The 141,605-nt window shown below is 49.3% G+C and overlaps 3 protein-coding genes and 1 long non-coding RNA gene across 13 annotated transcripts in view; 2 read left to right on the forward strand and 2 right to left on the reverse strand.

Annotated features, from left to right (window-relative positions):
• Nucleotides 1–35,126: 35,126 nt before the first annotated feature.
• On the reverse strand, nt 35,127–93,491 carry LOC134522280 (uncharacterized). Of its 6 annotated transcripts, XR_010073019.1 has the most exons (14): nt 93,221–93,491; nt 91,323–91,417; nt 59,079–59,216; nt 57,061–57,136; nt 53,238–56,780; nt 48,633–48,813; nt 46,651–46,838; nt 46,491–46,550; nt 45,958–46,302; nt 45,148–45,223; nt 44,579–44,665; nt 43,023–43,818; nt 39,393–42,019; nt 35,127–35,661 (listed from the first exon to the last, which is right to left on the reverse strand). XR_010073019.1 is itself a non-coding variant. In XM_063349787.1 (12 exons), the coding sequence occupies exons 7-12, from the start codon at nt 46,823–46,825 to the stop codon at nt 43,371–43,373; spliced, it is 1,191 nt and encodes a 396-aa protein (XP_063205857.1). In that variant the 5' UTR covers nt 46,826–46,838; nt 48,633–48,813; nt 52,805–56,780; nt 57,061–57,136; nt 59,079–59,216; nt 91,323–91,417; nt 93,221–93,491; the 3' UTR covers nt 42,029–43,370. The 6 variants fall into 6 exon arrangements, 1 of the variants encoding a protein (XP_063205857.1); XM_063349787.1 differs by lacking the exons at nt 35,127–35,661; nt 39,393–42,019 and having other exon boundaries at nt 42,029–43,818; nt 52,805–56,780; XR_010073022.1 differs by lacking the exons at nt 53,238–56,780; nt 57,061–57,136; nt 59,079–59,216; nt 91,323–91,417; nt 93,221–93,491 and adding an exon at nt 50,351–52,769.
• Nucleotides 84,399–87,510, forward strand: NPBWR2 (neuropeptides B and W receptor 2). Of its 2 annotated transcripts, none has more exons than XM_063349789.1 (2): nt 84,399–84,576; nt 85,115–87,510. In XM_063349789.1, the coding sequence occupies exon 2, from the start codon at nt 85,750–85,752 to the stop codon at nt 86,746–86,748; it is 999 nt and encodes a 332-aa protein (XP_063205859.1). In that variant the 5' UTR covers nt 84,399–84,576; nt 85,115–85,749; the 3' UTR covers nt 86,749–87,510. The 2 variants fall into 2 exon arrangements, with proteins under 2 accessions (XP_063205859.1, XP_063205860.1); XM_063349790.1 differs by having other exon boundaries at nt 85,249–87,510.
• Nucleotides 93,492–97,488: 3,997 nt separating the features above from the next.
• On the reverse strand, nt 97,489–113,679 carry OPRL1 (opioid related nociceptin receptor 1). 4 transcript variants are annotated; one of them, XM_063350523.1, is made up of 5 exons: nt 113,297–113,679; nt 112,691–113,029; nt 111,949–112,202; nt 100,957–101,312; nt 97,489–100,693 (listed from the first exon to the last, which is right to left on the reverse strand). In XM_063350523.1, the coding sequence occupies exons 3-5, from the start codon at nt 112,173–112,175 to the stop codon at nt 100,170–100,172; spliced, it is 1,107 nt and encodes a 368-aa protein (XP_063206593.1). In that variant the 5' UTR covers nt 112,176–112,202; nt 112,691–113,029; nt 113,297–113,679; the 3' UTR covers nt 97,489–100,169. The 4 variants fall into 4 exon arrangements, with proteins under 4 accessions (XP_063206593.1, XP_063206595.1, XP_063206597.1 ...); XM_063350525.1 differs by lacking the exons at nt 112,691–113,029; nt 113,297–113,679 and adding an exon at nt 103,332–103,493 and having other exon boundaries at nt 111,949–112,077; XM_063350527.1 differs by lacking the exons at nt 111,949–112,202; nt 112,691–113,029; nt 113,297–113,679 and adding exons at nt 103,374–103,493; nt 104,150–105,790.
• Nucleotides 113,680–131,300: 17,621 nt separating this feature from the next.
• The window catches only part of LOC134522661 (uncharacterized), a 12,364-nt gene continuing 2,059 nt past the window's right edge, over nt 131,301–141,605 (forward strand). Inside the window, exons 1-2 of the long non-coding RNA XR_010073091.1 lie at nt 131,301–137,008; nt 138,897–138,995. This is a non-coding gene — a long non-coding RNA (uncharacterized LOC134522661). The remainder of the gene's footprint in view (nt 137,009–138,896; nt 138,996–141,605) is intronic.

Consider the following 141,605-nt stretch of genomic DNA (forward strand, 5'->3'; position numbering starts at 1 on the left):
CGTGCACGCGTATTACAAAGCTTTAAAACAGAGAGGGTACTTTTGCCCCAGCGAGAGTAAACATAAAGCAGTTGTTTTGACTGCTTAGTCCCCTCCCAAGTGATCCCAACTCTTAGAGGATGAGGACAGTGAAGGGGAGAGGAGGAGCAAGTTCATCTCCATCACCAAAACCTCCTGTTCCAAGAGGAGCTTTCCTCCTCTGCTCACAGCTGCTGATCAGGACCGAGTTCGGTACATCCGCAGCCCAACCACCTGCTGGCTTTTCCCCAAAAAGACCTCTTATTTCTTGCTCACCGATGCCAACCCTCAGCACAGCACCCGCTGAGCCGGGTCTGACAGCCCTTCTCAAAGCCTCTTCCCAGCCTGTGCCATCTTCTTACCCGGGAACTCCTGGTTTGAGGAATCCCCTGGCCTTTCCTCTTTCTGCAGGAAGGGCAGAAAAGTACTTTTCAGCCCGGGGAAAAGTTTCCCTGTGAAAGGTTTTATCGCTCACATACGAGACAGTCACTAATTGATCTTTCAAGTGGCCAAGCGGTAAAATGGGAATGGCAAATAGAGCTGTGACTTTAAGGAAGATAAACAATATTGGGTTCCCCCCACCACCTCCTTCCTTTTCCAAATGACCATTTTCTCCTTAGCCTGAAACCACGGGATGAAGGGCAAACTCAAATTGAGGAAGGAAGCCTGATGATTTCTGATGCTTCCATTACTGCATAATCAGAGACTGAAACTGCAATCAACAGAACCGCCTTTGCAACCCAGCAGCTTTCAAAAAAACTCAAGTGAAAGGAAGATAATTTTCGTTGTGGGACTTTATGTTCCTGAACCACCACCTCCCTTCCGCCCTTTTCTCTTAATGTTTGTTTAGAAAAAGAGGAGAAGTGGAGGGCCCCGAGGAGACGTGCGGGTTCGGACGAGCACGGCCAAAGAATGGCTTGGGTTGGAAGGGACCTTTAAAGGTGTTTTGTCCAGAGGTCCGGGGCGGAGTGACGCAGGACAAAGGTGCTGCAGCCCTGAGAAGGCAATTAGTCACCGAAGAGGCTGGAAGAGTGACTGTATTTGTCCAAAAAAATTGCAGTCACCCAAAGGATGAGGAGACCAGAGGGAGTTTTTCCCCCTGAATGAACCCATCTTTTGGGTTGTCCCAGCCAGGATCTATCCCAACGCCTGCGCTTGCCCCTGTAAAAACCACCAGTGTCTCATCTCCGCGAGGTTTCCAGCTGGACACCACTACTGCCAGCCGGTCATCTCCATGCAAATATAAGTTTGTGCGTGCTGGAAAAACTCAGCCTTGAATGTGACTGTGTTCCCTGAAGCAGCGATGCCGGGTGTTTTCAGGGAGCTCTCTGGTGTTGAGATCCCGATCTCCCACCACCTGGGAGTTAAACGTTCAGCTATAGAAGAAGAAAAAAAAGTGTGTTTTGGTTTGTTTTTTTTTTCTTTTACAAACCAAGAAGGGTTTTGCCCCTCTGCCTGTATCTAGTTGCCAGCATTGACAGGACATATGTGAATGTCTCCTGGCTTGCCCAGCCAGCCTAGCGGATGCTGAAATGGGAGCTGAGAGCTGGGACCACAGTCCCCAAGCCAAGCCAGGCCACTCATCATTTTCCCAGCGAGAGCAAGCACCGGGTTTTTTGCACGAAGATAACTGGCTGATCTGGATCTAAAAAATAAATAAATAAAATTGATCTTTCTTCAGCAGATTAGGATTATTGTCAATATTTCATACTGCTGAGGCAGCTTCTGGGTTTTTCTGAAGTCCTGATGGACATTTGTAAGGCTACAGGGTATTCTTCCCGGGAAAGCAGCGCTCGCAAATTGAACCTGCTCAGCCTCGCCTGGTTCATCCAAATCCTTGAAACGGCACCAAACTAAGCGGGGACTGGCAAAGACAGAGCTCACGACCCGGCCAGCCCCCCCCGCACTCCTGCCTGCTGCAGCGGGCAGAGACAGGCAGGATCCCACCTGCCTTTGTGTTTCGGCAGCAAAACTGCCTTTTTTTCCACCATCTCCAGCTAGAATTGGTGTTGCTTGGCTTAAGCCTCTCCTCTGGTCAGACCCCTTGGTGGGAGTACTGGTTTGGCTGCCAGCAGGTAACCGGGAGGTGCTGTGACAAGTGGGTAAATGATGTGTAAACTCAATTTCTCTCTCATCCAGCAATAGCAGCCAAGCAAGCACTGCTATTTATTTCCAGCCTGTATTGGCCATGCTCATCGGGACCTGAACTCCTGGAGTCAGGTGATTTGAAAGCAAATATAAAGACTCCTTCTTTTCTTACATTTTTCATTTTAATTTAGCCCGTGTTAAGGCTTTGGCAGGGGAAGGGCACGCAATTACTGTGCGCTGGGGCTGCGGCGGCACCAATACAGCAGCGTCTCGCATCCTTTCATCTCCGAGTGACGGGGCACAGACCGGAGCACGCACTCACTCGCTCGCTCCCTCTCCTCTTGAAAGCATCTCTTGGCTTCAGAGCCTTCCCCGTCCCCTTTGACAAACACCTCCAGCCTTTGTAGGCAACTATCGCGCTCTGCCACAAGCGACGTGCCCCGCCGGCTCTTCCCTCCCCTGCACAAAAAGCGTCACTTTAAAGGCAGGTTTTGATTGCATTCGAGTCGGCGGAGATTTGAGTAGCCTCCGAGCATCGGCAGTTTGCTCTGGCTGGAGGGGGGGCTGCTGCTGGCAGGTGAGAAACACCCAGCACCGCGCAAGCGGCCCACCCCGATGTATCGCAGGGCTGCCCGTCCCCTTTGAACACCCCCGTGCTTTCCTGGCCAAAGCACCAAGACAATTCCTGCGGCCGTTTGGGTGGGTGCTCCAACGCAGCCGGCGTTTGAAGCAGGGGTGCAGCAAGGGGGTAGGAGGAAAGCAAGGGGACATCATCATCATCATCACCACCACCCAGGTCCCAACCTGCTCCGGCTCTGCTCCCCGCCACCGGGTCGATTTTTGCATCTGGGGCATTCTTACCACTATGATTCTAAGCGAATAAAAAAAGTGAATAAAGCTCTTCCTACAAAATTACATGATTACGCGTTCCTTTTGCGCCATGGAAATGACAACTGAGGTTGTAAGACAGCGGCGACCTCAGCTGCTCAGGTTTCCCATTGCTCATAGCTTTCAAAATACACAAGGCAGCAATTTTATATTGTTGTGGGTGGGGGTTTTTTTTTGTGGTTTTTTTTTTTTTTTTCTACTACTATGTTTGATGGAAAATTAAGTTTTACAAGGACTAAAAATATTAACAAATTTAGGTTGAGAAAATGGGAGGAGGAGAGCAGAGTTAAAAAAAAAAAAATGTCAAAACACTCAGATGCAGCATTTTTAATGAAATGTTTCGCTTCAGAAATGCCAAAACATTTTGTTTTGACATTTCAAAATGGAACTTAATGATATTTTTCTTAGAAACAGCATGGATTGCTTTGTAATAACCTGAGTTAAAGAAAAGGGAAAGAGAAGAAAAATGCAAAGGCTTGACGGCCACCAAAACAAAACAAACTTTTCACCATCCTTCCAACAACGTGTTGACGTGGAAAGAGCATTTCCTTGCCTCCTCCTGCCATTTTGCCAACAAATTTAAGCATTTTCTGTTTCCCTTCACATTGCACTAATGAGTTCCCCTGCTTTTCTGCACTGAAAACAGACTCTCGCCTTCTCCTGGCTTCCAAGATCCTCCCTTCTGGAGAGACTCTTCCCAAGCTTGGCCTTGTTGCAAGAGCAAGGAGTGCTATGAAGCTGGGGAGAATCCCCGTGGGTGTGCTCAGCCCACTGCTGCTCTCCTACCCCAGAGAGCTTTTAATACAAGCAGCGATTGCTTTCTGTTCCTTGGGAGAGGAGCTGCCTCCTCTATTGCTTGTGCGCTGAGCATCCTGCAGAATGAAACCTCTTTCTGTAGGATCACAGAATGGCAGGGGTTGGCAGGGACCTCTGGAGATCACCCGGTCCAACCCCCGGCCAGAGCAGGGTCACCCAGAGCAGGTGGCACAGGAACGCGTCCAGGCGGGGTTGGGATGTCTCCAGAGACGGAGACTCCACCACCTCTCGGGGCAGCCTGTGCCAGGGCTCTGCCACCCTCACAGCAAAGAAGTTCCTCCTCATGTTTAGGTGGAACTTCCCATGGTCAAGTTTGTGCCCATTACCTCTTATCCTGCCACTGGGCACCACTGAAAAGAGCCTGGCCCCATCCTCCTGACACCCACCCTTCAAGTATTTATAAGTGTTGATAAGATCCCCGCTCAGTCGTCTTTTTTCCAGACTAAAAAGATCCAAATCCCTCAGCCTTTCCTCATAAGAGAGGTGTTCCAGTCCCCTCAGCACCTCGGTAGCCCTTTGCTGTCCCCTCTCCAGCAGTTCCCTGTCCTTCTGGAACCGGGAAACACAGAACTGGGTCACCCATGTTAGAAATCGCTCTTTTCCTTGGTCTCGTGCCACACTTTGGAGGCAGAGCTCTCCTCCCAGCCTGGAGGAACTGGAGCACGGACGGAATGAGCGCGCGGTTCAGCATGGCACCCAAACCTCTGGCTGGGCAGAGGGGCGAGCGCTGGTCCATGGCCGACCAGCAGCGTCCTGAGCCCTCCTCCTCTGCACGCACAGTGACAAAATGGACCATGAAAGTTTATCAGCCATGAACCAAATGGCTGTTTACATGTGTTTATTATGCGGTTATTTGTGATCTGCAAACCCTTCTTGTAATGCCTCGTTCATAACAGTTACCATCCTGTGCCGAGCCCCTGTAGCCTAACATGGAGCGGTGCGGGTCCAGGGAGACGGGGATGTGCTTCTGGAAGCAGCCCTCATGAAAAGGAAAGAAAGAAGCAGCTGAATAACCCTCACCCCCAGGTCAGGACCACAGGGCACCCTCAACACATTTTTGGATGTGGGGTGGGACTCCTCAGCCTGCCATGGGGCAAGGGGAGCCCATCGCATGGCATAAATCCAGGCTGAAGCACAGGTGCCAAGGGCCTTTCTGGGTTAAAAAAAAAAACAACCCTCGCAAAGGGAGAAACACAAACAAAAGGACTTGCAAGCTGTGAAAAGAGCAACTGAAAGTTCAAATCCCCAAAACAGAGCAAATTGGGTACCTTTTGCAGCCTCCTCTCATCAGCTCCCAGCCCAGGGATGAGCGGCTGCAGCTGGGAGGGTCCTTTTGGCTCCCGGGAAAGGGGGATGGATGGTTTCCTTCTCCCAGGTAAAGAGCTGACTCCTCGCAGGGGACGGCAAGAGTTGCTGCAGTTGTGAGCAAATGTGTAAAACCAAATTATGCCAAACCTGCGCAAGGGAACAAATGCAGACTTTGTCACTTCTTGTTGCAAAACACACACCCAGAGACAGTGGGGACAGCTGGTGGCATCGCCCCATGGGAAGCCGAACCCAGCAAATCCTGGCAAATTTTCCTTGGTGGAAGAAGGTATCAGAGACCCACGTGACCCTGGCCCATCCCTGAACCGCGCTGTGATAAGCTGGTGTGGGGTCCAAGCTTAGGAGAAGGCAATCAAAGCCCTGGGCAGCCTTTTATTTTTGAGGCTCAGATGCACATGTTTCACCATGGGATATTTCACTTTGCTCAGTGCGGAAAAAGATCAAAAATAATTAATTGCTTGCACACCCCCTGCACATGCAGACCTGTATTTACATATGGAAATTAAATCCTTGGGTATGCAAAGCCAAGCACATCCAATGGATTTACATCAGGCTCCTTACCGAAGCTCGCTTGGAAGTGTCTCCGTAGCACCAAGACCCAGAGGCCGAGCCATAGCGTGTCCCTGAGTGACTGATGGCAGAGGGACAGGAAAAGGTTTGAGGATGCCGTTAACCATGGACAAGGGTGGTCACCCCTGCAGCAAGGGCACGTCCGTGCCTGGCCAGCTCTGTGCACCTCAAAGAGGGAGATTAGACCCAACACCCCTCCATTTGCTAACGAGAGTTCTGCATCCTATTTAAAGGACAGTGCTGCCTATTAACCAATTTACTCTTTTCTAATTGAAATTATCCAGTGTACCAGGTTTTGTGCTTGCAGCTGGGTGCTCCCAACCAGCCACAGTCTCCGTGAGAGGAAAAGAGATTCAAATGCCCATCCTCCATGAAGAGAGGCATTTTGTGGTGGTACAAAACTAAAGGGAGAGAGCAACATACCCCAGAATGTGAACTGTCCCTTTAATTTCTGTCAAGGCTAAAGCCCACAGACTACAAAAACAACATTTTAATTTAAATTCCGATTCCACATTCATTCATGGGAGCTGGCTCTGAGCGGGGATTTCATTAAAGGCTTTAATAGATTTTATAGGACTTGTCAGATCCGGAAAGGTTATGGAGCAAATGCATTTTCTCTGCTTCCAGAATTTCAACAACGGCTCGGTAAACAAATTTACCATGAAAATGCAAAGAGTCCAGCCTTGTACAGACAAGGAGAAATGAACTTCATCTGAGTGACTTAAAGGCATCAAGATGCGCTGCCTGTCCCCTTCCCAACTCGCTTCTCTCCGCTCCTTTCCCTTAGCGTGCTGTGCAGCTTAGAGGATGTTTCTTTTTTTTTTTGGTGGAAAACCAGAAAAGGAGAAACATCTTTTTCCATCGATCAGACTTGGATTTGGAGATGTTAATAAACGTCAGCGGCTTTAGCAGTTAACACGTAGATGGGGTCTTAGGAGGGGCTGCTAACAGACCTCTCGTCCGAGAACAGCTCAGCCCTCCCGTGGGTGATTGACTCGGGGTGGTGGGGTTTGCAGCTAGAAATTATCTTGTTAGAAAACCCCCGGGTATTTGAGGACAGATGTGCATCAGCTGGTGAAGGTGGCGAGGGTGTGGGAGAGAACGGGGAACAGACAGGAGAGCTAGAAACAACCTCAGCTTTGCTCCCAACACAGCGAAACTACATCACCCCCCGTTTCAAGGCCTTATTGACCAGTCCTTTCAACTCAGCCAGGAGAACGATGGTGATTGTGGTTGACCAGCCACATACGCACAAGCTCCGACAAAATATCGTTTTGCCAGAGCCTTTTCCACCTGCTTTTTTGCCCTTGACAAATCAAGCTTGAAGGCGGGTCCTTATGTGAGGCTCGGGAAGGAGCCCACCAAGGCCGCGTGGCAGAGGTGGCTGTCCCACCATGGGGACACGGAGCTGCTTGGCTGCGGGGTTGGTGCTGGGATGGCCAAGCTCGCACCTCGCGGTGATCAGGAGGTGTCGGGCATCACTGGTTAGAGCCAAACTGCAGGAATCAAAGGCTGATGCCTTGGCAACCGAGTCGTGGTGATGCTGAATAAAGTGAAGAAAAGGCCTCTTGTTTTTGGATGAGCTCTGTAAACAGAGATGAATGTCAGAGGAGATTTTGCCTGAGTATCGTTTATAGTCTGTATAGTGGCATCACAGGGAGAAATCAGCTTGGAGAAAATTATAACTAATGCAAACCTCCAACCAAAGCCTTTTTTTCCGTTGGAGGGTGAGACAAGCTGATGACTTTATTATTATTATTACGATGATTATTTTCCCTCCTTATGACTTTGCAATTTGAGATTGACAGGTCCTAACACAGCTGCTCTGGATCCTTTCCCAGCTCCACAAAGAGAGAGAGAGACGGAGTGTGAAAAGCAGCCGGGCGGTTCAAGAGCCGCTGGCGGGGTGGGAGCGGGGACGGGCGGCTCGGCGACAGGGACCCCATAGACGCGGGACCCAGCGCCGAGAGGTGTCGAACATCTGGGAGTCGCTTTCACCGGGAACAGGCGCTGCAGGTGGCTGGGGATGTGGCTGATAGCTACGCTGTAATTATAGGAAGCCGAGGAGGGAAGCAGATTTAAATCGAGTGACTACTGAGTTAAAGCATGAGAATTCCCCATGTAATTTATGGCGCATTAAATAGCCTAAATATTCGGTCCCCATGAGTTACTCTAGGAGCTAATAGCTCTCATTTTGAAGCAGCTTTTTCTATGATTCACCTTAATCTTGATTTTTTTCATATCCGGCATGTACTGTGTTAAAATTTCGTCCTCCACTGAGCAGTATATGCTTCAAATGACCCATGTTCCTTAGGACACCAGCTTGCTAAACTGCCGTTACATCAACCAAGAGTGAAGCTTTAAACTAATTCACTAAATAGAGCCTCAAAAAGCACTTTAGGAAGCCTCGGCGTGGCCGTACCTGGGAGACACTTGTGGATGTGACCTCAGGGTCCTGCTGACACATCTAGGACACACTGACAGTGATTTGCAAGGTGTCGAACAGCCCGGATGGTGCTTCTGAAGACTCATCTATCCCAGCTGAAGAAGGGGTAACAGACTCCATGCGTTCGGTTACAACGCAGAGAAAAACACTTTACATTAACCCAGATGAGTACGATTAGCACACGCAGACCAGAGAGCTGGAGATCAGGCTGACAAGCACAGAAAACCTCTGGATATCCCTGATCCATCCTCCTGCTCCGACCAGGGCTAAGTTCAAAGTTAACTCAGGATGTTTGCAAGGGCATGTACCGATAGGACGAGGGGCAATGGTTCTAAACTAGAGCAGGGCAGGTTTAGGTTAGACATTAGGAAGAAGTTCTTTACAATGAGGGTGGTGAGACACTGGAACCGGTTGCCCAGAGAGGTGGGGGAGGCCCCATCCCTGGAGACACTCAAGGCCAGGCTTGATGAGGCTCTGAGCAGCCTGATCTAGTGAAAGATGTCCCTGCTCACTGCAGGGGGGGTGGACTAGATGGCCTTTAGAGGTCCCTTCCAACCCAACACATTCTATGATTCTGTGATGCCTGAGCCTTGGCCAGTCGAGTTTTGAAAATCTCCAAGGATGGGGATGCCACAACTTCTCCGTCAGCACAACTATTGCTTGAACCGTCTCCTGCAGCCACATCTCTTGACTGTGATGCACCAGTTTGGACCAAAAACGTTTGGACTGCTCTGATGTGAAGTTTGGTGGGAGCATCCCCCTGTGCTCCCCCGCAGGCACTTACAGGTGTCTCCCATGGACACACCACCCAGATCACACAGCGCTGGAGGACACACAGAAAACTCCCTCCACGCCGTTCAGCAAAGCCTGCAAACTGGCCTAAAGTCAAGGCAGGGCTGTGAGCCGGCCAGAAACCCCAGAGCCAACGGGCTCCTTCAGCCAGCAGCCATTAGCAGGAAAATGCTACGCAGAGCAGAAGTCGCAAAGAAATAGGAAAATCTTTTTCCTGCTGCCATCTACAGTTTGGGTTGTGGCAGGAGGCTGGGCTGAGAAACAGGGAGAAAGGCAGGCAAGAGGAAAGCTGAACTCCAGATAACTATTGCAGCTCTTCTGAGCAAAGGCTCCTCCACCAGCACCCGGGAAGTTGCTGCCACCTATTGATGTAAGGGACACGGTGTCCGGCACGGGGATGCTCCCAGCAGCAGCCCAACAGAAAGGACGGAAATAACTTCATTGCATGTGAGGGCCGATGAGGTGCGCAGACCCGAGAGCCTGGGACGTGCGCTTTCGTCCCCGCTCTGAAAAGCTTGGCTCTTAAAAGAGGCCCAAAGCCGGCCTCAAGCTTGACGTGCTGCAAAGTACGTCCTGCCCGGTGGTTTCTCCTCTGGCTGAAGTTACAGGACAGTGGCTGAAACACTTCCCGGCAGCCTCCTCTGTCCTTCTCTGAGCTGGATTTTCCAGCGTTAACTTGTCACTGCAGAAATTCCTTCCTCTCTCTGATGAAGACCACGAACCCCAGTGACTGTGGTCCCCATCACCGCCCTGTACCACTCCAACGTGCTCTTCCGCGTCCCCAGCAGAAGTAAGAGAGCTCTGCCATGCCAACACACCAGAGACAAGCGCCACACGCAGATCCAGAGCTAGGTGGCCAGGAAGATGCCTGCCTTTCCCTTTTCCTGCCTAAAACTCCCCCAGAGCTGCAAGATGGTTCTCACACAGCGTTTTTGAGCCAGGTTGGTCTCCAGGTCCCCTGCCCTGCTCTCCTGGTCACATGTGATGACATGAGGGGACACTGTTCTCTCAGTGCCACCGCTTGAATTCTGAACACCGCTCTACAAACTCCAGATGGGATTTTAACCCCGTTCCTCCTCCAGGAACGCTGACATTTTTAGTCTCATACAAATCCTCTTCCAGGACTAGCTGATGGCAAACGGATGAATCCCTACATCTGCGTCTCCTCGGGCACCACGCAGAGCTTTCGCAGCAGGAGAGGAGAGAGGAGGAGGAGGATGGCTGAGTAACTTCATGGCTTAGAGTCAAAAAATTCTGTTCTGTTCATCTCTGGCTCCCTCTGCACCGTTAAGTCGCACGTTCACCCTCCCTAGATGGCTTTTCGATTTGCATCTGCTGTTCCTCCTTCCTTGTGCCCCTCGGGTGGTGGGGTGGATGGAGAGGGTCCCCCGTCCGGACCCATTTCAGGAGAGGGGGAGAAGAATCCAAACCCCACTGAAAGGCCAGGGCAGAATTTTTCCAGCCAAGCAGCCACAACAAGGGTCACACAGACCTCAGGTGACCAGGGATGCAGCAGGAGCTGGAGCAAGCAGTGGGTTGGCAGGGTCTCCATGGCCCCGGGGAAGCTGCCACCCAGGTAAGGACTGCAACAAAACCAGCCGCAGACAACAGGATTAGTGCTGAGGGGGTCCGACCTGGGCTTCTGTTCCAAGGGGGGTTTGAAAAGAGCAGTAACAAATGACTCCGAAGTCAATTTTGAGCTGGTTTATTTTTGGGACACGTGAGGAAAGAGAGCGGTGCAGCCCCCGCCTGGGAAAGATCCGCGGGGAACTTGTTCAAACAAATGGGAGAGCGAGAGCGCTTTCAGATTAATAAAGCGGAGAGGATACACACCGGTGTGTGCTACGGGGGAAATGAGGTCAGGCTCCGTGAATGCATCCCTTAGCAAGCAAAGACGACTCCAAAGCACCTCGGACTTGCTCGGGAAGTTTTCCAAGGACAAAAAGGACCCTCTCAGCTTAGCCCCCCTCCCTCAATGCAGGCTTTGTGGCGCTCCCACTTCCAGGACAGGCAATATTCCTTCCTGCTCTGTCTTCCTACAGCCCCGGAGCCGCAACAGAGCCAGGTTTGTTGGATGGCACAAAGAGACCACACAGCATCTCCCCCAGATGCACGCCCGAGCGCAGCCCTCCTCCAGCTGCCCCCGCTCGCAGCCCTGTTCCGCTCCTCCTCCCTTCGCTTACACACAGCATAAAATACCAATTTCCCAGTTCCAGCCCAAATCTCGGCTCAGTTTAGCCCAACAGCCAGCATCACCCACGTCTATGCTCTGCCCTGACTCCTCTGAGCCCAACCCCGGAGCATCCTCCACGCTTCCCCACAGACTGTCTGTCACCCCAGTGTCACACTGCTGTCCCCACCGTGGGGACGGGACGCCTTCCCCCCCCCGCCACAGCTGAATGCGGGAGCAGAGGGGTGCGAGCACCGTCATTTCCAGCAGCGCCAGGAGGATTTTGCAGAGTGAAATCAGTTGTCTCCAAGAAACACCTAAGAAGGGAACAGGACAGTATGGCTTTTCCAAGGGCTTAAAAAATTTTTATTTTTTTTTTTTTTTGCAGGGAAATCAGCTGGTTTTCAGCGATGCGCAGGTAGGCAGAGCTCAGCCCGCGGCCAGGCTCTCCCAGCATCATCCCAGCAGCAAACTAACTTATCATGTCTGACATTTCCCCCCACCACCGCAGGCCAAAATAATTCCTTTGCTCTGGATACAGATCAGTTGGCAAACAGGCTTTCAGACACAATTATTTTGCCCTGAGAGGATTCTGCAGCTGCTCCTCTTTTTCTTGAGATCAATACCTAAAGGATAATCCTGCAGATTAGCCTACAGTTTGGTGGTGTTAGCTCCAGCTCTCTTGTTTGCTTTACTTCCTTTATGAATTACAACTCCTTCTGGTTCCGGGGGGGCGAGCATTTTTATATTCCGTATTGTCACAAATGAGACTTGATATCACAAATTATCTAGAGTTGGCTGGAAACTAATTTTGTTGACTTTTTAGACAAATTGGAACATTTTCTGAGAACATACCGATTGCGGGGGGTGACTCATCCTGTTCCAAAAGAGCAGAGCAAACAATAGCAACCACCTAAACAAAATCAGAGCAGATTTCTTTCTTCCAAATCTAGCAACTATATTCTTTTAAAGCAAATCAAGTCCGTAGGAGTTTATTCTCCTGCAAGTCCCGTAGGCGGAAGGCAGCAGAGATCAGAAACAGGTTCTTTGACATGAAGAGCTGTTTTTATTTATTTTTAACCTGTCACACGGTTCTGAAACCAACCATACGCATCCAGAATAGCAGCTCATGGCTATTTATTGCTGAAAAGTTTCCCAGGTGGTAAACCTGAAGAAATAGGAGACTATCTCTGTCACGCCCAGGGCACATAAGCTGCTGCTAAAATAAAGTTTTATTTCAGAATAATCACCAGAGTATTTGTTTGCTGCCCAATAGATCAGATTCATAAAACTCCCTGAGAGATCCTCAAAAGCATCCTACATGCGGGATGAAGGAATCTTCGAGGCCTGAGGGACTTCTGAGGGATTGCTGGAATTTGAGGACTTCTAAAGGTCCACCGGTGACTGAGGTGGACGCAGGCAGCTCCAGCTCGCCCCTCTCGATCGGCCTGCGAAGGCAGAGGGTGGCATGTTCTGCACTCACTGAAAACATCAGCCTCTCTGGCCCTGATTTGGGAAGGGCGCGTGTCATTTTAAGCACTTGCCTAAACTCTGCTGGAGAAGGCCAGAGGTGGCTCCAAGGAATGAGGTTCAGTAGCCTTTGTCAGGCAAAACTGTCTTTGGTGCTCTCTTAGAGAGACTTTAGCAGATGTCGAGTGCAAAACAGCCTTGTCAAAAAGAATCAGTACCTAAAGTCATAAGACAAACCAAACTGGAGCTACCAGCAAGCCTGATGTCCTGCTTCTGCACCTCCATCTCCTGCCCAGGGCCCTCCCATCTTCCATCAGCAAGAGATTTCAGACTTTGAAGCGGGAGCTCGGACCCACTGATTAAACATCAGATCAAAACACACGATAGTGACTTTGAACCTCGAAATTAAACTCCATTGCACCGACATCGCTTGCCGCGCGTGGTCAGCACAGCCCTGACAAATTCACTCCTGGGGGATGCGGGCGAGTGGCAGCCTGTCCCTTGCAGGACTGTGACAGTCACGCTTGGTGCTAGCGGTGACCAGCAAGCTGCCACCTCTGCGGAGCGTAGAGCCAGCAGCACACTCCTGTAGCTGAACACCGCAAATCAGCGACCAACGGCAGAGCCGGGCACGGCCACCTACGTCTCTCCTGCCACTTGACAATTCAATTATATCGGTATTCAAAGCACCGTCGGGCCGGAGGTGAGCAGGCAGGCAAGGGAAGGAAGTGCCCGTTAGTGAATCTCAGCAGCCCTGCTAGTTCTTTCCCTTTTATTTGCCTTTTCAAGGCTCAAAAAGACAATTTGAATATTAATGTTAATTGTTGCTTGCAGGGGGGTGCTGCGGGCCGGGAAGGAGGATGAGGCTGGGGGCCGCATGGCCCGTCAAAACCTCGCCAGGCAACACCATCCCTTGTAGTGCTGCAGGATGGGGGCTAAACCCAGCTTCCAGCCCCCTCCAGCAGCCAGAGCCACCACAGCTGCCTGCCTGCGGAGCCCACAGCTCACACCAGGGTCCTTCCCGGCTGCTCCATTCCCCACGATGTAAGCCCCAAGGACAGGACTCCCTGTCTCCTTTCTCTTTCAATCCTCACATGCAGTGCAGGACCCTGTCCTTCTCCTTCATCTTCACCCTACACTCATTTCAGCATCTCCAGGGCAGGATCACATTGGGCAGCACTTGTTGCTGGCTACATCCCTGAGAAGGGCATCGTTTTGCAGCAGGAAATAACTCCAGTTTTGCATCTGCCATTGGAGCAGAAGCTGAGGGAGATACAGGGAGGCAACTGCCAGACCTTCCCATGGGTCAGAGCTCCAGGTCAGCGCACAGGAACCCCCACGATGCCCTGGCACCGCAGCATTGTGGGATTCTACCTCCCCAAGTCAGCAAGAGCACCAAGACACCAAGTACCCTCCAGTCCTGATCTGTAGACCTTGCCTTGTCCCTCACATCCCCCGTGAGCCTGCACGGGAGCACAGAGAGTCCTAAAAAGCCATCAGGGAAGAGCACAAGAGTCAATACAAACATCACGTTTCTTCCAAGGGGTTGCACTGAAATTGTACCTTTTCAGCACCAAAGCATATTCCCCGTGATCGTTGAACTACAATCAAAGGATTTCTAGTGATGTTTTCCAATGCGTCACAGTTTGGGTTTTTTTGGAACTTTCTATAAGGTATCAGGTAAGGAAAGGGACCCTTTGGGTACGTCGACCGGCGGGTGCCAAGCGGGCGAAGCGACAGGGTTACAGTCCCACAAGGTGGCAGAGCTCCATCGCTCATCGGCGGCCGCGAAACGCCGTGCGAGAGGATGCACCGAGCTGGGAAACGCTGCTGGTGGCAAGGGGCTCCTCGCTTTGCCTCTTCAGCTTTTCCCAGTTGGAAACTGGGTGTAAATTAGGCGTTGAAGGTGCTCGGAAAGCAGGAGAAACCGTTCTTGAGGCTTTTGGCACAGGTGGGGGGAAAAGAAAAGACAAAAACTCCACATTTTTTGTCTGCACTGACATTGCAAAAGAAGTTTTGTTGGGGAAGAATTAGCATGCTCTTACCCACTCAAGGGAAATGTAAACTGGGAAGGAAAATGCAAATTCTCAAGCAGACAAGAGCCGCTGTAATAGACTGCAATAGTGCTCCAGAGCTTGCTGGGGGGTGGATTTTAGCCTCAAGACTGAGCACGCAATGGCCTGTTAAAACAGAATTCCTGACTTTCAGCTTTGCTGCCGGCATATAAAAATGCCCTTCTCCTCCTAATGGGCTCGTACCTTCACCACTTGTTCCTCTGAACTTGGAATAAGTTCTTCTTCTCTTGGATAAAGTTGCAGAACTGGGCGGGTGGCTGGGAAGTACCGTGGCTGCCAGGGATTGCAGTGAAGAAGGCTCCTTATGGGGTATGTGTGTACAGGAGAGACCAAGGAGCGTAATCCTGTATTTTCAGCATCTAATATTAGCTTTTCAGATTCCTTCCCAAGCTGTTCATAAACTTTCTGGCCTCTCCGGGTCTGCCCCACTACAGTTCAGTTAAACAAATGGCAATAAACCGGCCATCAAGGCATTTCAGCAGGAGACTAGCACTACCTTTCTAAGCTTCAGAGCAATTAAACTCCAAAAAAGTCTGTAAGGCCTCCTTCCAGGAGAAAAAAAAAAAAAAAAGAAGGCTTAGTTTGATGTAGTTCTTGATAAGTTTAGGAAGAACTGCAAAGTAATTGAAGCTACAAGTCCTTTGCAGTCCTGTGCTGCCAGCGTTGGGCAGAGACAAGTTCGGTTTAGTTTGGGTAAAGCAACACGTCCCTGCAGACGTGGTTTTTCACCCTTGGAATTCAGAGCAGACTCGTGATTTTCTCCCATGCAATCCACTTACTTTCGGCACATCTTAAGTCTTTTTTATCACTAAAGCCTCATTTCAGAGCTGGCTGCGGTTTTAAACAACCATCAGGGCACAAGCTTGGAGAGAGAGAGAGAGAGATTTCTCTTCAAAAGAGAGAAATGAATCGCAGTCAGTCCAGTAAATGGACAAATGAAAGGTTTCACGCTCCGAGGTGAAATCAGAGAGATGCGATCTTTACCAAGGATGTTCTCTGAAGCAGTAGGAAGCTACAGCAGGAATTTTCCACCAGAGGAAATCGCACTCAGAGGAACGGGCTAATTTGCTGAAGCAAAATTAAACCTTCACTCACTCAAACATCCAAACTGACGGCCTGACAAAACAGTTACCGTAGCAACCAGAGGGAAAAAAGTCACAGAAAACTCAGATTTATTTTTTTTTTTTTATTATTCCCCCCCCCCCCAGTGAATTGAGAAAAATCAACTCCTAATTGCCGTGACCATCACCACGGGTGGCGGTGGCGAGGCAGCCGCAGCAGCTCAGCCAACGCGGGTTGTGGCCGGGGTTTACACCCCGTGATGCTGCGGAGCCAGAACAAAAGTCGTGATTTGTTATTGCAAACCCTTCTTTTCATCACTCTGAGAAATGCTCCGAAACCCTGACTGGTTTGTGAAGAGCTTTTCTTGCCTGCTTTCTAGGAGAAGGAGAAAGCTCTCGAGGAAGCCGCAGTGCGAGTGCCCCAGGAAAGGAAGGGAAAACAGGTTCAAAAAAAAATCAAATTGTGATTTATAATAGACGGATTTAGCCCGTGAGGCCAAAGAGGTCCAAGTGCGTTTGCCTCCAGCACTTCCCCCAAACCCTGGGCAGCGTATTTCCAAAGAGTTTCCCGAAAAATGATATTTAACAACTGTATCGATCAGTTCTTGAGCAGCATGGTACCTTGCAGTCAGGAATACGGTAGTCAAAGCAGATGTACCCCAAAAGCCATGAACCTCAGCTTCCTTGGGCTACCACCGCCACGTGGCTCCTCGGGAGCCCTCAGCCCTGTCCACCAGTTACACGGGAGAGCAAGGACAAGAAAAATCCCACTTTCACAGCTGTGTCACATGCTGGCTTCTGCTGTTTAATCAACTCCTGCCTCTTTTCTAATTACTTCTTCAACTCTTTCAAATAACTGTGTTTATGCTGGAGAAGTACCATCAGTCTGGGAGGTGTTTCGTGGTGGAGAATGCTGTTGCTACATGAGGACAAGCGTGAAGGTCTTCATGGACCACGAGCCCTGCAGGACCCACCATCACCTCAAGGGCTTTGCTCTGTGTAACTTGTGCATCCTCTGCCCTGAGCATCATCCCCGGCCTCGGGGCTCCAAACCCCAACACAATGGGCTGCAATAAAGGCATGTTTGCTGCTGGTCAGTAAAAACCTCTTGAAAAAACATGCAAGAACAACCTCTGCAAACATCCCCTCCCTCCAAAGAGGCCTCAAACAAACCCGACAGCGCCTTGCCTTTTAATAAAAGCAGCCTTCGCCCAGTCCAAGAGGTAAGCGCTAGCACCACAGATGCCTCTGATGTACCATTTGTGGATATTTTTATCTTGCCAATAGAAAACGCAGCTTGCTCCAAGGAGCCAGACCATGCCTGTGAGCCCTTTTCCACGCTGGTTGCTCTGCAGGGCTCATCCCCGCGGCGCCTCACCACCCCACCATCGGCCTCGCTCCACACTCCTTTTCCGCCCTTTCCTTAACAAAGTGGCTTTTATTTCTGATGCGGTGCTTCCAGTTCCCAGAAACGGCATGGAAAGGACATTACGGTCCTCTCAGGTTTATATAAACACGTCCTGTTTATTACCCTTCGCCGTGAATGTCTGAGCTGAAACGCTAGCATTTGGTAAAAACCTGCAGAAACCGGATCTTTCTTTTACCCTGCTCGCACGGGGCTGGGATCGTGGCTTGGGTAGCTGTTTTAAGAAGGTCAATAAGGCCCTTATTAAGGGAAGAATTTTTTGATGGCTGAAAATACAGTCTTTGGTGACTTGTTTTCTTCTTCCCACTCTCTCCGCTCGTTCTCGCAGTCCCCCTGGCAGGGCTGAGCGTGCAGAAGGGCAAAGCCCTGTCAGCACCCAAACCGTAGATGCTCAGCTCCAGCCCGCACCCATCCGTGGGGTGCAGGTCCCAGCACCCTCCCAGAGGGCAGAGATTCCCAAACCAGCCAAAACAGAAAATGGTGCTTCGCTTCTCCCTTGTTTACACCCCTTCACTGAGTCACCAAGTAAGCATTAGTATTTTTTTATTCTTTTTTTTTTTGCAAAACTATCATTTCCAGCCTATGATTCCAGCTAATTTATAACACGGCACTGCCAAGCAACAATGAATTATGGAAAGGTTTGGCACCATTAATGTTTAGGGGGATAAATGGGAGTGGACTGTTAAATATGATTATTCTCATTCGTGTCTGTCTTTCCTTGGGGTGCCTATCGCTAGAGAACAAGTGCCACGTGCATTAGTTAATTTAAACAACACATTTACATGATTAGGGATTAACTCCTGTGCTTCTCCTTTGGCTAATTAGTGTATCTATAGATCTATTTAGTAAGAAAATACCTTGGGGAAGGCAGGAGCCTTCAGAGCTTATTTCATATAAGCTGGCTGTCAAATTCAGGGATTAGAAAAATGCTCACTTCTCCCTCCCCTCCCATGGCACCTTATATTTGCTTGTTTTATTTCTCTTGACTCCCATGCAGCATCTGCACTAAGTTTTATCAAGCAAACACTACTGGGTTTTTCTTCCCTCGTTTTGCTCCCCAGTTTCTTGTCGGCTGTCATCCCCAGGCTGCTCGCGGACCCTGCAGGCTCCAACTGTCAATAGGCCCAGGCGGAAAAGAATATTTTGCAATGAGGATTTCACTCTGGTGGATTAATTAATTTTCCCTGCACAGGATGCTCCTTCAGGTCTCCGTGCTTGGCTCACAAAAAGCCAGGATCTGCAATCTCAACACGGCGCTGGATTCAGATACAGCCGCCCCGCGCATCCTCCGAATCCAGCTGCTGGTTTCCATAGCGAATAGGTGGGATCACTGGATTCCTTACAGGCTCCATGGAAACATTTGTACTCAGGCTCCTGCCAACTTCCAGTCCGCTCATTAGCCACCCACCTTGCTCACATCTCCCCTCACCCCAAAAACTCTCTTTGCATCGATGTTTTCCAGTTTGCGGTCCCACGCAGCCGGAGGGATCCTGGTGGTGGAGCACGGCCCAAGGGATGCTGCATCCCTTCTCTGAGTAACTGTGCTTCAGTGACGGGTGAAACTGTCCTTGTAATCTCCATCGCCGGCTTTTCAACTTGTGAGAGGCTCTGACCTATTCACTGAGCTGTTTGGAAAGGCTGCTAAAGTAGGGGCTGTTAGAAAACACCCAAAGCGCAGAAGAATTGTTTAGAAAAATGAAGGAATTTGAGAGAATTCAACTTTTTCACTGCTGGAACAATGCATGCAACCATCAAGTTAAATTTCAAGAAGGAAAAACTTTAGCACTGAAGAAAATAGCTAATACTTTTCTATGGACTTCTATTTCCAGGGGAATGACACACACGTAGCAAGGATTGTACCTCAGCACACAATTCAAGGAGGCAGGACAGCATTTTGCTAGGAGCAGGAACACTCACCTCAAGGCCATTTTTTGTTTGATGAGAAATCAAGTTCCTCTCAGATGAAGACCTATTTTTTTCCAGGGATCTCCACCTCTGGACAGTCCCCTGGGAAGAAAACAAACGCATCAGCCAGCATCAACAGAACCAAGGCCAAGACAATCTTTTTAAAAGCACTGCCCTCTAACAATGTTAGTAACAGGTGTTGCACAAATGGGCTGCATAGACCCAAATTACTGCTCCTTCCAAGAGCACTTGGATTAGCCGATCACACAATTAACTCCAGAGAAACCCTAAGGAAAAACAGGGACTCTTTCACTTATCACTACCAGGATGAATAGTCCCTATTTAATTTCCTTTTTCCTTTTGCAGGAGACAGGACGAGAGGGGAAGAGGTAAACCTTTCCAACTCCAGATGCAAATAGAGGGCTTTGTCTGTAGTGACAGGCCATAAAATGCTTGTTCCCCAGCAGAAAATTGCACAGAATATTGACTTTTAACACCAAGTAACCCTTTAAAGCATTACCTGATTGCACAATAAGTTCATGCTGCTGCTCAGGGGAGAAGAGGCTTTGCTTTCCCTATTCTCCCACAGAGGCTTTTAGACACCTTCCTGGTGGCTTAAAGGCGACACTTCAAGGTAGAAAAAGCAATAATAAAAACCTTCTGTCCCTTCAGAGCCTGGCCTGTATTCGCTCAAGCGAGCCCTGCCCAAAATCTCTACAAAACAGCCAGCTTCCCCCCCACCTCAACCCAGGAGCAGCTCTGCTCCCTCCCGGGCTGCTGCCACTTATAGGCTGGGGAGGAGGAGGAGGAGGGAGGGGAGAGTTAATTCATTAACTAACTATACCTGACCCAGCCTTATTTCTTTCCCCAGCTCCCATCTCACGGGTTTCTGTGCTCAGGGCGGGCTGAGTCCCATCCTCCTGCTGAGTTTCTTGTGGCAGAACGCGGCGAACTTGGGCAATGAATCTCCTTTACGCCTTTATAAGTCTTTCATCTTACAGTGGAAAGAAATACTTGCTGGGGTTTCTCTGCAGCATAAAGACATGCTATGTTAATCTTACCCCCCGCAGATTTGCATTCTGCACATCCTTGTTAGCATCCTTGCATAAATACCAGCGTATTTACATGCTTCCCTTAGGCTGCGGATGTTGCCATAACTCCTGCGCACCGTTGCGTCTGAATGCACGCAGACGTGCTTGTCTTAGCCCTGAGCTCTTTCGCCGCTCGGATGCAGGGAGGACCACGGCTGGTTTCCTGTATCTGCTCCCAGGATCCCACCCAGGGGTGTTCGAGGAGCAGAGCCGCGGTGCACGGCTGAAGCGTGTCCTTGGTGGCACCAACAGTAGGAAATTTAAACAAAAATATGAGCATTAGTGTTGCTGGCTTTTGGCTGAGACAGGAACAGCTCTTGTTATTGGAAATCCCTAGGGAAGAGCTGTAAAACCTCCTCGAGGGACTTTGAGGCCAATTCCCCCTCCGGGACCAAGGAAATGTCATTTCATGCATCAGCATCAACCATCCTGCTGCGGATCTCCTCAACCTGTTGGTTGGGAATCAGATTTAAGAGGCTCTTTCCGAGGACCTTGTTCCCACCTCTCCAAGGAGCAGGCAGGGAAAGCAATAAGGCTGAGCCTTATTATCCCTCTGTTTGCAACCAGTCATCAGGAGAAAACGTTATTTTGGAGTTTCTGTGCATCTCGCAGCCTGCGAGCGAGCTTCACAACGGAGACTCATCAGCAAATATTATATTTTAGTGATTCATGCAGTTTCCCTTATTGAAGGCTCATGAGCTCATTTTGGAAACCCAGGAAAAGTGCAAGACTCACCGCTGTGAGAAATGCTTTTTTTTCTAACTGAAAAGGAATCCAGCAAGTCTTGCAAAATGAACTCCCGGATGAGCTTTCTCTGCACTCCTGCACAACAACCCTCGCTTGTGACCTTTAAATGCCTAAATATAGGGAAGGTGCCTACGAGGTCGGGGTTGCAAGCTGACGCAGAGACCAAACCAAAGTTCCCATGCTGCAAACTGCCTTCAAAAGAAGCCGTATCTGCTTCCATAGGTCTAGACCTACTATAAAGCAGAATATTGCACTTTTTTCATCATCTCTGTGATGTCTCAGGCTCCTTAAGTATCTTAAATAAAGGATTCCTGGGGAGAAAAAATAAATAAATAAATCAGAGCTATGCGTATGTGTTGATTTTTAGGCTCAAATTCCAGTTTTCTGCTCTCTACCACCACTCGTACCCAAATGTATTTTTCTATTTCATTTGCACTAACTCCCACAAAGACAACTGAAATTACAAAAAAAAAAAAAAAAAAAGCTAAACGGTTCTTTATTTTTTCTTAAACTCGTTTTGAATTTTAATCTCTGCTAAGTAAGCTTTGATGGTTGAAATCATTTAAAACAATGCTTTGGTTTAAAGGAAAAAAAAAATCACGTAGTTGAACATCAAAATTATTATTCTTTCCTCTTGATTTTGACAGGTTTTTAAGCAAGAAACACATTAGCTTACAATGAGGAGGTTCAAGAAGCCCACTCATTTTTTTCTGTATACAGAAAGGAAAAGGAGAAGAAAAAAAACCGCTAGAGACGTGTTTCACTTGGCACTCCGTTAACAGTCGGTCCTTCACTATGCTTTAATTAGTGGAGCTGTTGGCTGTGGTCACGCACGCTGCTAAAAATCTTTCCCTGCAAGTCCAAAGCCGTTGGTATATTTACACTGACGCCACTAATGAAGCTGGAGCAGAAGCAGCCCTGTCGGGCCTTGGGATGTGGGGAGTGGGCTTCTACACCGGATCATAGGCAATAAATCCTTCCCAGCCAAAAATCTGCGGTGTGACTCACAGGAGTAAAGTTAGCCGGGTGCTGCACCCGGCTGGAGGGCAGAGGCAGTTTAAAAAAGCAATATTTACGGGTGTCACTCACGGCGGGAAGCAGGGCAGTTGGAATCTGTTGTGGTGAAGGTGGGTATGGTTGGAAGGTGGGCGAGTCACAGCCGAAGTTAGAACTAGATGATCTTTGAAGTCCATTCCAATCCTTAAGCATTCTGTAATTCTATGATAATTAAGGGAGAAGCTCTGCTGAAGACAAAGAAGGTCCAGGCTCCTCTCTAAGGTCTACGCTGCTCCTGCGAGGCTGATGAGTGAGAGGATGATCTTCAGCAAACACAGGGAAGAGGAAGGAATTTGGCATCATGGGTGAACACCAGAGCCTATTTCCCTCCATGTGATAACCTGCTAGGATTTTTTTTAATTTAGCAGAGAAAGGTATTAAAAATGAAAAAAAATAATCAGTAGATGGAACCCGCCGCCAGAAAATTCACATCGTAAATTCAACGCCCAATCCTAGCAGGGAGGGAGACAAACCAGCCCAGCAAACTGGCAGCGAAAGGAGAAATCCTCCCTCGGCTGTTTGCCAAGGCTGGGGGTCTCCCAGGAGACCAGCTGAAAGGCTGCACGAAAAATAGACCTCGGTCACAGCGACCCCAAAATGTCCAGTAATTCATCCAAAGCCACACAGGACCACAGGCAGCATCCCCTCCTCTTCCTCCTTCCCAGGGACATGCCTCGTCCGTCAGAGTCCCAATTAGTCTCAGCTGATCTCAGGTGTTATTTGCCTGGTGGACATCTGGGATTTTATATTCTTCCAACAGGCTGGTGGGGCGTGGAAGGAATCAAAAGTTTAAGACTCCTTTTTTTGTTTTCCCTTTACACGAAGGATTTAGCAGCAGTAGGTACAGACCAGCAGTTTGGGGTTGGTAAAGAGACACCCGAGGATCGTTCAAGTCTGCCAGTCCATTATCAATAATAAAGCGCTGCGCTTGTTAAATTGCGTCTGGATGCCCAAGCGATGTTAACATATCCCTGACGTCTTCTGAACAAGGGAAGAATTGAACTGGAAAACTCAAGCCCATTTTTCTTGCTTCTGAAAACTGGCAGCAAGCGTGCTGCCCTTCCCGCGGCAGGCAGGGCTCACCCCCCCGGCCTGACCCAATTCCTGGCTCTTCAGCATCACCCGGGGCCCAACTCGCTGTGGAAATGTCCGGTTTTACGCTGGAGAAATTAAAAAAAAAAACCCCAACTCTAAATATTCATATGGTACCCCAGCTTGGCTACGCGACCATAGCTGATGGTGAGACACTGGGGAGGAACGGGTATCAGCCTAAGCAAAATAAGCTTGACATTTATAATAAAGCCCCAAATTCTCCAAAGGAAGCTGTCTGGACAAGATTTTGTAAAACAAAAAAAAATTAGTTTCCTTAACAAACAAACAAAAAAAAAAAAAGAGTACAGGTGGAAAACGTTGATCCTGTGTGTAACTGTGTGTACTACCGTAAGAGTTATTGCACGCTGCTGTCCCAACCAGCTGCAGAGCTGGCTCCCTGCCTTCCCTCTTTGCAAGGCCGCGCGTGCCGTGCCATGTCGGACAAAATCCAATTTTCCAAGTAGCAAGAAGAAAGGTGTTACTAGAGTGCCATCGCTTCCCTTCTTTCCGGAGGCGGTATAGGAAGCAGGGACTCTGCGGGCTGTCAGTTCCCCTATCCAAAGTTGTTGGTGCTTTCAAAGGAATTTTTCTTGAAGGAGGGGGAAGTGTTTGGGGTTTCTCTTCTTTTTTTCCCCTCTTTTTTTTTTTTCTTCACAACATGGAGAAAATTCTGCTCAAAAATTAGATTATAACTAAAGTGACATTTTTCCAAAAGAACAAAGATTTGAAGATGGGTTGTAACTAAGCAGCGAGTTCTGAGATTTTCCTTTTCACTCTCTCTGGAGTGTGAATAGGCATTTTTTGGGAAGTCACAAAGGTCTTTGTGTGCAAAGACCATTATTTTCTGCCCAACTTCTTTGTACGCATCAATTTAAAAACCTCCATCTTTTGAAGGTACGTTTTATTTCCACCAGGAGAGATGAGTTAGTGCAGCCGGAACACAGGACAGTCACTCACCCACTGGCTAAATTACAGATTTAAAAAGAAATCGTAAGAGTTGAGATTGAAAAAAAAAAAAACCCAACAGTTTGGCATGAGCTGTTGTTGCATTACCTTTAACGAATGCTTTCAAGTACTTAAAACAAATTGCAAAATGAACTTAGACAAACTCGTTTCTCTTTTTGGCACATAAGTATCTCAGGAGATGATCCTGAAAGCAACAGTAGGTCAAAAGTATCTTCTTGAGGTTTTTTCCTCTACTTCAGAACCAGGAATATTTTGCACCTCAGGGATATACAAACCACTTGTCTCACCCCATTAAGGATTTATCCTGATTCAACAACCAAAACTATCCTAGGACTGAGAGTGTGCAACCAGGGGTTTGATTGCTTTGGAAGAATCAATATCTCCTGTTCAAATTTAATTTTTAAGAATAATTGATTCTCCCAAGCTGCCGAATTTGCCAAAAACCCTCCGCTCCTTTCTACCCGCAACTGGCTCCATCTCCTGCAATCCCACAGGAGCACGGCATTCCTGCAGGACCATCCCTCTCCTGCCTGGGAAAACATGGAGCTGAGCAGATGAAGGTGAGTAAGCAAGAGGAGCGAAACGGGAGCCGTCCCCTGGCACTGGTTCCTTCCCTCCGCAAGGACTGGTGCGGGATCCCCCCGTTAGACCTGTTTGCCCGTTTTTCTTAGTAAAAGGCTCTGTGTAATTCCCTGGCTGCAGCCATTTGGGTTGCAGTCAAACCCAAATGGGTTGCCCTTAGTTGCCTTCAAACCAAGCGTATGGAGAAACACTTGCTTTTGTCAGGTTTCTTAGAGGTGGGTTGGTTTTTTGGTGTTTTTTTTTTTTGTTGTTGTTGAAAACGAAAAGTGCAGCTATTTAAAGATTAAAAGAGAATCCATAATCCACAAGAAGTGCTGGAGAGTCTTACAAAATTAGCCCACGCGTTCCGTAACCTAATCTAAAAGCGTAGCTCCCGTTTGACAGACTTTGAAATATTTCATAACATTTGCAATATTCTCAGCTTCAGCTTTGAAGCTCTCCCCAAAGACTGGTTTTTCCCCGTCTCTGTATGGATTTATAATCACCTGCCAACATCTGCGCGGAGCCTGAACTATTCGGGGAGTTTCGTGCTTTGAAGTGACAATGCATCAAAGCCGAAGCGCAATCGATGCCGCCCCCACGTCACCTCCAGTCAAATATTGACATGCGAGGAGGTACCGTTTCCAGCTTGCTCTAATAACGTCTATTCACGGCACGCAGAGGAAGTTTTATCTGCTTCTATCCCTTCCTAGGACTTGGCGGGATTGAGAATAACACAAGAGGGGGGGGAAAATGACATCTGCCTTACTTGCTGGGTGAGATGCTACCAAGGACTCTCCTGCTTGAATTTATCTGACACGCTCAATAAATGCTCCCTCGTGTAAAACAATGCTGATATCGCCGACAAATAAAGTTTCCTGAACCAGGATGGTGAGACTGACATATCTCACCCCCTACTTCACCTGAACTAGCTTTTTAGTGGCAGTTCTTCTCCCAAAGGGGAAACTGAGGCAGGCAGCCATCACACAACCCACCCAAAAGTGCCTTGAAAAGAGCCCCTGTCTCCTGAACTCCACTTCAGCCACCTCCCATCTCGAAGTCTCATTAAAAAAAGTACCAAACGGTGGGTTTGGTACCTCCTATGCAAGCCCTGAGTATTTATGTCCCTTTCAGGCCCCACCACCACCCAGACAGATCTTGGGACGCACTTGTCCCCATTGGCTTAGGCTTTGGAGGAGAAGAGGGGAAATAGTCTGACTTTTAGCACCAGGTTTTTTAGTTTTCCATCTAAATAGAAGTAATAGATGCTGTGATAATTGCTAGTGATGCCTGAATGCAGCTACAAAACCCTCCAGCAGAAGCTGTTCATATGTTGTCATTACCAGGTACTTATGCCAGGGGAGAGAAACACCGAGATCCAGATAAGCTTCTCTGGCCCCTGCTCAGAGAGATGAGGTCTTAAAAAAAACCAACCAAACAAAAAAGACCAAAACCAAACAAACAAGTAAAAAACAGAAAACAAACCACAAACCAAGACCTCCCCCGAAAAACCCCACCAACACAAACCTCTTTGCTCTCCTTTAGCTGAACAAAACCTCAGTGTGTCAGAGGATTATAACTGCTTTCGCTTCTTGGTGATTATTGATCCTGCGTCAGCATGACTTTAAATGGTGAAAATTACACCTGTAAAATATTATTCTGCTCTTGGAGAAATCTATAACTCTAATGTTCTGCCCCAGCCTTTGGGGAATAAGTGGTGGTCAGAGGAGAGGAGAAGGGAGAGACTGAAATGGTGACACCCCCCCCGCCTTGGGGTCAGTATTGGGAGGATGGAGAACCATCCAGACCTTCAGAGAAAAAGGTGATGGAGGCAGGAGCCCAGGGACCAGCCCTGCTTTGGGAAGAGCCCAGGTGGCCGTGCCCGGACAGGAGGAGGGCAGGATCCAAGGCTCGGTTTCTCCTCACCGCTGCTAGCACAGATGCCCTGAGGACTTTGGGCCATTCCTCTTTGGTCGGTGAAGATGGGATGAGGAGACACCAGTCTTGTCTGCACTGAAGTCGTGTTGCCTGGCGGCAACCAGGCAGGGCCCCGGCTCTGACCTGGATTTGCAACTGTGGTTAAAGCAAAGCCCATCACCTCCCTGCAAGACTGAGGAAGCTACTTACATTTTTGAGCACAGGCAAGTTCTTCCCGAGATACCCCTCCCTTGGGAACCTCCATCTCCTGTTCTCCATCTGCCTCATCTACTCACCAGAGCCCAGCCAGCTTTCGGATGGGGCTGCGCTGACAGATCCTGGAAGATAAAGCCCGATGTGTGGGTCGCTCACACTTTTCTCCCCACAGGAAACCCCCAGCCTGGGCTTTGCCTGTCTCACCCCGAGCAACTCCAGCTCTCACCTCAGGAGCGGCTCCCCTCAACCCGCTGCTTCCACAGGCTTGTTCAACCCAGCTGCCTCGGCACGGCCCCAGCGACCATCTCACGTAGCGCGTGACCAAACACCCAAACCGTCAGGATTAAGGAAGGGATAACCAAAAAGGAAACCACTTGCATTTGTGCAGCGCGGGTTTCACAGCTGTTTGCATCTGGCACACGGATGCGGTCGTGCACGTACAGCAGTCAAGCAGCTGGAGCAAAGCACGTTGGGGCCAGGCTTGCACGTGGAAACAGTTATTTTCCCAAATGAAGCAGCCCTGATCAGCCAGCAAATAATGAACAGTAAAATTGGAGGCTGGAGCTAAAAAGCCTGGCCTTCGTTACCGGCAATAGGAAGCAGATGGCTCTGAGGAGGGAGGGACAGGGCTTCCATTTGGTGGATATCAAACAAAAAAAAAAAAAGATTATTTTTTAAAAATGTAAAGTCCTTCACTTCTTTGGTCAATCCATGGTATCCTTGGGCTTCTCAACAAGAACTTTGTGTCCGTGGGAAGAGCACTGTATTTTATGGGAGCTTAATATGATTTAGTGGGCGCACAGGTGGACTAGCGTTTGCTTTTGCAGCCGTAATATATGACGACTTACAAAGAAGCCTGAGAGAAGAATTATGTTTCTGCACTTCGTGATGAAGGACTTACTGTTGTTTTCCCTCTTATTTGTACAAAAACCAGTTCAAAGTGGTGCTGGGTTTGAACAGTCAAAAATGAAAGGCAGTGTGAAGATCTAAGCACACAGTCCCACGCTCACCCTTAGCTCTCCCTGGGCAATTAAACGGGCTCAAATTAATTCTCAAAGAAAGTGCCGTCATTACACTGTTTTTCTACCTAGTAAGTACCGCCGGTATAACATTTTCTGCAGGATTTTTGTCTCCCGGTCCTGGCATTAAGCGAATCGTCAGGACCATTCCCCTCCATTATGTTTTAAGTCGACTTTTTGGCTTCACTCGTGCTGCAAGATGAGTTGTGGGGATGACGCCAAATGCTCCCCAGCCGAGCTGCGGGCACAAATCTGTTTGGGTGAGGTGGGAGCAATCAGGACTCTGGGGTGGTTTTGGGGACAGCTGGGGAGAAAAACAAGCCGAGTCCACACCACAGCCTGAAAATGTCTGCTGCTGCTGCGCGTGTCCACGGTAAACATATCCTGCAGCTCCTTGGCCTGGGAATGAGGTTGGGGTGCACTACTGGGAAGTGAAGGTGAGGTGGTGATGTCCCACTTCATCACCGTGCCCCCTCCACGCCAGATAGGTTTTACGCAGGCGAGATGTTCAATAATATTGATCCCAGTTATCACCAGGCAAAACCAGCCAGCGTTGTTAGCACATCACCAGTGCCTGTCGCACGGGATACCAGCTCGTTTGCTGTGTGCTAATTAGCAACGCAAAGCCTGTGCCAGCGTTTATCTCGTTTCCCAGAATGTGGAAGGCTCAGTCAAGCGGAGCTCAGCCTCTCAGTAGCTCAGCCCGTGACTGGAGCGAAGTTCACTAAAGCGCTTCGACAAACAGCCACCTGCTTTGAGCCCGGCAGCTGGAGCAGGGCAGGATGCCCGGGGAGGAGGATGTGCTCCTTCGGCACCGGGCTCAGCCCGCGTCCGGGGCAACACAGCCCACCCTTGCACCGGGAGTGATGGAGCATGGCAGGGTTTGCTGGTGGCACCACTCGGAGATGAATGGGGGGGGAAAATCTCCTGTGTTGGACCCCCTGGACGGTAACCCCAGCCCCTCAGCTCGAGCGCAGCAACCCAGGGAAGTCACCAGCATTGGAGACTCTCAGATGTTCTTAATTCACTGCCACCTCAAGAGCTTCCTCCTCTAACCAAATAAGTTTGAAATGAAATAAGGGCCTCATCCAGCTGATGGTTTTGCCACCTACTGGGAAAGTCCCATCCTTGCCTTGAGGACTCATTCTCCCCTGGGCACCATCCTTAATGAAGGGAGCGATGGCAGCTTTCACCTGTGTAGCCTGCCACCGGCACGGTGGCACTGCTGGTCTGCAGAGAAGTCCACGCTGAGCACAGCCCGAGAGCAGCTGTTTGCCCCGGGAGAAGGAAGGGAGAGAAAAAATGAGTGAGCTTCTCTTCAATTCAGACAATTGTTCTGATCCCTTCTTATGAAGTATGCCTATAAATAACCACTTTCCTTCCGAAAAGTCCTTTCGAAATGACATTTCGCTCCCTAATATCACAATCAGATGTTGTGATATTAGAGAAATCTTTTCTTTTCTTCACAGATAACTATTTTGTTTAAAATAATCCCGCCTTGCAAAATAGTTGCATGTTGATAGAAAAGGCATTTTCGTTAACAAGCCCAGCTGTTCCACCCCACAATGCTGATGAGCCCTAATCAAATGGCATTCACAAGCATCCCCTGGTAGGAATTATTTGTAGCATCGTTTTCTGGTGAATCCCCCCCCTGCACTTTCAAAATCTTTGCAACTGGATTTTTATCCTGGTTTCCAAAGGCGATGAGGTTTCTGCAGCTGTGCTGGTTGATCCAGCTACTTCCTCTGTTCAGTTCACTAATAACTTTTAAAAATTATTCCGTTTTGGGCGGAAGGATGGCTAGAAGAAAGGAAGGAAGGGTCTCAAATATAAGTTTTGTGAAAGGCACGGCCCGAGTAAAGCAAATTAAACAAACCAGAAAATTTCATCCCTTGCATGTTCTCTTGGCAACGTGCTGCTGGCCAGTCAGCGTATGCTGGTGGACCAGTCTGCATCCCTGTGGCCGGAGAGCAGCCCTCCCACTGCCCTGTCTCATCCAGACGGGATGGCCGCCGAGGGCAGGATACAGGATCCAGGTTACTGAAATAAAAGGGGACAACTATGGGATACAGGATACAAACCCGCGGGACATCAAAACTCATTAGTCCTCCCGCTGTATGAGATGCTGCAGAAGGAACGCCAGGAAAGCCGAGCTGGCGGTAATGGGAGTGGGATGCTGTAAAACATGATTCGCAGAGTCCAAATGAGAGAGTGGAAGTCAGGACCACACTCTTCTAATATTCTTTTCCGACAGCAATAGGAACACTTAGGGGAAAGATTCAAGGAGCTCTTGTACTTGGAGCTCTGAAAAACACTACAGAGCTCTTCAGGGGCAACGTTAAACAAAATTGCAGTCATAAAAAACCCACAATATGAGTACAGCAGTCCCCATTGGAAGCAGGTCTGAATGCAGATGCATATGTGTTTGGGGACAAGGAGGAGGGGAGAGGAGGTCCAGAGGTGCATTTTACAAGGGGGGTTCACCTGACAGGAACTTGTCTCCTCCATGTGCGTCTCTGGTTAAGCAACACTGTGTCACAGGGGAAAACAGGTGTATTTAAAAATTTGGGGCTGATGCATAGAAAGCCATCAGGTAGCCCAAAGGTATGCCTTATAAAACATAAATTATTCCACTCGACCACTTCTGAAGTGACAGGCAAGGTTGTCTGTATCCTGAACTCACCTTTGGAGCTCCCCTAACCCACGCCAGGTAGGAGTTCGGTATTGAAGGAACCTCCCTAGCAGTAAGGACGCTGAAGCAATGGAGCCAATTGCATGGGGACCAGTGAAGTCTCCGAGTTTATGAGATTTATGAAAACAGGATAGGAAATGATAGATCAGATACAGGTAGGTGGAGGGGCAGATTTCTGTGGTAGCCTGATGTCCTCTACCAGCCCCGTTTTCTGTAACTCTGTGACTGTATTAATGTATCTCTAAGAGCAACAGGGGAATTTCAGGCTGAAATCCTAGCTCTGTTGAGTTCAGGGAGTTTTGCAATTAATCCAAATGGCTTCATTTAATGAAGCTCTACATTTTTATTAGCTCTACTCAGATTTGTCAAGTAGAGCTTCCACTTGCAGGAGACCCTCTGTTATCCAATGGTCTCCCTGAGGAGCACTGGGCTATGCTTGATAGCAAAGGCTATCTGATCCCGTGTATTGATGTCTTTACCCAGGTAGTGTTCGGAGAGCCTGGAAACTGGGTTGTTTTTTTTTTTTGTTGGCTGCTTAGGTCAGATATTGTAGTCCTGCACAGTCCTGTTTGTCTCAAATTACCTGCACTGCATTAAATGAAGGGTAGAGTTGCTGCCGTTGCTGTTTGGGGTCTTTCCTCCACTATAGTCACAGTGTTAGGAACAGATAAAAGACAAAGGCAGAAGAGATTAAGGGAGCATTATCAGCTAGCTTTGAAAATAAATCAAAGGAGAGGACTGTGGAAATGACGTTTGATGACATGGAATTTTGGGAAGAGAATTTTTTCAAGATTAGTTGTTTGAATCCTCCATGAAATCCACTAATGCATTGTCGTGCCTCAGAAATTGGTGGTAATTTAATTCCACTTACTCTTTTCCTCTCCTGAACTGCTGTATCCTCATGTCCTATTCTTCCTTTTCAGTCCACTGGTCTGTTTTCGTAGTTCATTAAGACACAACTAAGGCTCTAAGGATGAACAAACAAAGCCAGAAATAGGACAGCAGTGATTTAAAAAAACCCACAGCAACAACCTCCAAAGGCTACATCAAGGCCCTGCTGGCTTCCACCCATTGCAAACAGTTAGTTAATGACAGCAACGAGACCAGAGAGCTAACATTTTAGGTAAAAAGGCCCTGGTTTCGTTAAGATCTTGCTCAGCTCTAGGTCTTGCCGAGATCTTGTGGCAGAAATTTCCCCAAGTCATCCATGTCCAAGAACAGTGTCTAGAGCTTCACCTTCAATAACCTGTTCTTACCAAAGACAAAAGAGAGCAAGTGGGATTCAAACAGAGAATTAACAGCTGAAGCTGGCAGATCTGTTTATGTGGAGACATGGACGACTCATTGATGTCCATGACACAGGCTCCCTTGACTGCTAAATGAAAGGCATTTACCTTAACTGAGAATTACCGTCTTCACCAAGCCAGGACTGAGAATCAAGGTGAATTTTCCCATCTTCAGCTCTGAAGAGTCCTTTTAGGCTCATACTCAAGCTGCCAGCCAGCTGGAGTCCATCGGCTTTGAGGGATGTAAAGTGTTGCTCAATCTGAGACATCGGCTTCTGGACCTGTCTCTTCAAATACACCCTCGTTATTTGGCGAGAGCAGATCTCTAAGCCATGTTGTCGATCGTATTATGAAAGGAACCTCTGCAAGAAGCTGGGAGGCCCAGTTGCACATCAGCTGTTTTCAGTAGCGTTTCTGCAGGGATGCTTTTGAGTGATGATGCTCTGGAGATGCTCCCCCAAGGAGCACAGCACCCGCTCCCCTTCTGTAGTTTCTTCAGCAGGCATGCACAACAACGATGTTTATCCTTTGCCTGCTTACCCACTACAGAAAATTTAATTTCCTGAATTCACCCTCCCCATTTTGTTCATTAAATTGTCTTTTCTTATTTACAGCGATGAGGCTGTTAGGATGACACTCATGGATGTGTGCAGATATTTGAAATGTACCCACTTCAAACACTGTTCATGCGAAGAGTGGGTAGTTGCATTCAGACACGGTATGAAAAATAATATGCCAGGCCCAAATGTCAAATATAATCATGGGTGATATTAACCTCCCCAGTGAAAGGAATACATCCCTTGGTGAAATAACCTGGCTTTAATGTTCAAGATTGCTACAACAGATTAAACGGCAGCCCCTGATAAGTTGCCTACACTAAAAGCATCATGGAAATTGAAAACATAATGTACCTCACTTAAGTGATTCACACTATTAATATGTAGAGTTTTCTAAGCTATAGTTTTATCAAAGTTGAACAGTGGGAATAAGTGAGGGTTTGTTTCCTCATTTTTTTCTGAATAACAAAAGAAAACAGATGCATTTATGTCCAGGGAAGAAAGAAGTAAAATTGTTTCTGAGAAATAAAGGTTGGCACCTTGAGCAAAATCTATTCTATTCCGGGTAGATGAAAAGGGAGAGCGCTCGCTGTTGCCCTGCCCTTTTCCTGAAGAATGAGTTCGCGGTGGCGTTTCCAATCATATTTGCACGTGCAACACGTGTCTCCATTCTTCATAGAGTTATTGTGGTGTATCTCGCCATTGATCTCCCGTCCAGCTGGCAGCCAGCAGCTCAATTAGCCACCGGGGTCTGGTTCCAGCTCTGTCTTTTTGGTTCCTAGCTGTGCTTTCTCACCTAGAAATCCATCCCCCTGGACACACGCTACGGCAGTGTGCAGGGCTATGTGCCGCCCAAAACCACCACGGGCAGGAAGCGCTGGAATCCACTTCGTTAAACACAGACCGCACAGCAGGGCTGGGGCGTTCCACAGAAACCCCCAAACCCTGGGGAGAGTATTTCAACATTCAGAGGCTGAACTGAACCTTAGATGGTTCTGACCAAGGCCAGACTCCAAATCCAGTAGAAGATGGTGGAGGACAGATACTTCAGATCACCGTTTTTCCAAGTACGGGATGTAAATGCTGGTCACCTGCAGGATGTTGCATGAGATAATAAAAAAATAGTAACTAAAACCCCAAACCAGACACATACTCAACCTTCTCCACACAGACAAGGGGGCAAAGTAAAAGGCTGTCAATGTAATAAATAATTAATAAGCTCGTTGTACATTTTGATGCAAGCAAGTGCTAATCGCTTGCATAAAATGATCCGTGGATGCTTACAAGAAAGGTCAAGTGGTTCATCGCAGGACAGACACGCACACACCAAGGTATGCACACCATCACCAGTCTGCGTTCGTACACAGCCTCCAAACCTTGTGAGATTTAGAAATATCGTCTTTCCTTTCAATTATGGTCTCTCGTAGCCAATTTCAGTGGCAGCTCTAAGAGCTAAACCATACTGTTTAATCTGCTTGTTGACTTTTTAGATTTAGTGCTGCCAGAACTGCACCTTTGGTCTACAAAAACATCTTGCAGCTGCTCCTGTTCCCTTGAAGGCAGTTTAACATCCAGAGATGCCGTCTCTTCCGAGATGGTACCCTGTGGAGCTAGAAATCCCTTGGCAGTGCCTCTGCAAGCTTGGGATAAAGCTGCTTTAAAGTGTCCTTCCAAATGGACATGGACAGTGAAGGTATTACACCTCACCCACGTATTAGATAGCTCTTGTTTTGTGTGCTGTGACACACCTGCGTCCAGTCCCCTCGGGAAACACAGAGGGACAGAAGAGGCCAAAAGCGTTTTCTCAGTACCAAAATGGGAAGCCAAAAAAAAGTCAGTGCTCAGCGACGCCGTCTCCGTTTCTCACTGCTTCCATAGCGCTTACGGGACACCGGTTGCCCCGATGGGTTTGAATCTGGCCATAGAGTGTCACTTGCGGAGCCACTCCTATCTCAGGTCCCCCATGGGACTACAAAAGCTGGGGACTTGAAGTCAGTGAAAGAAGCCAAAGGTTCTGGGAAGGAAATCCCGGTGTCCGCGTGTATATACGCACGTGCTGATGCTGTGGGGGCGAGGAGGGGTGTGTGAAGGACTTGATGGTTCTGTATTGAGGGCAAGAGGATTGCAGAAAGCATCTTCCCTCATCTCCCTGCACGGGCTCCGGCCGTTGGCTCCCTGCCACGGTGATGCACGTGCTGGGGATAACGCCGCCGCGTACAAACCATCTTCTTTCCTGGAGCCCGGAGGAGAGGCTGGGGTTTGCTCTGTCGCAGACTCATCCCAGACAAACGATTTGGTACCTCAGAGAGTCCTTCCCGTTTCTCCTGGCTGCACTAATGCCTCAGACTAGCACCATTTCAAAAGAAATATCGGTTACCCGAGTCCCAGAGATCCCTGCCCAGAGCCCGACACGCTCGCAGCGGCTGCGAGGAGGTTGCAGGGATGGAGCCGCGGAGCTGCCCCAGCCTCTTTGCACAACTAATTGCACCCCGGGTAATACAGTCACCAGCCTTTTATTTTATAGACCTAAGCTTTGTTAATCACCACAAGCAAAAGCTGCCAGTTCCCAACGACTCCTCAATTTGGGTGGAAAGTGTTGCCTTTTGGAGGCGTGAGTTACGGTGCTCTGGGGAAGGGAGGGAGCTGTGCAGCTCATCCCTCGCGTGCCTGGCGAGGGGCGATGGGACCCACTCTTTAAAAGCTGATTCTGAGACAAGATAAAGGTCAGACCATTATAGGATTTCTAGCCACAACACTTCCTTGGTCTTTATTCCTCTGCTTTGCGGAAAGCTCTTGATATACCCAGTTAATAAGAGTCCCAATGCACCAAAGCAATTTTCAGCAGCAATAGCCTGTGAAAAAAATCATGAAGCATTATCACTCATTAACATTACAAGACAGAAAAGGCTGGGGTGGGGGAAAGAGCTGAAACCTCTTTGATTCTTTTTTCCGCGGTGAAGTGGATCGCTAAACAAGTACACAGGGTGAATTCACAGACGAGCCAGAAAAAAAACCATCTCGCCCTTGCGTTTAAATGGATAACCATGAAGGTCTGGGGGAGGCTATTCCAAGCTGAGGAACGTTTACTCATCTCATCTCCTTGCCTGTAAACGCAGCCAGCACATTTCAAGCAGAATTTCACCAACTCGCTTTCTGCAGGCAAGGCTTTAAAGCGATCAAATAACACGAGAGCTCTCAGCACCCTCTCTCATTTCTGTCTGCGGGAAAAATCATATTTGCATTTTTCCTATGGATTGTTGTTGGCAAATTGAAATCCGGGGACTGAAAATTGAATCCTGCTGAGTTCTGATAACTATTTTTTTCCTTCGATCTGGACTTCCGATGGTTGGAGGTAGTGAGCAAAACTCACACTGACTTCAGCAATGAAAATCAGACCTTGCATTGGCATCCTGTGAAATAGATGGGAAGAGCCGACAGTTCAGTGGCTTACCAAAAAACATCATCCCAGTTTTCAGCCTATAAATGAAAAAACAATTCCTGCGCTCAGGTATGTTTCTATCTGTCATCTGGGGACCCATCCACTTCTCCATGCAGTTATTCATTAAGACAGAGCATGCTGAAGATGAATTTGAACCATATGGGTATCATGTGTGATTTTTTTTGTCTGTGTGATGCTCTTAATAACCCATTACAAACTAGAAATGAGCCTGTGTGGAGGCCTCCTGTTCTACGGTTTTTTATTCTCTTTAAAAATTTCTGGCATGTCGGCCCTAGGGACTATGAAACACAATAAAACAGATTCTGTAGCTAATTCACGGTAACTGTCATTATTAGGCATTTAACTTTAACAGGCAATGTCAGGATAATGTCCGTGCAGCTGGAAGCGCCTCCATTTGCTGTCTTTCCTAATCGAGAATTAACTTATCTTTCTTCTCACAAGAGAACATGAGCTTCCTCCTTTCCCACTTTCCAGGCCATTTGTCATCAAAGATTACTCCAGATTTATGACTCGGTTTTGCAGGGGCAGGCAGGGTTAGTGGGTTATTTTTCCGAGAGAACAGCGTGTAGATATGACTTTGAATTGCTCTTTTGGTCCAGGGATGACACCCAGTTAAACTCTACCAGCAGAAGGTATTTAACGTTGCTGCCATTGACTTTGCCCAACTTTGCCTCAGACCCCAGGGGAGCTGGAGCACCCAGAAGCTGCAAAATACAGTTCACCGGTAGGTGCTGAGGTCAGAGGCATCTCCGCGTTACTCCTGAGCACTTCTGAACATCAGGCTTCGTCTGCAAAGAGTGTGGAAATAAACCTTCACCCCCGGAGCTGTCTGCAAACAAGGTTTTCCACTATTGATCGTTTCTTCTCCATTCCTCCTTACTCTCTACATTCACTTAATGAACATGGGGCCAGATCTGAGCCCGCTGCAAGTTCCTGGTAAAAGCGGGTGAATCTCAACATCAGAATCTGCAAATGATCGTTTTCTTGTATTAGCAGCAAGGACTTGGCTCTCCAAACCATAGGGTTTCCAAAAGTATTTGAAAACATATGAAACGATACAGACAAGGTAAGCGAGCTTTGCAGGTGACCCTGTTTCAGTGCTTTGGAAATGCCCACCTGAGCCCGCTTTGACTTGCTGCCTCTCGAGTGACCTGGTAAATGCCGCCCTCGAGGCCGTGCAAGCACAAGAGAGGGAGTCCTGGCCTGCAGAAAATTGCAGAAAAAACACAGGACAGACAGTCTCAGCTCTCAAATCATTCACCAGAAAGCAGGTCTGCCCCCATTCTCTCAGAAATGGCTTTCCCTCCTGAAAATACCTGTTCCCAGCCCACTCTTCAGAGTATACGCTAAACCAGCGGCGTGTATTATATAAATAGGAGCTAGCTGAATTAACAGCAAGACTACAATAAGCTGTAAAATTCCTCTGCCAAAACAACCCATTCAGCTGGCTGATTTCACTTTTCGCTCTAACGGTCTCATTGGAAGGGTCACGAGTACATTGATATTCATTTCTTCCACACTAAGCCAAGAAATACAGAAACATCTCCAAACGGAAAGGCAGTACTTCTGTAGAAAGCAAACCCAACTTCTTCATGATTCAGCTCAAGAGAGAATTAAGAAATACACTACACAAAGACTCCCCAAAAAAGAGACATTTGCACACCTCCCTTTTGCGCTGGGCAAATTACTGCAGATGTTTTTTGTGGGTGTTTTATAGCTAGTTTTGCTTTTTATCTTCCGGGACAGGAACGAGCCCTCTTGCTCGGGGCATTCCCGTAACAAGGTGAGTTACAAAGGAACACGTTCGACTGATTTTGGGAGTGTGAAGAAGTGTGTGGTTCCCACATCACGGCAGTATTTTACTCTTGGTCCAAACCACTTTAAAGGAATGACATTAAACCTCTGACTGTTGGCCCAGCTGTGGGGTGGAGGAGTCTTTCTATGGCTCTCCTTCACTTTTGGCAATTTCTTCTGACTTCAAAGGATGAAAAACCACAGGGGAACAACAAATGGGACGGGGAGATGTCCAACCCGGGCAGGAGCCGGTTAGGGGGGAATCCTGCCTGTGTTAACTCCTTCCCTCCTTCCTCCTGGAAAGCGAGGGCAAATTGAATTTAAGATACACAGCAGAGGGATCCGACCCTTCTCCAGCACCATTCCTCTGAGCTTGTTGAACATGTAACAGCAATGATGTTGCTCCTCGGAAGTCAGTGATTTTATCAGTCTTCTCACTTAGGAAATGATCGATTTTCTCATATTACCAGGATAAAATCTAGCCTGTAATATATAGGTCACGAACTCATCTATCTCCACCTTCCATGTCTCTGGGCACGGTGCAACTAGAATTAATGGTAATAATAATAAACTGCTTTGGAGTTTAACGATTATTCATTACCAGGAGTACATCAATTCTGCAGTCTCTTTTTCCCTCGGATACCTGACACTCTGGGCTACACTGCTTATATTTAAGAGAAACAATCAATAAGCACCACGCAGGCCTAGGTTTTGTGGGGTGCTAATTTCTCCGTTATTGAGTTAGGCACACAGTCCCTTTCGCTTCAGCTATCTCCCTGTGCCAAACACAAAAACCCACCCAATAAAACGTAGGATTAAAATAAAGCATGTCTCCAAACTGCCTCTCACGAGAAGTGAGATGTCCTGGGACATGCTGTTGACAAGAGGATGCTGGGGCTTTACAAGGAAGATGAACTGGACCATGTTCCTCACCAGCTTTCATCTTCCAGCGCCAAGACAAAGCAGCTGAGAAACCACGTCCATACCCCAAATCCTTTCTGGAATCCTGGGAGGATTGCAGTAGGGCAAGCATGGGGATGAGAAGCCACCTCTCCTCTGCAGGGTCCTTCCTCTACCATCAAGGGACTTGGCCAAGAACCGAAGCGAAGGCTTGAGCCTTCAAGAGGAAGCGGAAAGAGCTCTAGCAACCTCAATGGGATTAATATTTCACGGAGAGGGGCTGCGTCCCACATGGACCTGTGACCCAAGTGTTTCAGCAAGTCCCGAAGCTCACTTTCTGAGCAGAACATCACACCTGGTTCTGAAGCTTTCGTGGCACGTTTCGATGTGCTGCACATCAAGACAACAAGAGCAGTCATCCCAAAGCTCTCTCTTTTCGGCCCCTGAATATAATTCATTTAAACTCCTACAAGGCAATTCATATCCAGATCTTATTAGAAGTGGAAGGTCCCTTTTATTTCCTCAGTGTATTTGGCACACAGAGAACTGGTGCTCTCGTTAATTTTATTTCTATGCTTTCTGTGATTTAATAACGATCTCCCCCGTTCCATTTGACTTTGAATAGGTGGAGGAGATACGGAGAGATACGAGTCGGAATAATGTAATCATGTACTGCAGACAGAGAAATACTGGTAAAAAATTATGTGTGATGAATATGTGTCTGAAGCAGAGACGTGAAAGATTGCTTAAAGTTATAAAATCTGATATATTTGCACACCTACCAGGTATGTGTATGCACTCTCAAAAAAAAATTATGCAGATATGCTTTCAAGAAAAATGTAAAATTATTTTTAAAAAAATTACTTTTGTCAAAAAATATTCTGGAAGTGCAAATACAATACACACCACATAGCTCTGGGGCCACATCTCTCTGCGCATTTTCTCTGTTTCACTGGTTTTTTGAAGTTAAATAAGATAAAGGCTTACCAGAACAACAACAACAAAATATCTTCTCATGACACTGAGTATTTGCGTGTTGGATGCCAGTAGGAGCTGGCGCACAGCTTCAAGCTCATACAGACCAAGGCTTGTCCTTTAAATATTTCATTACCACCCCAGCTGATACATCTATATGTTGCATCCCCGTTCCTCCAGCTGGGAGATGGAGGATCTCAAACCAGATGAAGAGCGCAAGACACTTCCACCACCCACTGAGCCACTAATTCTGCCTCAGAAGACTTTTCCAAGCGCATCGAGCAAGCTCGGAGCACCGGGCGGCCTCTGCAGCGGCTGCCTGGGACCCACGTAAAGCCAGCCAGGCTTTGTAAACCTTGATTAAAACCCAAGAAGGGATTTAGTTACATTTTAACATTATTCCTTTAATCGTGCGCACATTTGCGTGTTGTCATTAAACTAACATCACAGTTTCCAGGGGATGCACACGGTGCAGACATCCAGAGGCTTAGAGGTGTGTGTTTCTTATCAGCCAAGAAAAAAATGGGCAAATTAAAATCTCCTTGTGCTGGATGCTGGAATCTCCCTGGCAGAGTCAAGGAGGTAAAATTGAAATAAATAGGGTTAAACACCAGAGAATTTCCCTCTTGTTTTGGCTGTTTTCTCCCCACGCGTGAAGTCAGCCATCCCGCCAGCAGCACCTCTGCAACCAGCAATCGCAGAAGCCTCGTGCCGTGGCCCAGCTGAAGCGTAAAAGTTGATAACGCAGCAGGCTGGGAAGGCTCCCGTTTTTCCCTGAAAACCTGTCTTTTGCTGGCAGCACTGCTGCCCGCGAGCCACGCAGTGCTTTCAGCCGGTTCCCATGGAAAGGAGGTGTAACCCTGCGGTGGGTGGCAGCGACCCATTGCAGCGTTTTGGGGCGCTGGGGGACCAAGGACCCTCAGAACCCTGTAAGGTCCATGCTTCAATCAGGCAAACCACTGAGAACGGCATCGCTGCTGTGGTTCCTGCTGAAAGGAGGGAGGACTGGATGTTTCTGGCCTGTCTTACATTTGCAAAAGTTGACAAGTCCCATTTCTGCTTGCTTTTGAACCTTTTTGAATTTCCTTGAAGACCACCCTGAGTTTTGACCCTAGTTTTCACTGCTCATGTCCTCCTGCACCCAGAGGGCCCAGAAGCTGAACAGGAGCATTGTTTTCAATAAGATGCTGCAGATTCAGCTGAGCGATTCATCTCCACAGAAAGACCTGTCCGGCTTCTCCCAGTAATTCTTTTAAAGTGGGAGGTTAACGCAATTCAGTGGAGCTGCCCTTCATCACTTTGAGAGAGACAGAAGCTTTGAACATCGCCAAGTGAAGTCATTCTGGCACAAACCCTCCTCCTCCTCCTCGATCTTCCCTGACCCCTTCATCCCCGAAGGGATGCCGCATCTCAGCGCTGTGTGATCTTCCCTCTTGAGGCTGATTAGCCGGAGCTGGAGTTCAGGGAGGCGAGAGCATCAGCATCCTCACAGCAACGTTTGATCGTCGGCGTCTGCGAGTGCTCCCAATTAGCCTCGAAACGCTGCCTCCGGTTCACAAATACCTTAAAAACGAAGTTTAACGAAAAGCCGCCCGCGTTGCCTTTCTTCAGCCCTCTCCGCTGTATCAAAGCCTTTGAGAGTAGCTAAGGACAACTTTCATCGCCGAGAATGGCCCGTTTGAGCATCGCCTCGTTAGTGCCATGGCTGTGCTGTGCACGGAGCCGGGGAGCACCCACCAGCCCACGCCACTGACCCCGCTTCCCGGGAACGCTCCCTGAGTATGGGCAAGCGTGTTAGGCTGTGAAGTTTACCTCCGAGGGAGCCACCAAAGGGCTTTTCAGAGCAGCGAGGTCACCCGGCTCATCGGCTTCCAGAGGAGTTGATTAGAGACAACTGGTTTCCGGACGCGTCGCTCCCCGCAGCATGTCCGTCCCCTCTGTCTTTTTTCTCCCTCCTTTTGCAGTAATGATCTGCAGCTCATCGGAGGGGGCTCAGCGGGGGAGGACAGCAGCAGCACATATTTTAATAAATAACATTTGTGAGCTGGCTTTCGGGGCTGCAGCTTGGCGAGGGATCTGATGAAGCACCGGGAGGGAAGATTAAGGCGAAAATAAGCGCCCAGGGAAATGGTTTGGACTGAGCCCTGGTCACGCAGGAGGTGATGGTGGTCCCTCACTGGGGTGGGTCTGAGGAACCCGTCCTCTCCTCCCCTCCTGGCTGCGATGTGGCTGGGGAAACGAGAAGCAGAATCTGTAGGGAAGGTGTGCGAAAGCCCCAAGGGCTGATGTCAAAGCAAGGCCCTGCAGAATAAGGCTATTTGCGCCTCTTCAATCATCTCTTTGAGAAGTCATCATTAAAAGCATCTCCTGGGGTGTTTCCCTGAGCAGCGATACCAACCCAAGGTCTTGCCCGCAGCGGGAAGGTGACGCGTTTCTGGCAAGCAGCTGTATTTTAAGGGGTGTTTCTGCATCTGGGGCAGTTCTGCTCAGTTGGAGCATATTTTCAAGGACTGGCTGCATGCCTGGCTCTCAGCGATCCCTGCAGACCCGCTCCAGCTGCTGCTCAAGTCAAGGTCCATACAAACGAGAAATCATCGCTGGCATGTTTGCATAATAGAGCGTTAGGAAAAGCATTTGCACTGGGAAAACAGAAGGAATATCTTTAGTTATTGGCTGCAGCAATTTAGCATGACTGTTAAACACATCCGATGAAAATAATGCCAAAAATGTTGGCCAGCGTATCTCCCACCAAAATCAAAATGCTTCATAGCATTAACCCTACTTTAATGATTTTGTTTTTCAGCTAGAAAAATGGCAGAGGGGGGAGGAAAATTCTGAAAATAACACATTTCCTTTTTTTTTTTTCTTTCAAAACAGCTCCTTGTTTTTCAATACATTTATTTCGCATTATTATTTTTCATGTAGCTGTGAAGAAATTAAATACTTGAAAACAGAACAAAACATATAAATTAAACCAAATGTTCTGATTAACGCAAAACAACTGACAGTTCCGTTCCTGAATAATTTAAAAATTTAACTTAGAAAACCAATTTCTTGTCTGAGAAGCCTCTTTGAAAGGGAATGTTTGGTATTCTGCAGCACTTCTGTTAGGCCGACTGGTGTCAGCATCTTATTCTTTTAGTGTTAAAAACGCTTTTAATCCACACAAACTCCAGCTCTGAACTACTTAGGAAAAGACATGTCTTTCTAGCCCTTCTCTATAGCCTCTCACACAGCAAAATCCCTGGTTGTACCTGGAATTTCTTAACTAGGACATTAATACTGTATTTAAATTATAGTGATTGTGTCCATAATGTCTGATCTTTGAAGGAAAGGTGTAACTACAGTGGGCCATATTTTGCCCGCCATCCCCCACTCCTATGTCATAAAAATGTACAGGATTTCTCCATGGAAATAATCCGGTTTTGAAAGGACGGTCGCTGGGAGCAAAGAGAACAAACATTGTCCCACAGGCTGCAGGGGGCAGCCACAGGCGTATGGAGAGACGTCGTGTTGGGTGACACCAAAGTCCATCTGCAGCTGGACCCCCCACTTTTTCCAAGGTTACGCTCCCTGCCCCAGAACCAATCTCTATCCCTAACCCACTGCAAGGTGGGACAAAGCTGACTCACTGACCCATACCTGGAAGCAAAGGGAACCTTCAAGCTTTTGAGCATGTCCATCAAAAAGGCCTGGAGATCATTACATGCACCCTGCAGTGAGGTTTGCACCGAGACTGGATGGAAAGGAACTTGTAAAGTGCTAGCAGATGTGCAAAAGCCTAGCCAAGCTGGGCAAACTTCCCGCTCGATTAATGCAGGCAGAGGTTTGGCAGGGAAAGGTTTGTGTTGTTTAGCGTGTGGTTCGCTTGGGTTGGCTCCTTGGGGGGAAAACAGCTGAACAGCAGCAGATCGGACTCGTCTTTTTTGGAAGGGCTGCTGAGGTACACCGATGAGCGCAGTAGAAAGAGACACCAAAGTCCATAACGCATCAGAGACATTCCGTCTTAAACTTCTGCCTCAGGGCTTTCTGCACATTTTGTATCTTCTCCGTGATCACTGTGTCACTGAGGTGATCTCCAAACTTCTGTTTCAACAGCACCCTAATGATTTTGATGCAACGTTCATCCATCATGGGCTTCGCTTCTCGGAAAGTATTGCCCCTCCGCCCCGTGATGGAGTGGCTCTGGATGTAGTCAGATGTGAAGAGCTTGTAGAGCAGTGTCTTGCAGGCAGTGCTGATTTTCTGGTCAAACCGGATGGTCTCTTTGAGCTGTTCTTTGGTGTAGCCGTTGAAGAGCTCCACCACCTCGCAGGGCTGTCGGTGGAGCTCCTCCTGGAAGGACAGGGATTCCAGCCTCTGCACCTTCTTCTTCAGAGAGAGGACATCCTGTTGGAGGTCCAACACCATCCTCTCCAGCTGCTCTATCTTCTCTGCCCTGAAAAATTAAACGCAGAGTACAACATATGTAGAGGCAAGAAGACACCTTGGCCTCACCATTATTGCTAAAGGACGTAGCACCTCCACCCAAGCAGTGATCACAGGCCTCCTGCGAGCAGGGACAGGACAACTTCTCTGCTAGAGTGTCATCCCATCCAGCTACGTCTGGGTGAGGAGCAAGGCAGGAGAGAGGAATGACTTGGTCTGGACTTTTCAGTAGCCCAGAAATGTTCAGAGATTAACCCTCAAACCCGCCTCGTCATGCACGCATGGAGTCTTTGAGGTTCAATTTTCTTTTCCGTTTTAAAGAAAGTCCTGTGAGTCCCAGGAGGCACGCGTTTGTGGTATGAAACAACAGACATGCAGGAACTGACAATGCAAGTACTCTAACACGATTTTTTGGCACCTATTTCTTTGCAGTAAAACCGTCCCTAGCAGCTGCTTCGTCACCGGATACTTGTCATCAAAGTAACAGTCAATAAAGCAAGCAACACACAACCATGTTCAGACATGACAGACGTCATTTTGATTGTTATAGGCAAGACCTTTATGGTTTCTACAGTGTTTTAGAGCCTTCTTGCATGTCTAACTCCAAGCCCTACAATCAGAAAGAAACACCTGGCTCTGGTTATATAGACATTCAGCAGCTCTTCATTCTAAAATTGCACCATTTTTTCACCCAGCTGAGGTCTCACTGCTCTTTCTTGTGCTGAGGAGGAAAATACAGTTAAGAACAAGTGCCGCCTTCTGCTAATTACCTTTCCATTTCACCAGGACCAAAATTTTTCTGAACTCTCTCAAATTCGTCCGTCTCTTGCAAAGCATCAAGCTTTCGCTCTTCACAGCTGCAAGAAACAAGCAAGCTAAAAAGGCCTGCCACAAGAAACTTCATGTTCATCTTCACATTCATATACATTCCTGATGAGAATTATCTTTAATTCAAAGGTTGGAATTCAAAGTCAATTCCGTTTTCATTTACAGCAGGAATAAAGTGGATTGAGAGGAAATACCAATGGTTCTTCATGTGGACAACCTCCTGTGCGCCCCCCTTTCCACGCAGAGCAAGCCCTGACACACAGATATGGGAAACCTCCCATTTGACCCACCAAGGGATCAGGGCTCCAGAGCACAAGGGACTTAATTCCTCTTCAGTATGTACCCACGCAAAGTCCCATTAGCTTTTGCACTTTGGGTTTAAGTCTACATTAACATCTATTGGAAGTGAGCACCACCAGGGCATGGAAATGGAGTGGACACACCCCACGCTATGAAACGAATGTTTATGTTGTGAAACATTCCGCATCCGCACTGTTCTCCCAAGTGTTACCTGTTCAGACAGATGCGTTGCTGGCATTGGGACAAGATGCCATCTGACTTCCTCTTCATCGCCAGGGCAACATAATCTACAGGCAGGGATGGGAGACAAGCTGAACAAACCAGCTATCGAAAAGGTCCTGAATGCCTTTGTCTCCAGAACAGATTATCTCAGCACCTCTGCTAGATTGCATGGCAACACGTTACTCGCTTTGCACAAACAGGATGATCCAGGCGTGCTTTCCAGGATTGAACGGTAGGGATTTTGCTATTAGAAAAAGGTGGTATCTCGGGGGATCCTTCTGTTCCCATCACAAAAAGACACAGTGGGCAAGGCAAGCAGAGCCAATGTGTCTCTGGATGCTGCCGTTAATCATCAGGTAGATGACGCACTAGTGTATTTTCATAAGTGCATTTAATGTACGTAGTAGTGGCTGGAAAAGCAGGGGAATAGGCAAATATGAGAAGGTTTGGCTGAGACACAAGGCTTTGGGGTATTTCAGTTATTCAGGCAGGCTGGATTGGGTTTTGGCTTGTGAGGAAAGAACTGCTAGCCCAGGAAAAAGAGTTGGTGCCTGGTAGAGCAGACACCACATGCTATCACTCAGGCTCCTCCCTTTAGACAGCCCTCCTGGAGATCTCCCAGGTGGAAAGGAACAGAAAATTTCATCTCTAACCTTTGTAGCCCTGAGAGAAAGCACACACAGCCCTGGAGCAAAGCAGAGGTCTCCTGACAGCTTCGAAGGTCCCCATCCCAACCTGCCATTCAGGATGAGGCAGGAGAAAGCTAAAAGCCAATGTCCAAATTTACAGCCACTCTTACCTCTAGTTGCTGGACCAGCCCTGTCCTCTTCACCCTGGGAAGTCCCCGGCATGGCCATGGTGACAAACGTGGATGGGGGTGTGAAGGCGCTGGCTGGATGGGGGGGCCCCGTCAGCGAGCGCGGGCTTCCAGCCGCGTTGCCCAGGGCACGTCTGTCCTTGATGATGGAGGAGCTGCCAGCGTCACGGGGCAGGCTGGCCTCGGCCGCCCTCAGCAGCGGCTTGGCAGGGTAAGTCCTGTCACCGTGGTATTTCCTAGATGCGTTCCCCGGGGCCCATTTTGGGAAGGTTTTCCTGGATTTTTTTGGCTGGGGTGGCATCATGCTGTGCACGGCCGGTTCTTCTTCTGGAAGCAAGGTGGATACTCAAGATGTGCAACGGGGTACCAGTGTATCTCCCACCTCCCGCTCAGGGCTTTGTACCCTGATTGTAGGGCTGTGAAATTTATGCCGGGACTACAATGCTCTCAGCATCCTCCCACCCCAAAATCCCAACGGAGGTAGAAAGGTGCAATCTTCAAAAGACCTTACTCACTTAACTTCTCCAGGAGCTGTCTGTCTTCCAGCAGCTTCTTCTCTAAAATATCTTTATGCTCTGTAGGAAAAGAGGACTTTTCAGCACCAGACCCGTTCTCTAAAGGTCGCTCCTGAGCAGCCCCAAGTTACAAAGCCCAAGACAGAGGGGTGTCACTCACCGCTTATGCCTTCCACCATCCCCCAGTAGAGCCCACTGAAGCCAGGACAGCGGGCCAGCACCTGCTCGCCCACCACGTAGAGGTGGAAAGGCTTGCGGGGCTCCTTGATGTTCTCGATGTTGATCACCCGGCTGCCGTCGGGCCAGCTGATGAGGACGTAGAGCTTGGCCGACATCGGGGCTGCCCACCTGGTGCAGGGGGAGCAGGAGGGGAGCGTCACGGCACGGCTTTGTGCTCTCCCATGGCTGGGAGGATTAGCAAATGATGCTCTACCTGAGGCAGTGCAGCCTGCAGATATAAAATACTTGTCCCTGCATCTTTCCTGCCAGTTAATTCTCTTTTCCTACTCCTACCCTTCTGTGCTTGTCTCATCCTAAACCCCTTCCCTCGGAGGTTGTCCTGGGACTGACCTGGGCACAGGTCCATGTACCTTTGGTGTACTCTGGCTTAATTTGAAGAGGAACTGCAGTTCCAGCCGTGACACGTGTCACCTGGGGTCGGGCAGGACCAGCTCTCTCGCAGGATGCGTGGAGCAGACACCGGATAAGCCACGGAGCAGAGACAGGCTGGTTCCTCTGCCCGCGTGATCCAGCCCAGCTCAATTGACTTCAGTGGGTCTACAACAATTTGCTTCAGCGCAGGATCGTATCTGTACGATATCAAGACAGTACAGAGAAGAGAATCGAAGAGACCCGAGTGTATTCCAGGAAATGATCATTCCTTTGCCTGTACAGTTATTTTCTCCAGTAAATGCCAAAGTGCTTTGATAAGGAAGGCAGCAAATCACCTCTGTTTCGCACATGGGGAAACTGAGGCACAGTGAACTGCACAACTAAGGCAGCCAAGCATCAAAGCTGCAAGGAGCTCCTCTCCTGGGTTCTGGGTCACCGCTTTGCCCACTGGCATACCCTGTTTCTGCCCTGAGAGCTGCAGGCTCAAATCGCTGGAGAAATGGGAGGGCTCAGCAATCAGACCCCAGCCAGGCTAGTGGTGACTTTCGACACCTCCTGAGCCACAGGGGCAGCTGAGAAGCCAAGGGCTGCTGGGCTCAGGGAGGGTTTCTTGCCTGGTTTCAACCAACACATGGATGGGGACAAAACCAGGCAGAGACCACCTTCCAGAGCTCCTAAGGGCCCTGGCAGAGCATCCCCCCAGACCATCCTGCAGCAGGATTATGGCAGAAGGGTTTGGGGAACTGGGGCTGAGCCCTTGTGCTGGGCAACGCGTGGAGAACAACCACGGTGCCCAGATCCCATGGGACAGAGCTGGGGCCGGGAGAGGAGAGGCAGAACAGGGACAAGCTGCCAGGAAAGGCAGCTACAACCCAGTTTACCGCAGTCTCTTGTTTAGCCTCCACACCCCCATTAAAGTCAAGCCTGGTTTTGGTTCCTCTCTCTTGGGAGGTTCAGTTCACCCTGGAGAACTTTCTCCTTTCTCCTTCCCCCACTCCACCACCATCAGCTACAGCAAAGCTCCCTGCAGAACCGTAACTTTCCCCAGACCCGCTGGCACGGACCCTCACCTGCCTCGCTCCAATCCTTTTCTCTCGGCCGAGACACACTCTGGGGTTTATTTTTAATAAGGAAGCACCACATACAAATTAACTGTGTGGCAACTGCCTGGCTCCCCGCGTCCCCGTCCCTGCACCCAGCCCTCCCTGAGCCCGGGGAAGGTGACAGAGCAAGGAACCGGGGTAAATGCAGAGCTGAGACCTCTCCCTCCCCGAAACGCAGCAGTGTTTCAAAGCGCTCCCTATTCCAAACGGCCCCAAAAAGCTCTCTAGAGGGTTTTTGCTTTCTTTAACGTTTAAAGGAAAAACGCTGATGTTCAGAGCTGCTGCTGCTCCCTCCTGCCCCACTTACCAGTGGCTCATTTACCTTAATGAACGCAACAAAACTACACAGATGCACAAACACAGAGAGAGAGAGAGAAAGAGAGAGAAAGATATCGCAACCCTGATAGCAATAGAGCTCGGTCCTTGCCTGGTTAGCACTGCTCCAGGTGTCGAGTCTCGCAAAATGTCTCCTGTTTCTCCAGGTCCCAGCTGCCTGCTCCAGCAGAGGAGGCGACCGGCCACTTCTTTGCCTTGGGCTTGTCCCTTCACCACAGTTCCTTCTCAGGTCTCCTTTGTCTGGCTTAGAGAGCTCCCACCTGCCGTCCCCACTGCAAAGGAAGGAAAAAAAAAAAAAAAAAGACCTTTTGCTTTCTTTTTCCTGGTTGTTTTGTCTCAGCATTATTATTCCTGTTATTTTTCCATATACCTATATTACGTTTTTTCCCCCCTTAGCTGGTTTCAGGTCTGTTTCTTACAGGGAGGGAGAGCAGAAGAGAAGAGAAAAAGCCTTGGGTTTTTTGGAGCATGAATAAACCTTGCATTTCCATGAGTTATTCATGAATAATTCATGAAAATGCATGATTAATTCAGGTTCATGAATTATTCAGGAATAATTCTCGAACATTCCTGGTTAATTCATGCTCACACAGTGAGTGAGTCAGGCTCTAGGGCTTGGTGAATTCCTTTCTCCCCGAGACAGGAGAAGAGAGGCTCGGAGCCGGCTGCATTGTGCGCTTCCCATTTGCTGCGTCTTAGAAGAAAACACATTTTGGGCCCTTTTTTGAAAGAAGGACTTGAAGAAGAGAATTGAAACGCCTGCAGCCTTCTGGCCATGGAGGAATAACTCAGCACCAAAAGAAAGACAGACAGAAAGAGATTGCACTTGCTCTCAGAGGGAAGCCCGGCAGCAAGTTTTACTCCCTTTCAAAGCATCTTTCAAACTGAACGTGCGTTTCTTTCTCCCCCCACCTCCAGATCTCTCCCTGGTTAAGATACATCTCAGCTGCTTCCTTTTTTAACCTGCTGTGTAATAAAAAGGGCCGTACGCACCGGCCTGCGCTTGAGGAATCAAAGGGACTTCCCATGCCAGGTGCCCATCTGTGCCCGCATGTGCACAGCGGCCACGCACGGCTCCTTGACACAGCGTCCCACGCAAGCACCAGTGGTGGCAACCGGCTCAGCAGGTCACTGCTGACCCCAGGGCAGACATCAAGCTGGCCACGCAGAGCTCTGCTTTCCCTGGGTGTTTCTCCAAAAAACGCCACTGCTGCAACACCCGGGGTTTGCTAACGCAGGGCTTTTTATCGCTGGCAGATGCAGGATCACCACACGCACGGTCAGGCAGGGGCTCTTGGGTACCCCCACGCTGGGGTGGTCTCAGGGGTGGCGGTGGGCAGTCAGGGACACAGGCATCGCTTGGGGCTAGGGACGGAGCCACGAGGCCAGCCAATTTGTTTTGCTGGGATGCTCGTGAGCAAAACAAGGTTTCGCAGTAGGGCCTCTGCCGTGGGGATGCTGAGCTCTGCAGGACATCGAGACCTGTGCTTCGAAAGACCCCATGCCTCTGGAGAGACATCACCACGCTCTTCCCAGCTCAGCGTCCAGCCTTGCAGGTCACACACCCCATTTCAGTTGTTAGTCCCCAGCTCCTCAGAGAAACACGGCAGTGGCACTAATCTGGCCCTGGGGAAAGGTCTTCTGGTTGATCTGGCAGCTAAGAGAGGCCATAGTTAGTGTTGGAAACCATCATCAGCGCTTTGATCCTAAGCAGGGCCACCACCATCACCACGCTGCTGCCTCCCAACAGGAGAAGTCTGGGTAGGTCCTCAGCTCAAGGTGGTCTCTGGTCCTGCAGTCAGCACCTACCTTGGCACATCAGGACGTGGCCATTAGCAATTGGGTATTTCAATCGACAGGAGAGAGCCACCACAGCAACCCCAAATCCCGCAGGTCAGCAGTGGTTCAATTTGCACAGATTTTTAATTCCTTGAGCTTCCAGCTCTCAGAAAACAAATTTTAAAATCCTCCCAGGCCGCATCTTCAGCTAAAATGGAAGACACCAGCTTTGTCAGAGTCCACAGTGAAGAAAAGGTCCCACATGTCATCCAGCCTGCCGTGGTCCGGGCTGGACACCAGCAGGCAAAGGTGCAGGGGGTTGGGGCCATCTGCAGACAAGCTGCCTGCCCCCCCGGACACCCTCCCCCAGGCACTGCATGAGAGGGACACACAGCAAGGGAGCGGATCCAAACAGCACCTTCTGCTTTATCTCAGCCAAAAGCAGCTCCGGAGGTTGTTGGAAGAGAGAGAGACTTCAGATGTTGAGTGAGATATTCGAGAAGAACGTCGATTAGATTCACAGGGTAAGAAAATCTCTGTACCCTCGATTCACAATATCTGCAGCTCACAGAACGCGTCTGTCAGCCCAGGCAAAGCCAGATGTTAAATAGGGATCTAGCTGAGATAAAGTCTCACCGCAGATACGAGTATAAAAGAAGCGGTGTCTGAATTCTCTGTGGTTTTGAATAACGTTGCTGAAGAAGGAGAACTGCATCGGAAGAAGAAATGGAAAAGCAATGATGAGAGGAAAAATAATAGAGATACATGACAATGGAGATGAGATTGGATTCCGGTTTTATGCAGGAGCTGGTCCAAATAAAATCTGCTTGCAAAGCGGGCTTGCTTAAGCCAGCTTTGTTTGCTTTCCTTTGAAGAACCAACAACACGCAAAGCATAACAGATGAGTAGTGCTGGGGAAAGGAGCGCAAACCACAGGAGAGGAAAGACGGCAGTGACCACGAGAGGAAGACAAATTGTGGTCTCATCAAACAACAGAAAAGTCAAGTGTCCATGTATAAATATACAGTGTTTGTGTTGAATTATTCCGGGAAAATGCCAGCCTCAAGTGAATCCCAAGTGTTTGACTTCATGAAAATTAGCAAGTCCTGATGAGATCTCCCTCCCCGGGTTTGAATGCGAAATCCCTCGCCAGATGCCTCGGTGCAGGCTGTTCGTGGAGTCACTGCTTTCAGGAACCTCTCTTTCTGCGTTTCCGGATTCTTTGAAAACAAATCCCGTACCGTGCCCCCCAGTGCCAGCCCACATTTCACCCTCCGAGCTGCACTTGCTGAGATTTCGATTTCAGCTGCGACTGGAACAACAATACCTTCTTTGTAGCCTTATCTAGAGACACGCTAGAGGAACCGTGTCCAGCATCTGTTCAAATGCTGCCCTGCCTTTATCAGGACAATCATAATTGGTGTTTGAAGGGATTTAGAGAGCAAACACAGGTGGTTTAAATCTCCCTTTGCATTTTACCTCTGCAATGTTACTCTTCCTTTAGCTGCTAAACGCAGCCCAGGCCTGCGCTTCACCATGTCAGAACGCGACCGTAGTTCAATAATTGAGGGAAGAGAGCTTTATTGCTCATTAATTTTTATTGCCACGACGAAATGACGTGGGAACCATCAAGCGCTGTGGTTTGGCGGGAGCAGACCCAAGACCAGCCCCGCATCCCTCCCACGCTGCCGGGAGAGGGCTGGGAGCTGGGCAGGGCGAGGAGGGATCAGCACGGCCGGGCTACGTGGCCAAGCCGCAAGAAGGACACAGAGACCCAGGCACCGAGCGATGTCCCTTGTCACCAGTCCCATCAGGGGTGGCAGGTTGGGCTGATGGAGTCATTCGGATGGATCTGGGTCAGGGTTTTGCGGCCGGCCGCGACAAACGCTGTAGCATCAGTCACCGCCCGTACCAGAGAGCGACCACCTGGTGGCATTTTGCATTTGTAATGAAACAGGCACAAGTTCCATCTCTGCCTACGAGACAAGGAACAGTGAAGTACAGATCCAGGCTAATGAGGCTGGAATTAACTGCATTTTAACTTAAGGCTTGTCTCTTTCCTACCAAGCTAGAAATAAGCTAAATTACTCAGAAACGGGGAGCAAAGCAACAACCCCAGGTCAGCAGCCAGCTAGACTGGGAAATGTAAGTCCTCCTTACCGCCCACTTTACTAAATGCTTCCCTAGACGGAAGCATTCCCGTATTATTCCTCCTGCGGCAGAGGCCATAAAAAGATGAGGAAATCAAAGACCAAATGCACAAGGAGAGTTTCCCAGGGCCGCGGCGGCTGCCTGTGCTCCCGCGCTCCACGGGCCCAGCAAGGCTTCGCATTTACCAAAATGCAAGCTATTATTCCTTCTCTTTTATTGCCTTGAATTCATCGAGAGATCTTTTGGGAGGCTAAGGTGCTTTATTTCTCTGCAGAAAAGCGTTTTCCCCTTTGTAATCCCATTTCAGAAAAAAAAAAAACACTTTCTTTTCACCTGTTCAGCTTCCCACCGTTTTGCAAAGCCTTTTTCCTGAGCTGTCTGTATTGATTTGACCTTTGCGCTCTACAACATCGGTTTCCTTATCTGCTTGGATGGCCGGTTTCTTGGGTTTCTTTTATGAGCTTGTCAGCGAGATAGCGTAAGCACAGATAGCAAAGAAAGAGGGGGAAAAGGAAAAAATCACCAAAAAAAATGGAAGGAACTTGAGGGAGGCTTGAACCATAAAACACGATGAGAGTTTTTAAGTTTCCCCAGACCTTTTTCTGATGCTTTCAAGCATTTATTTTTAGCCTCCTTTTTAGTATTCACAGGGACATGAAGCAAGAACTAACCAAACTAAGGGTGCACCAGAAACCGGAGAATAGATCAATCTTGTGAAACTGAAAAGGAGGAAATTATTCTGCATTGAAATGAAAGCTGTAGATACCTGGATGATACAAACCGGCTCAACTTCAGTTATCTGAGCAGCTCCCGAGGGGGTGGCAGGACTGACCGCATTTTTTAAATTAGGCGCGTGGCCGCTGAGTCACAAAACCAGGGCCAAAAAACAGAAAAAGTCTCAAAATTTCATATATTCATATATAATTTCACTGAAAACTAGAGAGGCCTTCCCGATGTACAGGTCAGAGTCAATAAAAAGAACAAAACCCCGGGCGTGTTTCTTAGGTTCAGGTTTCCAGAGTGCAATGGTGAAGGAGCAGGAAGGAGAAAACATCCCAGCGCATCATCTCGCAAGGGGAGGAAATAACACAGCGAGAAAGGGCTGATGGGGGAAATTCATCTCACCACCTCTTGGCATCACAATCCCTGGGGACTCGTCACCCTTTTCTCCACCATTCCTGGATGGAAAGGCGCTGCAGGGACAGGAGGCCCGTGCTTGGGAGCACCAAGTCCGAGCGCTCAGCCTCCGTGGAGCCGGCACCGTGCTGGCAGCTGCTGCCTGCGCATCTTCTGAGTCATCGTCCCCCCCCGCCACCGTTACCTTGGCGAATGTAGTCGCGGGTACCGTTAGAGGAGCTCCAACACCAAGAGAACATGCTGTTTCGTGTTCCTCCACCGGCACAATTCTGATTGCAGAATCTCAACCTGCCGCTAATTAATGAAATATAATCAGGAGAGCGTTAGCGGTTGCGGAAGGGACTCACCGGGTGGCACAAGCTGCGTGAGCACCCATGAGCGTGGACAGGGGGCTGCCTCCAGCCCCCTACACAGCATCCCTGAGTAATTGACCACTTGCCTTCAAGCACTGCTTGGTTGGGGTTCCCCTCCTGCCCCCCGCCATTTCCTCCTCTTTCTGGCAGAAAACACAAAGAACAGTTCTTTGCATTGAGAGGGGATGGGGTCTGGGCTGATTTTTGATGAGAAGCTCTGCCAGGTGGGACCGAGGTGCCATAGGGGACCTCCTCCCCCTCTCCACGGCGTCCCCAGGTGCAGCACTCTGCATCAGAGCTTCTGCAGCAGCACCCGCTCCTCTGCCAAAACACATGAAATCCTCCACTTTCGCTTTACATAACCACAGCCACTAATTATTCCCTTGCGGGGCCCTTGGTGCTGCTGAATAATTCACCAGATTCCCAATACCTGTCACAGCTTTGAAGGAAAGGGGACTGAGCCCTCGCAGGCACCGGTGCGTCCTGAAAACCACATTGGTGCCACCACACAGGCAGTAAGCGTGTGGCAGGATGGTCTCATCAAGGACGCCGTCCACAGGGATGCAAAGGGAACGGAGAACCCTATCAAAAACCCTTGTAACGACATGCTGGAAAATCAGGCAGAGAAATTGTCCTTGTCCGGCCATGTCCCTGGGCCCTGCTTCGTGGGGCTGGCATCAGCAAATGGGCTCCTGTGTGAATAGATCTGACAAAATCCGTAGCGATGTAAGGGACTCCCACCCCAGCCTTGCCTACTCGGTGACATTATTTTGGTACCCGACTACTTAAAAGGTGCAAGCATATTCTCTCTAATTTGCTAAATTGACAAATTGACTTCTCTCAGGAGACAACCTCATCTCCACCTTCACCCTTTTCAGCCTTCTACACTCAGTTCATAACATAAAAAGGTTTTTCCTTAATTTCTTCTCCAGGAAAGAAGGAATTGATCTTTTATTTGCAGCAGTTTAAATTGACATGTTGAGTGCAAAAAATCCACTGCTCATCACATCAAAGGCTGAGGCACCAGTGCCAATTACTCCAGTAGTGGAGGTCTTCTCAGGGATGAGTGGATTAGTACAAAGGGAAGCACGGGTGGCAGAGATGAAGTGACAGGACTGAAATGGATGTGTCCTCTCACTAGAGGCGTGCATCAGCGCAAGGAGGCGGAGGAAGAAGCAGAAGCTGAGAAGACAGCGCCACTTTAAGTTAGGATAGCCACTGTGCAGGGCCAGACAAAACATGACACATTTCTCACCTTGTTGATGGATACAACTCAATCCACTTGTCCATCTGCGGAAGTGTGGTGTGGAGTCTAATCCTCCCTCACCTGGTAAATGACACAGCTGACCTGAGCTCCGCCTGGAAGCCTCTGCGTTGACTTCATGGAGTTGTATAAGATGTTACTCGTGTGTTTGCAACGAGCACAGCATCAACGCAGCCACCGTAGCACCACCATAGCCTCCGGTAGCCAGTGGCAGGGGAAGGCTTGATTCTTCATCCTTGCTACTCCAGATATTTGTTCTAGTAAAGCGCACTCGGCTCTGTAGACCAAAGCAGTAGAGATGCAGGTTTTTCTGTGCCCCAACAAATCAGGAGCCGATTCATCCCAAGGCTCTACCGCTCATGACCATCAGCTCTGCGCAGAGCAGGCAGCAAACCGGTCACTATTTGCATTGCCCATGGTTTTTGGGGTGGGAATTATGAACCACCATCAAGCTTTGAGTATTTTCTAGTGCTAATTGCATCACGTAGTCCCATCCAGATTTGGGGTTTGGGCCAATCCAACACTAGGGTTTGGGAGTGTCCGTCGGTGTTTAGTTTAATGGGGTCTCATCAGCCTGGGGTGGGAGCTCGTGGCCTCCCTCCAACCTACGGCACATTAAAAAACTTACTGAGGTCACCATGGAAAATCCTGTGCTAAGCCTTCATTTTTAAACTCCCTGCATTTATCATTCTGAAATTTATAATTCTGATTGTGAAAGGTTATTTAGGAAGACCAGCTTGATCAAAAGCAGGACATTTTTGTGGAGTTTTGTAAAAACGGGGTTTTTTTGAAGGTTCAGGATGGAGAGATTTTCACTGAACACATTGCCGTTCTCACCGTTTTTTCAGCATCCTGTTTTGAAGTTTCCACTTTTATCTTCTGCCAACTTTTACCTGCCCAGAGGAACTCATTTTGCTGGCAGCTGTCGCCTCCACGTACCATTGGCTGAGCACCAAGCTGCAAGAAGACTCAGGTGCTGGCTAAGGGAAAGCACACTTCTTGATTTTTTGGGGACCAGGGAAGTTCTTGCTTGCTCAGTTGGGGAAGTGAGATCCTTTGCTTCTCAAACATACTCCATATGGCATCGCCGATGTATTTTTGACTCAAAGAAATCTGCTTTTTGTCTTGCTCTTAAATAAAGAGCGAGCGGCTCCTGTGAGCCACACCATGGCGCAGGAAATGCAAATAGGCTGTTACTCAAACACTGTTTCTGAAGGGATTGTGCTCTGCTTTTCAGATAAGATTAAGAGCTCAATTACAGTACAGAAAGGGCCTTTCATTAAAAATTCTTTCATTAAATCACACATAGAACATAATAAGGACAAATTATTAAGCTCTTCAGAGGCACATCTGCGCCAGACTGCTAGGTAGGGAGGCCCAGCACGGGGAGCATCAGCTGTTTCTCCTGTCCTTCTTACCAAAGGAGGTCCACGTGCCTTGCCCAACCACATTTTTGAGGAAAACACGTAACCAGATACCTATGGAGCACCCAGTTCTTTGAATACATCTCTTCCAGAGGTGGAGAGGACCAGGACAAGCAGCCATCCACTTGTGTCTGTAATCAGCAGGATGAAGTCTCAAGTTAGTACTGCTGAGCACAGTTTAGATGGGTTCAGCTAACTCAAAAAAAGCCCAGAAGCTCAGGGTTCTCATCCTGGACAGGTAATAGGAGACCAGCTGTAGAATTTAAGGAGTTTTTAAGCCCAGCAGCTAAGAAATGAGTCGAATACCTAAAACCCGGTCACTGCATGTCGCACCAAACCCCAAGCCTGTTGCATTCTAGCAATCCTGCCATGCTTTTCCCCCCGTTTCAAGCAGGAAGGGTGGTTTTTTACCTGAAACGGAGATTCATTGAAATTCCCTTTGAAAAGAAATCCCAAAAGCTCATCATTTGTTATCGAAAACAGTCACCTGAAATGGAAAAACAGCATTTTTCTGCACGTTTCACAACCTGGGCAGCTGCCATCCCCATCAAGCATGAGGATTGCCGTTCCCACACCAGAAAACCCTTCAAAGACTGAAAAAACTTCTTTGGGAAACAGGGCCAGCATGCACGAACTTGAGAAATGATCCATGACGAACTAATATTTCCACCAAGGACAGGATAAGATGAGTAGGAGAGTGTGACTGGAGCCCTTCAAAAGCCAGACCTCAGAGGGGATTAAATCCTGACATAACTCTGATTTTTCCAGAAAAGGATCAAGCTGAGAGAGAGGGCTCAGAAAGCAAGAGTGCTCATAACAAAACGTTAGTGTGTACACAGAGGGAGGAAGAGAAAATATGTCTGAATACATCCGAATGCTATTCTTTATATGTCCTAATGCTGTTTTTAGAGTGAGCTGATGACTAGCACACGGTGCGGCAAGTCACAGACACCTGCCTCAAAGCGTGGGCGACAGAACTGAGAGTCCATCGATAAGCGATAGAAATGATTAAAAGCATATAGGAGTGAGCATAGCGATTAGGACTGGGAGAAGAAAGAACCCAAAAAGGCTAGACTTCATATAATAATGTGTATAATGAGGGCAAAATAGATGCTGCTATTCATTACGTATCAAAAGCCTGACAGACTGTTCAAAGAAACCGAAAAGACAATACATTAACTGTCAGAGGAAAACCATATTGAAAGCAACCTAGAATTAGGACCACGACAGCAACTTCTCATCTTTCATCTAAAGATTTATCAATACACGGATAAAAGCTTAGATATTCATATAGGTAGCATGATACGCACATTGAGCTGGGGCAGAGAAGGATGCCGAGCCCGCGCCTTCCAGGCTCTTGCAATCAGGGACTGAGTAAGAGAGGGCCAAGGGAGAGCCTGTGCTCATCCCTGAGCAAGAGAGGGCCAAGGGAGAGCCTGTGCTCATCTCCGAGGTCTCCGTGCTCAGCTCTGCTCAGGCTCCTTTGCAAGGCAGGGCGAGATGAACACAGACACACTGGCACCAGCTGCAGTCTCCGAGCCCAGTTGGCTACCGCGCGTCGCCTCAACTTTTGACCCTGCCCTGCTCAAAACAAGCTAAAATCTCCCGGTATACCTATTCTTTACCACTGATTGCTTTACTTGATAGCCATCAGATCACCCTTATCCATCCCATTCTTTGCCCGTGCTCATCTCCATCACCTGGGAGCTTTGATATCCACAGGAGAGCTTAGAGTGGCATGGAGGGATGGGACGACTCCCGGGACGGAGGAAACAACTGGCCCTTCCACATCCTAAGCCTCCTTTTGCCAGTGCTATGTTGTGTCCCTGACAAGAAAATCAGCATCAGCCCCCCCTGCGCGGAGCGTCCTGCGCCCCCCCAGCCACTCGCTGGCTGCCTGCCAGGCCGCGCTGCTTAATTACCCCCGCACAGATGGCTAATGACTTTGTCCTCTCCTCGCTGATGAGCTGGAGAAGGATTGTACAAGTTCGCTTGTTAACAGCATGACCCTTCGGGCTGCCTCGTACAAAAGAAAAGAGGCTCGGAGCATTCCATGCAGTGCAAAAAATTAAGAGGTGGCCGGTTTCCAAAGACAGCAGCTTTTGGGAGCGACCAGGGCACGGTGGAGCTCTGTGGGTCACCGTTTGGGCTCTGCACCCACCTCCTGTTCATTAACACATCCCTTAGCATGTTCACATCACAAATCAGGCAGCGGAGGGCTGTCTGGCCCCAAGGGAAATGCTAAAAAAATAATGCCACTCTTCTCATTTTCATGTGCCGTGCTATCGGACATCTCCTGCTCACCAGCTCCTGCAGAAACACTGGACTTTGTGATGGGACCCCAACGTGGCGGCATCCGGGCACACACCTGTGAAACACCACCGCGGAAAAACCGCATCACCGCTCCTAGAAAATAAGGGAGTTTTTACCTGAACATCAAGAAGCGCTAAACTTCTCCAGAAAACCCTGGGTGCAGGATAACCAGGGACAGAAAAGGATGTCTCCATGGAGCAACGGGCTGGTTTAAATCCTCACTAGGTCGTTAACCGGTGGCTTCATTAGGCTGCCTACAGACAAAATATAATTGCTCAGTGGTTACTGCACAGTGAATAGCCATTTCGGTTTATTAGTGTTCTCACAGCTATAAACCTACCAGTGAAACGGTTTTAAACATGCCTTGTAAAGTTTGTTCCTTCTTGAAGAAGGTGTCAGGTTGATAGACTGGCCTTTGAAATTAACCCCCTCATAAAAAGGGGTTTTAATGCCGTTCAGTAGCACTTGAAAGCGTTCTGCTCCGAGAACGCTTCTGCTCTGGTCCCCAAAATCCAGGTGGACCTTTCTCTGTTGGAGCTCGTAGAAATCTGTGGAAGTTATAACTTTGGCGTTCATTTTACAGGAGCGTTTACAGCCCCAGAGTCAAGACCAAGGCCATAAAATTGTGCTCGAGCCCTGAGCTTTCTCAAACCTCAGGAAAACTTGGATCTAAAGGTCTGTTTGGAGCCCAGGACTACTAAATCCTCTTTAGTAGAGGTCTGTTTTAAAGCTTAGCTTGCAAGGAAGACAGACCCTTAGTTTAATTCAGTTAAATGTTCCCCCTGAGCTGGCACAAATTATAATTGCTCTGCTAAAACTCATGGCTCGTCCATTCCTAATTAACTCTTCCTACTTGTGCAAGAGCTAGTTATCCTAGCCCTAAGCACTCTCCTTACTCCTACAACAGTTTGATGGCTCCCACTTAATTTATTACTATGCAGGCACATGTTGGATTAAAGTTTACCGGAATGAGAGCTTTATCCAGTTCCTGCCAGAGCTAATGGAGAAGGTATTTCGGTATATTCAATGCAGCTGTTATCTCAGAAAAAGGATCTTGCTTAAATTAGAATAAAAGTTCTGGCAGAGTCAGTATTCCTTTGTTTCACCCAACCATTCACTAAAAGCCCTCGCTCACTTAAGAGCTTTTTATATCATTTCTAGCATTCACTACGTAGTCAATTATTCAGAGAGCCCTGGACCTGCAGTGCAGTTAATGGTGGTCTCTGGCATAATTTTTTACAAGTTTTCTCTCCACGTTTTCTTTAACAATAGTTACGCAGGCGCCCTCCCCTTTTTTATCCCCTGTTTAACCCATTTACTATCATCTTTCATGGCACAGGACAGGACATTTCCGCAACACCTCCCCATGCGCGAGCCTGTACTGGCCACTATTTTATGATTCACCCCTAAAAGCCAGCCCCCAGCCTTCACCCTCCCACCTCTTCATCTCCCCCTCCGTGGAGGAGAGTCAAGGTCAGCCAGATGCAAATGAGGTATTTGAAGCCGAAGCGTGAGGAGGCGATGATTGCTTGATGAGCGTAAGAGGGAGCAAAAGGTCTTGGCTGTGCCTCATTTATTAAATCACCATCGGTTGCGCAAGGAAAATTAAGGCCGGAGCAATGACGCTCCTCTGACCAGCTTCCCCATGTCATCGTTCCTGTCACTAAGACAAAGACAGGCAGGTTACACACGTCCCTTTACTCCGACTCCTGCTGTGATGAAAACATTGCAGCAGGAAAGAAAAATTAATCAGGGATTTTCATCACGTGAGCTCTGGCTTTCCAGCTTTCTTACAAAGGGGGAAGATTTGGCAGGCAAAGAATACGAGAAGGAGCTCTAAGTCTCCAAAATACCAGTAGAAATATTTTTTCCTGTGCCTTGGCAATCTAAGCCAAGCGAGTCGGCTTTTCAGACCCTTTTGCACACCCCCATTTCCTTACGTGCGTCTGGGGGGGAGGGTGTTCCCGCTGCCCCCAGCATCCCAACACAAATCCTCTCGGTGCCGCACAGACACAGCCCCGGGAAGCGGCTGCTTCCCCCCGGGACCTGCAATGGGCACCTCTGTGCTGATCTCAGCCAGTTCCTCCCCAAAACGACGTGGCCAATTAATCCCCAAAAAGCTGGATAATCGCGTTCTTGTCCTCTCAAGAAGAGTCATCGCTTCACACGCCTGTAATCTCCCCACCGAGATGTTGCTCACTAAAGCTGTGCAAGGACACCGGCAGCATCAGGGAAAGCATTTCAGTGAGATACACGAGTTTAACCCAAGGCAGATACTCACCTCCCTGCGAAAGCTAAGGCAAATGGTAGAGAAAGAATTAATAGTAACAAAACCCGCACCTAACAACCACAAGGCAAGTGAGAAGTCGAATTCAGAGAATGAAGGGAATGCAGAAAAAACACTGATTACTACTATAAGTAATAAAAGGTAAGAAAAAACCAACAAGAAAAGCCTCCAACCGGTAAATTAAGGTAAACAATTTAAAGAGAAAAGGGAAAACAATTAGCAGATAGTGAGCATGACACCCAGAGCCAAAACAAGCCCGGGGAGATCAGGAAAGGGCTACGCGTGTGCTCCAAACAACAGAAGTGAAGTGAGCTCTTCTGAAAGGGGGACAAAAAAGGCAGCCTGAAGAAAGAAAGAAAAAAAAAAATGCCTCTGCACTCTTCCTAACTATCTAATCCATTCCCTGCCCACTAGGGGTTTTCTTTAACCCACAGAGTTTCTTCTGTCCTGCAATAACAATCCAGAAACACGAGGGTAAAGGCTCGGAGAACCACGGCTTATTAAGAATATTCCCGCGTACAAGGGAAGATACAATCTCCTGCAGCAGCAGGGTCGTGGCTGGGTAGCGCAACATCTCGGAGAGACGAAGAAAGAAGCAAAGAGGAAGGAAAAAAAAAAAGGTCTCGGAGAACACAAGAGTTTTCTCCTTCGCTTTTGCACGGACAATTTTAGACGCACGCTTTCCCCGGCTCGGCCCGCGGTGAGCCGGGACGGTGGTCACGGCGGGTCGGGGCCGTGCTGCGTGCCGGGGAGCTGATGATAGCTGCCTCATTTGCAAACGCTGAGGCTAACGATGCAAACGATCCCATGCAGCGCTCGCATCTTTAATTGCCGCTTTTCCTCTTCCCAGGGAAGCCGAGTTGCCCTAGTTACTACCAGCAATATTTTCCTTCCTCCTCCCCGCCAAATAACAAGCCCCCCTCCTGGCAAGTGCTCCCAGGGTTACCTAATGCTCATCACACCCGTGCTACGGGGAAGGGAACAGGTTCATTTATCACTAATTACGCTGATTAACTTCCCCAGCCGCTGAGTTCAAGAGCCCCGGAGTGCCTCGGGTTACAAGCGATCGCAGACGGAAAAAAACTCCGCTGGATTAAGCTACGGATGCACCAGTCCCCTTTGCCTGTCAAATACAGGCGGCTGCTCTTTCGCTGCCTTCTGAAAATTCCCCCATAAAATGCAGGTTTTCCTGCAAGGAATCCCTCGGCACCCAGGGTGCTGCTTCAGTCCACGTTACAACCCTCCGTGGGATATTTTAATCTCCCCTCAGCAAAGGCGACATCTCAGGAAAACAGAACGTTTGCCTTCTTTCTCCCAGACCTAAAACCATACCAAAAGCCTCAGAGATACATTTCCATTAAATGTTTCTATACATCTCTATTAAACAGCTACATTTTCCAAGGAAAGGCATATACTACACCATCTTTTGTCTGTATCCAACTCTTCAAAATCAACACGAGCTCCTCAGAAAGGGCTGCCACCCCCTTTTCTTATTTTTTTCCCCCCGTTTGGTGGAACATTTTCTCTCTGTTGTTGTTGTTTTGTAGCGGTGTATTTATGTATCTGGCTGAGGCTGCTTAAAATAGTACGACGAGATACCAGGGTGGCAGGGATGGAAAACTCCGCTCTTGCGCATCCAGTGTTTCTGTTGTTGGAAGCCTTAAATCCCACCTCTCTGGTGGGATGAAAGAGATGCTGCTAATCCAATTTCTAAAATATCAGGCATCAAGCTGACACTATTTTAAGACGGGGGAAAAAAGCCAATTTAATCAAACCTCTGCTATTTTCCCTTTTCTCTGTTCCACAATTTATGACAGAAGACAGAAGGAGGAGATTGTTTGGGGAACAATGTTTTCAAACCTCTAAAAATAATCTAAACCTGCTCTGCCACGTTCCGGGGCTGTTACAGCCGCAGCTCCCGCCCCAGAAATGCATTAGCTGTGTTTGCTCGAGGAGTCGCGGGAACGGTGGTGGGACTCTTGCCCAAAGGTACCAACCTGGTACCTGCCGCTTCCCAGGATGCAGCAACCGCATTCCCACCTCCCCTACAGCAGAGGAAAAATTGCCTCACCTTTCAGATTTCCACCCCAAACATCTCCCAGGGGCACATATTGAGTTAAAAAAAAAAAAAAAAGAAAAACATCTTCAAACATCTACTGAAACGTTTGTCGTTCTGTGCCGTAGGCTCTCGCTCCATCACCACCATTCTCCTGTTTGCACGGAGCATTGCAAAAATCACGTTTCTCCCTTCGTGTTTCTTTGGCCGTGGCACACCGCTCCTATAGCGGCGGGGACAGGGGGGTACTGGAAGCCAGAGACAAGCTGGGGGTAAAGCAGAAAATAAATCACGAGCAGCGAATAATTATTTAATAGCTGGTTTCATTGACAACAATAAGAAGACGCAATGGGGCTCCGGATGCGATAACCAGGATGTTTGTTGTACCTCGCATAAATACCACTGAGGTTGGGAGCAAAACGGCCACTGGTTTGAAAGAGCTGGGATTTGTCACGACAAGCGTATGGAAGAGAAACCAATTAATTCTGACAAGATGTAAAGCCCCAGCCCCCGGCCCGGGAGCAGCTTCAAAGCAGCCCAGGGAGGCAGCGGTCCATCAATACCCAGGTCAGAGCCTTTCCCTCCCAATGATTTATTTTTAAAGCAGTTTTGGGCCATGAAAGCTGCGGTGGGAGCAGCTGGGGAGCGGTGTTGGGGGGTGCGAGGGGCCGGCGCTGGGCAGCTGTTTGCAGCAGCTGGATGCTGCAGGGTCTGGGGCACTGGGGAACGCACGGCCTCGTGTGCGGCTGTGCATAAATTCCTCCTGACCTTTGCAGCCTCCGGGACTGGGATTTGTCTCCGAGATGGTAGAAGGGGGTGGGGGGGTGTGTGTACAGTGGCCATTCCACAGCAGATTTTGCCAAGCAGGAAAGGTAACACCATCGTCCTGGGGTCTGGGTGCGTAGCCAAGAGCTTCACCCTCCCTAAGAGGAGCTGGAAGCGCAGGAGGATGGTGAGAGTCCCTGAAAACTGGGCGTGAGCCCCCCCGGGAATTTCTACAAGGAGAGACTGTGGCAATCCACGATGATTTTCCTTGTTCTCACGCGCTCATCCAAACAGCAAGCTCACAAGGAAAAGACTGTTTTGAAATAAGTTTTTTCCAGAAAAGCAAAGAGCCGGATTTTGGGGGTTGGGTTGAGGTTTTTCCCTGCTTACCGAGCAGGGGGAAAAAAAAAAAAAAAAAAAAAGAAAAAAATCAGGGGCTTCACGAGCCCTAATTCTCACCTACCAGAACCCACCACAGCTCCGTGGCAGCGATGCAGCCGCTGTGATTTCCAGTAGTTGACATCCCCAGCCAGCTGGGCGCCTCTTTGTCCCCAGAAACATCCCGCGGCTGGGTGACCGCACAGGGGATCCGTACGCGGGAGGTCACGAGGGCAGCTCCCACGGGACAGTCGGTCATTGTCCTCCTGTGAATAACCACGGCACTTCCGTGCAGCAAAGCAAACACGAGCCTATTGTAATGGCCCTTGAAATTGGATGTGTGAAATGAGGGACACGGAATCAGAGGCCGGCTGAAAACACGGCCCCGGCTCTGTGAATGAGCCTTCGCGTTCCTCCCAGGAAGATGAACTGAAATCAGCGTTTTGCCAGTGAAACGGTGGTTTACAAAATGTGGTTTCTGCTCCTCACTGAGCCAAAACTCCTGCAGATTTCCTGCTGGGACAGATGAGGAGCACGCTCGTCCGAGTGACAGCGGAGTAAAAGGACAATCCAGGAATATATTTTTCTATACACAGCATCATCCGTATGCATGATTGATTACTCACAGGCACACATGAAGGGAAGGAACCCCAATGCATCACTGTACGTAAATAAAGTCACGTTTGTTGAGGGGAGAAAAAAAAAAAATCCTGCAGACAGACTGGAAACCTCCTGCAAAGACCTGATTCAGGGAAAGCCTGAGCTATTTCGTGGTTTTGGGGGCGAAGATGCTCAGGACCTTCCACGGATGCTCAACAGCCAGCAGGATTGTGCCTCTGGAAATACCAGCAGCTCAACTGAGAGCTGTGGGAATGATTTTTATCGCATGGAGAGGGCCCGAGGTTGCGCGAGAGACTTTCCTCAGGAGCGAACAGCAGTCTGGGGGGTGCGAGTGCTGGATCCGGCCCACCCCTTGCCCATCCTTCACCTTAATGTGGAGCCACCACAGCTGGGGATTGCCACTCACCGCCAAAGTCACCATACATCACATTTTATATTTCTCTTGCCATGTTTATTTCGGAGCAGCTGGTATAGATGGCTTTTCACGATCCCGGGGGAAGCAGCTGTTCCCAGGCTGCGATACCCACACAAGTAATACCAACAACTAATTTCTTTTTTTTTTTTTTTTTTTTTTAAAGAAACAACTGATGGAGTTTATAAGGCCAAACTCAAGAAAATTTAAACCAGCCCTGACTTACCAGAAACGAGCTTTGACTGAGTTTAGCTGCACCCCCAGGTGCAGCCGGGCTCAGGATCACCACCGTAGTTGCAGGTTTTGCGCTACAACATCAGCCCGGGCTCTGTGTGCTCGGCAAAGGGAGAAGACAACAGCCACCGCACCACGCTCCTTTTCAGACAGCAAAACCCGGCTCAGCATGACGGACGAAAGCAGGAAGAACACCAAGACAATATTACCCAGCTCAGAGCACAGAGATCGTCCCACCACCTGCCCCTCTGCTTTTATTAATTTTAGACATTTAGACACAAACCTGGGTCTAACGCTACCATTTCTCCTTTTGGTTTCTGATACCATTTGCCACCTTCCAGCTTCATTTCCCACTGATCTAACTCCCCGCTGTCTGTACAGAGCAGAAGGGAAGAGCACCACCAGGTCCTCCGTGGCCCCAGTTCCCCTTCAGAGACCGCCTCTGTCACTAGACTCCGGTACAAGCGTAACACGGCTTGATCCTCCTAGTTAGAGGTGTGAAGTTAATTGGGGTGAATTTGCTCCTTGGACTTTATACCACAGCAAATGTCAGCGCTCGCAATCCCTGTTCTGCAGTCCCTGCTCAGGCACCAAAACAGATGAACCCCCCCCCAACCCCGGTACATCTTTAATTAGCACCTACCCGCAGCCAGCTATGGGGGAGAACGTAACGCCGGCAACGACACGGAGAAATAAAATACTCTGCATTGATAGTCTGGGCCAATAAAATACTCTGCATTGATAGCTGATGCCAAGGAGAGAGCACTGTAACGCCAAGGAGGGATTTTTTTTTAATGCTGAATTCATTCTCCAAGAAGAGCAATAAACTTAATGAAAGCTTTAGGTCTCCTCATCCCCCACGAACGCGTGTTACACCGCTTCGCTCCCGGATTATGACGGGCTGTTATTAGTAGGTTCAGGACTTTAATATCGCTCCTGGTTAAGATGCAGAGATAATGTTCCAGGGCAAGACGAGCTCGGTGCGGCTTCTGCGAAGCGCAGCGTGAGATTTCAGATCCAGACATTTAGGCCACACAAACTGATACTTTTTCACCCCTGTGTGAACATAATTATTCGTACGTCGCCAGTGTGCCGTGCACTTCTGAGCTGTCCCTTCTGCCCGGGCCCAGGAGCCCCTTGGCAGATCTCGCTCCCGAGCGATTATTGACAGCATTAAGTGGCACATGGCATTTCATCCCGCCTTTCCTTCACCTCCTCCTCCCAGGCCGTCTTCAGACACGGTGCGTGGGCACTGCCTGACAAGCCGACAGCAGCGGCATTAAAGCATCGCCATGTTGACACCGAGGTGCATGTCACAACTTCACGTCATGAGCAGCCAACGAACGATTCACGCCGGGTCCCGCGCAGCCCCGTGGGGACCTTGGGTGGCCGCAGCTCCAGCAGGAGCCCTGGTGCATGGGTGAAACCCAGGCAGGGACACTCACAGGACAAGGTGGGACCTGGCCCACGAGTGATGATGCTGGGACGAGGCTTCCACAGGTAACCCAGCCACCGTGGTGCGCAGAGCTGGGGGTCTCCTGGGGGAAAGAGCGGCAATGTGAAGCTCTGCTTGAGTTTGGCAGGACCTGCATCTTGTGTGGTTTTACATGGTTTTACCTACTTTTGAGTAAACCTTTAAACTATCAAACAAAAAACTTCCTTGGAAAATAAGTGAATAATAAGTTTTGAACAGACAGAGATTTATATTTTAAAAAAAAGTGTTTAAAATCACCAGATAACCCAATTGTCTTTGTTTTGCTTATGATTGTAAGAAAGGCAGGTATTGCTTTTGCAGAGGAGAAAAGCCGTTTCCATCAGAGGTGACATGATAAGGGAATCCATCAGAGGTGACGTGATAAGGGAATGACTAAGACAAAGGGGCTCCAGCAAAGGCTTGTAGAACATCTCTTATCACACAGACAAAAGGACAAACTGATTCCTACTGGATTAGTGTCTAGAAGGGTAGTCAAACATTTAACCAGGACTAATGACATTGAGCAATTTTTTTACCAAAAAGGAAAGAAATAAACTAGTCAGATAATCCCTTTAGGTGTAGCATAAAGGTGCCTCGGACAGACTGTGAACCCTGGAGTACTTAACCAATGGGAAACAGGGGAGGGAAAAATTCTTCCGGGATTAGGAAATAACAAGGTGTGTTTCAAGAACTGGAAGTGTGCCTACTCGCTAGGTCACCCGCTCTTGCAAGAACGTGAATAAAAACGTACTTCACAGAGTATTCTGCCTGAGCCTATTTCATTTGGACCGGAACTTATTTCTCACATGATCCAGAGGACTCTGTCAAGACCTGAGGAACCAACTCAACTTGACCAGAAACGCAATTCCGAGCCCCAAACCCCACACAGGCAGATTTGACAGATTGGCCAGAATTAACGTCAGGGCTGGACTACTGCTTTGCGCTGAGCTGTGCTCCAAGGGCACTTCTACCAAACAGCTTCGCCATGGCCCAGTCATCCTTCTCCAGGAGCCGGGCTCAGATGCTGGTCCCTGCTTGGCAGCGGTGGCTTTCCCTGCTCTGCTGCCACCTCTCCTCCTGCCTGGCACCCCAGGAGCTGCTCCTGGGCTGCTCCCAGGACAACGCATGTTTCTCCCAGGAAATACTACTTTTAAGCAGCAGAACAGTAACTGCAAGTAATTTAGGAACACAGAGAAAGAGACAAAATCCACAAGTTTTTCATCACGAATTATTTGCCCAAGCAGAGATACAGCTCCTTAATGAGGCCCCTGTGGCACCACAGCTCCAAGCTTGGTGCACGAGCCAAAGCCCAAAGCAGCGCATCCGTGGGATGCTGTGCCTAAACTCGGATCCGTGGTGAGGAGATGAGTCCAGTTACAGCACTCTTCCTCCGAGCTAACATCTGAGCAGAATTTCTCTGCACAAGACGCATTATTTCAAGCAGGGCTCGCTCAGAGCTCCCTTACACAGCAGCTTACACCCACCTCCGTTCCTGAGGACTTGGAAATAAATTTATTTCCTTTAAACACCCCCTTGCGTCCGCCCAGGGCGGCTCCTCAGGGACCAGAACTTGGGGACAGAAGCACTTGCAGTGAATCACCCTTGACCGCTCATCCCCAGCCCTTTTCCCACAGGAGACAGCCTCCCGGCCCAGCACAGCCACCAGCAGCTTTTAAAAATCAACAAGTGACGGGGTCGTAGTGGCAGGTAATTAGCGGGAGCCTGAGGTGCCCCGGGGAGCTCTGGTCGCCCTCCAAAATGGCACATCTCAAGGGGCTGGCTATTTGACACCAGCAAAACAAAGAGCTGATTGAAAAATGTTGTGGGCTTTTGGGGTTTGTTTTTTTGTTTCTTTGTTTTTTGGGGTTTTTGTTTTGTTTTGTTTTTTTTTTAAAGCACCCGAGACAAAATACAGCCATTTAGAGGTGGAATTCGCCTTGTTCTCCACACAGAGGAGGGGGCCCTTCGGCAGCATGATGAACCCCGCTGCCTGTGGGGCATTTCGGCTGCAAAGGGCAATAGCGCGGACCCCCCTCGGGACCCTGGTGCAGGGTCCCAGCGTATTGCCTGCTTCCGAAAGAGGGATGACAGGAGTCCAAGGCAGGCAGTATTGTCATTAAGAAGAAAAAGTTATGCTAAAAACATTGAGTAACTCTCCATCTGCAGAAAGAGAATCAAACTCACTCTAGAATAAGTCACAGGACAAGCCAAAAACAGCGCAAATACTTTTACCCATTTAATGTTTAGATATTCCAACTACTTTCCGAAAGGAAGGATGCATTAAAGGCACACGGGCAAGGCCAAGAAGGGGGTAAGTCTTTCAACACAGTTGGCTCAGGAGCTGCTCCTCCGAGCTGGCAGGGTTTCATCCTCGCGCCAGGCTGGAACATCTGCTCCCGGTCACCTTCGGACACAGGGCAGGGACTGATGGTGCTGTTTGTCAGGCTCAATTCACCACCTGGGCTAACACATTCGCATCCCATTGCCATTTACGTAGGCATTTCAGGAGGAGACGACACAGGAGGAGTCATCAATTCACAGAGGAAAGCATTAATGCGTTCAGTCCGAATCCCCACGGCGGTGCAGACTGCAGGCACCCAGACACTGCATTTACACTTTTGCCCATGTGCCTTATTTCCCTCCCCCCCGCCCCCCAACGTCACAACCAGCTCCCACCATGCTCAGATTCCCAAGATAATTAAAGGCAGCATTAGGAGCAGGGATGGGGGATGTGTGCATGGCCAGGGCTCAGCAAAACTTCTCTTCTCAGGGCTGACATTTCCATCCAAGGAAGTGTCCAGCCTGCGTGAGAGAAGCGTGAAGTCAAAACACTAATCAAATTTAGGTCTAATGAGAGAAGCTGGAGAGGTTTTCAACGCTCAGAACAAGATTAGCAGCTCTGGGCACAGGAGGAACACTGCATTTCCCCTGCTTTAAACAAGTCTGCAGTACAAATGGCATCTCGAAACCTTCTCAGTTCTGGGGCCCGTTCAGCTGCCGATGTGGTGTTGAATTTTTAAAGCAAAGTGCAGGCTGGCAGGAGGGAGAGTTCACAACTAAAAATCGTAGAGGAGAGCTCGGAAACACCAGCCAGTGCCAAGAGCAGCAGAGGCTGGGCCCTGGGGAGCAGCACAACCACTCAATATGTGCCTGAAGCTCCAAGAAATAAAGAAATTAAGGGCTTTGCCACTTGTTTCCCCCCGCCAGGAGGTACAGGAGATGCTTCAACAGAATCCCCGCCTCCTTCAGGCTGCATCAATGTGCAGGAGAGCGCAAGGATGAAGGGTTACACCATCTTCTGATGCTGCTTCCGTGTCCTGCCACAAATCTCTCCAAAATCTGACACTACTGAGTCTTCCCCGAGACCCGGATTTGCTCAGTCCTCCCAGGATTTCAGCGCTGAGGAGCATGAAGGGAGACAGAGGTGCTGACAGAGACCAGAGATGCAATCGCCGCCTCAAGTGCATTTCACCGCCCTTCAAATGAATGCCTCTAAAGTCATTAAAATCAACCCCTCGGACAGCATCAAGCCAACGTCAGAATGTCAGAGCCCACAGACGCTTGGAAATGTCATTTCTCTAATATTTCTATCCCAGCCTCCCATTTCGCGGTGCCGTTGCAGGGGGTTATCCCATTACTCAGCAGCCGCAGCAGAGCCTGGCAATCGGCTTCCGATGGATTTTTAGCGCTGAGCAAATACGCGGCAATTTTACTCTGTCCGCAATGAAAGAGATTGCGGCTAAATCAGATCATCTCTTTGCTCTGAAGCTGGCCAGGCAGTAACCGCTGCCAGGTCCCCATGCTGAAGCCACCTGGATGTCAAACTGCTGTAATTTCATCTTGAAGGAGAGCTGATGGTGTCACTTAACCGACCCCAGCGCTGGGGGAGAAGGTGGCCGTGCCCCAAGGCACAGCTCCTGCAGCAAGGCTGGGGGGGACCGCAGCAGGAACAGCCCCCGGACCTGCCAGCATCCCCGCCCTCCTGCAAACAGGAGCTCAGCAAATCGCAAATCTTTCCTTTTCTCCCTGTAAAAAGGAGCAATTCCACCCTCCGCTTTCCCTCGGATTCAGCCCTGCCTCTAAGGATGATGGGGATGCACCAGGAAAAGGAACGATTAAGAAGTGGGATGGGGACGACAAGGATCCAGCTGCATTCACTGTTGATCGTATCCCACAACAGCACGTTTACAGCCCAGCAGAAGGACTGTCGTGGTTTTGGCCGGATTGGCCGACCAGAACGACAGATGGGCCTCCCACCCCCCCTTCCCCCCAGAGAGGAGAGGAAGAGATAAGGAGATTTACAAGATTAGAAAAAGAACTAAACTAATGAAAATAATAATAAATAGGAAAATAGTAAACAATAATCGAATAATAAAAATTAAGGAAAAAAGTATACAATATATACAAAACCATATCCAGCTCCCAGGATGACGATCGCATCACCAGCAGACACAGGGAAAGTCCCAGACCAGAGTTGGCAACGGACAGGAGCTGAATTCCAGAACTAGAGTCAGGAGTGCTCGGATCGGGATCAAAGGCAGACGAACAGACAGGGTCCTCCTCAGACGTCGGCCATTGAAGAAAAGAGCAAGCCAGAGCAGCCTTGCCCCTTTGATCCCTCAGCTTTTACACCGAGCGTGATGCAGATGGGATGGAATACCCTGTTGGGCAGTTTTGGGTCACCTGTCTCGTCTGCTCCTCCCTGCGGGTGGGACCCCTCTACACTTCTCCGCTTCCTACCCTCTAACGGGGCAAACAGCGAAGTGAGCCGACCTTGGTTGTTACAGCAGTAAGTCTAAGCAAGAGCCTCTGTGCGCACCGTTCCTTGGTATAATCAGGTCTTATCACTCAGAGTGAACAGTTTCTGAACAATACGCTGTTAATTTCAGACTTTAGTCAGTTAGAAGAGGCCCAGTTAAAAGTAAAATTACAAATCAGAAAATTGGTTCTGTTTTATCTCAAACCAGGACAAGGACAGCCGATGGATGCCAGGGCATCTCTGCAGGCTCCCGGGCAGTCAAGCGGGCACTATGGCATTTAAACCAGGCGGGGATTGCTTCCCCAATCTTTTTGCCTCCTTCCTCTGCCACCAAATCATTTCTTTTCTAGATGACTTTCACACATGGAAAGCTCCTTTCCAGCAAGTCAGACTCTTTGCCTATAGGCAGGTTTGATTGATCTTCGGGACACACTGATATCTCCTCACTCCTCTATCTCACCAACAAACAGGAGACAACGCATACAATAGGGGGCCTGAAAATTTAAAAAGAAGCATCAAGAGAAGTAAAAGAGTTATTTACTTAAGCTTCATCTACTCCAATAGCTCACACAGTGGCAGAGCCAAGGTGCAGCCACTCTTCCCATAAATATTATTCCCACCTGGATCTCCTTCTTTCACATGCCTGCTCTTTCCTCCTCCCTCCCCCTGTGTCTGTTGGGCTTGAAAAGATATTTGGAGAAGGGAAAACCACCACAAAACCCCACAGGTTGGCTCTCAGTCCTATGGTATGAGTTACTTTACATCATACTTTTCTTCCACAGCGTTGCTGCAGGGTAACGCCGGAGTGATAAATGCCCACTCCGAAGAGAAAAGCATCCATTCATCGCTGAGCCCTCCAAGTCATTACCGAGAACAAATTAGAGGGCAAAGGTTTATAGCCTCAGAAGGATGATGGGCAATACCTCATCCTCCATCACTGTGTGTCAGGGAGGGATGTGCTGGGCACGGCTCTTTTCTGTTCGTTTAAACAAATGACAATACAACCATGAAGCATGAATGTAAACTTGCCCAGTTCAAACTGGGAAATCCTAAGCATTGAGTGTAAAAACTGACTTCAGATTACTGGAAGGTTAAATTTATTTCATTTTACACACGAGATTCTTCCGTGTGAAAAATAACTGAAAGCCATATAGTTGCATTTCCAAGCAGTAAATTCAGACCAGGCGCAAAGACCACAAGCGCAGCAGCAGAAGAAACAAAGACAACAGACATTTTTAAGGAGATGGAAACTGGACTCTGGGTTTTCCAGCCATTGTAGGAAGTCCCATAAATTATCCCTTGCCAACTTCTTCCCCTCACCTGTGTGCCCACGGCCAAATACACTCCCAGATAAGAAAACATCTATCCAGCTGGAAACTGGGGCCAGAAGCAGGAAAAGTTGCACATGTCTGAATTAAAGGGCAACACAACTAAATGGGCCGCCTTACAATAGAAATGGACAGCAGGAACAGCTGAAGCCAACAGACAGACAAGTACCTGAACTATTCATGCTACAGAGATTTCTGACAAAACCCCTAATAACCCAAAGGCAACGTTTTGTCCAGCAGAGCTGGCAGTAACCGCGTGCTGTAATTTGGTCATCGAGAGCAAATGAAGATCGGCTTGGAGCTCGTTTGGTCCGCTGCATCTTTTTTTTGTCCTGAAAAATGTAATTACTTCTACTCTTTGGAAAAAAATTACCGTTTTGAGTGGTTCAAGGCAAAGAGTTTCTTCCCATACCCACTTGTAATCAGTCACCAAGAGAAATATTTTCTCAGAAGATCTCTTCAAAAAACTTTTGAGTTATTTTTAACATAAATAACTTTGTTATTTTGTTCCAAAAAAATAAGGGAATTCAATTGGGCTCTGTTAGTTTTAATGAAAGTGTTTCTTCCCGCTCCTTTGGAGAGAAGAGCAAACGCTTTATTGCAGAAAAACAGAGTGAAGAAGAGGAAGTTTCTTTCTCCCGGAGCTGCACAACACCAAGAAGCAGCAAAAACCATCCACTTTTCAGTTCTTGTAGTTTAAGGGAAAAAACCTGGAGGATCAGAGCTGTGGGAAAGGCACAGTGAGAAGAGCAGGGGGTCTGCTGGGGGTTTCTTCAGGCAGTTTGGAGAAATACCACCCAATTCAAGCAAAACCAGGGAGAACTCAAGACTCCATCCCTCAGAGCAGAAATACATCAATTTGACCCAAGTGCCTTTCAATTTTAAACAGCTCAGGGAGGCAAGGGTATCACCCACTCTCTGCCGAGCCAGCAGGTGGGAAAAAAGTTGTCCTTGTGGGACCAGAGCTGCCAGCTGCCACCGACTGGGCAGCAGCTCCCTGGCCACGGGGCAAGGATGCTCCCCTGGGAATTTGCCTGCATTGGCCCTGGGATTCGCAAGATCTGACTCCACAGACCCCCACATCCAAAAAGTTCCACCTTAAAAGTCTTCCATTTGGGATTTTGCTTCTCCATCTGCCTGTTGTCATTGGGCATCTGCTCCCTGTCGGCACCCTTCCAATGGGCACGGTGTTTCTCCTCCTTTCCAGCCTAAAGGGCAAAGCTATTTCCATTCATTCTTCTGAAAATACTGGGTAATTTTATAAATTTTGGGGGTTTTTACCTAATTTTCTCTCCCTGGCGTGCATTTCTACGCATAGGGTGCCAAGGCAAAGAGCACTCCATTGCTTAAATTATGTCATTTCTCCATGTTATTTTCTTCCCAGATCGTTGCATGGATTTGGTGCTGGCTCAACGCTCGGAGCCTTGACACCTCAAAGACGACGGTTTTCCTACTGATCTCCCCGGGCTTTGGATCAAGCCCGTAAAGAAGAAAATACAGCAAAAGCAATTCCAAACAGAGGCCCTAGAAAAGCTAATAAAATGCTGCACGCCTGCGTTTGCTGCGGGGAAGGATCGGCTTCCCTGTTTAGTGCTGCTTATTAAGTCGTTACAAACAATTAAAGCAGCAGAGGGGAGGAAGACAGAGCTATCATTTCCAGCTCCCCCCCCCTCGCCTGCCTCTCTGTCCCCCCCCCCCCCGGCATGAATTTCATAAGGCACAAATCTCCCAGCGGGAATCCCTCAGCAATTGATTTCCTACTTGTGAAACGCAGCAGGCAGACGTCCTGCCTTTCCCGGCGAGAAAGGGAGATGAGAGGGAAAGTGTGCCTCGGTGGTTTTGTGGTTTGGGTTTTTTTGGTTGGTTTTTTTTTTTTTTTACCCCCCCCCCCCCTCTCCCCAGGCCACACGGCTGCCATGTCAAATCCCCTCCTGGCAGGAGGCTCCGGCAGGAACACTTTTCCGCAGGGTGACAACCCACTGTGGATGCTCACAAGATGCTCTCTGCGCGTAAGTGACCCCCGTGAGGGCAGACACACGCCCCCCCCCCCCCCACACACACACACACCCGTCCCCTTCAGGCTCTGTCTTTGCTCATGAGCAGGTCCCAGAGTAATTTTTACATCCCCAGGTGATTTTCAGCCCGTTTTTCCCTTTAGCTATTCCGCCTTCCCCAAAAGCGGCGCGCCTGGCATCGCTTCCAAGCCCGGCAAATAGCTCCAACACCGATGAGGAGCGCCGGGGAAGCAGCGAAACGCCAAACAGCCAAAACAACACAAACCCACTCACCAGCCCATCCCCACATCTCCCGGCCTCACTCGAAGGCTCAAGACACAACAGGTCAGCTCTTTTAACTCTAAGAACCGGCTGCGCAATCGAAAGGTAAGTGCCAGGCGCAATCGGCCGCGATACAAGCGCCTCTCGGCAGGAGAAGGAGCAGGCGGAGATCGGAGATGCTCCGTTACCGACAAGGACGCCACCTCGATTGATGCTCAGTCACCATTTGGGTCACTTTTGTTGCTTTTACTTTAAGCAACGACCTCTCTCATGGCAATTGTGTTTTCCCTCCCTGCAGCCACATGAAAAAGATCCACTAATCACCCGTCTTTTTCTCACTGCTTTCTGCCCGATATCATTTTCCCCTTATATAATGGGCAAAATTGAGCTTGTTTTCCCGATGGAAAGGAGCCCATAAACTCTTTTACTGATTTCAATGCAGTCAAAATTACAAAGTCTCCATTATTCAGGTGTCCCAGGTCAGTAAGGAAGGGGGAAAACCGAGCAGAGGCGGGAACACCAGCCATGGGTAACAGCATCATGTTCTGCCTCTCTCATGGATGTTTTTCTTTCCAACCTAGAAAATCCCGTCCCTCGCAGGGCTCTGGAAAGATCCGGGCTGCCCCACACAATATGGAGAAAACCAAGCAGGAGTTCTGCAGAGCTGCACAGGGAAAAACAAGGGAGATGCAACTACAGCCCAAAAAGCCCTTCTCACCACAAATCCTGGCCAGGTAACAGGGAGATTCAAAGCCTCAAAACCAAAAAGCACCTCTATTCCTGCACAGCCTGGCTGCTGAGCACGGTGTTATCCGGCTGAGCCTGTAAACCCACAAGAGAACGGGCACTGCCAGGGCCTGATTGCGGAATAAGGAGTTCATCACACCTTCCCTGTAAATTGGGATGTACTGGAGGACAGATATGTAATTGATTGTCACATAACCTGCAGAGACACGCAACTACTCCGCAGTTACCTGGGACTCACTAAGCAACACAAAAAGGTTATTGATGCAGTTGGGGAGCGTTTCTGCACAGGGTATGAACCTCCTGACATCCGAGGCGGAGAAACATATCATTTAGCATTTACAAGACTAAAGCAATTCTTATTACAAAAAAAAAAAAAATCAACTTCCCAGCAAGGAGCCTCAGCAAGAGTTTGCAGAAGTCAGTGGAAACGGGCCATTTACAAGGAAATCATTTTCCTCCGCCTTCAAATGGAATTGAGAAGCAGGTGGAGATGGAGAGGTCTCACAGAGCCCGAGTGTGCTCCCTATTGATAAAATGATATTAGCGAGGATCACTGGTATTAGAAGTGGAAAGATCTATTTGGTCATAACTCAGCCCCTCCAACACCACACACCTTCTCCTGCTCGGCCCGCTCCTGTCTGGAATTACTCACTTGGCAGGAGGCCCTGCCTGGCGCGGGGAGTTTTGTGCTTCAGAAATTATTTCAGGTGGAAAATACAGAAGGTATATATTTTTTATTTCTTTTCTTTTTCTGCTTCTCCTCCGCAAGCATCTGAAACATCTTCTCTACGGCGCGGTTCTCTATAATTAAATTTGCATCAATAGGGTTTCTGATAGGGACTTCCTTCTCCCCAGCGCGCTGTGAAAACCCCGGTCAGCGACCCGGCAGCTTCAGTTCCACAGGGAATTAAGTCTTGGGGCTTTGCTTTGGGGTCCAAATTAGATTTTAAAGAGAGAAGATCCGGGTCCTACTGGTGGTTGCTGCTCTTTTCATTATTTCTGGTACAGATGCTGAATCCAGTCCCTCCCTCACTTGCTCAGAGCCAAATGTCCCCGCTATGTCCATGACCACGGGGTGCAGATGAGCAGACGGCACCAGCCCTGATCCTCACTTTACAGCAATTAACTCCCTTCCATTTTTCTTTCCTTTATTTTTTTTCCCCCCTCGGTGTTTCATAGCCACCACTTCTATCAAGCTCACCTCAGTTATGCAGGTTTCATTTTCTCCATCACACTGACACATCCAAGAAGGATCACGCTTAAAACCAAGTTTTTGCCAGCAGATATATGGCTGCATGAATCACAACGACCTATTTAAGTAGGTCAGGCTGGTATTAATTGCAAAAGTGAGCTGTAATAAGTGATTGTAGTCCAAAGTCAAGTTTCACTAAGCTCAGATCAGGCCTCCTGCTCTTCACTTTTTCTCCTTGGAATAAATCGATGGTATTGTAAACCTTGTACTCTATGTTTTTTGGCCTGAAGAGCGTAGGGAGAAGGGTGCCGGCTCTGTACAGTTGCACTGGAAAACGTTGTGCCAGAAGACAGATTTCATGCGTTGTTTTTTTAAACAATGAACATTCTACCAAATATTAAAACATTTTTCTAAAACATGATATTAAGCTGAAGATGAGTCACTTCACTGTCATAACACAGGCAGGGAGGGGAAACTGGAGTGAACAAAGCCGCAAATTCATTCAGCAGCAATTTGCACGCCATAACCCTCCGATGATTAGGCTTTTAGGCCAGAGGAGCTTTGCTACTTAAGCAGACGAGGTGACACATTTAGCTGTTGCTTAGAGATATTGGAATATATTGCACAGAGCCTGCTCGCCAGCGAGCATCCCTGAAGGGCTCCGTGCTGGTTTTCCGAGGATGCGTTACCACCCTACTGCAGCGCCGTTGTTTGCAAAAAGCCTCACGGCTTTCAAAGCAGGTCAAGCAAAGACAGAAGCCGCCACTTTTCAGAGCAATAGTTCAGAAGTCATTAAAAAAGGTCAAAGCGGCAACTCCTATCACCTGGAAGTGGCACAGATACCAAGGGCTTTTAGCAGCTGTATCATAACCAGCTTAAGAGCAACTAAATAATGTCTAGCTCCTGCACGGGATGCCAATGGGTTGCAGCACCAGACAGCACGTGTGTCCTACACAACCCTTTTCTGCCAGCAGCTGTCCTGTTAAAAGGACTGTAGTTTCGATATTTGTCTGTCAGAGTCCCAGGACTTTCACTGATTTACTATCAGAGTCCCACCAAAGGGCTTTCACTGGATCAGATTCACAAATAATTCAAATAAGTTACCTTATTGAGAGCGACAGTCGCAGATTCGAGATAGCCATTGATAAATTCACTAACTACAGTAGCACTAATTACTTAAGGTTAATATTGCTAGCAAAAATAACACTAGTACAACAACCCGGGGTAACATTCACCAGAGGGGGAAAGGCGCCGCGCTGACCCAGAAAGGCGTCCCTGCCTGGGGTGGAGGGAGAGAACACAGCCCATGGACTGCTCCATCAGGTATCAAGTTTCTTCTCTCCCAATTTAACAGTCATTTTCTCCATCCTTTTATCCCCAAAATTACAAGGTTTCCCTCCCCTAGGTGAGGTGTAGTATGATTTGGGTGGAGAGACGAGTGCTATAGTCATGTACGTTTAGCATGATCTCCAAAAGCTTCATTAGCATATACAGGGGTGTCAACTTTAATATGCATTTCACAGGTAACGAGGCGAAGGTCAATTACCAGACATGGCAGCCTCTCAAGGAAACAAAGAGCTGCACAAGGTCTCTGTTATCTTGATTTTACTGTCTCTGCTGAGGAAAAGCAGGGCTGTCCTGGCTCCCCAAGACTACCCCGTTAATTGTGTATCCTGTGATAACCAGACAAGCCTTCACTCCCCTGGGTTGCACAAGAGAGAGCAAAGCCAGGCTTAATTGCTCTTTGAGCACAGAGACTTCACCTCATTATCCAAATTCCACAGCAGCACAGCACTAGAAAGCCCAGCGTGGATGGGGACCCAGGAGAAGAAGTTGTTAGGACAACTAACATTATTTTTCTTTTACTCCCATCCTTTCAAATTAGGATTCCTCCCTTTGTCTTGCTTATTACCTCTGCAATCCAATAACTGTGCTGGAGAACCCCCTTGTAGACATGCCATGCTCATCTGCTAAAGGCAACCAGCAGGGAAACAGAATCCCATTAACATCTCAATGGCCATTGGTAGTTTCTAGAGTTAACAGCATTCCAAGACAGCTGCCCATGCCAGCACCACGGGGCTGGGGATGTCCTGCAGAAGAGCCAGGGTCTCCAAGAGCTGCTGGGTCTGAGGGCTGGAGCTTCCTTCCTGGCTTGCAGGAAGAGAGCAAACAGCTCCAGCCACCCATCCACCACCTCTCTGTGCTACAGCTTTTATTCCCCATCACCTCTGGCCAGAGGAAAACACTCACACGGCATTTGTCTTGATTGCTCCCCTGCAGAGGTGGAGATGGGGCAGTTAGTACATCCCTTGCCTGACAAAACCAGGCTGTTTATAAGTAAGAATCATTACTCTGATTTTCTTTAAAGCACCTCCAGGAGCCACTTTGCCTTCACTGCAGCTTGTGGTTGGGTTTGTCAACAGCTGGTGGATCCATTGCAATTATTACCAAAGGCACTTTCTTCACCCACAATTCACCAGTTCACTGAAGGAAACATCTGCTCTATCCTCATCCCCCAGAAAAATCAGGGCCTACACCCCTCGCCTGCTTCCCAGGGGTGTCCCACAAGGTGAGCACCATCACCTGCCTAAGCTAAGCCTGGCTTGCTTTGGCTGGGAAGGGTTAGGAAGCTGGAGGACCTAGCCCAGCTTGTGGCAGATCACCCAGGGGTGATGAATAAGCTCAGGTTTCTCCCTTCCAGCTCACCCCAACACCCATAAACCCCTGTTTGCGGGGGGAGGCCAGCTGCCAAGGAGGAGGAGGTTCCTGGGGGGATGCGGTGGCCAACCTCTCTGCATCCCCAGGCTGGGACCAGAGCACCTCAGGGGACACTCAGCCCCAAGGCAGAGGTTACAGTACAGTGGCAGTTACCCTACAATAAATAACCTGACCACGCACACTAGCTCGACTCACCAAAAGCCGTCACTTACAGGCTGCTCAACATAATCGGTTCTGGATATTAACCTGCAGTGCTCTACCATCTTTTGAAAAGCCTGAACACCTCATACAAATAAATCACCCTAATAACCAGCCAGTGCAAGATAGTCAGCCAAGAACATTTTGTTTTGGTGAGGAAAGAGTATTGATCGTGTATCTGTGTCCTTGAGATGAACTTGACTCTTTGACAGCAGCAAGAGCCCAACAAAACAAGATAATGTCCCCTGTTAATCCCCTGGCGGGGCAGGGGTGAAGCAAAGCAGTCTTATCAAACTGGATCCAGTCACGGGACTTCTCTGGTGGCTGCAGGAGCTTCATGGTCATGCCCAGGGTCTGTAAAGCAAAGAGCTGCAGCTCCCTGGCTCAGCTGCTGGGAGGGATGCTGAGCCCAGCACTGCACAACCCCTTCCTCCAAAGCCAGAAAGTGAAGCAGAGGAGAAAGCGATCCCTTTTGGTGTCCAGGAACGCTGGAGTCCTAGAGCGGCAATCCATATCTGAGCTGTTCATGTGATTACACCTGTCTCGGAGCCCCTGCTTTTCAGTCAAGCCTTCTCTCTGTCTCTGCAAACTGTCTAGGGATGAGTGTCTCACAGACATGGAGGGGACACTCACAACCTACCCCAGAAAAGAGCAAGGACTGTCAGCACTGTGACCACAGGGACATGATCATACCTTGTCCCCAAAGCGAGAATGCCCAAAGCAAGGTGCATCCTGAGGGGTACCGCTGGGTGACTGAGAAGCCACCTTCATTTTGCTTTGTTTAGCAGCTCCTCTTCAACTCTACTCCAGACACAAGGATATACTTTCAAAAATGGGGCAAGAGAGCCCTGGAAAGCTACTGCCCGATCAGCAGGTGATCTGTGACCTCAGGAGCAGTAGCACAGGTGCATTAGAAACTTCCAACACTACCACCCCCAGCAGAACAGAATAGAATCAGTTCTCTCTTTTCTTTCCCACAGTTAATTCATTTCGTTTTAAATGGCTGGGCATGTCTGCTATCCCTGCAAGCCCTGGCGGGAAGAACACACTCATTCCCTTCCCTGGTGAAGTCACTCCTCCCAGCAAGCCTGGTTTCGCCTCCCCTGGCACTCCTGCATGGAATACAAAGCATCCTCAACTCAAAGTCTCAAAATTAAGTCCAGCTGAGATTACTGTGACTTTGAAAAAGGACAAGAAAGAGGGAGTCCGTCTCCAGGGCTGATCCAGAGTAACTCATCCTCTTTAATTGCCCCTGTGGATTAACAAGGGAGGTGACATCGGCTTCACTCCTAGTGCCCTGGAGAAGTCCCCCTCAGAAGGGTTGAAACATGGTTAGAGGCAGCAGCTGTCTGCCTTAGACCACAGCCCTCTAGACAACATGCCCTTGCTGGAGGGCTGAAGCATCACAGAGGGCTCAGGTGGCATCACTCACACAGCTGGTGAGGAAATAAGCCCATCATTTGAGCAGATATTTTGCAGTGCCTTCCAAAAGCAACCCAGGCAAAGAAAGCTCCTGCCCTGCCTGTCCCATGCCGGTGCTGGGCTCTCCTGATGCCCCCAGGCACCGCCAGCAGCACAGCACTCCATAACTCCAGAGTGATGGATGGTCTTTGTCTGGAGTCAGCAGCATGTCAGCTTCATGATGGCAATAAAGCACCATCAGCTTAGCCTTGGAAGGGATTTCCCCCTCCCTGATATGCTGCCTGTTCTCTCTGTTTGCACAGCTGACTCGAGCTGCATAGTGTGAACATGGGTTTCAGGAGGCAAAGTCCATCTCTCCATGACGTGGATTTGTCAAGGATGGGAGCTTTGTCCCTCTTGCACCGTGGTGGCGATGGAGCTGCTCGCACAAGAGTAGATCCAAGTGGCAATGGGGGAAAAGACAGCTCGCGTCCTTTGTAACAGCAGCTTGAACTAATGCTTGATTTTCAGGGCTTTGTACCACCATAATATTGATAATCAAGTGGAAGGACATCCAGCCAGAGAAAACAAGGTGAATAAAACATTCTCTCCGCCTTCCCTCCAGGCACTTCCCATTCCACATCATGCCAGTGCACACAACGTGCCTCCTCTGGTCGGATCCGGAGCCGACACAAGGGACAGATTCTCTCTCTGTTGATGGAAGTGCTCCTGCTGCAAAGCAATTTCATGCGTGAATTTAGATGTGTTTGCCAATGCTCTCCCCAAAGCAGGTGAGTTTTACTGCAAACCTGTTAGAGGAGCTAGGCAAGGAGCACAGCTCAAAGCAAGCGCCGTCCATTTGTCTAGGGGATATAAAAGAAACAAAAGCCTCTCGACTTACACCAGACAACGAGATTAAATTCTTAGTCCCCATTTCATCCCTGACAAGGTTGTTTTAATCAAACACATCCTAACCAAGGCACGCAGGAGACCGTGCTCACCGGGGATAATGAGAAGGCGGCAGAGGCAGGCGGGAGGGAGGGATGCGGCCCCAGTGCAGGGCACAGCCCATGTCTGATCCCCAGGATCCCAGCCAGCCCCACAGCCCCCAGCCTCTTAGGGACATGTCCCTAAACACACAGCACCTGGCACACAGCCACCAGCCTGACAGCCAGTTCCAAGATAACAGCATTTGGGGCGCGAAAGGACAGCTTTTGCACCCTCCCAGGGAACCGAGAGATGTGCTCGATGCTGAAAACCAGCAAGTCACGATGGAAGGATTTTTCAATGCAGCTTTTACACCCTTTTGCCCTGGGGAATAGTTACAGATTAGCAAACTTAACATCACATTCTCCTGAAGTTCTCTCCCTGCGTTTCCTTCTCTGTCACAAAGGCAACAGCGATTCCTGGAAAACTGCCTTCCCCCTGCAGACCTGTGAAAACCCTCTTTCCCTTGCAGTTACAAACTGTGCCAGCTTTCCCAAAAACAGGCAGAAGGACGCCTCTGGGGGTCTTTCATCTGAGGAAAGATCATCCATATCATTCCTGTGGATCTTCTCGGGCAATCTTCTGTTCAATTTTGCTTAGGCCAGGTTTTGGTTGAAAACTGTCAGATTTGGGTTCAAGTACAGAAAACATCTGTAAGAGTTGTACACTGAGCATAAACAAATTACCATCTACTGAAAAGTCGGGGGTACCCACGGCCTTAAGGAGTTACCTCCCCGAGTGCAATGAAGTGTTTTGCTCCCACCCCCGTTACCAGTGCACAATAATCTTGCCAGAAAAGGGTAAACATCCCCAGAAGAGGAGCAAAGTCAAACACAGCTCTTCGCTACATTGCTCATTTAAAGGAGGTGACCTGCTTGGTTAAATGACACCGCACACACCGCCAGGCGTACCACTGATGGATGCTTGTGTTTTTGTCTCGCCTGGTGTTGAAACAAAGGTCAGGCAACCCGCAGCTGGGGAATACATTTAGAAGACTAAAGGAGAATCAAAAGACCCTTGATTTCCTTTATGCTCTTTTTATAGGGGACATGAAGGTAAAGTGATCTTACATTGTTGCTGGTTTTGGTATGTGACCTGCGGTGTGTTTCTGCCAAGCTTCACAGGACTCCTGCCTTTTGTGATGCGCGTCTGAAGGCTTTAGCTGCATTTCCAGAGCTGGACCAGAGACCCAGCAGGGTAAAGCCAGCTGCGCTCCCCCAGAACAGCTGAAACCAGCACAGATCTGGCAAGGTACATCTGTTTATTTGTTCATTTTGAGCACTGTAATGTTGTGTACCCTCCTCCCACTCCCCCGCCCCCCATTGTACATCTTCCTTTGTTAAAGCCAACCAGCGTTCCTTATTGAAGCAGTTTAACCCCCCGCTTCCCACTGCTCCACACATCCCTCATCCAGCCAGCCACAGCTTGCCAGCCCTGGGTGCTGCCTGTGCACCTCAACATCTCCCTCATTCCTGAGGGGAACAGCTCTGGAGCATCAGCTGCTCACCACCATCTACCTTATTTACTATTTAAAGAGCCCTGCAGAGAGTGGGGGGGGGGGGGGAAACAAACCCCAACTTTTTCCTCCCCTCCTTCCCTGGTGTGAACAAGTGCTAATTGCCGAGATGTGCGATGCACACACAGAGCCATCATGTTGATACGATCGCAAAGCCGGGTAACGTCAGCATCCCAGAGACCCTCCTCCAAGTCGGATTAGAGAGAAGAGGCTCAACGGTGCCGAGCAGCAGGGGCCGGAGGAGGCAGCCGGAGCCGCTCGCCAGGTAAGGGACACCTCAACCCTCCCCATTCCCAATCCAGCCTTTCCTGCTCACTTTACCTCCGTGCGACAACAAAAACCACCCCAAGCGAAGTGAGGCACTTCTCCTTGCAGAGCCTGGGGACCAGCCGCCAAATCTTTGATCTTCGGGGGGTCTCGGTTGTTTGTTTGTTTGCTTCCCTGCGGAGGAATTCTTGGAAGCCTGGGTCAGGCAGTAGCGATGGATGTGGCAACCGCTAGAGGTGTAAACAGATGGGGTAATTCTGGCTTTGGCTCTAAAGCAGATTTGCTTTCAGGGTACTTCTTCCCCCCCTTCCCTGAATAATCCTGAACTTTTGAGATTCCCGGGTTTGTCTGTCCGTCTGTGCCAAGTTTTGTGTGCTGCCACAGGTGTCTGTAAAGGGGATGGTCTTCATGTTGACTGAGATCATAACCTACCCTTGCTTAAAGAGTTACTTTAATTTTGGGTTAACCCTTAGTTCTGGAAATACTCCTTGAACTTTATTTCCACCACCCCCCCCCCCGCCTTCTTCTTTTGCCAGGGGACCTTGGGAGCGGGGAGTAGCCCTGTCGGAAACTTCTTCATTGTTTGTGGAATCTCAGTCAATGAAAAGAGTCTGAACTCCGACACAAAGAAAGGCACTAATTAAACGCTGCCACGCTTCTGCTCCAGCAGGGAAAAGCAGGCACTGTGCAAGAGAAACAGCAGCCATCCCTGGAGTCCTCCGAGGGCTGTGAATCGCCGACCAGGCACAAAGCTTCATCTCTGCCCTCCCTGTTCCTGCCAGCCCTGGGAAGAACTCTTGCTGCAGACAGTTGAACTGGGGCCACTTGACTTCCCCAGCAAAGAAAAGCCACAGCTCACCGGGATGCTCTCAGAGAGATGAGTTCCATGACTAACACAGGGAGTTATAATTCTCATTTGCTTTTTTTCATGGAGCCTTATGTGTCTTTCAATCATTTCCCCCCCCCCCACAATCGCTTCAAAATCTAAATTCCCCAATGGCATGGGACAAGAGAGGTAAGTTTGATGGTCCATGCTGCCTCACAAGCCACTCTTTGGAAATAACCCACTTCTAAATGAGATAGCAGCTGCTTCTCAAACAGAAAAAAGGCGCTGTCTCCTGGGCTAGCAGGGCTTTCAATCATATCCGTGGGCAGTCTGTGACCAGCAGGCATGGGAAACAGCTCTCTCTGGGATGATCTGAACAGCACCTGCAGCAACGCAGGTAACAGCTGCTACCTGCACAACAGCATGAGGTTCAACTTAACATTCCAAGAGCAGGCAGCTGATTTCTACATTGTCCTGCCTGTCATTTACTCTGTGATCTGTGCTGTTGGGCTCACAGGCAACACTGCTGTCATCTATGTGATCCTCAAGGCCCCCAAGATGAAGACTGTGACAAACATGTTCATCCTGAACCTTGCTATAGCTGATGACTTGTTCACACTTGTCTTGCCCATTAATATTGCTGAACACCTCCTCCACTACTGGCCCTTTGGAGAAGTCCTCTGCAAGGTCATCTTGTCCATAGACCACTATAATATCTTCTCCAGCATTTATTTCCTAACAGTGATGAGCATAGACAGGTATCTGGTAGTACTGGCCACGGTCAGGTCCAAGAGGATGCCACATCGTACATACCGAGCAGCCAGGATTGTCAGTTTGTGCATCTGGATCCTAGTCACCATCATAGTTCTCCCTTTCATCATCTTTGCCAATGTCTACATAGATGACCTGGAGATCAAGAGTTGCGGTCTCAACTTCCCCAAGCCTGAAAGGTTTTGGTTCAAGGCCAGCAGGATCTATACCCTCATCCTTGGCTTTGCAATTCCAGTATCCACCATCTGCATCCTTTACACCATGATGCTCTACAAGCTAAGGAACATGCACTTGAACTCTAATGCTAAAGCCCTGGACAAAGCCAAGAAGAAAGTCACTATTATGGTCTTCATAGTCCTGGCTGTGTGTCTCTTCTGTTGGACCCCCTTTCACTTGGCCACCATCGTGGCTTTGACCTCTGACTTGCCCCAGACCTCCATGGTCATTGGTATATCCTACTTCATCACCAGCCTAAGCTATGCCAACTCATGCTTGAATCCTTTCTTGTATGCTTTCCTGGATGACAGTTTTCGGAAAAGTTTCCGGAAGATGCTGGAATGCAGAACTTCTTGAACAGTGGTTTGGGGCTCACAGATCTCTCCCATGGCTTTGCAGGGGCAACTTTGCAGACTGAAGGGGTGGCTCATGAATGTACAATGTTTGTTCTTTCATTCACACGTAATGTGTGTGTCCATTTATCATTATCATTCACATGGTTTGTCCTGCTTACTCGCCAGTCCTGCATTTTCCCTCTGCACCTCCCAACTTCTCAAAGTTGCTTTTCTATATTCTTGCTTTTAATCACACACCCTGAAGCATTAGGACAGAAAACTTCCTTTCCAGAGGTATATTTCTACTACATAGTGGTCCTTTATTGCCCTCTGCTGTACAGCACAGAGATACTGGGGACCAGCTTTCAGATTAATGTAACGCTTGGTTCTTAATAGCTGTGTTATTTGGAGGATTGGTTCATGGAGCAGAGCTAACAAGCACTTTCAAGGACACATCAACAAAAGACAGAGGATGAAAGATGAGTATTTGCAAGAGAAAATGAACCATTTTCACATCCATGTACGTGCATATGTGTGTTATGGCTTTGGGTTGGTTTTTTTTGATTTTGAGATGTCTGCTTTCCACCCCCACCTCAAACTCCCTCTTTCCTGAGCTGTTAACACAAGTTAAATTTAAACCAAAAGCAAGATCTGCATCTCAAAAATAGTGTTAAACAACACACCATCCAAATATTATGGCAACTGTGGGAATTTGTGTTAGAAATTATTTTTAACTAATTGTTCCTGTTGTCAAATATATACTTACTGAAGAGTGATTAATGAAATAAACCTCCTGGGAAAAAAAGAGACTGGTCCTTCTTTCACCAGAGAAAACTTATGGTATTTGTCCCATGTCTTTGCTGTATATACATTGCATTTTATCTAGCGTAAAATAAAATATTGTATATTTATAACAAAATCAAGGTGTTTTGTAGGCCACAAGAAAAACCCTAGCAAGCACTGCAGGTAAAATTCCTTCTTTAACAGGTAAATAGTAAAGCAAAGGACTTCCACAGAACCAGAGCCTGAGAGGAAGGGTCTGGAAATCAGAAATACAGTACCGAAAGCTTCAAGAACAACCATAAACCTGTTGAAACCCCACTCTCCCTCTCCCAGCATGGGAACCTCTCCTTCACTGGTAGGTAGTGGGATGAGCACACCATACCTCCCAGCTTTTGGGGTCATGGAAAAGCCTCACCTCCACCATCAACGTGTGGAGGTGAGTAGGGCTCCTTGCCATATTCAGTCCTTAGTAGTGATCTACCACAGCCAGGAGAACACTGCATGCACCACAGCTCCTTTATTTTGGCTCTATATTAGCCACCAAAGCACCTAGTTAAATGGGAGTATACTTTTTTGGCCAAAGCAACACCAGAAGCTACCATCCCTCATCACCTCTGCAAAAACCAAACTGCTCCCAGGGGTCCTTGTCCAGCCGAGCACAGCAGTAAGCTGTCTTGTAGGTCTGCAGTAAGTAAATATAGCCAAATATATTACTGGTTTAAAGGGAGGTTGTCTCAGCTAAAGTTTTCCTCTCTAGCTTTCCCCAGATCCCCAAGCACCAAGCTCAGCTCTTACCTGTCCAAATTCCACCAGGAAAGTACAGGACAGGTAAAACCAAAGAAGACAGGGTTAGAGACCAGCTAGATTGCACATACCAGAGCCCATCCAGGGGGCAACGTACCTACAGCAGTTATCCAAGGTCTATTCAGAAAAGGGGGCTGAAGATAAGGCTGCAACAGGAGTCCAAGGTCCATCCAGGAGGCAGAGCTGGAAACAGATATCCCTCCAAAAAACAAGGAGGGAGGCTGCAGGGCTCTGCTTAAATGGGCTCCTGGAGCAATGGGTGAGGGTGTGGGTGGAAGTCCCAGGTGAGGTCACTCAGGGCGATTCAGTCCTCTCAGTGCTCTCAGGGCTCTGACACCAAAATTAACAACCTTCAATACATCATGATGGCAATTTCATGTTTCCCTTTTAGAAAGCTGAAAGTGATCTGTGAAAACAAGATCACTTGTGTTGCCTTCTCGGTATTAAAGGTGTTAACCTTGGATGAACAATGAAGAAGAATACATTCTTCTAGGTGAAACTTTGCTAGGAATTCCATTTTTTTTATACTAACTAACATTAACTTGCAGTAAAGATCAAGAGCTGAATCCCTGGTGTCAGCCAGCCTCATGAGAAAGAGTCCACAGTGGTGGGTCCTTATTCCCACAATCTTAAACCCCCCCAGAGTTAGTGCGCACAAGGTTCCCTGACCCAAGTTTCATGGCTCATCTCTATTTCTCATTAGCTGCACCTTGCAACTATCAGAAAACGCAAGGATTTTTCAAAACCCGGTCCGATAGTGTGTCTGTGTGTGCTGGCATGTGCAGGTGTGTGGGGTGATCACTTAGCAAGCCCCAGACATGAGAGGAGGAACAGGGAGGCACCTGGAGAAGAGATCACCTCCACTTAGAAGGTGCTGGTGGCTCTGAAGAGGTATCGAGTGGCTCAAAGAGTTTAGAGAAGAGGGGAAAGACCTGGCAGATGGGGTACTGGGGACCATGAGAATGGAGGATTCTGGAAGGAAAGCTGGGTGCCGTGATCCTGAGCAACCTTCAGAGGGAAGGAGGCAGGTGCCAGCAGCAGATGAGGGAGTGCAGAGGTGTTGCATGTCCCCTTGGAGCAGCCCAGGCAAGGCCAGGGAGCAGAGCCAGCCTGCGCAGGCAGGCATCACGGGCACCCACCGCTTTAGCACGGTTGCCATCTGCTGGCGATGGGCTCCCCAGATGAAAAAAAACCTCTCTGAGTGCAGAAAACTAACTCAAATGATGCCACCTCACACTCAAATTGCTTATCTGGCTGCAACGCCACTGTTTATTGGCGTTAGGTCCGTAGGAAAGGCAATATATTTCATTAGGTGGAAAACCTAATATATTTCATTAAGTGGAAAGTCAGCCGCTTTCAGACCTGACAGTGTCTTTGCTGGAGCTTTTCCCCTTTGAATCCAATGTCACGATTGTCACAGACTCACAGAGTGGGTGAGGCTGGAGGCACCTCTGGAGAATGCCCAGTCTAAGCCCCCTGCTCAAGCAGGGTCACCTACAACAGGTTGCCTGGGTTTGAATGTCTCCAAGGATGCTTCTTTGGGCAACCTGTTCCAGTACTTCACCACTCTCACAGTAAGAGCTTTTTTCCTACGTTTAAATGGAATTTCCCATATTTCAGTTTGAGCCTCCTGTTCTGCCACTGGACACCACTGAGAAGAGTCTGGCTCCCTCCTCTCTGCACCCTCCATCACTTTCAGATGTCCCTCAGATCCCCCCGAGCCCTCTCTCCCTGAGGATGAGCCGCTCCAGCTCTCAGCCTCTCCTCCTGTGATAGCATCCTGCCTGCATCTGTGCTTTTCTCCATGTAAAATGCTGAAGACGGGAGCGTCGGCTCCTCTTTGCTCTCGTGGGGTGCAAGGCTACAAGGAGAGAAGGGGCTTGCCCTGGCCAAGGTCTCCTCCAGTGCTTAGGAGGATCTCTGGCTCCCATCGGTGCACCGAGCTGGCCCGTGTGCCGGCCGGTGGAGCGTCCGGCAGGACCCTGTGTTTCAGCCCGGCGGCACTAAGCGGCACTCTCTGCTTTTGTCTCGGCACGGCTGGCTCTCCCGCAATCCCTGCTCAGCCTCACACGCAGGCTGGTACCACGTTTCGGTGGGGAAAGCTCCGAAGTGGGGCTGTCCATGCCCAGGGCAGACCCTCTGAGCGCGGCACCCGAGGCCAGGCTGCTCCGGCTGTTCCTGGCAGAGCAGAAACCACCTTCGAGGAGGCATTTGCCTGCTCGTCGCACAAGTTCACTCCAGGGAAAACCTGCACGCTCGCTCGTTCATTCGAATTTCATCAGGTTTGTGGGGCTGGCTTGCTGCGGATCACACCAGCCCACATTAGCCACAAATTAAAGGCTGGAAGCGTTCAATTAACTATTCACCTAACAAATCCCCTATCACTCTTCCAAACCAAGCATCCCTTCCAGGGTCTGCAGGGTTGCAGGAGGCTGAATTGGTGACCAGCACAACTCCCTCCCATCCTAACCCCCTTCCCAGCCGGCCGTGCATCGAGTGAGCAAGCCACCTCAGCCCCAAATCCAGGGAAATTTCCTTCTGGGACAGTCCTGGATGCCTTAATGAGTGCAAAGGTGCCGGGCAACCTCGCAGATCCCCGGTTACGGCAGGAGCTGAAGGTTTTTCCGCTTGCTCCTACCCACTGCAGCAGCACAGAGGAAGGCAGTGGGCTCCTGTCCGCCTCCTCCTCGGGAAGGACATCACCTTCCCCGCTCCGGCTGTGCCCAGGAGGACAGACAGCCCTGGAGGACTTCGCTTCATCATCCCCGGGAGAGGGAGAAGAAGGCATTTTCCACCCCAGAAAGAGGAATTAGGGCTCATACAGGGCTCATATTCCCACAGCAGGCTTTAAATGCAGGCATCTAAGATAAGAGGTGGGGATCGGAAATTACTATTGCTTTTTAAGTCTTTGTGCTGCAGCAAGTAATAATGGCTGCTTCGATCAATTGTCCTCATCCGAGCTGTGCTGCAGCTTGTTCCCCTGCAAAGCCGTAATCCCCTGGTACTTACGCAGTCTCGCACTGTCTCCTGCTGCTGGTCACGATTTCGGGTGAGAAAAGAAATTATACCCCACTGAGGGATGAAGGCCCGGCTCTCAGAAGCATCTTTAGATGGGAAAAAAATTGAAAAGAGAGATTAAAAATGGATGAGCGAAAACTTGGAATAGAGAAGATATGAAGCACGAGCATCTCTAGAGGATACTCTTAGAAGCAATCCGAGAGAGAGAATGTGTCCCTTTTCTGAACAGCCTGACTTATCCGTAGCACTCGCCTTGTCACCTACGGGATGCTGGGAGCCCCTGGGTGTCATCTCGATTAGGGATGATGGGTGTTAACGTGCCGCTGATGGTCCCATTGCAAACCCGAGGAAACAGTGACCCTCCGGCCTTACTGCTAGTTCTGGGAGGAACGAGCTGGGTTTGGTGCCTTCAGAGGGTCTCAGCCCCGCAAGAGTTGACATTCCCACCTGCTGCTGAAGAGAAGGGGACTCCCCAGGCCGGGGTCCCTTTCACCCGTGAGTCAGGAGCACATCTGAGGACCCCGTGTGGGCCATGGGGGCACAGCGCTGGCAGCTCCGTGTCCCATGCCTGGGCAGATCATGTTGGGTCTTACCCCATCTAATCGTGTTGGGCCTTACCCCATCTACACCACCACTGCAGCCCTGGCTGTGCCCGGAGCTGGTTTTGGGGTGATAAATCCTTGATCCAGGGCAGCTCTGAGGCCTCCAGAGAAGCTCCATGCTTGTTGTTGTCGTGGAGAGAGAGGACACCAGGCACCCTCCAAAAAAAACAAAAAAAAAGCTTTCCAAAGAAACCCCTCTTGAAAAAGCCATGTGCCACATGGCTGCATTTCTCTTCCCCCACCTCCCTTTTGCTGGAAGGGAGGAAGAGGAGTTAATTTAAAGGCAAACGCCAAGAACAGTGACAGTAAATATTGCCAAGAGTTTCTCGTGGGCATTTGGGTTTGGTAAGTGAAGATGCAGGGGGAAAGATCAAAGCTGTCTGAATGGCTTTTAATTACGAGCCTCAATTGCTCTATTTTCTCTCGGAAAAGTATTACAATTATCTAACAAAGCTCTTCGAGTGGAACTAGACGCTAGCCCGAAGCTTCAAGGGCTGTTTAGTGGCTATTTTCCCTTTTTAAAAAAAAATAATATTTGATGTCTAGATAAAAAACCGGGCACTCCCATCAGCGCCTACAGCCAGGTCTGGATGAAGAGAGAGAGGCTGGAAAGCTTTTCCCGGGAGGAGGTGAGCAGCCTGGGCTGCACCGAAGGCTGATGGTGGCCCTGCTGAAGCACCCCACCGCAGCGTCCCCTCGCTGGGCAGGGGTGCTGCCACCAGCATCCCACATGGGAAGAGGGAATTACTGGCGAAGGGAAAATAAACTATAGTTTGGGAGTAAGACCTTTGACAGTGGGAAACGGTCCCCATTTTCCCCCTTTTCAGTTTTTCTGATATGGAATTTCTTTCTCTGTCTTTCGCCAGGATTTCTGTACATCCCCGTCACCTCCCCTTGCTCCGCCACTTTCTCTGCACAGATGCCCCGGGAGATCATGAGGTCCAAACCATCCCCTGTACAGAACTCAGTGAGGCAGCTGAATAAGGAAAACAGAGAAATAAGGATTCAGTGTCATAAACTGAACCCTCAAATGAGATCAGAGGCTGGTAATTAATAAAGTCAGATTTCAACGCAATGAAAAACCTCCCCTGAGACCCAGCCTGCTGCTGCCTTGTATTGATGGAAATGCTACGGATGTAATTACATTTCTCCTCGCCGTGCGATGGAGACAGTGGGTCACTCTCCGCCAAGCTCCTTCCTTCCTTCCAAGCCCATCATGAGCCAGGGAGATGGGGCCAATAGCCACCATTTCACGGCGGATGGGGCAGGTCAGAGCTGATGGCTCACCCTCATCGTGCAGGATCCTGGCAGGTAGTCCCAAGGCAGAAGAAGGGCTCAGTGGCATCGCCAACACACGCTCATCAGAAGACCAGAGGTAGTTTTCCAGCCGAGCACATTCAAGCTAAACCCCGATGCAGATGCCAAAGCAAACTGTGGGGAGAGCTGCGCTGGTCGGCTTTCCATACCCACCTCCAAGCTCTTTTTCTCAAATTCTGCTCTTTTACACTTAATCCCAGGAAGCAAGTGATTATCCCCAGGAATTTTCTCTGCGGTTAAGCAGAGGTAGAGCAGTGCGAGGCTGAGATGAGGGAAAGGCCAAAATATGTGAACAGATGACCGGTGCATGCCGAGAAGTTGCTATTAATGCCTAACATTGAACAAACATTAGATAGCCAAATCACAACACGGGAGAGAAGTTGCTATTAATGCCTAACATTGAACAAACATTAGATAGCCAAATCACAACCCGGGATTCATTTCACACAGAGGAAATCAGGCCGAAAAGCCATTAATCTTGATTTCATATTGACTACATAGCTTGTGTTTTTATTCCCCATCGCTGAATGAATCAGCATGGCATGAGCTTTTCGGAGCACTCACTGCACATGGCAGACTGAAAACACACAGAGAAATCAATGTTTATAGAAGGGCCAGCGCCAGTTCAGACTTTGCCTGCTCTCCTCTCTGTGGCCAGGAGAAAGGTGATCCGATGCAACCAAAAACCAGACTGTGGGAAGAAGTCTGTCAGTGGCTTCCTTGGAAAAAATCAAGTTTCCTGCTTGGTTTCTCGCAGATTCATCCTTCACTTCACTACGCCGAAAACCTGCTGGTTGGCAGGGCTGGTGCTGCTGGGATTTTGGCTCCAGCCCATCCCGCCTGGCTGCAGGCCCGGAGGGGAGGGACGCGGCGGATGCTCTCCCTGACCACTGCAGGCAGGCAGCAGGACTCCATCCGCACAGGAGCTACATCTCCTGGCAGAAATAACATACACTGGAGGAAAAAGACCTTTTCCTGCAAGAGTGGGCTGGTTGCATAGATTATGAGACCCCCCCAGCAATAGCTTGGGCTCTACAGGTAGGATTTCCCACCCAGCACGGCAAAAGGCACATGGATTTGAGAGCAAAGCAGGAGCAAGAGGCTCCTGCATAGCAGCACGCTACACGGACCCACACATGATCCAACCTGCTCATTACTGGGGAAGATGCCAGCATGGGATGGTGGGGTTTGCTCCCAGATGACCTTCCAGCAGCTTAACCATGGGAGGACCAAATTCCCAAGAATCCAAACACGAGAAACATTCTTCAGGGGTGGTGAAGGTGATCCCAGCTGGTATTGGATATTATTGTGCACTTTCTACCCCAGGGAGCGTTTATCAAGTTTTTTGGGTTGCTGTAGCAGAAACCCTGGGTGTGGTAGGAGAAGCAGCAGGTGGGGAAAGGGCTGTCTGTGTCCCCCAGCACCGCAGAGAGCCAGCATCGCTCCTTCACTGCAGACAGCTGGGATCTCACTGCATTGAGGGAGGGAGAGAGCGCAAAGTCGGTTTACATGGTTGATTAGCATCATCGTTGCCAAGATACATAACCATGCTGCTCTGTTTATTGATTATTTCATTCTGTCATGCAATTTATCCAGGCTTCAGGGTACTGAAAAAAGGAACAAAGGGAGTTCACGAGCCGTGGGGCTCTTCGACCTCAAGTGCTCCCATCCCAATAGCAGTCCCTTTGCTTGAAAAAGTCCTAAAATTCCTTTTTTCAAAACCAGTTATCCTTAACACACCTGTTATCACATGCTTTGAGCAAAGGTGGCGTGTAGCCCCAACCTAAACGGGCAAGATGGCAAGTGCATGCAGCCACTGTGGGCCACTCAAAATAGATGTGTGTCAGCTCAGCCGTGGCAAGAGGGGGCTACAGATCCTGTAGCATCACATCCCTATCCCCAAAAAAGCCCTATGCCAAACACCCATTGGCGTCACACAGCATATGCTCTACTTTCTTATAGTCCATCTCTGATCCTCATGCAGCACCGTGACTCTTGGGTTATGGTCTCAAGTCCACCTTCCATTTTCTCTCCCTTTTTCCAGCCTCACCGCCTCACAAACCTTTTTCATCATGAAGCTGCGACACTTTTCCCTCCTGCAACCCTCTGTCCCGCCTGTCTCAGCTTCGTGGTTCTCCTCAGCACAGGAGAAAGCCAGGAGTAAGAACTGGTCCTTCAGACAGCCCTGGGCAGGGCTTGGGAGGTGAAGATCAGGCAGGATCTTCAGCTGATTCTGCAAAGTCACAGCGACGAAGCTCTGCCGTCACAGAGACTCGCATGGAAACACGAAGTGAAGCCATGAATGCACAATGAGGGCTACAGCTCAGCGTCGGTCCGAAGGAGGTTCTCCTTGTGGAAGGAAGGAGAAATTTGTCTATGCATAAATAGCCACAAAAATAGCTGAAGGAAAGCACAGGGAAATGAGTGGGAACGCAAACTGGAGTTTTTCTGGTGGAGCCCGCTTTGCTGCTACTCTAAGAGTCCCTCTTCTGAGCAGGTGGGAAAGGCTGCACCAGCACCAGCTGCTTATGGAGATCCCCTTCATTTAAACAAAGAGGCTGTAACTCTGGAGACCACCCACCTTCCCTACAAAGCATGGCAGGGTGGGAGGCATCCCCCTCCGGGAACACGTTGTCCTGCCCAGCAATAATATCCCAAAGTACCCGGGGAGAGATAAGAGCCCAGTCACAGCTCTATAAGTAGTTAACAAATCCTCCCCTGGGGGAAAAAAGAAAAAAAAAAAAAAAAGACATATTTACAGTCTAGCTCCTCATGCAATCACCTTGGAAAAATAGATATGGCAACTGGTCAGCTTAACGTAGTGTCTTCATGAGGGCAAGTCCCGAGCTGCAGAGCAATGGGCACCACATGGGGCAAAAGCAGCTTTTCTCTTTCTGCAGTTGGGGTTTCTTGGTTCTTCCACCTGCTAAAATGGTTTTCAGCACTGGGGGCCAGGCTCCGTGGGGGCCAGGGGCCCTCAGAGCAGGCAACAGGCTTTGTGGCTCCTGCGGGCAGTGGGCGTGAGGAGGGTGATTTCGACTGAATGCTCACCCAAACCAACCAACCTCAGCCTCACCTGTAGCTCGGCAAAGGATAACTCGGCGCCTCCCCGGGTAAGTCCTTCCCACGACACAAAACCATCCAAACTTGATTGAGGGTGCAAATTCTGCACCTTATTTCTGCTTTTAGAAATTACGATTCTACGTTGGGGGCAAGCTGTCGGCTGTGAACAGCCTGGGCAGGGGGAGAGGAAGGGAGATGCGGCACCGGCAGAGCAGAGCACCTGCAAAAGCCGAGAACCCTTCAAAAGCCAGAGCTTTGCCCATTGCGCCAGTGCCATGAGCCAAGGAGCTCCTCAGGAGAGAGCTCAGCCCCTGGCTCATCCGTTCCTCGGCCTTTCCAGCCGTTGACTCCAGCCAGCAGCAGCAGGGAGAACACTTAGTACATTAATAAATCCCATAATACTGAATAAAGCACTTTGGTTTATGGTTTCACTGTAAGAACTCACCCCTGGGTACTTATAATTAACTGAACTAGGAAAGAAATAAAGATTTCTATTTTTTCCCCCACCAATTTTCTTTCTTTTTTTTTTTTTTAAAAAAAGGAAGAAAATCACCACTGCTAATAAAAGTCTCCTTATGTTTACCTGCCCGGGTAGGAATATTGATCTCTGTGCAGAGGGAAGGCACTTTCCTTATTGCACATCTCACTGGCTAATCCATCTCTCCTGGCTACACAATATTGCTTCGGCTTTATTTTCAGAGCGGCTCCGTAATTCATTGTTCTCCATGATCGTGCCTAACCCCGTAACTCCTGGGAAGTGTGCGGGGGAAGATGTGGGAAGAGCTCGGTTTAAACCTACATCAGACTTCACCTCTCGGAGCAGGCAGCTGCCCGCATCCCTGCCCTGCCTGCGCCGAGAGCTGCCTCTTGCCATGCCCGGAGCGGCTGGGGAGGCTGGCAGGGCGCAGGCAGCTCCCGCTCATCTCCAACCACCAATTTTCCAGCATTTCCACATCTTCAGTTTCCAGTCTGCCTGCAGACAAAGTTGCCCGCGTAACAAACGTTCCCGCTGACCTCCATAAAAAAGGGATTGGGTGCTTCGCCGTTATTACACACGCTCAGCAGCTGTTTTGGCTGGAAAAATAAGCCCACGTGCAAAGATCCCGACAGCGCCGGGGTTGGAACGCCACGCAGCTAAGTCTTTCAGACTCCACATCATTCAAAGCACAGGGGGTTTTATTTTCCTTTATTAAAGCACACAAGTAGCCACCTAGGAAATTGTCATTTACACTGCGGTAATTGTAAAATCATACCAACACGACCATTTCAGAAGAGAATTAAAGAGCCTGCGCTTCAGCCAGCCAGCCGATCGCAAGCCTGTAACTCCATAGGCACAGTACAATAAAGCTTTTGCTTTCAGGTTTTTTGTTGCTCTTCTTATAACAAACTCCACTGAGCATTGAACAGAATGCCGAAACACATTCACTGCGAGGGCCACAGAATTACCCAAAAGCTGAGTAAACGCACATTTATTGAGTACTTGATTATGTAAGATCGTTGCAGCATAGTCATTATAACAAAATCCTTATAAAAAAAAACAAAAACAAAAACAAAAAAAAACCCAAAACGCCAAACACCGGGATATTTTTCAGAGGACGTAAATCTATTTAAAAACCCAACCAAGAACTACAAAGGGAGGGTGGCTGTTCCTTTGCCAGCCACTAACGAACGCTCTCCTGCTCCCTAATGGCACTGCACGGAAAGCCCGGCAGGCGGTTCCCAGCTTCACGTACCGCGGCACCCAGCACCCCGTCAGCCCCTACGGCACCTGATGGGCCGAGAAGAGTCAAGGTTGCTCAATGACCAAGGCTCTTATTGTACCCACCGACACAACAGCCCACCAAACTCATCTTTTCAAGGGCAGGGATGCAGCTTGCCAGCAGCGTGGTTCTCCGGGAGTTCTTCTTCGCATGTTTGGGGGTTGTAGGAGATTTCCTGGGGAGCGCTCGGGGAAAAACATCCATTGCAAAGTGCTTAAAGTGCCCAGATTTCCTCCTCCCCCTGACTTTATTCAGGGGAAGCGCTAATTGCAAAGTTTGCTCTGGTATCCCTCCAGATTCCCAATCAGATGCCAATCAGCATGAAAATCCTCCCAGCTGGAGTGATTTACAAGGGATCTGGGTCCTATACGCGGGACACTGGAATCGCATCTATATTTTAAGCCCAACCATAAGGGAAACACTCTACATAGAAATATAGCATTGGATTCTTTTATACAGCATATATAAAGAACATGACAGCATTAAAATATTGGCAAATCAATACATTAAAAATACAGAATCTCATAGACCAGAGCACAGGAAATATATTCACATGAAATCTGTACAGTCCGGACAATGCTGCCGGTTCTCGCGTTGGAGCTGGCCTCCCTTCTCCAAAGGGAGGTCGTTGCTTCGCTTCCCCATCGGCACCACCGCCCAGATTTCCCCCGGGGGGGTTGTGCTACAGGGAAAATACGAGTCTGCTGTCCCTGCCAGCACGGAGGGCACTCGGTGGTTAAACTCTTCGGGAACTCTTTCGTTATCAAATGAAATGACAGGGCATTTCATTTTACAAAGCTCTGCCCCGCTGGGACAGGGAAAAAAAAAATCAGTCTCTGGTTGGCAGGAGGGGTGGTACCTCGGGGCAGCATTTCCCGAGTGCTCTCAGCATTGTGGACCTCATTTCGTTAAAAAGAAAAAAAAAAAACAAAACAAAAACCACACACAAAAAAACCCAACTCCAACAAACCACCTTTTGTAAGGTTTGTGCACCACTTCTCGCCTGTGGAGCGGGTGGGACTGTTCTGGGCTGCCCCTCCTACCAGAAACGTCCATGTCTTCTGGAGGAGCTGCTGTTCCGACTTCTCGGAAATAGCTTCCCGCTATACATAAATACATGTCTACATAGGCCACTTCATTCCTTCCTCCTCTCACTGAGGAAGAACCCGAAGGCATGCTCGGCAAGATGAAATCTTATGTTCCAGCCGTACCTCTCGCACTATAGAGCTGTGTAGGTACAGACACATTCTGTCCATTATTACAATGGAAATACAAGGTTTAAAAAAAAAAAAAAGCAATAGCAGCATGTAAACAAGGATTTGTCTTCATTTCATCCGTCTTTTCTTCCTCCTCTTCTGAGCTACGTTCATCAGTTTTGACAGTCCCTTCTCACCCCCCCGTTCCCCTCTCTCCAGGTGGGGGGTTTTACTGCAGACCCCGTCCGCGGGAGCTGACAGTGTCCTCCCCAGGCTCCCAGCCGTGGGGCGGCTTGAGTTTCCCTTTCCACCAGCTCCCTCCTCTCCCTCCCCGCATCCTTCCTTCCCCTCCCGATGACTCATCCTGGAGATGATCTTGGGTTTTTTTGTCTGACGGCTGCTGCCCACTTTGGCTTCAGCAAAGTCTAATTTCAGAGCAATGCCGCAGGAATAAAAACCTGCACACGAACGGCTGGTGAGCCACGCGAGTTGTTAGCGCCTTAAACAACTCAGGGAGGAAAAAAAGAAATGGAATACTTCGCATTTTGTCTGTCTCCCAGCAGCAAAAGTGTAAGTCCCAGGAGCAATGCCTGTTTTAAACCCTTAATTCCCGAATTCTCAAGAATGTTGCAAACCACCAGGGTTTTGCAGGAATCAAAGGGCTGATTTCAAACGCGTTCCTTAGTGCGGGATGCACTGGAATTAGAAATGCATCAAATGGGCTCACTTTTTCCGCATGCTCTTGCAGTATCCGGTTTTTCCAACCCCCAAAATTGTTTCCTCGGTTTCTGGCCTCGCAGTTTTGAGGTCCTGCTAAAGAGCCGTTATCTGAGTCAGCTCTGACGTGGGGGTGGTTGGACTCTGCTGAGCGACAGCCACCATGGGAATTTCCATGCCTAGTCAGGCCGGATTGTTAGTCCCCTCCGAGTTCTTGCAGGCATAGGCCACATCCTTGGCGATGCTGCACATCCTGTTGGACATCTGGAGCTCGGTCCTGAAGGCGGTGGGGAAGCAGAACTTCTTGAAGCATGCCTTGAAGTTCTCGTCCAAGAAGGCGTAGAGCACGGGGTTGAGGCTGCTGTTGGCATAGCCCAGCGCGGTGCAGAAGCAGGAGATGGCCAGCTCGAGCTCGCTTTCTGCCTTGGCACCCAAGCACTGGACCAGCACGAAAATCTGGATGGGAGTCCAGCAAATGATGAAGACTGCCACTACCACCAGGACCATCCGGGTGATGCGCCTCAGGTTTCGGTCCTTCTCTTTGGAGCCTGAGAGGACACGGACGTTCTTGAGTCGTCTGATCATGAGACTGTAGCAAATGGTGATGATCAACACGGGGATCATAAAGGAGAAGAGAAAGACACAGATGCCAAACACTGGATCCCAGTAATCCACGGGTGAAGGGAGTTTAATTAGACAATCAATTTCTGCAAGCGAAAAAATAAAAAGGAAAGGAAAATCAGCAAACCCATAGCAAGAAGAAAAGCATCTGCACGTTCAGTTTAGTTTAATACTAGAAAAGCAGAAGCAATGATGCAGAGGTAAGGGCAGAAAGCAAAGAGTTAAGCTGACTTTACAGCAGAGAGCTCACCATGCTGGTGAAACTAGTATCCCTCTCCAATGGCTCCCCAAGCCCAGGGGCTCTCCTGGCCACCGAGACCTCCCACCCGTTGGATGCATTTTTACTGACCGTTGTTTTCATTCTCTGCAGATCCCATCACCATGGCTGGGATGCCAAAGACAGAAGCCAGCGCCCAGATGCAGACATTCACCACTTTGGCCTTGTGGGGAGTGCGGATGTCTAGTGCTTTGATAGGGTGGCAGATAGCAATGTAGCGGTCCACGCTCATCATCGTCAGGGTGAAGGTGCTTGTGAACATGTTGTAGTAGTCTATAGAGATGGCAATCTTGCAGAGGACATTGCCAAAGGGCCAGAAGCCCAGGAACGTGTCTGTACCTTGGAAAGGTAAGGTCATCAGACACAAGGTATCAGCCAGAGCGAGGTTGAAGATGTAAATGTTGGTTGCTGTCTTCATCTTGGTGAATCTGAAATGTAGGAACGAGCAATGGTTAGAGCTCCACCTGACCACTGAAGTCAACTGAAGAGGGCATTCTGCTACTTTAGGAAGGAGATGCTGTATTTTTCTTACATGACAAGAGATTGACCACCAGCCTTTCCTTTCTACCTCCCACATGCTTATCAACGCACAGCTCAACCCAGCTCCCACAACAATACAAACGGTGCCTTCGCAACCAGTTTCATGGGCAGGAGAAGCTTATTCGCTTAGACTGCAAGTGAGGGCCATGAAAGCCTGAAGCTGTCAACTTAGACCGTGGTTTTTGAAAAATGACTTCGGTAAGACTAATCTAGGATTTCATCACATATGGCTTCATTATTATAAATATTGGTGAAAGCTTTACCCGGTAAGCTGATTTGAAAGGCATCATATGTTCCAGGGGTAAGTTGATTATCCATTTTGTATGGGCTCATAGCCAAAGACTACGGCTAATGTGAGCTATCAAATCGGAACGGGCAAGATCCAGCCAAAAACTGGTGAGGAACGAGGTTTGTATCAGAAATCAAAATATCACAATGGAGCTTTCTAAAGAAAGGGGTAGTTTGCAGCTGAAGTCATGAGTCAGCTCTACTTCAAAGGCGTTTTGTCATTTCTATATTACTTTTATCACATGAAGCGACGGCCTCAAAAGAAGATTCACCTTGCTCTAATGGTAATCATCTCCTTTTTACACATGGGAAATGATGCAAAGAAAGATGTGATCAGCTGCCCAAGGATACACGCAGAGTCTGCAGAAATGGAAACTCAACGGTGACTCTGTGACTGAATCTAACATTACAGCTCCAGGATGTTCCTCTCATGGGCAAAATAAGAGCTCAAATAGGTATAATTTTAAAACTACAGTTCATTTATCATTTACTATACTAACGGCCTTTGCAGAAACGTTGCCAGAAATGGTAGACAATGATGTGTGTTATTAGCGGAGGGCAAGTTCATTTGAGGGTAACACTTAAACTCATAAACTACTGCACTATTTGCAGTTTGATGTGTGTTGGAATATTATGGGGTCTGATCTGACCTAAAAAAGCTCTTTTTGTCAAATTAATTCAGAGCAGCAAACCCCCAAACTGCACTCCTCAGCACTGTACATCCCCCCCCTCCCCGCCGCCGTGATCTTCAGCTCTTGGTAGATCATGTGAACGCTTGGAGGAACGTTATCACTGCCACACTCTGAACCCTGCTGAGACACATTGGTTTGCAAGAATAACAGTCAGGGGATCCGCAACCCAGAATATAAAGCCTACTTTTTTGCCCCTCTCAGAGCTCTAAGCTGTGCTTGTATTAGAAGTCAGATGTTTGAAAGTGAAGTTCGGAAAGTGAATGTTCAGAAAGCAAGAACAAATGGTCCTACATGTGACCTTGAAAGCCAAGGGAAGCTTTTGGAGCCGGAGAACATTGCCAGAAGCACTTGATGTCCCCACATAAGCCAGTGTCAGGCTCCTCCTGACCCAGAAATCCCAGCAGCCGAGCAAGAAAGTGGGTTCTTCGAAAGCCTGCCCAGGGCAGATAAAGTTATACCACCAAAAGCAGTAGAGGAAAAATACCAGCGCCTTTCCTATTGTGAAGGGATGAACAAGCAAAACACTTGGTAAATCCAACACAACCAGGCAGCTGCCAGAGGTTTAAAGCTTTGGAATTCTCTAAGCAGAATTACAGAGGAACGGAGAGACTCCAGTGCTGTGAAGCCCGGAGCAGCAGCATCTCAGGCTGGGCGAGTTTTGCTTATTTTGTTTGAATTCTTGCAGTCGGCGTAAACGAGGCAATGAACACAGGGAGCACAAGCTGGGTCTGGGAATGGTTTCAGACACTTTTCCCTCTAGGTCAGCGGGGAGGTAATTAAAACCAAGTCACTTTATCAGCCCTTAAAAAAATTCAGTATTGTGAGTTTAGGCTTCAGGAAATTGTTCAGCCACCTAAGACTGCGTTAGCAAAGGTCTCCTGGGAGCTGCGGCCTCCCTCCGTGTACCACAGACCTGGCTGGGCTCACCTGGGCTTCCCAAAGGTCAAGCTTGTTCCACTCCATCCTTACCAGGAGGCCTGGACTTGGAGGCAATTCATCCACACGCCTCTAACCCTGACTGCTTTTAATGATGTTATAACTCGAGGGAATAACAACTGCATTTTTGAGCCACGATGACCAACTTCACCACTGTGAAACGGAAAAAATTCAAGTTGATTGTTGTTTTTTGGGGTTTTGTTTGTTTGTTTTAACCGGTGGGAGAAACAAGCAGCAGCCCACCCACCTCTACCACCCATCCAGCATCCACGGGGGATAACGCTGCCTCCACGCACACCCCTGTCCCCAGCACAGTGAGAAGTTTGGGGCATCTGAGCTAACCCTGAGCTTGGGGCGCCCAGATTGCAAACCTTCGCCTCCCTCTTGCTCCCCTCCATCGCAGGGGACCTGACCCGTCCCTCCCCTCCAAGACACCTCTCGGAAAGAGTCAGTCCAGACGCGATTGCTCAGCCTGGCTGTACATCCCCCGATGCACGGATCCCTCCCTGCTGCCCCTTTCCTCACCCCCTCCCAGGTGACAGCAGAGCCACCTTCGACATGGGGACACGCTGAGGTGGCTAACCCACCGCTTCCCTCCTTCAACCCACCTTCAAGTGGATTTTAGAGCCGATTTTGTGCACTGGAAAGGTGGGGAAATTAATTTACACCTAATTAATTACTTCTAGCTCCCCTTTCTCTGCACACTGAGAGCCAACAGCCATTACCCCAACCAACCAATGTTCCCAAACATTTACAGAATGTTCAGTACAAACAAAAAAAATCAATTAATCACTTCTCTGTGGATTAACCTCTTTTTTCTCCTTTCCTCCGGGAACTGAGAGTGTTCTCTTTCTTAATCTGCACAAAAAAAAGACAAATTAAACTCTCGGGCTTTAGGAGGCACCTAAGGTTCCCCCCTACGGCACAGCTCCGACGCGGATAAGCCTGTGGCCTCCGCAGAAGACATTAGCTTCCTGCTGAGCCACTTTCTTGCACTCGGTCACGGAGGCAATTTCCTAATGGAGCATCTCCCACAGGGCAGCTCTGGCAGTTCTCGGCTCTCCATCCAGCTCCACCTTTGTCACAAAAGTAATGGCTTTGCTCTGCTCTCCTGTTCTCCCGGCTGCTGAAGCCTTAGAGGAAAAAAACCTGCGTATCGGCTCAGCACCCAGCTTCCTCCTCCTTTTTTGCTAAGCAGGTCTCCAGCAGCGTTACCCAGGACAGAGCTGTGATTCAACCAGGGGAACCCAGTTTGGGAGAGGAGGAGATGGGTAGGAAACAGCTCTTCCACATATTGGGCCTTTGAGGTCCCATTTTTCACAAGGACGGATTCTGTCGCTGGCTGAGCCTCAGGGGGAGCTGAAAACCTGTCGTTTCGGCATCGCTCCCTCCTTTCCGCCCAGCCACCCAGGGCAGCGAGCAGCTCCAGGTGCCCCAGGGCTAACGACCAGCCACTGCAGCAAACCTACAGCCCGACACGGGGCTGCAGACACCAGGGACAGAGGGACCACAGCCTTCAGCCCTGGGGAACCATGAGCATTATCTCCAGGACCTCTCCGGAGCCTCTTGGTTTCGATATTCGTAGCTCCAGCTCATCGGGATGCAGACAGTGCTGTTCACCTTGAGCAGCTCCCTCCGTTCCCACCCCACACCCTGGCATCAGTGACAGCCTTTGCCGCCCTCCCCAGACATGCACAGTAAGTAAAAGAGAGCAGAAAAGGCTCAGGGAGGATTTTTGCCAAGCTGCTCTCACTTTCCGACGGTGGAAGTCGGCACCGGTTCGCTGGCATCTCTGCTCCCAACCCTGCTCTTAAGCCCAAGGTTGTATGAAGCTGATATTTGATCTGGCACGTACCATCGTGATTTGTGTCCTCCCAGCCGTACACCCACACCCTGCTCCCCGTGTCCCTGCCGCTCTTGTCACCTTCGCAGGGCCCCCTCAGCCTCAAATTACCCAGTTCAAGCCAGTTTATGCTTAATGGTTCAACCAGCCACACACACAAAAAAAAAAACAAAAAAAAAAACGACCACACAGAATTTAAGGACAAATTTACATCACTTTGGACTATGAAGCCAGACGCTACAGTGACACCGGCACATAAAAGCCCATTAATTACCTGGCAAGACAATGACTGACCAGCAGGGGTTAAGGAGTCTGCCACCAGCCAGGGCAAGCCGCAAGGCTTTGGGACAGACCATAGAATCATAGAATTGTTAGGGTTGGAAGGGACCTTAAAGATCATCTAGTTCCAACCCCCCTGCCATGGGCAGGGACACCTCCCACTAGATCAGGTTGCTCAGAGCCCCGTCCAGCCTGGCCTTAAAAACTTCCAGGGATGGGGCTTCCACCACCTCTCTGGGCAACCTGTTCCAGTGTCTCCCCACCCTCATGGTGAAGAGCTTCTTCCTAACGTCCAGCCTGAATCGTCCCATCTCTAGTTTTAATCCATTCCCTCTAGTCCTTCCATCACCCGACACCCTAAAAAGTCCCTCCCCAGCTTTCTTGTAGGCCCCCTTAAGGTACTGGTAGGCCACTAGAAGGTCTCCTCAGAGCCTTCTTTTCTCCAGACTGAATGACCCCAACTCTCTCAGTCTGTGCTCATGGGAGAGTGCTCCAGCCCTCTGATCATCCTCGTGGCCCTTCTCTAGACACGTTCCAGCACGTCCATCTCTCTCTTGTGGTGGGGGCTCCAGAATTGGACGCAGTACTCCAGGTGGGGTCTCACGAGAGTGGAGTAGAGGGGGAGAATCACCTCCCTCGCCCTGCTGGCCATGCTTCTCCTGATGCAGCCCAGGATACGACTGGCTTTCTGGGCTGCTAGTGCACACTGTCGGCTCGTGTTGAGCCTCTCGTCCACCAGCACCCCCAAGTCCTTTTCTTCAGGGCTGCTCTCAAGCCAGCCACTGCCCAGCCTATATCGGTGCTTAGGATTGCCCCGACCCAGATGGAGGACCTTGCACTTGGTCTTGTTGAATTTCATGAGGTTGGCATGGGCCCACCTCTCCAGCCTGTCAAGGTCCCTCTGGATGGCATCCCTTCCCTCCAGCATGTCAGCCGCCCCACACAGCTGGGTGTCATCAGCAAACCTCCTGAGGGTGCACTCTATGCCACTGCCCATGTTGCTGATGAAGATGTTAAACAAGACCAGTCCCAGTACTAATCCCCGAGGGACATGGACCCATTGACAGCCACTCTTTGGGTGCGGCCATCAAGCCAGTTCTTTATCCACTGAACTGTCAGCCCATCAAACCCATATTTTATCCGCTTGGAGATCAGGGTGTCATGCGGGACAGTGTCAAAGGCTTTGCTCAGGTCCAGGTAAGTGACATCAGTTGCTCTCCCCTTGTCTATTGATGTTGTGACCTTCTCATAGAAGGCCACCAGGTTTGTCAGGCACGATTTGCCCTTGGTGAAGCCGTGTTGATTATACCCAATCACCTCTTCATTATTCTTCTGCCTCAGCAGTGCCTCCAGGAGGATCTGCTCCATAATCTCACCAGGCATGGAGGTGAGACTGACTGGCCTATAGTTCCCTGGTTCCTCCTTCTTTCCCTTTTTGAAAATGGGGATTATGTTTCCCCTTTTCCAGTCAGTGGGGACTTCACCAGACTGCCATGACTTTTAGCAACCTCATCCACCAGTTCCTTCAGTACCCGTGGGTATATCCCTTCAGATGATTTTCTTGCCCTTTGAGTCTCGCTGCTGTGTCTAGGTGACACTGGTGCCACCCCCACCTCCAGGTGCTCTCTGGGAACCAGCACAGACAGGGACATCACATGGCCCAAATCACTGCCATGGCCAGGGAAAAGGCTGGGTGACTGCTGCTTCAAAAGGCCTCTGCAACTCGCCTGGGGGCTTGTGGGGATCCTCAGGCAACCCTGAGCAGGCACATGGCCACCAGAAATGGTGCTTCAGTCTAAGAAGGGCATTCTCCAGCATCCGTCCTGCAGGAAGACGCTCTCGTCCATGAGACGAGATGCATCTCACCCTTCGTGTGCTGGATCTGCCTCTGCTGAACCACTCGTGTCCTAAATGCTGCTGGGAATTGCCCTGAAAAGCCCTGGGAACCAAGTCCCACGTTAAACGTCACAGAATTGCTGCTGCACCTGGGTAATTCCATTCCACTTATCCCACCGAAGCCAGGAGAAACCAAGAGCCCTCCAGCACACATTGGAGTCACAGGAGCTGTGTTAGCAGGGGCCACACACGGCTCACCTGGGCTCGTGGGACCCTGGAAACTGGGGAGCTGCAGACCTGCCCTTTGAGTCTCCTGCTCACCTTGCCATCCTCTCCCAGCATCAATCACTCTGCACAGCACACAGCCCTTGGCATGGGTTTCTCTTCTCTACAAAGTGCAAAAATTGTCTTCCCCCCCCCCACCCCCGGAAAAATGAAAAGAGGCTAATCTGGAGAGAGCTGAGGTCTCAGATGGCCCCACCAGTGTCCACTGGGTCCACGTCACGTTAAACACTCACTCAATTTCAGCTCCGAGACACACAGCTGGTCGAGGCTCTTCCCTTAGAAAGCTTTCTATTAAGAATTCAGCATCTCTGCAATGTCATAATTAACTTAATTTTCCCTGTCTCATTACAGCAGCTGCCCTCACCCCTGTTTTCAGGGATTGATGCAGTTTTCCAGCAGAATAACGGCTGGGACTGCCGTCCCCAGGCAGCCGCCCAGTGCAGGCACCTCCCCCTCACATCCCTCCTCCTAAAGCTTCACCTGGAAGCAGGAAGGGGAAGCGTAGGAGCCTGATAACCTTCATCTGCCTAAACAGCTGCTTAAAATGGTCTGAAACAGTGTTCTTCAATAGGGTGAGCTGAGCATCCCCAGTACTTTGCTGGGACCCCAACAGAGAGCTGCCGCGGCAAAAAGAAGCGCCCTAGAAACGCGGAATCATTCCCATGGGGTCCTGATCCAGGCGAGCAGAGCCACTGCTGAGGACGGGAGTCCTCCAGATCGTCACTGCTGAGCATCGCAGCAGAGTGATGGAGCTAAGGACAACACAGGACTTCCTGGGCAAGAAGCTGTGTGTTGTCCCTGGTCCCTTCCCTGGCGCATCGGTGGAGGTGTGGGGGGCTCACCTTGCGCAGCCACACTTGGGTCGGCATCACCTCCACAACCCCATGGGTCATCCACCCCCAGGGCCATTGCAAGAACAATACATCCCCCTTCCCCTTCGCTTCTCTTCCCCAAAACAAAGCTCTCCAGCATCCAGCCTTGCAGCCTGCGGTTAACGGATAAGAGGGACCTCAGCAGCCTGGTTTCCCCCGCGCTCCCCCTCAAGCCCTCTCCGCCTCATGCTCTTCAACTCCTTGTTTCACATTCATTAAAAAGCAGCACAGGAAATATGTGCAGAAGAGAGCAAACACAGCAGAAGGAGAAGGCGGGAGGGGAGGCATTGTCTCCTCCGACAAGGAGCCAGCTCCACAATGAGCCAGCAGAACAAAGCCGCGGACGAGGCAGGTTCCCACAATAGGCCCTTTTCTGTCCAGGAAACCGTGTTCCTGACGAGAGCCCTTCTCGGTCTTATCCAATTAGCGCTGCTCAGCATAAGAAGGGGATTGACAGTCACATGATGACTGTCTCTAGAAATTAATCATTCCAAATGTTAAATCACTCCAAATATAATAAAGATGTAGGCTGGGTTCTACAACAGAGGGGAAAGCCCAGAGGAGGCTTTGAATTAGTATTTTTGGTGTGAAATACCGGAAGATTTTAAACTTTTCCCTCGGTGCTGCAACAAACTCATTCAAGAGGAACAAAAATCAAGCCTTCCTGATGCCTCCAGTTTCCTCGCGTGCTGAGATTAGAGCCTTTGTATTTCCCAATTCCCTCTCTTAAACAGGAAAAGAATTACTGTCTACGTCACTGTACCATTCTTTTTCTGGAAGATAACACATCAGTTTCTTGTAGGTTGTGTAGCATGCTAAGTCTGGTTATCCCTGGTGAAATTATAAGCATGGAAAGAAGAAAAAAACCCAGCATTTGTAGGGTGCACCGTACCTGCAGATGGTAGCGGTGCAGCACAGAGTGTTTGCCAGCCTTTTTTCCATTAATGGAAGAGATCTATCATTAAGGGTCTCAGAGTCCCGTGTTGACTTACCAGAACCAACATTAAACATACTGAAAAAAGAAGCTGTTCAAGGCACGAAGCCCAGAAGCCCCAATGCTCCAGCCTGCGGAGAAAAGCTGTTCTTGAGAAGTCACCAGCATCCTCCTTGCACGGCCAGTAATTTGGCAGCTCTGCATGAGTCTGCACACATGGCCAGGGTCAAGGGCTTGGGACATTGAGTCCAGTTTATCACCAAACCTGCTCCTGACCTTAACAGACGGGGCAAGGAGAGAAAAATCCTGGGCAGAAATGACCAGAAGTTGCAGTTACTCAGCGAACCAAGAAGGGTCATTTCCCTGGGTCTAACTCGGCGTTAGCCTCAGCCAGTACTGAGCTCCCAGGAGACACCGATGGAGAGAAACAGGAGCTTCTACACATGTTCTAGCTCAGTCAGAGCTTCCCCAGCACACATTATTCAAGCGGCCCCTCCAGGCTCACACAGAAGTTTTTGGGGAAAAACACAGGTGAATCCCCAAAAAGGAGGGCCCAAAGAATTAAAGCTTCTATTAGCTCTTTTGTATATGTAGGGATTTACTACATAAAGGGGGAACAGAAGTGGAAAAGGCCTGGAGGAGATGGGGTGACACATGCCTTCAGTTTTCAATTGTTTAGAACCAGTAAAACCAGAGGACACGCAAAAAACCTAAGTTCCGGGGGAAATTCCAGCGCTAAATCTCAGTTTCTTTTCTTGGCTCACATTTACCCAACTGGAAGGTACGAAAGCCAAAAAAAGGAGCAGAAGAGAAGCCACCATTTTGAAAAAGCGTGGCCCCGCATAACCGTGGCACACAACCACCCTGAGCAGGATGCCACTTTGGGATATTCATATTCTTGGTGATCCATGGGTCAGAGCCCCGGGCAGGGGCTAGCAGGGTCCTGCTGTCCCCGTCCCACAGGACCTCTGCAGACAGGGAGAAGATTTCTGCCAAGGTTTCTCCTGACACACGCCTAAGTTTCACGCATGGGGCATGGACTCCCTTCCCCGCATGCGCGCTGGCTGGCGTTCCCAGGGAGCTGCATCACCGTGGGACGAGGACTTCTCCCTCCCAGAGCCTCGCTCCCCACCACGCTTACGCACATCCACAAACACCCTGCTGACTCGAGTGATGGCTACTCCACCGAGCAAAACACAAGCTCCCCAAAAGCGGCACTGCTGCACCGCAGACCTCCTCTCCCCGACTCCCCGGGGCTAACGGGATCCCTTCTCCTTGCCACAAACTCCCCGGCAGGAGGAGCACGGACAGGCAGCCTGATGAACACTCGCATCACTTTGCCCTCATAGCAGAGATTTATCTGCCATTTACCAGCCTGTGATACTAAAGACTTCATTTTGCAGCCTCTCCCCCAGCCGAATTTTGTGTATTCAAGGGAAAGATGTTTTGGAAGCGGCAGGGCTCCTGGCAGGAGCAAGACTTAATCTCATCAGCGTCTGAATACCTGCTAAATATTTTCGTCCTCTGTTGGAGGAGAAAACAAATTGATCTTGTCTTTTCTGCGCTGGCAGCATCCACCTGCACCAGGATTCTGCTCTGAGACGTGTAGAAAATGGAAGCTCACTCCTAACAGAGAGGGTACGGGGACCAGAAGAGGGTTGCTGGCATTTGACACAGAACCACAGCCCCAACGGTGGCACAAACTTATTTTGTACTTACAGGGGGGAACAGGGTTTCTGATTCCAGGTAACAAGAGTGGTTTGAACCACAGCAGAACCAGACAAGGACACCTAAAATGCCAGGAAGGTGCAGGGAGGACAGAGCGGTGGCGGCTCCATGCTCTGTCCCTCTGCAAAGGTCCCCCTGCTCTCCAACCTCAGTGTGAGGAGCCAGAGAGAGAAGTTGCCCTCATCTCCGCAGCATCCTGTCACATCTTAGGTATGTCTATAGTTTTCAAAGAGTTGGAGTAACTACAATTGTGATTTTCCCCCCCTGTAAAAGTAAGGCTGAGCCTCCCAGCAGGCTCTTCCCCTCACGATTAGATGCAGCTTTGCAAAGCGCCAGCTCCCAGACGGAGCAGCACCTGCAGCCACAGCTGCGGTGCCGGACACAGCACAGGAGGGAAAGGTCCCATTAAAGACCCAGCACACCCTGGCAGCTGGGATGCTCCCGGCGCACTGCCCTCCCCAGGGACATCCAGCTCCCGGCCTGGCTATTTGCAAAAAAAAAAAAAAAAAAAATAAAAAAAAATAAAAAATCCCATTTTTTTTTTTTATCAGATCTGATCGCTCTGTTCCATTCTCTGGGTTAAACTTTAGGAGGCACCAGAGGGCAGCTGAAAGCTGGTGGGAACCTTCATCACAGCCTAGGAAGGGAGAAAAACAAATAAAACCAAAACAATAAGACGAATACCACATCTGTACCTCTAAAGCACACCGCAATTAGCAGGGAAGCGCCTGCCTGCTTCACCCGCAGCAGGAATTTAGGAGGGGGGAAGGTCTGCCCTGCGCACAGCACCCTCCCCCGGAGCCTCCCTGGTGTGCTGCCTGCGTGTCCTACCTGACGATCACATACATGACGGAGCAGTTGCCCACCAGCCCCACAATGCACACAATGGAGTAGACGACCACGATGGTGATCTTGATGCTCAGCGGCAGGAAGCTGTCCCCCGTGCCGTTGTTGAACCAGTTACTGGGGAGAAAGCTCAGGTTCAGCATGGAGGAGTCGTTCAGCAGCTTTCGCAGGTCGGGGTCTTCCAAAATATGGGCAGGGAAGAGCGGGTCCATCCTGAAGCACCAGCCTGTGACAAGGACCTGGGGCACCAAAGAGACAATTTTAAGATCCGCTGATCAAACGGGTAGTGCGGGACGGTGGCGAAGCATGTGCGTGAGAAACGCTGGGGGAGAAGGATGATTTATTGCCGAGGAGAGCACAGCCACCCTCCCCACCCCCCAGCAAAACCTCCCCAAGAGCATATTTTAGTGGGATGGAACCCTGCGAGCTTGGTGCATCCTGAGCACACAGGGAGCTCAGGCATTTCTCCACACCGCCGGCGCAGGGGACGCGCAGGCTGCACAACGCCATCCCTCCCGAGCGCTGGATGCTCCCACCTGCCGGGTCGGTGAGTCCCCAACATGCGGCTTTGCGCCCACAAAACCTCCCCCCACCCTCCCCGTGTCCGAGAGCCGCCGGGGTTGGGGGCTCGTCCCGCCGCTGGGCGCGACCCCCCCACGCACCCCCTGCCCCGGTAAAACGGCAGGAAAAGCCTAAAGTTGAAAATAAACCCCCGCTGGCTGCTTACCTGCGGGCGGGTTTCCCTTCTAGCGCGGCTCCCTGCCCTGCGCTCCCCGGGGCCGCATCCAGGCACCCCCGGGCCGGGGGAGGGGGGGACACAAAGCCGGGCTGCGGGCACGGCCGGAGGCTGCGCTTCGGAGGCGGCCGGTGGAAGGTGGCGGCGGGGCGGAGCGGGGTGGGGGGGGGGGGGGAAAGAAGGGGCTGCTCCTCGCAGGCAGGGATGCTGCCAGCGCAGGGGGCTGCACCCCGGAGCCCAGGTTTTTAAGGAAAAGGGAGGGATGGGGGAGAGGGAGGGAGGACGGACGGCGGCTGGGCAGAGCCAGCCCCGGCTGCCTGGCTTCTCCCACTGCGTAAGAGAAAAGCGCGGGGGGGGGGGAAGGAGGAAAAGAGAGGGGAGGGGGAAATAAATAATAAATAAGCAAACGCACCAAAGGGAAAGCGAGCCCACACCTGCGAGCGCAGCGTCCTCCCCCCGGCGCTCCGAGCTGCCGCGGCTCCCCCCTGTCCCACCCCCGGAGCGGTAAGAGGGGGGGGGGTGGTGTCCAGCAATGCCACATTCCCCCCCCACCCCCAAAGCCCTGCCGCAGCCCCCAGGTGCGGACCCGCAGCCTACCTGGGGTGGGCTCCCAGCCAGAGGCGCTGGGAAGAAGGGAAGGCTCCGGGGCACTGGGGAGAGCGGGATTCGGGATGAGGATTCCTCCCTCCTCTGCAATTGTGGAACCTAAACGCTGTGCTAGCGCAGGAGAAGCAGAAATGGGGAATTTGACCTAGAAACTGGCAAAAATACAAGGAGGACCGGGAACTGAAGGGGGAGAAAATTTGTTATTTTTTTAGTATTCCTCTAGTGGCATTCGCTAAAGGTCATTTTTGCAACCCAAACCATCCTGCGCTTCAGATCAGAGTTAGAATAGCACATTTATTTCAAGGCGCTGCAGTGGTAAATTCATTACCTTAGGGTGGGGGGATCCGTGCAGAACCCACAGGTCCCTGCCCTCCCCAACCAAGCCGTGGGGCATTGACCCCAATAGACTCAGCCCCCCGCGAGCTGTGGAGGCCCCCAGGTGTGACACCCCCCAAACAGGGTGCGAAGAGGTCTTTGGGGTCCGTCCTCAGTTTGATCCCAGGTCAGGGGCCGATTGACTGCTGAGAACCGGAGCCTCATGGTCTGGTGCCTCTGGCCATGTATTGCGTTTCCCTGAAGAAGCCATTTCCCAGCAGTTTGGGTTGGGGGCACAAGCAGAGACACACGGGTCGGATCCAACTCGCTATTGCCCAGGAGGAGATGGAGAAAAGCAAATGCTGCTTCTCTTGCAGAGCCCACAGACAGCCCAACACAGAGCTGCTTGGGCCCAGCAGGCACATTCAGGGCTAGCCCTTTCTGCTCCAATTTTGTTTTAATGGATGTCTGGGGATATTTAGCACAGAAGTTGCACCTTCTTTACAGGAAATGTAATGGTACGGTATGGTAATGCACAGTAATTCTCCCAAATGCTTCCATAAAAGCAGGTCTCAGCTTTAACAGGGAACAAGGGAGAAAGCATGACCCAGAGATACAGCAGTCCTAGCGCTTGAAGAAGTTTTTTTTTTTTTTGATCAGTCCATTAACCAGAGAGTGTGAAATAAATACTAGACTAGACATTACTTTAATTGTTAATGGATTGATTTTCAAAGGCTGATGGAAGGACAGCAGTAAATCAGTGCGAGCGCCTGGCCGGGCAGCCCAGGAGCAGATGGGAAAAGTGTTTGCAAATTCAGCTCTGCTCCTCTCTGCTGGCTCCCACCCCAAGAACTGCACTTAGCCCTCCACATACTTATTTTATGTCAATTCAGTGCGGCAAATACAGCATGTTCACCTATTTATCTTGCTGCGGCACTTGTTTTGACTCAACACAGCCTAGTGTTTTGGAATGACTGCTGTGTAAGGGGATCAGGATTGCCACCTTGAACTATTGACAGCCCAGCCACGTTTTGTGTCTGGGACAAAAACTCTGCCAAAAATTCTCATCCTCCATCCATCTAACATCTTCACGCTGTTCAGCCCTGTCCTCTCGCACAGGAAAAAGCCCAGGATCTTCATGCTGCACCTTCAGTCCTAATCCTAATTCAACCATGAAGAGATCTGTCCTTCCTTCGTATCTTCCATGAAGATCTCATGGTATCTTACCTTCTGCGCTTCTCAGGATCCCCGGGATGAGGGGAGGGAAGACAGTCATCTCAAGAGCAGGAGACTTGCCAGACTACTTCTTTGTCAGAAGTCTTCACCGTGTCCATTGGGGTCTATGCACCAAGGCTGAGAAGAAAGGCCACCAAGATTTCACCTGCGTGACCCAAAAGGACTTCTCCCAGCCAATTTCTTGGGAAAACAGATCACCCCTTCTGCTTGAAGGTTTCTATGCAGACAGCAAGGTAACAAAAGCCAAAAAAGAACAAGCCAAAAATACAACCCTTCTTCCAGGCGATGATTGCCCAGAAAGCACGCAGGAAGGCAGCAGATGACATACTATGAATAGATGCTGGATTCGCGAGAAAGTTTCCAGAGCATCAACATGCAAGTCAAACACATTCATGCTGCAAGTACCTTCCCCCCCCAACCCCGAACCCCACTTTCCATTGCGTGTCTGCAAAATAAGATTCAAACCGAAAATATACAAAAGTTTTTTTAATTGGGTAAATAATTAGAATACCCATAAAAAAAAATTAAAAATTTGTCTGAAAGTGAGCTTTGTGCATATTTGGGGGTTTTTCTTTGCAAATTGTCAGAAGGTGGGGCCCAGGCTGGCTTGTTCCCTGCTTGGTTAATGGATATATCTTGGCAGAGGCAGGACCCTGGGCTTTCCCCACATTCCTATGGCATATCTATCCCCAAGCTCCTGGACCATCAGTACAGTCTATCCAGTTGTGGATGAACAAACCTTATTATTTCAAGCTGGTCTAGTTCAAGTGCCAATAATTACATCTACAACTGTTTCAACCAGGTTAACTTTACAGACGCTCTTCCAAAGCGCGTAGAATTTTTGCTGCTTTTGCAGAAAAGAGCCCACAGCCACCTGCATTTTATAATAGCGACAGCCCACAGGGGTTTGGTTTTTTGCCTTTCCTTTCAGGAGGCGAAGACGTCTGCATGTCGGAGCTGTTTTGCCACCTTTAGCACAGTTTGCCAATCTGTTTAATCAAGGCCATCACGAGCGGAGAATTAATTCTGCACGATGTGAAATCATTTCTCACACAGGGAAGAAGCGCCTGGGCTTGGCGCGGAGAGGGAGGAAGGCTGGGGCGGGGGGGGATGCGGAGTGCGCTGGAGAGCAAAGGTTCAGAAACGGGATTCCGAAGGGGTTCGGAAGTTCACTCCTGGGACGATGGGCACCTGCCAACCATGTGCCAAAGGCTGATTAGCTAAATTTGCACCCCAGCTACTGATGGTGGGTGAAATTTGTTCTTCGGGCATTAACGATCACACGCAAAGTCAGCAACCAAGAACAGGCACGCGCAGGGAGACGCGCAGCCTCAGTTCTCCCACCACTATCCACAACCCTGGGAACACCGCTGGTTAACACACGCATCCCCCACCCACCAAAACTGATGGCACTGGCGGTGCATTGCCGTCGGTGAACCCGCTCATTCCAAGCATCATTAAACTGGGCTCGAGCTGTTCGGTGGGGTGAGAAACAGGTGACAGGCAGGTGGATTTGTTCTTTGCTGTTAAACATTTATGCAGAAAAGCACAAAAGGTCTTGTTTTCCCGAACAACCGTTCACACTTTTCAGTAGTCAGCTGTTGGCTGCCCAAACCCCCCCAGGGATTCACCCCTCCAGCGTTCCCTCTGGTTCCCCATCTCACCCGTTTCAGCCTTGGCCTCGCAAGTGCTTCCCTGAGCTCTCGGCTCGCTCTCTCCCAGCTTTCTGCCTTCGTTAAGCCTCGTATGAGTCAAGGAAAGCCTGGCAGCAGCCAAGGCCAGCGTTAACAGCAAGGAGGTCCTTGAGCATCGCTGGTCCCTTTGCTGGGTGGGTACTGAGCGGGGACACGAGCGGTGTCTGCAGCTGAGCAGGCAGAGCAGCGCCAGCAGGCACTGCATCTTCCAGCAGACCATTAAACACTATGAGGGGGGGGAAAAAAAAAAAAAAAAACAAAAACAAACCACCTGCATTACAGCTAGAGAAGTTACAGCAAAAGCGCTATTCCAGAGCTGGAAAACCTGCAAGACAGACACAGAAAATGATGTCTAGGATGGTCAAGCTATGGAAGAGCACAGGGAAGTCGCTGCTCAGCCCTGCACCAGCTCCAGAAGGGCAAGAGACGTTGGGTTCAGAATATGAACACTGACTGCTTTATGTAATATCACAAATCTATGGCAAACAACTAGAGCATCAGAGAGACTGGCAGGAAGTAATGAATGAAAAGTCACAACAAAACGAGAAAAAATTCACTCTCCAGCCCCAGAAGCCACTTCCCCCGAGTGGCCTCTACAAGGGGAGTCAGCGGTCCTTCACAGAGATGGTGGTGAACAAATTCTGTTCCTTGTGTGATGTTATAAATCATGTAACAGCGCAAGGCGAGAGAGTGCCCAGACGTGGATTATCTGCCCTCCATTGCCAGCGGACTCGTTCAAAGAATGAGAAATAACGTCTATTAAGAAGGGGGACATTGGCTTCTTCAATATGTACAATAATACATATTGATTGTGGCGTCTGTATTTGCTCCATCAGACTCCTTTTAGAGATGGCAGAAATCTCTGCAGAACCTCTTTTGCAACGCTAGGCATCAGAAAAAAAGAAAGAAAAACAGAATAACTGTTCAGAAGCAGCAAACGGGCCTGGGAACATACACACAGTGGGAAAGAGATTCCTGCTGACTGCAGCTTGCATTGGGACACTGCTTCAAACCCTGACCCGCTGAGGGGGAGGGAGTCAACGGGATGTTACGGGCCACGTCCCCACCTCTTTCAAAGTCCCTCCATGATCACTGAACTTCTCGGGGAGAGCACATTTGAGACAAGATCTCAGGATGCACCTGGCAGGCTGATGGCGAGGGTCCAGTCCAGATCACAGGTGACTGATCCCAGTACATCCCATCTACTCTTGGGCCAAGCCATAAATATAAGCCCAGACACTCGCACGCAGCCTTTAGCTCAAGCCAGCAGAGACCCGACCTCATCCACCCCCACGGCCCCGAGAGGCAGCTCCAGCTGCCTGCTCTTGCTGGGCCAGAGCCAGGGGGTCAGTCCCTGATCCCTCCGAACCCTGGAAACCCAGCGTTGCTGCCGGCTGCGTACCTCTCTGCCCATTCCCAAGGCTGCAAGCGAGGAACTGATCCATAGGAATAGACATATTACACAATAAAACAATTCCATGCAAGAGGCAGCTAATCCCCAGGGGCACCTAGCTAACCGAGCCACAGTCAATTGATTCCTCTTTCTAAAATAGCAGGACAACAAAACAAGTGTACTTCATGCCTATTTCAAGCATAAATACAAAGGGAATCTCTCCACTTCTCTTCTAGCCATCTTTTTCCTTCCATTTGCTCTCCAGCTCCCAAAGCCAAGGAATTACCACACCAAGAAATACATCAGCTCCAGCTACATTGCCCTGGGACCACGCAATGGGAGAAGAAAGAGCCATTTAGCTCCCAGAACCCCAGCGTGACCTCACAGGAAGAGTTGCTTCGGTGCTATTCCGGTCTCTCCCATGTTTCCAGGGCTTCCTCGTGCCCTTCAGTCACATCCAAAGGACAGCAGCCACCAAGATCAGAGGTCCCACCCTCCCATGAGCTACCAGAGCCCATGGTAAGGGGAATCACCAGATCCACTTAATGCCAGGAGCCGCCTGCATTTTGAAGGATACCGCGTGCGGTGGTGAGCCTGATCCTCGCTGCTTACAAATAATTAGAGTGGATCCCGCTTTCACCAAAAATTCATTTAGAGCAAAATCCCTCAAGCTCTAACAGGAAAAACAGAGTACACGATGCTACTCACTTCACTGATATTTTATTGTTTGCCATCATTATTTGCAATTTTCCAGGGACTGATCATTTCAGGTGATTGTGGATGAGGCCATTAACACTCCTCTCTGCAATATTATATTCTTTTTTAACAGTCTTAGTCCTTTTTGCGTCTCAAACCCATCGACCTTAAAATGAGCAAACCCCTCCACTCTCACAAGACAGAAACCGCTCCTCACCCCGGACACTGATTTTTTTTTATTTTATTTTTTTTTTAGGACCATTCTGGGAATGGGCACCCAGGGCTCACCATCTGGGGGTCTCCACAGCCCAGATGCTGGCAGTGGAAGGGTCTCCGATTCAGGGAAAGGAACTGACGGTTGCACGGTTTACTCAGGTACTCCGTAAGAAACAAAAGCAGATGCTGAATTCAGACCCTCAAAGCTCCATCCCAGCACTTTCACCTCTTACCCCTTAGGGAGGAAAACATCTCTCCGCTCCAATGGTGATTTTCACGGGAGTCCTCCAAAGTAAGGAGCCGCTTATCACCTCTGCGCCAAAGTCATTTTACATCGTGAACAGCTTTAAGAGCAACAAATTCACCGCAAAAGAGTCAGCACCGAGACGTTCAGCGTCCATTTGCCGTTTGCTTCCCTCTGAGCTCGCTTTCCCCAAAGAGGCGTCACTCAAGATCTTGCTGTTGCTGGGATCAATAGCAGCTGATCCCTGATAACTTGCTTTTGAGCAGTTTGTTTTCGCAGTTTTAACCCACATAAATGCAGGCTCAGAAGCCTTCTCTCGCTTCATTTTCTGGCAAGACGAAACAATAGATGTTTACTGAAAATTTCAAGCAACTGGAGAGGGAAATATATTCCCATCGGTTTTTCAAAGGCTTGAATATCTGCCTTGAAAAGACTCCAGCCTTTAACAAATCTGTAACTAGGAAGAACCATCAGCTAGATAGAGGATACGAATGTAAATAACATGCAACAAGCAGCAGATATGTAATGTCTCCTCGCATATGCTATTTACGCGGCTGTCATGCTCACTCTGAAGATGTCACGCAAAGAGCCATGCCAGAAGTACCATACACACGCTCCAGCTCCCCATAATTTTATGTGGGATTGAGAGTCAACGGCCCTGCTGGGATAAGTTGGTTCCAGCAAAGCTGTGCTGCTTCTCAGGAGCCAAAAACCAGGGCCTGAAGGTTTGACAGAATAGGAAGACACTTCTAAATTGGCATTGCAGAGACGCCAGGGACTGCACCCAGCCATGCCTGCCCACAGGGCCACGGGCACACACACATTGAGTGTGCAGAGATACACTGGTGACCATGAGAGGGGCTCACCAGTATCCTGGGCTGCTCAGCTGTCCCTCCCAGCCAGGGAAATTGTACCATTCCCCTACAAAAATAACATTCAACCTCTATCAAGAGCCTCTCCCACCTTGCCCCAAGACAAAGCCTTACCTAGAAGCTGCTTGGTCCCACCAGGACTGGTCTGCTTCCACATACCCCACACCTCCACACCCCTAAACCTTTTTCCTCAGTCCCACACAGCCCTTTTATCCCTCGCCCACCCAACCAGTATCACTTGTGCTCATCATGGGATGAAATCATGTCACCTGGGGCTGTTCCCCTCCATGGGATCTTCCAGCCTCAACAAAGCTTGTTGCGCTAGTGGCGCGGTGGTAGCCTGGGAGCTGTGAGAGGTTTCCAGACCTGGTTTAGCAAAAGCAGCAATGCTGGGACTGAGCGTGTGTGACGGAGCCAGGCTTTTGCATGTGAAAAAATGTGTGAAATGTCCCTGAGAAACACATATCCTACTGCAATTTCATCTTCTGAACGTGAAAAATTGTGTGAAAGGTCGTTAATCCTGCCACAGTTTTCACTACTGGGCTCTCAGAAACACAAAGGGAACAAATCTGGGGCTGTGATTTAAGCATTTTCCAACCAGGAGGCATAAAGCTCCCTAGAGTTTCCCTGCTGATGGGGCACCACAGCATTGCCCTGCGTCCAGTTTACGCTGTCGCTGACTCGAGGGCTGGGATGAGGAGTAAATGAGAGCTGGGAGATTATTGGTGGTATGGGAGTACCTTGCTCCTGGCACTAACGAGCACAGCACCCGTTCCTCACACAGATGTCTACCACCGAGCTCCCGGGCATCCTTGCAAAGAGATCTGGATGCTTTGGGGTGTATGTGGGGACCAAGCTCCCAAGTCAAAGGGAATTAGGAACCCTAATTGAAACCCCTCCGCGCACGTGTGCATTATCTCGGGTCAGGACTCACCAGCCCAGCTCTGGTCCCTGCCGTGGCTCCCTCCACGCTTTCGGAGGCAGCCTGTGCAGGGCGAGCAGCTGCAGGACCGAGGGGACGCCAGTGCTGAGCACGAACAAGACCAGACGCACTGGCAAAGGTGGTTAACTAGCGAGTTAGGGGTTGGAGAGAAGGGGTTAACTACTGAGTAAGGGGTTGTGCAGAAGGGAGAAGGGCCACAGGGTCCCTGCCTGTGCTCTCGGGTGATTTCTTTGACAGAGGAGCTTGGGCGAGGGGCAGCTCTGCCCCGATGCAATCTGTGCATGAGTGTGCCAAGCTGCAGGTTAGCATTGGAGGAGGGACCGGGGGCAGCAGGAGGGATGAGAACGGTGCTCTGGAAATGTTCCTGGCAGTGGGAAGGGATGGGCGACGCCCTGGCATTGCACCCAGCCTTCCAGCATCAGCCATTCCACACCCTGCTCTGCTCCCCCATGCTGTCCCCTGCTTCCCCTTCGGCTCAGCCCAAGGAGCAGCAAGCAGTTGAGGAAGATGATGGAGGTGCTGAAGATGTGCCTAATCAGAGCAAGGCTGCCTCGGTGAGGAGTCATATCAGATGCTTTTCAGAGGTGAAGAGACTGAGACCTTCCTGAAGGACAGGGAACTGCTGGAGAGGGTGCAGCAAAGGGCTACCAAGATGATGAGGGGACTGGAACATCCCTCTTATGAAGAAAGGCTGAGGGATTTGGGTCTCTTCAGCCTGGAAAAAAAACGGCTGAGGGGGGATCTTATCAACACCTATAAATACTTAAAGGGTGGGTGTCAGGAGGATGGGGCCAGGCTCTTCTCAGTGGTGCCCAGCGACAGGACAAGACACAATGGGCACAAACTTGACCATAGGAAGTTCCACCTAAACATGAGGAGGAACCCCTGAGAGTGGCAAAGCACTGGCACAGGCTGCCCAGAGAGGTGGTGGAGTCTCCAACTCTGGAGACATTCCAAACCCGCCTGGACGTGTTCCTGTGCCACCTGCTCTGGGTGGCCCTGCTCTGGCAGGGGGTTGGAGGAGATGATCTCCAGAGGTCCCTGCCAACTCTATGGTTCTATGATTCTATGAAGAGTGGCCCACTGCAGAAACGGTCGGATTGCTCATTAACCATCGCGTGTCTCAGAAGCCACCCTGGGTGGTCAGTGGGGTACAGCTGCACTTCGGCACCTTATCCTCTCCTTCATGGAGCAGATGCTCCTGCCAGCCCTGTCCCCAGCTCAGTCACTGTTTCTGAGCCTCTCATTACTTCCCCCAAATTGCTCTCAAGACCATTTTGCTTCGTATCTTCCGCTTTTTCCAGACTTGCCTCTCCATCACCTTCGCTGAGGCAGTGTCAGGTTGAGTCCGTCTCCCAGGGCAGCGTGAGCTCAGCGCTGGAGGCAGGATCTGCCAGCTACACTAATCACAGAAATCAGGATTGACTTTTTACACCATGCTTCTCCTGCAGAAACACAGACAGTGCTGCAAGCTCTGCAAATACTCATTTATGAGACGGATGGAGGGGGACAGATACCAGAAGCCCGGGGCTAAAATGTAGGAGGTGAGAGTAAAGGAGCATCCCAGAGAGGTAAAAATGTCTCAGCCTTGCGAAGTGCTGGTGCCATGCCAGAGGAGCTGCAGTCGTGAGAGCTCTCCAAATCACGGGCGTCGTAATTGGAAAGCAACGTCCCACCAGTGAGCCAGACGGATGAGGGCACCCACCCCCGGTGGCTTTCCCACCCATCCCCTCCCCAGCACCAGCACAGCCATGAGGATCCCCAGACCCCTTCCCAGTTATCGCATCCCCTGCTCAGTTCACATCGCAACCTCTCACGGCATTTTCACTTGCTCTGCTCCGAACAGTCCATCTCTAATACAAACCTGATCTGATTTCCCCTGGAAACCATCCCAGACTGCTGAGAAATTCTGATAGCATCTGCAAGCGCTAAAGCTTTCTGAGGCCACGGACATGCCCAGATACCACATTGCTCAGATCTCAGCAACCTCAAAGGGTAGAACAGCTGTGACACATGAAACTGGGAAATTTCACATGCTTTTGTGAAATCTTACTATTAATTTTTTTTTTTTTTGCATTACCTAGAAGTGTCTCAGATTCAACCCAGTAAGTAAGGGAGGTTTTCTAATCGTTCAGCATACTATGTAGGGCAGAAAACCTATTCCCTCCCCAGGTTTCATCTGTTCATCTGAGCACCAAACCTGTGACAAAGTGATAACGTAGTGACGGAGCTGCCTTGGAGAAATGCAGAAACAGTCTTAGACACCTAATTCCTCTGGGATCTCACTGAATTAATTCCTGAGGAAGCTTTGGGAGACCCTTTGCCACACATCTTTTATTTTTTATTATTACTATATATGTTGAAAGCTTCCAAATACCACCCCTGATGTGTGATTGAAGCTTTCTAGTTCTAACATAATAAAAATGCTGCACAGGTCAGGGACAATGCTGGGAGCAATTTCTCCTCCCTGTCCCAACATCCCGTGTCCCATGACCTCAGAACAGCCACCGTGTGCTGCCTGAGCTTTGACTGCATGTTCATATATCACTATTTCTCCAGGACTGGCTGTTCCGCGAAGATGTTCCTACAAGTTCTTCCCAAGGTTTCCCCACGGCTGAGGTTTGGTGGAGTCAGATTATGTCCCCATTCTGCACTGAGGGTCAATCCGGGCGAGAAGACAGACTCGAGAGAAAAAAAAGAAACAACTCTCCCAGAGCTTTCAAGAATTCTGTTCTTGAAATTAAAAAAAAATGTCCAAAAATTATAAAGCTCAGTCGAGATCCTGGCTTCGCATGAGATCACCCTACAAGCTGGAGCATCACCTCATGCTATCAATTGGTTTCAGGAAAATCTGAATGAGGGCTGAGGAAAGGGAAAGGGGAAAAGACGGGAAATGGCATTTTTAATATTGCTTCTGGAGCTCAGGGGCAATTATACTTTTGGAGGTTTGGATTTGTGCTTTTCTGCAGACTTTGATCTTTCAGATAAGATGGATTAGATTTTACAATATACTTGGAGTTGCTTCTACCAACTTTAAACTAGATACTAAAGCAGTTCAATGCCACAGTCACCAAGGGTGGTTGTTAAATTTTGCCAAAGGATGCCTTTTACTGCCTCCTCATTGTGAATCTCAGAGTACAACAGTAAAATTTAAATGATTTAACAAGCCTGCATTATTACTGTCCTCCTTGCCCTTGTTTTCTTCATTTAAGCCTTCAGGCAGTGAGCAATTACAGAGCAGCACCCACGCATCCCATCAAAAATCCCCAAACCTGCAAAATGGGCTAATTCGCGCCTCCTGCCCAACATCTCCTGAGCTCTTTCATGGGTTTGCAAATCCCGTTGGAGCCAGCAGGTGATGCTGAAACAGAAATCATGGAGCTCATTCTGCCTTCTATTAGGCTTTTATTTCCCTCCCATGAAATTCATAAGTGAGAAAAATACTGTGATCTTGGTGGGGGATTTAGAAAGTGTAGGACAGAAATGATGACATGTAGCATATGGCTTTGTTCTCACTGTCTAGTCAGCTCTTCATCCCAGCAAATACACATGGGCTTTTTCACACCTGGGGTGGAAGCCAGGACACCTGAAAGAAAACAGGAACATTTCTCTAGGGGGAGGTTAGTGGGGTGTGAGCTTTCCTTGAGCTGACCTTCTCGCAGCACTTGCAAAGCCCCAGAGCTGCACTTTCCTGACCTCGCTGTGACATTCCCGGTGCGTGACAGTCACCACGTGTCCCCTTGCAAGCCTGCAGGTGTTGGAGCGAGCGTTGCAGGAGGCAGCTGTGTTGGGAGAGGAGACTCACGCTCAGCGTCTCACCAACTTCTAGTGCGCTCCTCTGCAAATGCGAGGTAGGGCAGCAAATGACCCTGTCTAGAGCAAGAAGAGATGGCTTTTTCTTTCCCTGGCCATGTGTCATCGTCAGCTGACGGGAGTCATTCCGATTTGCAGGTCTCCCCGGCAAATCATCTTGATGGTCTCCCCTTGAAGCTCGAACATGGCGCGGGTTAGCTTTAGCAGTGCTACAGATGCACCTCTCTGGGTTGTTTTTTGCTTTTAGTGCTTGAGTTAATTCTGCATCGAACCGTTTCAGCTGAGATCTCTGCCTGTGAGAGGGATCACGTTTATTAGATAAAAAGAAAGAGAAACAGATACGTCATTGCTAAATATCAACAGAATCCCTTGCTGTTGCCAGCGTTCCCTGAGAGATATAAATGCTGCACCATCCTTCTCCAGCACCCCACCACGGCGGGGGAGCCCAGGTGCCCTCACAAGCCCCTGCTCACCTCCCATCTCCCATGGCACACAGCTGGTCAATCCTGGTCCCATCCAGATGTGCAGCCACCGCCTCATCCTCCCCATTTCCACACCGGTTGACACCCACCAGCTGCCACCAAGGGCAGTCACAGCCCGGCCGATGGGGTGGCACCTTCACCCTGCAAACGGCCACGTAATTGGGGCAGATCCCGTCCCAGTGCCCTACCTGTCATTCGCCTTCCATCACTGTCACCCCTGTGATGTGCAAAGCAAGACCCCATGGACTAAATGGCTTTTGCCTCCTAGGCTTGGTCTGCTGATGGAGCCCCAGAAGGGATAACTTGTTTTATTCCCCTGACCATTCCTCGGCTTTTCCCTTAACTGGCAGCTCAAGCATGTGATATGTGCTAATTCTGTTCAGACAAAATCTAAAAATCAAATCAGTGGTTTTACCAGAAACATTGAACTGCGGAGAAAAGACACTTGATAGGCAGCCTCCACTCCAGGGGACGGGAAACGCAAAAGATCTTCCTGACAGGCAACGACATTTCCAAATGTTGCCAAACTTGAGTAGCTGAAGGGGAATCAATAATCTTCAGTATTTCAAGGGAAGAGTTTGACACCTTCAGTCCTGGGACCAAGACCCAGACATCAAGTAGAGCGTGGAAGTGGACACCAGCAAACTGGCCAGTGGCTCCACAACACCCCAGTTTCTGCCTGTTCTCATTGCCGCACTGGGTGTAAATTGGAAACTGGGGGCTGCAACACACGGCTCCGAGCGTGCAAAGGTTGTGCGCAGCAGTGGGCGTGCAGAGGGTGCGTGCACATGCGTTTTCATCCATCCTGCTGGATCTGATGGATTCGCACAGGGGATCTTCATCTCCCTGCATCCCTCATTCCTCTGCCTGCACAAACCCCGTGCATCCTCCGCTAAGGAAGTTCACCGCCGCGCTTTCACGTAAAACTAACAGTGACATCTGGTAGTTCAGAGGTCTGTAGGATGCCTTTATTTCCAGCATGGAAATGTACTGGGCTTAAAAGTTTTGCTTGATGAATACTTCTGTAAAGATTTTAGTTCCTTTTATTTTCCTTCCCCCGAGGTTTTAGTTCAGTTGATGTGCACTGATTTCCCTGAAAGCACATGCATCACAAGGATCCAAAGAGAACAAACAAAGACCAAAAGTTCAAAGCAAACTCTCATATCCCCTTTTAATTGCTAGCTGAATCCCAGATGAATTTCACCCAAATTTTCCTGCAGTTTCAGTCAGCCTTGACCGGCATTTTTCCCAGAAAGAATTGATGCCACTAACATTTTCTTGAAAGCTCCAGCTAAAGTAAGAGCCAAATCCTGGGTAAGAGATGCGGTGACCTTGATGGAAAATAAACAAAAGAAATGCGAAACAGAAATGCTCAGAGTCCTCCACGGCGTCCTCCCATGACATCAGCTACCTCAGCTGTGGAAAATGTCACCTCTGGCAACCAGATGGCGTGATTGAAAATTAATTTCTAGGAAAAAGGAAGAAACAAAGAAAGAAAGAAAAATATTTGCTTTCATTCTAAGAAATACCAGGTGCGGCTGCCGTCCTCCAGGAGAGTGTCGAAAAATCATTTCCTAGTTAGCTGGGGGGCTGTTGGGCTTTTTGCCCCTTAAGAACAAGATGTGGCAAAACCTAAGGAGGGAACCGGAGGAGGCACGTGAAGCCCTTGGAAGCCGGAGGAGAGCTCTGCACTTTCCGCCCCGGAGAAGCGGAGCTGGCAGCTGCCTGCTCTCGGAGCCCGCCCGTGCCCATGCGATGCAGTGAAGGGCTCTCGAGATCCAGCCGGGAATTCGGGAGTGCTGAAACTCTTTACGGCAGCTGCAGGAGCCAGCAGTAAACACGTGTCGCTATAAACGTGCGCCCTGCTAGCGCTGCCGTAAACACGCACAGCAGCGATTGCCAGCTCCTTCCCCCTGCAAGGCTACGTTCGTCCATCGTCTCCTAACCTGTCTGCAGTCCAGCGTCTGCTTTGGGCAGAAGCATTTTCCCTCTCTCTTTGTGCAGGTCAGCCAGCACCATCCTCTTCCTCCCGCCCCAAAATGACACAAAGACCTTTTTCATCCTCAGCAGTCCCCTTGCCGCTGCTGAGCCTCCACCTTGGGTGGAGCCAAGCACCAGCCAGAACTCTGCTTCATCACAGCCCTAGACGATGGGGTGTACTTAGAAAGCACCAAGAAGCCTTTAGGAAATCGCGTTTCTCAGTTCCCAGGTCACTCCTCAGGCTGTGGATCAGTGCCGGGAGCAGGGGCTGTGCCCTCCTCGGCTCCAAACAGCATCTTCGGAAGGGTGCAGCTCTCTGCAGATGCCAAATGAAGCCTGTTCCCTGCTGTGGCAGACCCTCACGTCTGGGATGAAATGCCACCAGTTGTACAACCCTGTAGGCTCAGCAAAAGCCCCAGGAGCATGAAGGTCCCCATAAGCCCCTGGGTGTCTACCAGCCATGCACAACTGTGAGCCCTCTTGCTGGGTCAGGCTCACCCGTTTGGACATCCCTAAGCCTGCAGGAAGAAGCTGGCTTGGTCCAAGCCTTGGCTCCCCCTTGAAATTTTGCAAAGGCAGAACCCAACACCACCCACTGCCTTTGCACGGGCCACAAACGAGCAAGCAAAGACCTGTTCGCCACTCACGTTGTCTTAGACCCAGTGAGGGACGCTGGGATGTACCCATTGATGGCCCCATCCTTCAGCTCTGACTTGCAGCCCTGGGAGCTCCCTCACCCCTGGAGAAGAGCAGGGCTGTTGTACTGATTTACCTAGGACTCTACTGAGGGATTCAACCAGGGATGAAGAGGCCCAAGAAGATCATTTCTCCTGGGATCACCCCTTACTCGCAGACCTGCTGAGGGACATCTCCAAGCTTTTCCCAACCCAACTGAGCAGCTGCTGCTTTCGTTCAGTTTGCCATCCACCCCCTCAAGGGCATCATGCACTTGAAATGTGCTACGTGTCTTTTTTTTCCTGGTTAACTCCCGGTTTTGTCTTTTATGTGTAAAGTGAACCTCGCTCAGCTCTGAATCATAGACGCACGCTCCCTTTTCCAAATTCCTGTCTTTCAGCAAGGCGAGCGCACATGTCTCAAGGTTGTTCTTCAGATCATGCATTTATGTGGCTTTGGGCTGAATATTTAGACGGGCTGTTTGGAGGAATTCATCCTTAGATGTTAACATGCAGCTGCATAAATACGGCTCCTAATTTTTCTTCTTTTTTTTGATGTGAAAACATTAATGTCTGATGACAGCTGCTGTCCCTATGACTGACCCATTTTGAGAGTACAGCTGTATTTTTCTGGCCTGTCTTCTTTTTGCTTCCTTATGTAGTATTTGTTTCCTGAGAGAAAACAACAGATCAATTTTGCTTCATTATGTTCACTGCACATTTTTAGAGATTTCTTACCAAATTCACTGCACTGTTCCACTCTGTTTATCTGAAAGGTTGCAGGAACTTGAAGCATCATTAGATCCTTGACAAGAATTATTTTTGCTTACAATTTACCATCCCTGCTTGGAGAAAAGCCTGAAATCAAAGGCAGATGAGCTGCCCTGGAGCTTGTTAGCTGCGTGAGGCTATGCCCTTTGTGCAGATCACATCAACAGCTCACCGAGGGCTTCCGAAGCCTCCTGATGTTTTGTAAAAGAAACCCCCACCCCCAAGCCCTGCCATAGGATAGTCCTTGCTCTGCTGCCCACCCTCCGCTTCCAGACCCTGTTTCCCAGCTCACGTGCAGCAGCTTTTTTAACACCAAAATCCTGGTGGAAAACCCTTTTCTTCACCTCTTAATATGCATTTACTCCATATTCTAAGTAAAAGCTTCCCAAACCCAACTGGACATCAGCACGGACAATACCATTGCTGAAAGCAATGGCTCATATTTTGCCATTGATTCCTCGTACTCTCCCAGTCTGTTCCCTTTACCTTTAATTGCAAACTCTTTGAGGCACGACCCGCTGTTCAGTTTGTTTCTCTGCAGCATCTACCACGGTGTGGCCTCCGACTGCCCTCCTGGATGCTGCCACTGTACAACAAGTCCTGGGAGCTGTATCCCACCGCATTGGCTGCAACCATCACTTCACCCTTCTGGTGCCACAAAGGAGGGGGAACAGCTTGCAAACATGACAGTTTATAGTTTTTTCAACTCGGCCAGAGAAAGGCACTAAACCAAGTTTTCCTTTACTTTGTGATATGTTCTTAAGAGAGAGCACTCAGGCATTAAATGACTGGCCACCGTGGACTAAAATATCTCCTGTTTGTCCTCGTGGAAGAAGTGACCTTAAAGGACTTGTTCATCGATTCACCTCTAAAATCACTGGGCCACTGCCAAAACAGCATTTAACCTGAAATCATGTCTTACATGTGAAACCAGACGGGAGATAAGCCAAACAACTTTTTTTATGTTATGTCATAACTGTCTTTATCTCGAGAAATTAATTAAAAACCTTAGAAGTCCACAGAAATGTCACAAGCGTTCGCTTGCACACCCAGAGGGCTCAACGCCTGCATCCCAGTCCTGGCTGCACCTGGAACAGGTCACTTGCCTTCCCCCCTGTATTTTTGTATTTTGCTCTCCCCATCTTTATGGTTGGGATGCAAAAGGCTTCTCTACCCTCTAAGGACAGTCCAAAAAAAACTCAGACAAGGTCTTTGGTTGTCAGTCAAAGAGTGTTGGCCAACAGGCACATCTTTTTGTGGCTATTGCGGTGCTTGTGTGCCAAGAGCAGTTCTTCAGCATGGGACCACGGAGTGGCAGGTGACCAGGATGCTCCCTGGGGCCAACCCCATCCCAGTGGGAGAGGTTTGCTCGGGGGGCTGAGCACCTCCAGGGTGGCAGCAGCCTCTCTCGGCCGCCCACGTAACCCATTGCTCCCAGAGGGAATGACTCAACCAGCAAGACCCAAGTGACAGCATTTTTGTCCAATGGATGCAAACGAGATGCATTACTCATCCTGGGAGCAGGCGGTATTGGGGGATCGTGCCCTGAGGGCAGCAGTCACCTAGCAACTCCGAGAGGCTCTGCCTGTGCTCATCATCGGCTCTCCTGGCGTATCTTCCACAGCAGCCTTGTGTCCTTTCAAGTGAATGTTAGAAACAAAGTAGAAACATAAGAATGGGTCCTATTTTGGGGTGGATTTGTGTTTCTTCTTGGGCTTCATGGCTTGCTTGTGGCTTATTGCTAATAGCCAGGGTGATGCTGTGAGGAAGGGTGAGGCTTAGGCAGCATCGGTCCGTGCTTCCAATAGCCCACAGCTGGGAGCAGCCCTTGGAGAAGGCAGAATTGCACAGGGAGGTAGGGCTCTAAACCAGGACTGATCTCCCTTTGCAGAGTCAAAGTGACCCCTGCAGAGTAACTTCAGGTTTGGTTGATGGTGTGTGTGCAGGAGGAGAGCGCTGCGAGGACCACCAGCACAGCAGGGCTGGGGGCGAGGGGAAGTGACCCCTGTGACAAAGCCCAGGCTGCCCAGCACAGCCCTGGCCGAGGAGACAGAGGACTTTATTCCAGACATTGTCACATGTCTCAGTCCCCAGAGAGCCACCAGGCTGGCTGGGCAGGGCTACTCCAGCACGCTCCAGCAGGTCTTTTCTTTCAATGCACACACACTGTCCTTGAGGTGTCGGGAAACAGACGGCAAGATGGAAAGCAAAGGCAAACACCTCGTTCCTCTGAACCTGTCTGACTCCAGGCAGTGGTTTCCCAGCTCTCGTTCAAGTCCAGCAACCTCCTGACCCACCCGCCGCCTGACAATTTCAGCAGATCCTTTGTCTACATGGACCCCTCACCATCTTTGGGAGGACAGAAAGGTGAAGAACCTGTTTCTTGGCTTTGGGAGATGCTGCCTGCAGTGCTACTCTGGGCACTGTAAAGAAGGTGCCTCTGGACACAGACCCTACCATACCCAGGGGTCTGTAGCTGGGCACTGAGAACTTACTCAAGTGCCTTCTTGGATGGAGTACACCCACTTGGGTAGACTACGCCACTATTTTTTTATTTATTTTTTTTTTTAATTTTCTTTTAAAAAATGTTCCTTTCAATCGGATCACACCCTCACCTGTAATTTTTACAGATTACAGCATCCTAGGGAAAAAAAAAAAAAGAAAAAAGAAAAAATCTCAATTCTATAACAAATAGCACAGCAAGAGGCTTTATGTCCTGAAAAGGCCAGTGCCGGTCCTGGCGGCGGCACATGCCAAGCCCTTATCGCTGCCAATCCCCCAGCAAAGCTCCCACCGTGGGGTATCGAGCCCCCAGCCCTGCCAGCTCCCTGCTCCCGCCCCCGTTCCAGCGTGCCTCCTCGGGTGGCTTAATCCAAATGCCGTGTGAAACTATGTCAAACGCTTTGCAAAACATCAGGCATATTAGTGCTACCTAATAACCATGACTAAGCTAATGAATTCCGACTTTTTCTAAAGACCTATGTTTCATAAACCCATTAGTTTTATTCCTAGCCTTTAATTCTTCATCGTTTGAATTCCCTTTCACCTATGCCATTATTTTGTCCGGGATTACTAGCTTGTGGTTATCTGTGGCATAATGACAGACTTTTTAAAATATAAACTAGACCTTTCCCTGCTTTTCTGTTGTTGATTAAAAATGAACATCTGCAGACCTCAATCTTCGGAGACTCTCAAACACAAGTTATATGGACACTGATTTCTAAGTGTAACCCCTGACAACACAGATATAATTTACTACCCTGCTGATTAGAGAAAGATTTTGTCTCCCATTAGGGAGATAAAGCACATCGTTTTGTCTTTCCAAATGCCACAAAGAAATACTGACCAGATATTATTGCGCTGATTGAACCGTGTCATCCAGTGATGAACCCACCAGCTGGCACTATTTTTTTTTCTCTTTTTAAAGATATTTGAAGTTTTTTGCCCTTACTCTTGACAGTCACAGATTTCAAGCTCTTTTAATAATTATCCCTCATCAGCTGGCTAAGCTTCATAATTTCTGATACACACCATTTGCTATCTAGTTCCTTTTTGCAAACTACTGCTTTTTTCTTTTTTCAATATCTTCTCTGACTTGGCTCCTGAACCCAGGAGATCCTTGAGGCAAAGCCAACATCTCTTTATAATGAAATCCAGGCACTTGTCCACGTGAAGATCTCTACCTAAAAATTCCCGACCTTCATTAAACCTTTTCTGCCCGTATTTTAGCTTCGAGACAATTCGAAGCTCAGTTTTCCCCAGCTCTGGAGAGCTGGCCCTTTGGAAGCTGCTGTAGGACCGTATGGCCATAAACAATGATGATACTGATGAAAATGCCCTTTGTCAGCCCGTATTGGACGTAATCAGGCTCTGATCACCAGTTCCTAGGCAACCACAAAATTCCTGTCCAGCAACCAGGTCCAGAATAGTCTTGGGGTTTGTTTTGGTCAAAATACCTTTTGTGTTAGAAAATTATTAGCAATCATTATAAGAAACCCTTACAGTGTTTTAATTAGTGGCTGCACAGGACTTCCAACAGAAGTTACCCTTAGTGACCCCTGCAACGACAGCAGATTTTTTCCTGCAGATCCCCAGCTGGAAGAGCAGAGCCCAAGCTGATCTGCGGTGCAGCATCTCCTCGGGCAAAGGACCCCTCTCCCACCTCCCTGGGGTTCGTTAGGTAACGCAATCATCCAAGCTCGTTCTTCGCTCCTCCAGCATGAAGCAAGAGATCTCGCTGAGCGATGGGCAAAAGCAATGCTTGCTTTTGGGGATGGCAATGTCCCTTCCCAAGAAGGCGATTCCCAAATTTTCAGCGTTCCAGCATTTCCCAAACACATTTCTGAGCATCAGTTATTTACAGGAGTTGGGTCTCTCTAGGTTTCTGCACCTATCTGCCTGTCTTAAGCCACTTCTAATTTCCCCCCCTGCACAGAAATTAATTCTGAATAAGGACATTCTTGGTGGAAACTAATATTCTCTCTCCAAAGGATATATTCTTTTTGCTTCAATTAATAAAAAAAGTGGATTAGACTCATCCTTTTCCACACTTTCTTGAGGTCCTAACCTGTCTCGAGATTGTGGGCAACTTAAAAGCAGCAAAGAAGTCTCACAAGAGCATGAAACAGCCCTCTGCAGCAAGAGATGAAAGAGTCAATGCACACAACCAACGTGTCAGCATGTTTCACAGGACTTGCAAAGGAACTGAGTGTCCACAGCCAACCATCAGGAGGGCAAGGTTGAAACGGAGATCACGGGGACAGTCATCTGAATCTGCTCTTGGATCCTAGCAGGGCCCCAGGAGAACGATGTCCTGAAACAGAAGTGGTCTAGACACAGCGGTCAATTGAAAAACTGCACCGCAGCTGCTGATAGCCACCATGTCAAGTCTCCTTCATGACCTCTGTAGAGAGCATGTGTCCATCACAGTGCTGCTCACCAGTGGGAACAGTCCACAGCCACCCACAACGATCAAACACCAAACCAGCCTTCCCCCCTCAAGTTCTTCTAGGCTCAGGGCAACCATCCACGCTGCAGTCTGAGCTCCCTCCTAATCTTCATCACACCTAAGGCTCTCACCAAATCTCCCGTCCTTCCTCCCATGTATCGGAGATCTCCCAGACTTGCTGGACTATGAGCGTCACCCCCAGTGAGCAACATATTGGGAAGCTCAGCTCGTGCTTGGTTCTCTCTGTTGTCCTCATTTGGGAGGCAAGGGAGACCATCCTACGAGAACATTTCATATCACAGCTAGTGATAGATCTGCTTTCAGAGCGACAGAGCTGCTCTGTGGGCTGTGTGAAACCCAAAGCTTTTGCATGTCCAGGCATTATTGCTGTTATTAAATTGGAGATTCAACCCATATTTCCTTTGGAAAAGAGCTTTTTCAGCCCAGCAGGCAAAAAGCAAGACAAAGTATCTCCGTTAAAACCCCACCGAATCAAAACTCAGCTTTTGCTGGGGTGTTCCAAGTAGGTGACAACTCCTGGAGTCCTTCTCACCCCAAACACCCAGTAGCTTTGTTTATTTATTAAAGGATTCACCTCCAAAGGTGGGGATTTAAAGATTTTTCTGCAACACCTCAGAGCACTTCCCGCCTGTTAGAGCCATGTTTCCCCACAGCAGCACGTCTGGAAGGCAGAAGCCGGTGCGCGATACCCTGAATTCAGCACAATGTTACTTATCTAAGCAGAAAGCAATAACAACACAGCAGAGATTTCATTTCCTTTCAGCACATAAGAACTCCACGGAGCAAAGGTGAGATTAAATAATACAATAGACAGAAAGAGAGCAAGGCAAAGGAAGGTTTTCAAGTCCCTTTCCTTTGCCAGGAGTTATGAAAACCTTACAGGAGACTTCACATCTAAAGCTCCCTGGATATCTTCAGCCTCTTAACAAAGATGGCCCAAACACTCCCCGTACAGACTCACCACCTGCCTTCCCAGGCAGCTCCAGCAGGACTCTACTCCAGAGATAATAGAGTATAATATGGACTGGTTTGGGTTTTGCCACTCAAACCATTGACCCGGCTCCTTCCTTATACTGCAAAATTGCCTTTTTTTCCCTTTCATGCGTCAGGGAAAAGGCGCTGCTTGTTTCTGGAGGACAATGAGCAGCGTAAAGGAATCTAAATTCCTGATGCTGTTCCCAGCAAAACATAACGGGTGTGCTGGCACGGGCTCTGCGGACACAGCACGGGGCCCTGGGGCCTCAGCTCAACGAAGCACTTAGAGGTGTGTTGAAGTCCATCCTTATCCAGGAAAAAGAAAAAAATTATCTATATAGGTGAGATTTAAGCATGTGCTTAAGCAAATACGTTCAAGCTTCGCCAGACAGGGTGGGCAGCTGAGCCCACCCGGAGCCGACAAGCTGCAAAGCAACCGATGCTCACCGAAGTGGAAGGAACGCACAAGCAAGATGCACAGAAGGAGGAGTGACATCTTGGCACTTCGTTGCAATGAAAAAAAAATTGGTTTTGGCTGGGCCTCATGGCTTTACTTTCAGCCAATACAACATAAAATGCCATCCCTCCTGTGCAAGCGGCTGCGAGAACCCATCAGTCTTATTTGAAGCCAAAATACTCCTTATCACCAAAGACTTCTTGAGATCTGAACGTGAGCCAAGGACTGCAATGAAATGTAGGACTTAATTATGTCTGACAAAAGCAAATCAATTAAAGGCTTTTTCACATCTGTGTCATTTGATTGGGGCTTCAGCTTTATCTTCTCTTCTCTGCTCCCTCGCAGAAATTGAATATTTATGGCCAGGAATTAGGTCAAAGCCCAGGAATGAATAAATGTTTGCTGTTCTATGCAGGAGACAAGGAAAGCTTCAGATTGCTAAACATGAAGCCAAACCCCACCGTAGTTCTCAAAATGGTCCGATAAAGCCTCCAGCTGTAAATCCTCGGCAGAGCGCATGCTGTATCCGGGCAGCCTGAGCTCTGGGAACGCACCAGGAGATGCACAGAGTAAGGCTGTTCGAGCCACAGAGCCGTTGCCCACCTTTGCGTATTTTGTTTCTCTGACATCCATTAGATTTGCTTTTAAAATTGGTGTTAGAAATGACCCTTTTAGAAGAGGCTCAGGTACTCTGCAACTCACTGCTTTTTAAGTGCCCAGCTTCAGATTTCAGGGATCGTTGCTCGAAGCCCCGCTCTGGGAAGCGATGCTCTTACGGCAAAGCTCTTCCCTGCTGCAGGGCTTGCGTGCAACAAAATCCCTTTGCTCCCATCCCTCCATCCTTCCACTCTCCTCCTGAGAACTTCTTCTTTCACTTCAACACCCCTGACCCCCATCGGCCACCCAAAGGAACAGGAAATTGCACAATTTAATAGCTAGTTGTTTACCAGGCAGAGCTACGTGCCCCAAAACAACCAGACTTGGTTTGAACGTGCGGGCAGGGTACCACTCCTGTGCTTGGCGCAGGAGGCCAGCCCTGACCACCTGTAGGAATCAAGATCACACCTGCGCGGCCCCGACGGCATCGCTGCACCTTCAAACCCCACCTGCTGTTCCCTTGTGTTCAGCATCCACATCTCCCAAGTTACTTAAAAAAAAAAAACAACAAAAAACTCAGGCGCAAAAAGTGGAAAACACAACAGTTTTCTTTTTGATGACTGGTAGCAGTTATTTCCCCATATACCTAAACGTAAGGTCTGAATTAAATTTGGCAGAATCCTTTTGAGTGAATTTATCGAAATGTAATACGTACCTATTACTCCTTATACCATTCAGGGGCTGTCTTTCTTATACACTTTCCCTTGACGCTTTAATATTTATATCTATATTAAACTATTCACACTGCTTTCAAGGCATCTTCTGCCATCACTCAATCTTTAATAACTTGCCTGCAACAAAACTGTTTCCAGTATACTTTTTAATCCTACAGCAAGGCCTTCAGTGCAAGGTACTAAAAGCTGACACTAATGGCTGAAGCTTGGGCACAAAAATCCAGCAGGAAGGATTATCATGCTCCAAAGGAACTTGAAGACCCAACATAAATATGGATCAAACCCCAAATCACATTCTGCCTCCTGGCTTTTATCTTCTGTGAGGAGCTGATGGAACAAAACTTGTCGGTTGTGTGATGTTACCAAAGCACTCTCCAAGTGCAGGGCTTGCCTTTGCGGCATTTTAGAGGAAAAGGTGTTGAACCAGCCCAGGGATGCTGGAGGTTACTCCAAGGGAAAGGAGATGAGCACCTTGCAAACCCCCAGCCCTCGCAGGACTCGACACGCCAGGGATGCGCAGTGCCCACCACCCCTCCCGTCAACGGTCCATTAAACTCACCTTCAAGAAAACGGAAAATAAACCTCAAGATGTGTAAAGCAACATCCTTCCAGCAAGCGTCCCAAATACCCTGCCAAAATCAGGTGGGTATTTCCTGCATCGGTAGGGTTTGTAACGGACAGAAGATGGTAGCCTTTTGAAGCCGTCTCCTTGCCCAGGTTATTCTTTCATGTTACAAAAGGAAAAAAACCAAACAACCTAAACTTAAGAAAAACTGTCTTTGCACATGAACGCTAAATGAAATTAGCGCTTGATCCTCTTAGAGCCACCCACAAAGGCAGGAAAATAATCCATTATTTGCATGGCTTTAATTCCAACTTCTCTGGAGCTGAGGTCACCCTCTATTAATCACAAACGGCCTCGGCGTTACACAACGGGCAAAGAGGTAAAAAGCTTTGTTGACTGGTATTTGTTCTGTCTTCCTTTCGAAATAGCAAGCCCAAAGATAAACAGAAACCTTTTACTCCCCCCGCCAGCAACAACCACGGCCGTGTCCCGAGGTGGTGGCCAGCCGGGCGTTCCATGTGGAGCCGGGGGAAATGCTGCAGGCACTTGGAGACCGGCACTTCACGGCTGCCTCCCGCATTTCCCACCGCCTGCTCTAAAGCGCGTCCATTCGGTATTATTTTTAAACCTCACGTTTCCTTTCTCGGTAAATAGCTCAGCTCACTGCAGAAGAAAGAAAGTGCTGGGGGGTAAATAGAAACGGCCCTGGCTGCTGCCACCGGGGTAAATCCCAGCCTCTTCTCCGGCTGCACCGCGTGCTGGCACATGGTCACCAACAGCCTGATGGCTGCGTTTAGCGCGTATTTTTTCTTTATTATTTTAAGAAATATCCATCTTTTTATTATTTTAATAATTACCCATCTTTCCAATCCTGACGCTGCTGGAGCAAAGGGTCCTCACAGGACACATCGTCCCTGTGATTCCCACCTCCATGGTTGCGGCGGGGGGGAATCACCAGCCCCCCGGGGTGCTGCACTCCCACTGGCAGCTCCTGGGGACGCCGTCTGATTTAGGGGATGGAAATGGCACAGCAGGGCACGAACCACAACCGCGCAGTTACTCACGGCACAAAAAGAACTGTACGGACCCGTTCTGCACCACATTTTCCTTCCATGTAAGAACAGTCCAGCAAAGCCTTTTCAGACCTGCAATTTCAATACTGGCACAGTCAGAATGGCCACGGACCAAGGTTTTATTCCCATTCAAGATAATTCTATAATAAAACATGTCAGGGAGAGAGACGGCATATTCACGAACATTTTATGTTTCTAAAACCAGATTGGAAGTCTTACAAAAATACTCTAGTTCTACCAAAATGAGTGAACTTCTCCCTTAGTGATGTCCAAGGTGGATCCACTCCTTTTCGGCACACGCCCCCTCCCCAAACCATAATCCGGGATTGGCACAGGGCTGGGAATAATCTCACCTGGAAACAGGGCAGGGAAGGCATCAGAGCAGCAAACACTGCTTCAGCTTCCACAGCATCCCAAGCCTGGGAAATTATTTCTGCTGCGGAAGTCCCCAGGTATCTGTCTTTCAAGCTGGGCTTACATCAGAGCCTGCTCACGGGCCAAAAGCCATCGGAATAAATCAACCCCCCCCCCTCCACCAGCTAAACCGAAATGCTGAACTCTTCCCTTGACGTTGTGGGGCTTGTTAATACCATGAGCCGTCCATCATCTTCACACTCCTGCCCCATCCCCTCTCCCCGCAGCCCTCGCATCAGGGAAATTTCAGTCGGAGCCTCGCCGAAGTGATCCTCCTGCTGGAATAATTATATCTGTGTTGAGCTAATTCATCTCCTAAAGAGCCTGGCAAACATTAAGCAAAGGCAAACGCAGCGTGCTTCATCACCCACCGGCCAGGGCTCACACTAAACAAAAGCCAGCGCTGACAGCGTCGCTCTCCGTTTCGCATGTGTTTCTCCCCCCCATTTACTTTTTTTTTTTTTCTTTTTTTCCAAAGTGCCAAACGGAGCGGGATTGTATTTGCAGGCAGGAGCGTTTCTGACACCCTGCCAGTCGGAGCGAGCCGGGCTGCGGCCGGGGAGGCACAGAGACGCAAGTAAGTGCCAGCTCATTTCCAGGCCACCGGCCCCGGGGACAAGGGCAGGTCCCCGATCCAGCCCCAGGGACAAAGGCAGGTCCCCGATCTGGCCCCAGGTCCCGCAGCACCGGCCTTTGGTGCCCGCTCAGCTGGCGGAGCTGCTCCATGGAGCATCACGCTGGAGCGTTTGCCACTGGGGCCAGCAGTTAATTGTGCCAGCAGTTTGACGACCTGCTCCATGCCCTCTATCACTCCTTAACACGTGGCGCAACATCAGCCTCAGTTGCAATGAGAACCCCGACCTCCAAAACGTTAAATTCCTGCAAGTTTCGTAAAAACAGGCACTTGGGCAGAGGAGGAAGCCACCACTAAATAGCCACCGCCAAATGGGAGCTCAAGCCCTATCATTAGGCACAAGGGAATCAACAAGGGAGAGAAACGCTGCGAACGTCCCAGAGGCGGCGGGCAGAGCTGAGACCCCCAGCTCCACGGACATGATGTCCCCTCTGCTCTGCTGTCCCCTGACAGCCCCGTTTCACATCCACCTTGCTCCTCCTTAAGGCTTTCTGCGAATGACCTACAGAAAGAGCAGCAGCGGCTGATTAATGAGCTGATCCTCCGGAGGAGCCGGTGAAACCAGCTACACCGGGAAGGAAATGGAAGGGGGAAAATAAAGGCAGAGGTGTTGTTTGTTTGTTTGGGTTTTTTTTTTTTCCTCCTTTCCCAAGCGTATACCGGCAAGAAGTGATGCCTACTTTATTTGTGCCAACATTAAGTGAGCACTCATGAAATACAAATAGGATGGTTGGTCCTTTTCTAGCACAGAACTAGGTCTCTCATATCACTTTCAAGGGAAGAAACCAGCTTTTTCACACCCCCCCCTCCTCTATTCATCTCCTTATTGTGGCATTTTCCACCCTTTGTAATTTACAGCTCTCTCCATCCCAGCAGGGTTGAAAATTAGCTCTGCCACCTTGTCCGTCCAAAAGCACTGAACAGCTGGCAGCAACACCAATTGCCCAATTTTCTTCAATAGTTAAACTCCTCTGCCAAGAGGAACAAACCCATTTGTAGCCATGCTGCCTATGTATTTTATTACTTTATGTATTTTTCTGTCCTTGCCTCGCAGTTGGTTCCTAACTGGTGGTGCTGCCTCCTGCAAGACGTGATCCACAGCCCTGTGGGGACATTGAGGGCGGTGGTGGGGAAATATGGTGTGAAAAGGGTTTGGCTACAAAAAAGAAACCTCTGGGGAGAGGATTCCCTCCTTGAGGGCCATCTGGGAGACCCCAGGATGGGCTGGGATCCTTGACCCTACAATAAAATATCAGGAGCAGGGGGGGGGAAATAACAAGGAGGAATCAATTAACCATTGGTACCAGACTGCTTCTATTTTGGGCTCCTTCCCGCTCCCAAAGCCACCAGACACCCCTCTGAAGCCAGAAGCATTGCACCCAGAGGGCTGTTATCAATTCGCGTACAGTAAAGCCATTTCAGCTAATGAATCCCCTCTAGAATCTGAATTAGCATCTCTCAGCAATAACAAATCACTCCTGATTTCTGATTGCTTATAAATAACCTACCAATGACCTCGGGAGCTTTTAGGCGAGGCTGAATTCCCCTTCATCCCATGGGACTCACCAGGCCCTGGACACGACCCAGCTAGGCTGGAACATCAGCCTTAAGAAAATCCATTCAGCCTCTTCTCCTGTTGCCAGCAAGAGAGAAAACAAGACCTTTTTTAATCCCCAGGAGGCAAGTGGAAATATTTATGGCGCTACGCGATAATTAAACTGTTTGTGATTTATCCCGGCTTCCTCTTCTATACGTTTGACAGATCTTTATAGACTGACGAGTTAAATGGATGCAACACATCCAGTCGTGCGGTACATTTACGTGGCGGCACCTCCCGGCTGCGCGGGCAGCAAAGGGCACCCAGCGCCGTGCAGAACCCACCTCTGACGCCACTTCTTACCCCTCCACAGAAAATCATGCTTTTCATCTAAATATTTCAACTTCCCTCTCCTCCTGCCCTGAATCTAATTCCCTCGCTCTCCTTTAATTCCAAAAACTGCTTTCAGAAATCTTTGTGTGTAAAAATTGAAGGCCCATTCTCTTCTATTCGGTGAGACTTTTCCCCATGCAAAAATAATTCATCCTTTTAGATTTAAGGGTACCGAGGGGTGGATCCTGCCACCAGAAGAGCTGGGTAGCAGGGAGGTTACAAGACTCTGCCATGACGGGCATGAGAAATAGCATCTTTTAATGCTTTTATTTTCATTTGGTAGTCCCCAGCACCACAACACAATCTGTCACCTAAAGGTATCAAATCTCCTCATCGTGCGCATTAATGAGGCTCCACATCCCACTGGGAGCCCCGGATTCCACACCAGAACGCAGGGATGGGGCTTCTCAGGAGGCAGCAGCCCCATCGCTGCTTCCCCATGTGTCACTAGTGGGTGTTCTTTCTTCTGTTTTTTTAAGTAAACCAGTCTCTGCGACTGGATTTCTGCTGTTTTAGAAAAGGCAGTAAACAGCGTCACAAAATCTCGCTCGGTAATTACAGAAACACTTGATTGTTAATCACGTCTTAATTGTTTTGTACCTTTTGTTAAGTCCTGAACTACT

This window comes from Chroicocephalus ridibundus, chromosome 12 (genome assembly GCF_963924245.1).
Source record: "Chroicocephalus ridibundus chromosome 12, bChrRid1.1, whole genome shotgun sequence".
NCBI lineage: Eukaryota > Metazoa > Chordata > Aves > Charadriiformes > Laridae > Chroicocephalus > Chroicocephalus ridibundus.

Bases quoted from the DNA above. Each gene is read 5' to 3' on its own strand.
- LOC134522280 (XM_063349787.1), bottom strand. From the start codon at position 46,825: ATGTCGGCCAAGCTCTACGTCCTCATCAGCTGGCCCGACGGCAGCCGG. The intron at 44,666-45,147 runs GTAACACTTGGG...TGTTTCTTGCAG, and splicing joins CAACGCATCTGTCTGAACAG to CTGTGAAGAGCGAAAGCTTG. The intron at 43,819-44,578 runs GTAATTAGCAGA...TTAATTTTTCAG, and splicing joins GGTCCTGGTGAAATGGAAAG to GGCAGAGAAGATAGAGCAGC.
- NPBWR2 (XM_063349789.1), top strand. From the start codon at position 85,750: ATGGGAAACAGCTCTCTCTGGGATGATCTGAACAGCACCTGCAGCAAC.
- OPRL1 (XM_063350523.1), bottom strand. From the start codon at position 112,175: ATGGACCCGCTCTTCCCTGCCCATATTTTGGAAGACCCCGACCTGCGA. The intron at 101,313-111,948 runs GTAGGACACGCA...CCTACATTTCAG, and splicing joins GTCATGTATGTGATCGTCAG to ATTCACCAAGATGAAGACAG. The intron at 100,694-100,956 runs GTCAGTAAAAAT...TTTCGCTTGCAG, and splicing joins TGCAGAGAATGAAAACAACG to AAATTGATTGTCTAATTAAA.